This window comes from Phyllobates terribilis, unplaced genomic scaffold, assembly GCF_046119375.1.
Source record: "Phyllobates terribilis strain yellow unplaced genomic scaffold, ASM4611937v1 Scaffold_2__4_contigs__length_985480577, whole genome shotgun sequence".
Lineage (NCBI taxonomy): Eukaryota > Metazoa > Chordata > Amphibia > Anura > Dendrobatidae > Phyllobates > Phyllobates terribilis.
Window position 1 is genome coordinate 833,695,244 of NW_027362762.1, and position 123,198 is coordinate 833,818,441.

The 123,198-nt window shown below is 43.5% G+C and overlaps 2 protein-coding genes across 3 annotated transcripts; both read left to right on the forward strand.

The window, feature by feature from the left end:
- Positions 1–28,026: 28,026 nt before the first annotated feature.
- On the forward strand, positions 28,027–111,427 carry PAFAH1B1 (platelet activating factor acetylhydrolase 1b regulatory subunit 1). Of its 2 annotated transcripts, XM_073667797.1 has the most exons (12): positions 28,027–28,435; positions 30,537–30,676; positions 76,122–76,325; positions 86,486–86,570; positions 94,549–94,623; positions 95,638–95,844; positions 101,782–101,950; positions 105,847–105,949; positions 106,066–106,294; positions 106,403–106,504; positions 106,774–106,930; positions 111,201–111,427. In XM_073667797.1, the coding sequence occupies exons 3-12, from the start codon at positions 76,294–76,296 to the stop codon at positions 111,272–111,274; spliced, it is 1,233 nt and encodes a 410-aa protein (XP_073523898.1). In that variant the 5' UTR covers positions 28,027–28,435; positions 30,537–30,676; positions 76,122–76,293; the 3' UTR covers positions 111,275–111,427. The 2 variants fall into 2 exon arrangements, with proteins under 2 accessions (XP_073523898.1, XP_073523897.1); XM_073667796.1 differs by lacking the exon at positions 30,537–30,676.
- LOC141232328 (uncharacterized) lies at positions 87,686–90,906 on the forward strand. The gene is made up of 2 exons (XM_073667794.1): positions 87,686–87,912; positions 88,442–90,906. The coding sequence occupies exon 2, from the start codon at positions 88,705–88,707 to the stop codon at positions 90,013–90,015; it is 1,311 nt and encodes a 436-aa protein (XP_073523895.1). The 5' UTR covers positions 87,686–87,912; positions 88,442–88,704; the 3' UTR covers positions 90,016–90,906.
- Positions 111,428–123,198: the final 11,771 nt, after the last annotated feature.

A 123,198-nucleotide genomic window follows, 5' to 3' on the forward strand; every position in this document is an offset into this window, starting at 1 on the left:
TATCCAGCTTTTCTCTAAAGTCATGCAGGGTATGTGACTCCCCTGAGTACTGGGGTAGCCAAGCTGCTCCCGGGATATAGGGCATGGTGAAGGGCATAACTGCAGCAGCGGTAGCGCTGGCGGGGGTTGAGGCAGTGAAGCTCTCCTCCGTATCCGACATCTTCCTCCCCCCTAGTGGACCGTGGCCTACCTTGCGATGATCCTGTTCCGTAGGCCGCGGCTCCGCAGTGGATCGTCAGGGTTGAGGACCTTCCGTCGCGCTCCTGTGACGTCGGCGTCTGCTGGGCTCCTTCCAGGACCTTACGCAACGTCCGGACGTGAGGCGGGGCTTCAGTTCTCGCGCGCTTTCGGAGTCCACGCCCCTCTTCTTCCCGCGCGGCGTCCTCAAGATGGCGTCCAACGGCGGGAAAACTCCACGGATGGCGGGAAGAAGGCTGAAGATGGCGCCGGATGGCGGGAATCTTCACAGATGGCGGGAAGAAGGCTGAAAATGGCGCCGGATGGCGGGAATCTTCACCGATGGCGGGAAAACTTCACGGATGGTAAGTTTTAAAAGTCTCTTTTTCAGGCACGCAGTACCCGGTGGTTGCGGGCACGAAATCCTGCCGACTACGCCAAAGTTGACGCGCCCCTGGGCCTGTGTCGCGCTGCGTTGCGCACACGGGAGCTTACCCGGAGCCGGATCTCTTGAGGGTTGTAGTCTCGTGGCGGTGACCCGGTCCGTGCCCAGGGAGTCAAACTGAGCGGCGATGTAACAGCGGTAGATGTAGGACGACTACGCCACCCGTTGAATGCAGCTATGGAGCTGCCGCTGCAGGACAGTCCGCTGAGGCCGGTGGATGGATGGTGCAGCGTAGATGGTATAACCCCCAACGGGAGGGGTATGGCCTCAGGGCAGCAGATGGATGATGGGGGTAGCAGGAACCACTCAGAGACGGTGCGGTGTAATTCAGGGTCTTTACTGGTAACAACGATAGACCCTCCCGGAGTACTTGCTAGTGAACGGGGCCTGGTCAGTCCTTGAGCAGATGGGATCTCCCCTGGCCAGGCGGAGTTGTAGGCCTCCCAAACTGACTGCACTCTTCTGGCTACCTTGCTAGAAGCGGATATAAGTAGCCCACGTCCCTGAGTGTACCGTGTGGTGCTCACCCGTATGGCCGGTGACTCGGGGCCTTCTAATGGCTTCCGCTCCACGATGGCGGTGCTGGTCCCACGCGTGTGACCGTGCCTTCGGGTTTCTGGGCCTGAGGACCTGAAATCCCCTGCCGGTCGGCTTCTGCTGCTGGGTAAGAGTTAGTCCCCACAGCCTCGGACGCCGGGTCCGGTAAGAAAGCTTCTCAGTCAGGGCGAGCTCTGCAGCTGCCAGCCCCTGACTTGTAGTAGTATTGCTCCCACTGAGCTTCTGCTGTTTCTTCCTGTGACTGTTTCTTGTCTCTACTCTCCTTGACTGACTAACCCTGCCTCAGCCCAGGGTTTATACAGGGGAAGTTCTTCCCCTCCCAAGACTGGGCAGGAGGTGTGGCATGCACAGGATCCCTGACCAAAGGACCTCCCACCTGCTCTCAGACATAACATTACATTACTGTGGAAAACCAGACCCCTGGGGTGCCACATATACATCTACATACAATAAGGCGCTAGATTACAAAAGTGTTCATATGCATCATAATGAAAACTTTAAAATTCCCTAATGGAAAAAAATAAAGTTAGTAAAAAGATCTACAAACAAAGAAAAAAACTGCTTTTTATTAAAGGTAATCTGTCAGTAGGATCACCCCTCCTAAGCCATCTATATGGCCACGCAGGTCATAGAAAGTTGAATAAAATGATACCTTGATATTTTTGATGCAATGTTTTATTCCATAGAAATCCACATCTTTTTTAATATGTAACTGAGCTGTTAAAATCTACTGTATGGGCCGGACATACAGTAGATGTCCCTGAAAATCTGCCTCCAGAGAAAAGTGTGAAGAGGAGACATTTAATGCCAACCAGAATGTTATTGTAAGGGTGAAATAAACAAAAAAGGGGAATAAAAATAAAAATAAGGAAAGGTGAAATTAATTAATAAAATATATATAAAAAGGGGAAAAAAATGAAATACATATATAAAAAGGGGGTAATAAATAATAGTAATTAAAGTGAGTTAAGACTGATTTTTTTTGTATATTAAATAGATAAAATAATGAAGTGATAAGCAAAAAAATGTGAATGAAAATAATTGACCAAGCAAGAAGAATTAAATAATCAAAAGAGAAAGTGTAGATAAAAGATTGTTAAACAGAAAATATAAGTGATAAAATCTAGATGTCCGGCCCATAGATCTTAACAGCTCAGTTACATATTAGGAAAATTGTGGATTTCTCTGGAATAAAACATCGGATCGCAGATATCAATGTGTTATTTTATTCAGGTTCCTATGATCTACATGGCCATATAGATGGCTGAGGAGGCTTGATCCTATGGACAGATTCCCTTTAAATAAAGGTTATAAGACATAAAAATACATTTCGGATACCCCTTAATGTATATGACAAAACATGTAATTTAGAGAGTTTGATAAAACACCCATAAGCTGTGTTGTATTCACAAAAAAGTATGTGATTAAAAAACCTACTAATATTGCCCTTTACTGTTTGGAGGTGATTTCAGTGCAGAGATGAGCGAGCCTAGAGTTTTTTGTATTTAAGATTTTTGTTCTGTTCTGTTCATGTATGTGTTATTTTGACAGGCTTATAGAGATGGCCGGTGAAGTAAATAAAGAGTTGAGAGAGTTAAAAGTGACTGATTTTCTTTGTTTTGTAAAGATTTAATGTATTCAATGTCTGAATCACCAGCATTAGAATCAAAACAAAGGGATCAATTCATGTTCTATGTAAGTATGAATTGTTCTATGAAAATACACCCACTTCATTGCCTGTAACATTGAAGATGACGAGTAATGAACGGGACAAGACAACTTTGTGAAAACACTTGTATGCAAAAGGGGATAAAGAGAATCTAGTAATAAAGCTAAAACTAACAATGCATATGGAAAGTTAAATGGGTTTTCGCAAAATCACAATGTGGTCTTGTAATAATCTACACATAGTTTTATTCATTTGAGCCAATAAAACCTATATTTAAATCTTCCTTGTTTTGCACGTATCACCCCTAAGGATGCATCTGCAGGGTTTCTTTATCCTTCAGTTGCCATTGTAACTGTTCTGTAGTTCCAGGGACCCTGGTTGATCCTGTGCAGTGCAAACGCTCATCTGGCATCCTGCCAGCATAGCTATGACTAGAGTGAAGCTTCTACTTTGAGGGATGATGTCACAAAAATGACAGAGCTTCCTTCATTGCAGCGCATAGCAGAAAGCAAGGAGCTGGAGTGCCTGTGTTATGGTAACTAAGAGGAGTGATGTAATAAAAAATGGGCTGTGTGTAGAAGGGCTGCATATACAGGGGACAGAAATGAGAACTATACTATAGAATGGGCTCTATATACAGAGAACAGAAAGGAGAGATACACTGCAGGATGGAGCTGTATATACTGGGGACAGAGAGAAGAGCTATATTGTAGAATGGATCACATATAGAGGGGACAGAAAGATGAGATATGCTGCAGGATGGGCTGTGTACAGAGGGCTGAGAGGAGAGATATACTTCAGTGTACAGGGGCTGAGATTGAGTTGTTTTTGTTGCCTGTTACTTAGATAACAGTGATCTGAAACTACATATACCACCCTATTGATGCATATTGCAGAGGCTTATCTTCTCTTATATGCATCAACAGAGAAGCATTGCAGTTTCACATCACATCAATGATCTGTCAGCAGCAGGCAATAAACACAACTCTCTACTACTGTTGTGGAGGAGTGCTGGAAAGTTGAGCTTTGCTAGAACCAGCTAATGATGTAAAACAAAACTGCAGCTATACTGTTGTAGGTAGCAGCAGATAAAAAACGATCAGGCAGGGTACTTTACAGGAGAACAGAGGCATAAAGTGAATTCTACACTAAAGCCCCCGTCTCACATAGCGAGATCGCTAGCAAGATCGCTGCTGTGTCACTGTTTTGGTGACGCAACAGCGACCTCACCAGCGATGTCGCTATGTGTGACACTTTGCAACGACCAGGCCCCTGCTGTGAGGTCGCTGATCGCTGCAAAGTGTCCTGGACCATTTTTTGGTCGTTGCTCTCACACTGGTCAGCACACATTGCTGTGTGTGACCAGCGGGAGCAGCGATCAGGCTGGTAACCATGATAAACATCGGGTTACTAGGGGCACACACGCACCTAGTAACCCGTTGTTTATCATGGTTACGAGCCTGCTAAAGTGAGCGGTAACCTCCCGCTCACTGTAGCAGAGTGGTAACCATGATAAACAGCGGGTTACTAGGTGCGCGTGTGCCCCTAGTAACCCGATGTTTACCATAGTTACCAGCCTGCTCCTGCTTCAGCAGGCTCGTAACCAGGAGCAGGACATCGTGGAAACATTCTTTCCACGATGTCGCTGCTCCCCTGATCGTTGGTGAGCCTGCCTGTTTGACAGCTCATCAGCGACCACATAGCGATGCAGCAACGATCCCTGACAGGTCGTATAGTTGTCGGGATCGTTACAGCTTCGCTAAGTGTGACGGGGCCTTTAGATTAGCTTGATGATAACCCCGAGGTGAGGCCAGTCAGGAGCAACCTGGAGAGGGAGGAGGGCTCTGCAGTACTGAGGAGAGCAAGTGAAGCTGGAAAATGTAGTTTTAGAAGATAGTAAGACCACCCATTCTGCTATGTGATCAGCTTTTTACAGGTCCCGTATTTGACACAAGTAAAAAGTGAACAAAGTTGGGAAAGCACGGCTTCATACACTATGCAGTGGCCATTCTCAGTTGCTATAACTCAGATCACATTCACTTCAATGGTAGCGGAGATTTAGTTCTTGAGTATGGTCACTGCATAGAGTACACAGCTGTGATGTCCTGGTTCAATGTGCTGTTTACATCTGGCCACTGCGGAAGCTGCTTTCAACTGATTTGTGGGGGTGCCGATCCCTACCGATCTGATATTGATGACCTATCCTGAGGTCATTAATATCTAAGTCCTGGAGAACAGCTTTAAATAATGCCCATTGAAATCAATGAGCCTTACTTGGTTCCTCCATAGGGAACGCTGTTCTGTCCAGCTGCTTTTTGTTCTGGTTAATTGATACACGCATAAAAAAAGGGTTTTCCAATGCAGACCCTTAAAAAATAATGGTTATGCTGCTCATAGAGCAGACTCAATCATTATTTGTGAGATGCACTGCAGACCTCCGCAGGTGTCTGTGCTCAGGAAGTGGGAAAGGAGCCACACTGTTGTCCCCTTTACTCTAGAAAATACTTTAAAGCGGATGACACCACTTAAACTGGGTGTACTTACTTTGTAAATCCAAATCAGAATGGATGTATAATCCTTTTAGAAAGTTTTAACTCAATCTCTTCACACTTTGCCTGATTGACAACCTCAGTGTCCCTTTCCCCTGCTGCTGCTCAAAGCTCACAATGCTCAGTACAAACTGCAGCAGTCAGCTAGGCTGTATATGCAGAGTATATATACCATTCTAACATGGATTTTCAAAGTACACTAGCCTCATCAGGTCTATGTGATCTATTTAATAATATATGCAATTTGTATTGTAAAATTATGTGGCAGATCTACTTTAAGGTCTTATCTTGAAGACCAGGGGTGTGCAATTATTTTTTTTCAGAGGGGCCACATGACAGACCATGACTGTTGTCGAGGGCTGAACCAATAGGCTGAAGTTAATTCTGCTGAATATACCGTAAGAGCCCACACACAGTCCCCTATATACAGTATGAGCCCTCATATAGCCTCCTTTATACAGTATGAGCCCCCACATAGTCTCCTACATTCAATATGACTCCACACACAACCCTCTGTATACAGTATGAATCCCCCACATAGACTCCAATATATGGTGTGAGCCCCACATAGCCTCCATATATACAGTGTGAGCCCCACATAGCCTCCTATGTACAGTGGGTACGGAAAGTATTCAGACCCATTTACATTTTTCACTCTTTGCTTCATTGTAGCCATTTGGTAAATTCTAAAAAGTTCATTTTTTTTCTCATTAAAGTACACTCTGCACTCCATCTTGACTGAAAAAAAAACAGAAATGTAGAATTTTTGGCAAATTTATTAAGAAAGAAAAACTGCAATATCACATGGTCATAAGTATTCAGACCCTTTGCTCAGTATTGAGTAGAAGCCCCCTTTTGAGCTAGTACAGCCATGAGTCTTCTTGGGAATGATGCAACAAGTTTTTCACACCTGTATTTGGGGATCCTCTGCCATTCTTCCTTGCAAATCCTCTCTAGTTACGTCAGGTTGGACGGTGAACAAACTGTACGTACAAATATCCCATACCCATGTTAAAACCATCATATACTCACCTCACTCCCGTTCCACTGGCGCTCTGCTCTTGTGTCCTGTGCACTGAGTTACCGCAGCGTGATGAAATGACGTCATTGCACCTGCTGTCTCACACCCTGATTGTTGGAAGATGGAGTTGGCGACACCTTCCTTCACCAATGTATCCACCGCTGGCTGCAGATGCAGATAGCGGTGACAGCTGACAGCTACGACGGATGGACAGCGGGCGGGGGAGGGAAGGGTGCGGTCTGTGGGCCACTGTTTCTGCCCTTCGGCTGTCTCGGTCTGCAGGTTGGGCTTGAACAGCTAGAGGGACGGATGTAGCCCACAGGCCACGGTTTGCCCAGGTCTGCTATAGATGAAGTAATATGTGTTTATATGAGGTAACATATATACCATTTATAAGGACCAGCTATGTACGTGTAACATGAGGCGGGACTGTAGCCGTGGCGAGGTATTCGATTTTCACACCCTGGCCCGTTACATGAAAGTGGGGGTCCTGGCTGGATGTGTCGATTTGTGCTGTGCCCTTGCAGGCTGCATGTTACCGATGACTTGGGTTGGCCATGATCAGATGTTGAACAGTTCAACGAAGAAGACCAATAGTCCCCAAAAGTGTTTTCACTGAATGATAACTTGGTGGGGATTATATACAGTAGGAAGAGGTACACAACTCTATGAAAGGTTTCCTTCACAATATGGAGCATTTTCCACACCCCTTTTCAATATCTTTCTTGATACTCGGCAATTCTCCACTGTTTCACTTTCCTTCACCACAACCTACCTCAGTACTACAGTCCAGTTAGCAAGAGTTCTATTCTCAACTCACGGTTTTGCGTGTTCTTTCCCCTCAAGGGAACTATATTGCCAGTATGGCTGGTACTTAACTTCTCTGTCACTGAAGCCTTGGAACTCCCACCTGAGGAACTCTCTTTGTCTAACATACTCTGTCCCGTCTTGACCTGTTACCTCTCTGAGTTATAAACTCTGGGCCATACTGCTAGGCATCCTATCCCAGGACCTGTCTCTGATTTATCACTCTGTCCTTCTATCATTTTTCATTTTCTCTTTACTCTGATTCACGCTAACCACCGTCTCGATCTCTCCTCACTTCAGGAACACCCACGTCATGCGGCACTGCTTACTGTTCAGGCATTAGGTCTACTTCAGATGCACACTGAGCCCTATATCATGTCCTGACAGGAAACTCTCTGTCCCTTCACTTTATCCTCTCCCACACAGGGCTAGTCCTAAACATTAACAGTTGTATTGTGCAGTTCACATTGCACTACACCTTAATACACTTGTTCAAGGGGGATGTGAGCAGTATGTCCATCTCCTTACATACATAGAAGTCATAGTAAATAGCACAACATTTTAACTTGTACACGAGGACTTCGTATATAAACAACCAACTCTTCTTCTTCATCCCTAGTCTCCATGATCTACTCCAGGTGGCTACATTTTGACAACCTATACAGTACAATAAAAACCTAGCCCATGTTCTAAGTCTTGTTTCCCTCCAAGCAACCCCTAACTCTTTAGAAGAGATTAATCTAGCATATAGCAGTAGTTTTAATTGTAGAAATCACTGTTTGAAAGTAGTATGCTCCATGATGCCTTTCCTGGCCATCAAAAGAGTTAGCATGCCTGCTTCACATCTATCAGAGAGATAGTTTTATAGATTGTGAGCAAGAAGCTCTGGACCTGAAGGTGCTGAGCAATTATACGAAAATACACAGGAGAGGCTGCTGCTCATTTTCTGTACAGCAGCATGCATGTCGCAGGTAATGTTAAAAATTCAGTCTTGCAGAGAGGGGCAGAGATGAATGGTTGGCAACAGCCTTATCAGCTACTAATAAAATGAAGACGATTCAATGTAAAATATTCAGATTTATAAAGCTCTACAGTTATCTTGTGCACACATGGGTTGTTGTCACGCAATGCTCAGACACATTCAGCCTAAAAATGTATTACCCCTAATCCTACATGAGAGAGCAGCGACATCAGATATCATAATAAAGCATACTGCACAGTCACATGGGAAACTATGGACAGTCTTTTATAGTGAATATATTGTTCCCCAATGCACTGTGTGATTTATACGATATGTCCAGTTGTATTTTCTATTTTGAATATCAGTTTAAAATGCTTTATATTGTCTTCCATTGTTACACTTTACATAAAAAAATGAATGTGACCTTTAAATGTGTTATCCACTACAGTGCAGGAGACCCTGTGAACAGGTCAGTCGTGGCCAGTTTTTGCTGTTATTTTATTCCTTCTGATCCTCTGAGTATTCTGTTATTTCTTAAATCTGCTCTAGGGTTCCAGATATATAGGCTTTTTCTTTATTTAATACTAATTTTTATGGTCTTTACAAAGGGGGTGGTGCTCATGGGATTCTTTTGGGATGTGTCTTTATGCTGCTCTGCATTATTACCCTGTGAGCCTTGTAAAGACCATAAAAATTAGCACTAAATATAAAGGCCCATATCTTATTAACTGTGACGCGGATTAGAAAAAGAAAAACTACAGAATACACAGGGAAACATCGGTAAAAGAATAAGAGGAAAAACTGGCCAAATCTTTTCCTTCCGTCCTTCATGTATGACGGTGTGAACATGTCCTTAGCCGTGTCTCACCCGCTGTCTGAGTGCACCGTGTTCTGTTGCTGTTATTTTGGGTTACACTCTTTGTATAGTTGAGAGTGCAGTTAAGGACACTTGGGGTCAGCCGAAGTTGAGTGGGGACGCCATTGCGTTATTGTAAGGTGCAATCCTCCGCGGTCAGGTGAGGACAAATCAGGGTCAGGTTAGGGATTACCAAGTCTGTACTGGAACCTGTGGTGTGCCGGGTGAACACCACTCCTGGTTTGTTCATCTCTGTGCTAGTGTTAGGGCTCAGTCATAACACAGTCAGACACACTCTATGGACAAGCAAAATGGCAGCACCCAATTGTCAATTTAGTTTTAAATTTCTAGGAGAAAAACAAATGATTTGCACAACCCAGAAATTATTGAAAAGGTGTTGCAAAATAGTGTTTTTTTTCCCATGTGAAGTACAAGTATTTACTAAAATGGAAGTGTCAGAAAATGTAACCAGTCTTCTTTAAAGGGGTTGTCCCCTTTAAATTGAAAACAAAATGCAATAACTGATGTACTGTTGCATGCAATTATTGATAACTTATCTGTAAAGCAGGAATGGACAAAACCTGGTCATCACAACATATGGAAAGATAACTACCTGGGTGAGGTTTTGCTTCCTGCGGTCAGTAACTGGGTACTTTCACCTGTTGCTAAAGGCATGGAGCTGGATGATATTGCTGAAAGCATTCAGCTCCATCTTTCTGTAAAGAAGAGATCAGAGACTGCTCCTGCCAGGTAGAAAGTGCCCGAATCCACTGTCACATAATGACAAGCGGCATAGGACATACTGCAGGGGCGCCTGAAGTAAGAATATGGCAGATGGGCTGTGGAGGTCTTTAAACTGGGAAGATGTGTTCAGTTGTGAGCAATATACAACAACATGACTAAACTGGATGTAGTGGGTAATGCCCGGCTGACACATCCCCAACTGAAATATGGAACAGGCCTTACAGTGTGTCTTTGCTTGCCCATAAAGCAGGGTATACACATAGACCGCTGTGGGCCCACAGTTATCTCACCCAACTCCCCCATACACAGGGACCGGAGTGAGCACGACTGTGTTCTCTGTGATAGAACCGCTGCCAAGTGAAGGCTTTTTTTTTCCGCGCCAAACAAAATAACCTACCATTGAAATTCAACAGGCCGGATGCTTCTCTCCCCTGACATCTCTAGGGGAAGAGTTGGGAGGCCTCAATACACATTAGCTGGTTGCCCAATCCCGTGGACATCACTGGTTTTGGCCAACTTTCAGACTTGGCTTCTGGACCCGGGAAAGAATTTTCTGGGCTTTAAAGTGGCATCATATTCGACTCGAATATATTTCTTTTGTAGCATTCAATATATAATGTAACAATTTCAGATCAATATTTATATAACTTTTGTTCATCTACCGTGTTTCCCTGAAAATAAGACTTACCCCGAAAGTAAGCCCTAATATGTTTTTTTTTCATTATTTTTGGAGTATGCTTGAAATATAAGACCTACTCCAAAAATAAGCCCTAGTTACAATTCAATAAAAGTATCCAGGCAGCTACCGGTATACATGTAAAAAGTGAATGGAACACAGCAGGAACCTTCATCAAGAGCAAACAACCCCAAAACAATCTCACTCAAAAGACCCCACAATGCAGTAATAAAAGTGGGCGCTCTAGTCTGTACCTGTCCCCTGAATTACTCCTGAAGGTGGCAATGCCGAGTTCTCATACCTATCTATGCTTCTAAATTAACCCTTATCTGATCCATCCCCCACCCAGGGAGGTGTGAGGCCGGAGTGTATAAGATTACACTTAGCAGACAGACAGTGGTTAACAGACACGGATAAAAGAAAACTACAATCATACAAATACACTCACAAAACAATAGAGTGGGAAACAGAAGAGGTATAGGAAGGAAAAACCAAATGTTAGAGGATAAGGAAAAACATGCAAACCAACTCCACGCAGCAATCTCCAGAAAACTCTCCAACCACCAACTCCAAACACTGAACTTTTTCCTTCACCACCAAACCAGGAAGTAGAACTATCACTGGCAACTCCCAAGTGCCAGTGGGGAGCATATATCCCAGAGGGGAGTGGTCAACACTGAACAGCTGAGACAATTCAGGATGGAGCACTCCAGATCAACTGAACTGATTAACCCTTGCCATGACAGCAAAGAAACCTGCACTGTTTAATACGATGGTGAAGCAATTCTAATAATGCAGGAGTTTATGTAACCAGATGCCACGATCTTCTGGCCCCTCTCTGTCGCAGTATCTTCGTGGCAGTTGGGCTGTCATACACAAATCGGGTAGTATTGCTTCCACCCCTCCGCTCGTGAGTGTTGGGGCTGCTTCCGGTCACCAGGGGGAGGGGAGTCAACCAGTACACTTGGCTGCAGTGGAATGCAGCTGGAATGCAAGGAACTTGACAATGACTCAGATCTGTGTGTGAGAGCCCATCCACCATCGGCACTTGCCAACACTAATTGTTTGGATGTAAGGGGGTTTGGTGAGTGTGATTCTTTTGGGGATGTCTGCCATGGGGCGTGGGGAGCAGTGAATATTCATTTTCTTTAGCAGCGGGGACAGTGTAGGCTGCAGCGGTCGGGTGCTGCCTCCTGTGCCCCGCTCCTCCACCGCTACCACTCCCCCCACACCCCACATACATATACACCCCCCCAACATTCAGACTATAAGAGGCACCCCCCATTTTCCTCCAAAATTTTGGAGGAAAAAAGTGCGTCTTATAGTCCGAAAAATATGGTATTTACAAATGATGTATAGCCATGAATAAATTATATAAGTATACCTTTATTACTTGTATCAAATATCACAAAAAGTTAAAAACAAGGAGTACTCAGGATTGTTGTTCATGGAAAAAAAATAAGACCTCTCCTGAAAATAAGCCCTAATCCATCTTTCGGAGCAAAAAGTAACATAATACCATAATTTTCGGGGAAACACGGAAGTAAATAACTATCAGGAAACCAATAGTAGGAGATCTGAGGAAATACACATGAACTTACAACTCACCTCCTGAAGAATTTCCTTCCAGCAGTCACGCCTGCCTTTTTGTTTGCTGCAGATCGGCTCCTTCTCGGTGCGCAGATAGTACAGCTTACTTGGATGTATTGTGTAAAATGTGCCTTGACTAAAAGGACCCTGCCCTGTATGAAGAAGCCATACAGGAAAATGCAGCTGACATTTACGTATGGAGATATATGCAAATTATATATTTCAGGAATTCTATCAAAGATCATCATGTATTACTAAGTTCAGCTGGTGAAAGGGATATTGAGGATGGAATGGGCCATGGGGCTAACGATTACAAATGCCACATAAAGGTGAGACTAGATGTGGCTCCTGCTATATATTGATAAAAGGCTGAAACCTCTGTGTAACACTGTGGGCCACAAACTACTGATGAGTTGCAAAAATAGCAGTCACGTTTCATAGAAATCAATGGACATTATACAGCATTTAATTCTACAGAGAGAAAAAAGCCACACAATTCAGATCAATTAAACACTGCACAAAGTAACGTAATCGCTGCCAAATTATTCTGTAGGTCGTGGCAGAAGACAAATGAAAAACAGAGGAATCATGTAGATAGCCAGAGCTTAAAGGGTTTGTACCAATTTTAAAGTTATCACCTATCCATAGGATAGATAATGACTTGATCTCTGGAGTGCTGACTGCTTGGACCTACATGGATCCCAAGAAAAGGGCTCAGCAGAGACCCATCTGACTGGAAACGTGGTGGTGCAGAGGTCCCACCACTCTACTCATTGTCTATGAGACTTGACGAGTACAACGCTTGGCTATCTCCAGCAGTCGCATAGAGAATGAATAAAGTGGCAGTACGCCTGCTCAACCCTAGCTCCATCCAGACTGGACTCTGCAGAGCCATTTTGTTGGGAACAGTTTTGGACCCAGAGATCAGACCACAAGAGATCAACAAGTTATGGATAAGCATTGACTTTAAAACTTGCTACAAACCCTTTAAGCTCTGGAGATCTACTCATGATTCCTCGACTGTTCTCGGGATCGTTTGGGGCTCCTGGAGTCAGAGCTCCAGTGTTCAGCAAGGTCTAATCTTTCCAATGGAAAGATGGAAAATTTGGTCCAAACTCATTAAAGAAATCACCAGTTTTTTTCCCTAAACATTAAAAAACAAATGAAATAATAAAATGTTAGCTTTTTATATGATTATCTAAATATATAACTAGAACAAAATGTTCACGTTAACCTCTAAAGTACACACAGTTAACGAACTTTTTCTGTTCTCGGAAGCTTACTTTTAGCTTTGCTGTGCAGGTTAGTACAGGGTCAGCAGAGTCATTTCATTCTATTTATGAGCTAGATATAGCAAATAAGTACATAAAATATAACTTTTAATAATAAAATATCTAAAAAATTATAACATGATGCCCATATAGTGTATCATAAGTAAAAAGATATAAATATCTACGATATAGCTGGACAGAATATCAGGCCCTATTAGGTCCAGCATAAATAAGAATCATGAAGGTATTCAAACTGTGAAGTCCAAAAAGAGAGCCCCACAGATAAGCAGAAAAACAAGGTATATCTCACCAAATGCCCATATAGCAACATAGACGGTGATTATACCTCTATCTGTGTATACCCATAGACAAAATCAGCCATTATTAAATGGTAAATAAGTATACAATCAAAATAGAGCTATGAGGGGCCTTCTATTGTCATCAAGGCACTAAATCCTCATAGAGCATGGAAACATCTCACCCGGGGTCTTTTTATATGTCTGCTCCTCCTTTACATTCCAGGTGATAAGTTAGTCCACGGAACAATCCCAAGCCGAGGTACACCTCACCTAATACCCATATAGCAATATGTGCGGTGATCATACCTATATCTGCATATACCCATAAACATAACAAGCCATTATTGAATGGTAGGTATGTATACAGAAATAGAGCTATGAGGAGCCTTCTATTACCATCCAGGCATTAAATCCTCATAGAACATGGAAACATCTCACCCGGGGTCTTTTTATGTCTGCTCCCCCTTTCCATTATAGGTGATCAGTTAGTCCACGGAACATCCCGACGCGTTTCAATCCTTCATCAGGGGTATATAGTTCCTCTTCATTAAGGGTATATCATTCCTCATTCCTGCATTGGTTCCTTAATCATATCCAAATGCCTCAAGTGGGTACACATTATGCCCTGCTTTATATGCGTGCGTTCAGCCGTGCTCCTTCATAATTACCGCGCTAGCCGTGACGTGTTTCCGGTCCCAGAATACCACGCTGCCGGAAGTAAACATCACGCGTTACCATGGGCATGGAACGCACTTCCGGTCCCAGAATACCCCGTTACCGGAAGCCAACGTCACGCGTTCCCATGGATATGGAACGCAAGCGTGCTGCTGGGAAACACGCATCACCTTACCAATACGTGGTGCCGCCTCACGTCATACTGGAACCCACAGATTCCTCCCCCATGCGATCCAGCAATCATATTAAGTGGGATAAGGGATTTTCAACAGAGGGAAAAAGCCACCCTACGTTGTCCATATCTCTATCAAAGCAAATACCCCAAATAATAATAATGTGTAAGAAGGCTCTATCTGTTAATTACCAGAAAAATTGCCTAATTGTCTAAGTAAACACGTACAGTTCTCTCCATAAATTTTTACAAATAGATCATGGATTAAAAAGGTTTTTATCAGGATAGAAAAGACCATATATTTATACAAATAGATCATGGATTAAAAAGGTTATATCAAGATAGAAAAGACCATATAAGTGCAATGCTTCGGTATGTTACATAGGGGTTCCCATGGGACAAATAGTTTCAGAGAATAATGTATTAATCAATCACCAAAGCCACAGCGAGGGGTTTCTGGCTGCTATCGGTGCAATAACTGTAAGGCATGTTCTGCCATGACCCAGGGGAATACTTTCAGGAGCTTTGTTAAGGGGAGGGAGTTCAAGATTAGGGAACTCATAAATTGTCGATCGAAGGGTGTGATATACAAGGCGACTTGTATATGTAAATTGGAATATATTGGGAAGACACAAAGGGAGTTTAAGAAAAGGATATTAGAACACTTACGTGATATAAAAAATAAGAAAGCTACCCCAATAGCTAATCATGTAAATACTATGCACCTGGGGGATGCCAATGTCATTAAATTCATGGGCATTGAAAAGGTGACACCTTCGATAAGAGGAGGAAACTGGGATTTACGCATTTTACAAAAGGAAACTCGTTGGATCTTTACACTGGGCACCACTACCCCACTTGGTATGAATGAGATTCTTTCCTTTGCCCCATTCCTTCCAGAATAGGGACAGAATAGGGTTAAGTAGATAGGGAAAGCCACCGTAGAGTGGGGGCGCCATTTGCGCAGGATTTGTAGGGTGCCAACCTCCACGTAGGCAGGGTAAGCAGATTAGTTATCACTTTAGTTGCTTCATTAGGGCCTCCCCCCCTTTTTTCTTCAGTTTCTCTTGAGAGGGCCGCTGTGGCTTTGGTGATTGATTAATACATTATTCTCTGAAACTATTTGTCCCATGGGAACCCCTATGTAACATACCGAAGCATTGCACTTATATGGTCTTTTCTATCTTGATATAACCTTTTTAATCCATGATCTATTTGTATAAATATATGGCCTTTTCTATCCTGATAAAAACCTTTTTAATCCATGATCTATTTGTAAAAATTTATGGAGAGAACTGTACGTGTTTACTTAGACAATTAGGCAATTTTTCTGGTAATTAACAGATAGAGCCTTCTTACACATTATTATTATTTGGGGTATTTGCTTTGATAGAGATATGGACAACGTAGGGTGGCTTTTTCCCTGTGTTGAAAATCCCTTATCCCACTTAATATGATTGCTGGATCGCATGGGGGAGGAATCTGTGGGTTCCAGTATGACGTGAGGCGGCACCACGTATTGGTAAGGTGATGCGTGTTTCCCAGCAGCACGCTTGCGTTCCATATCCATGGGAACGCGTGACGTTGGCTTCCGGTAACGGGGTATTCTGGGACCGGAAGTGCGTTCCATGCCCATGGTAACGCGTGATGTTTACTTCCGGCAGCGTGGTATTCTGGGACCGGAAACACGTCACGGCTAGCGCGGTAATTATGAAGGAGCACGGCTGAACGCACGCATATAAAGCAGGGCATAATGTGTACCCACTTGAGGCATTTGGATATGATTAAGGAACCAATGCAGGAATGAGGAATGATATACCCTTAATGAAGAGGAACTATATACCCCTGATGAAGGATTGAAACGCGTCGGGATGTTCCGTGGACTAACTGATCACCTATAATGGAAAGGGGGAGCAGACATAAAAAGACCCAGGGTGAGATGTTTCCATGTTCTATGAGGATTTAATGCCTGGATGGTAATAGAAGGCTCCTCATAGCTCTATTTCTGTATACATACCTACCATTCAATAATGGCTTGTTATGTTTATGGGTATATGCAGATATAGGTATGATCACCGCACATATTGCTATATGGGTATTAGGTGAGGTATACCTCGGCTTGGGATTGTTCCGTGGACTAACTTATCACCTGGAATGTAAAGGGGGAGCAGACATATAAAAAGACCCCGGGTGAGATGTTTCCATGCTCTATGAGGATTTAGTGCCTTGATGACAATAGAAGGCCCCTCATCTTTCTTTTCTTTCTTTATTTTTTTTTTATATAGCTCTTTTTTATATAGCCCTCATAGCTCTATTTTGATTGTATACTTATTTACCATTTAATAATGGCTGATTTTGTCTATGGGTATACACAGATAGAGGTATAATCACCGTCTATGTTGCTATATGGGCATTTGGTGAGATATACCTTGTTTTTCTGCTTATCTGTGGGGCTCTCTTTTTGGACTTCACAGTTTGAATACCTTCATGATTCTTATTTATGCTGGACCTAATAGGGCCTGATATTCTGTCCAGCTATATCGTAGATATTTATATCTTTTTACTTATGATACACTATATGGGCATCATGTTATAATTTTTTAGATATTTTATTATTAAAAGTTATATTTTATGTACTTATTTGCTATATCTAGTTGATATCCTCATAATAAGTCTTTGGTCTCTGCTGGAGTATATATCATTCTATTTATGATTGATGTGTGGAATTCAATGACAAGCCCTCAGCATTACAATACAATTATGTAAGGCAGAAGAGTTAAACTATACACCCACTGAAAAAGTTGTGTATTCACCACTTGGAGCATTCCTTGGTTTTGAAGGGATAGTAGTGTTTTTCTGATCTTTACCTGCCATTCATTGCAGCTGCCATAAAGCACTCACAACCTAATACTGGTCTTACCTAACCAGTGGTCTCAGTCATAAATGGTTTTCTAGCCCCCGTTAACAGCTACAGATACTTTTTGTGTAAGAAAGATAAGTAAGGATGTCACAGAATTTTTAGAATCAGTGTCAAAACTATATCCCTGTAAGCGTTTTCCCCTCAAATAATCTAAGTGAACACCATCTATTGTACAGCTCATGGCCTAAAAAAGCTTGGAGACCTCTTGGTCTGTACAGACAATACAAGAAGAATGTGTGCAACAAAATGGTGCAGTACATGTAAGAGCTACTCCTTTAAAACAGTTATATGCATATTATTTCTACAGACTTACAGTTAATGCATACCTGTCTTTACAGTTGACTTTTCACAATAAGCTGTCGTGTGTATACTTGACGGATAACATTATTTCTGGATATTACATGATTTGCATCTTACATATTTCACAAATTTTCCCCTCAACAGGCTCTATCTCTAATTTTCAGTTGTCTCTGAGCTAGTGGGTGAAGTCTAGCTGCTATAATGTCTCTGGTCACGGTCTGCACACTGTCCGAATGTACATTCACCTGAACAAGTCCTCTTTCACACATTAGTATTTTGGGCGGTATTTCACCTATGTCTGTAAAATACCCAAACCAGGTATTTCACACTACAGGAGTCTTTCAGTTATAGATTTTCTCTGGGAAGGCACCTGTCCTGATTTTGTCTTTCTATTGATGTAAAATACAGACCAAATAGTGATGTCTGAATACGGCTTTAATCACTGGATAACTGAGCTCCTTGCAACATTGTAAGGCCATGCACAGATAGAGTTTTTTTAGGCTTGTGAAAACCACCCTCCTTCTTTGGAAAGCTATTGAATGAGCACTTATTTTACCGCTTTGAAGACTTTTACAGCTTTTTGGAAGAGTTTTTTTTCCCTAAAGTGTATTTTTTTTTGCAGCCATTTGAATGGACAGTGCTCTGTTGGGAGTGGATTTAATCAGGAGCCACTTAAAAATAAAAGTGACATCCACTTTCTTTTTTTCGACCAGGTGTTTTTCTAAAGAGGGAAAAAAAATACTCCGAAGACTGAACATATGAACAGCAAAGTAGTTTTATAATAGAAATGAATAGAAAAAGTCTTTCAAGCCTTTTAAAGCGAATTTTTGTATAGTTTTTAGTTTTTTTTTTTAGAGTGGATTCGCTATAAAAAACTAAGTTTGGACACCATTTTCATGATCCCTAAAACATTCCTGTGTACATTCGAAAGCTGAATACGAAAAAATGTAAATGTTTCCATCTTATTTTTTCTCTTTAGAAAACTAACTTTTAAAAAAAGTTGTCCATTACTTTTACATTGATGACCTGTCCTTAGGATAGGTCATCAAAATCTGATCGACCGGGGTCCGACACCAGACACCAATCAGCTGTTATCGGTGGCAGCAGCCGCCAGTGCTCATTTGTCGAGCTGCTCCATCTACAACCCCTGGCAAAAATTATGGAATCACCGGGCTCGGAGGATGTTCATTCAGTTGTTTAATGTTGTTGAAATAAAGCAGATCCCAGACATGGCACAAAACTAAAGTAATTTCAAATGGCAACTTTAGGGCTTTAAGAAACACTAAAAGAAATCAAGATTAAAAATGTGGTACTCAGTAAGAGTAATTTTTTTCAGACCATGCAGAGGGAAAAAATTATGGAATCACTCAATTCTGAGGAAAAAATTATGGAATCACCCTGTAAATTTTCATTTCCAAAACTAACACCTGCATCAAATTAGATCTGCTCGTTAGTCTGCATCTAAAAAGGAGTGATCACACCTTGGAGAGCTGTTGCACCAAGTGGACTGACATGAATCATGGCTCCAACACGAGAGATGTCAATTGAAACAAAGGAGAGGATTATCAATCTCTTAAAAAAAAGGTAAATCATCACGCAATGTTGCAAAAGATGTTGGTTGTTCACAGTCAGCTGTGTATAAAATCTGGACCAAATACAAACAACATGGGAAGATTGTTAAAGGCAAACATACTGGTAGACCAAGGAAGACATCAAAGCGTCAAGACCAGAAACTTAAAACAATAGGTCTCAAACAGGAAATGCACAACAAAACAAATGAGGAACGAATGGGAGGAAACTGGAGTCAATGTCTGTGAAAGAACTTTAAGAAACCGCCTAAAGGAAATGGGATTTACATACAGAAAAGCTGAACATAAGCCATCATTAACACCTAAACAGAAAAAAACAAGGTTACAATGAGCTAAGGAAAAGCAATCATGAACTGTGGATGACTGGATGAAAGTCATATTCAGTGATGAATCGCGAATCTGCATTGGGCAAGGTGATGATGCTAGAACTTTTGTTTGGTGCCGTTCCAATGAGATTTATAAAGATGACTGCATAAAGAGAACATGCAAATTTCCACAGTCATTGATGATATGGGGCTGCATGTTAGGTAAAGGCACTGGGGAGATGGCTGTCATTACATCTTCAATAAATGCCCAAGTTTACATTGATATTTTGGACAGTTTTCTTATCCCATCAATTGAAAGGATGTTTGGGGATGATGACATCATTTATCAAGATGATAATGCATCCTGCCATAGAGCAAAAACTGTGAAAACATTACTTGAAAGAAGACACATAAGGTCAATGTCATGGCCTGCAAATAGTTCGGATCTCAATCCAATTGAAAATCTTTGGTGGAAGTTGAAGAAAATGGTCCATGACAAGGCTCCAACCTGCAAAGCTGATCTGGCAACAGCAATCAGAGAAAGTTGGAGCCAGATTGATGAAGAGTACTGTTTGTCACTCATTAAGTCCATGCCTTAGAGACTGCAAGCTGTTATTAAAGCCAGAGGTGGTGCAACAAAATACTAGTGATGTATTGGAGTGTTCTTTTGTGTGTTTGTTTTTCATGATTCCATAATTTTTTCCTCAGAATTGAGTGATTCCATAATTTTTTGCCTCTGCGTGGTCTGAGAAAAATTACCCTTACTGAGTACCACATTTTAATCTTGATTTCTTTTAGTGTTTCTTAACCCTCCGTCACATAGAATATCGGTTCTAACGAGTTCACATACAATGTGACTGTCAGGCGCAGGCTAGAAAAATACCTATAATATCTAATGTTTGCAATTTCAGTGCTCTAAAAGTGATCAGTGACCTTCATAGGGATGTAATAAAAGAGACTACACATAATCAGGTGCAAAAAAAACCCATTTACTTAACATAAAACTAATAACGCTGAAATACAAACATTTCAAAACTCCCGCCAAATAGTCCCCAGTTCGACTCTGTCAAAAAACTCTACAAAGAAAATTTATGGAAACAAACTTAATTTTAAGGTACCTTAAGTACTATTAAACACATATTCAATCAGAATTAGATCCTGACGTTTCCCCAGAAAAATTACACTTGCAGAGCAAAGAGCAAGAATTACATATAATTTTTGCATGTGTCAGGCAGATTGCATTATGACATTTGTGACATTCATAATTAGAAAGCCTTCTGATTCCGCTTTCCGTGGAGCAGGTGGTGCATCTCCTTCTTTTGGGAGGTGGTGCAGGTGGTGAATTTTCACTATCATCTCCTGGGCGGAATCTTTTGAGGTGAACTTGAAGGCGAGAGGGGATACCGATTGTTTTCATACTTCTCCTGCATAGCTCTCCAAGCACTAGTTCATGGGCCAATTTTTTCAGATAGAATCGTCTACGGAGTGGTTTAAGCTTGTTTTCAAGGTAAATGACTTGTGAATTTATACCACCCAAATTCAACATAGCAAAAAATATGACCATTGGCCAGCGTTTGGTGTTTCTGCTGACGCTGAAAGTTGAGCACATCTGATCAGCTGTATCAACACCCCCTTTGGTTGCATTATAAAATGTAATTATCTCCGTTTTTTTTTGTGCCTCAGTCCCAGGATCGATGGCATCATCATCATGAAGTGTTGATAGAAGAAGTACAATTTTTTTTGCTTGTGGTACATAGGAAACCAAAACCTTTCCATTATGGAATGCAAACATACTGCTGCACTGTTGTCTCCCTTTCACACTTACAAACTGTGTAGGCAATTCTTTTTTTTTTTTTCTTACAATTCCGACATATGAAAGCTTCTGCATTTTCAGATAATCAATCAGATCACAATTTGAAAACCAATTGTCAGCTGTTATATTGCGACCCGATCCAAATAAGGGCTCAGCCAGTCTTTTTACAACATCACTGGGCTTGTTGCTGACACAGTAAGGACCTTCTGGTTGTTTTCCTGCATAAACTTCCAGGTTGTAAGTGTAGGTCTTACTGGCATCAACAAGGGCATACATTTTTATTCCATATTTGTTAGGCTTTGATGGAATATATTGACGAAAGGCACATTTACCACGAAAACCAGGGAGCATTTCGTCAATAGTGAGATTTTCCCCAGGGCAATAGCTTTTTTTACAGTTTTCAACAAATTTTTGGAATATATCATGAATTGGAGCAAGTCGGTCATGTGTTTTACGTTCGGTTCGGGTAGTTCTGTCGTCAAACCGAAGGCAACGAATTAGAAGCTTGAATCTGTTTATGGACATAACAAGGCCAAATTTTTCAACTCCATCCCCATCTTTACTCCAAAGTTCCTCCAAACTTTGTCTATTTGCCCTATAAGCTCCTGCAAGGTATAATAATCCAAAAAAAGCACGCAGTTCTATTTCATCTGTGGCCTTGATGGTTCTGTTGCAGATGAACTTGTCCTTTATAATGTCTATATATTGGTTGGTATATGTGACAATAGAGTCCAGAATGTCATCTGTGAATAAACTATTCCAGCATTCAACTGCAGTTTTTGCATTACTTGCAGTTCCTATAACTGCAGGAAGGCGAGTAATAATGTTTTGAGGTTCCCTACGTTTTTTCTGGAGTGGCTTCTTGTTCCATTGTTTTTTTTTATCTTTTCCCATATAAGATTCTACATCTTCATCCTCATCACTGTCACCATCTTGCTCTGTTTCCGAATCCACTTCACATACTTCCACCTCATCATGAGAATCAATCTCACTTTCCTCTCTTAAATCCTCATTCAGTGTGGGGTCTGCATCATCTAACAGCATGTTTGTTACTTCCTCAACATCAAGGTTTTTTGATAAATTGTACATTTTCCTCTCCATTTCAGCAGATAATCTGAAGCAAGAGAAGGAATATGTGTTAGGGAACTACTGTATATGCCTGAGCAGCACACTTTCTTTTTAAATCTGCCTTATTTCTATGAAATATCCTCACACTTTGTGCTATACATTCATAAAACAAGCTAAATAAACAATTGTGATGAATAAAAACATAAAATACCAACCTTATTGAGTTTGACGTGTTCACAATGAGCCTGAGAGATTAGCGCAGTTATATCTGTCCTCCTGAAGCTCTGCAATCCAACTGTGGTATGAGGTTTCACAGAGCTGCTAGAGACAGGAGACTACCTGAAGGGAGGGGATTTCCTCACAATCTGGTGAGGAAGGAGAAATGAAAGTAAAAGAGTTGTGCCTGTCAGGCCTATTGTATGTGACGGAGGGTTAAAGCCCTAAAGTTGCCATTTGAAATGACTTTAGTTTTGTGCCATGTCTGTGATCTGCTTTTTTTCAACAACATTAAACAACCGAATGAACATCCTCCGAGCCCGGGTATTCCATAATTTTTGCCAGGGGTTGTACTTGTAGTGGCCGGGGCTTGGTACTGCACATTTGCATCCTATTCAAATCAATAGAAGGTGGATGTGCCGTACCCTGCGGCGGCCACTACAATTAGATGGAGCAGCTTGGCAAATGAGAACTTCCGCCGGTGACCGCTGCCACTGATAACAGCTGATTGGTGTCTGGCGTCGGACCCCGGCCGATCAGACATTGATGGCCTATCCTAAGGATAGATCATCAATGTAAAAGTAGTGGACAACTTCTTCAAATTATGTTCTTTCATCGTCTGCAGGCTTAAAATGTCCTGTAAATACCTTCTGCGTCAGTCTTGACCTAAACAAGGTGATCTACCTGGATTAAGTAGCTGTAGAAGGTGCACAATCTGCAGTTTCACCCTGTCCCCTCCGCCATATAAGAAAACAGCGGTGCTTATCATGGGGCATTTCTTTGCTAAACTACTGAATAAGTAATAAATGAAGACACAAACTCTGTAGTAATCTTTTTAGAGTAAGTTATTATATATAGATCCCGCACCGTGAGCAGTCATCAGACCCAACACCATGTGATGGTACAAACATTGCCTTAGGCTATGTTCACACATGTTGTGTTTTTTTTTCAGTCAGAAATCTGCAGCCAAACTGATCTCTGGCAGGAAAACAGCTGCGTCAAATCTTCACTGTCCTTTTTTCCACTGTCCTTCTGTCTCTATTTATGCATGCACATAAAGTTCTTTAAAAAAAAAAAGAACCCCATTCTATTTTGCCATCAAAAACGCTGAAAAAATTGACCTGCGTTTTTTGGTGCGTTTTTGTTACCACCCATTACTTCCTATGGGTGAAACTAAGCTGCATAAACGCTGAAAGAAGTGACATGTTCTATTTTCCAAGAACAAAACCAAGGCACAAAATATTCTGCAAAAAAAACCACAAGATGTGGGAACAGAGAATTCTGGTTTCTCATATGACTTTTCTGGTACTGCAAAATGCAGCTGAATATTTGCATAAAAATCTGCAGCAAAATACGCAGCAAAACACAACGTGTGTGAACATAGCCTAGCAGTCCAGAAGTTTCCAGCTATATTTCTACCAACCAGGACTAAATAGGGTCCTATATTATATTTCATGCCAGGAATCTGCTTTTATCCTATCACCCAGAGACAGAAAAAAATCTATGATAATTGAGCCTTGCATTTGATTTTTTTTTCCATAGATAAGAACAGAAATTCCATACAATTGATTTTTAAGTTACTGTGTGTGGCCTTAAAGCAGAATATGGGATCTGAAGCATTTTTTTTATTAAATTAAAAAAATAATAATTACAGATAAGAAAATTGTTGTGATGCGGTTTTACTTTATTTTTTTCAGTAGTAACAACAGATGAACTTTACAAATATTAATTTCAAATTTATTGGTAGTGTTAGAACATATATGCAAAAATTGTTCACTTTGCATTTCATAAAATTATTTAATTGAATGGATTTTACCATACTTTAAAGGGAATCTGTCACCCACAGGGAGATATCAGACCTCTACTATGGCCATACAGGTTATAGAAAAGTAAATCTATACATACCTGTATGGCCCATAGCAGAGGTTTGATTGCAGAGAAATGTGTTTTTATAAACTCCGTTATCATATTTCCCCCTCCCCTGAATGTGACAGGGTCCTGTGATGTGCACTGTGCTCCCTGACTTCCCGGGCATACGCAAAGTGCCACTCACATAGAGCGCGCTTTGTTTCCTTCCGGCCCCGTCTCTCAGGTGCTCTGCAGGTTTCTATTGTGCAGGCGCCGGGGAGTGACAGTGACTCCACTGCGCCATAGAACCCTGCAGCGCACAACACAGGAAGACGGGCAGGGGTGAAGCATAGTGCGCTCTATGTGAGCGGCGCTTTGCACATGCAAGGGAAGTCAGGGAGCACAGTGCACATCACAGGACCCTGTGACGTGCAGGGGAGGGGGGAATATGATAATTAAGCATATAGGCGGGGATTTTGGGGAATAATAATCAGGTAGGCGGGGATTTCTTGGCATCCGGGGGACGCCAAGCCTGTGCAAAACGGAGTTTATAAAAACACTTTTCTCTGCAATCAAACCTCTACTATGGGCCATACAGGTATGTATAGATTTACTTTTCTATAACCGGTATGCACATAGTAGAGGTCTGATAACTCCCACGGGGTGACAGATTCCCTTTAAAACTTTTTTCTGAATGGGCAAAGGGTGCGGTAATAAAAAACAAACTATTTTCACTTCCCAGACTGGTGATGCTTCTCCGCATTCGCTGCTGTGTCCACAACTTCCCACATTCTGTCCTATCTTCTTTTGCTTGGATGGAATATAAAGGCTATAGCAGATCAGCGACAACTGATTGACTGCAGCGGTCACATGATGCCCCCATAGATGCTGATGCCAGAGGATCGGCAGGGGGTAAGGCAGCGAGTGCGGAGCAGCAACACTGAACAAGGTGAGAATAACGTTTTTTTTTAATTACCCCACCCTGGGCTCATTAAGAAAAACTTTTAAAGTAGGGGAAAACCCCTTTAAAGGGAATCTGTCAGTATGTTCAACCCCCTTAAACAACATATATGGATATGCAGGTCTTTGAAAGCTATATCCTTTGACACCTTTAGACATCTTCTTTCATTTCTGGATTTCCATGAAATCAGTGTTTTACTGCATTTACAAAATGAGGTGTTAAGTGCTCTGGTCGAGACAGAGCACTTCCTGAGCCTCTGTCTCTAGAGGTTGTTCTCCCGCTTGATTGATAGATGACTTTCTCTGTGATGTCAGACACGAGGCAAACTAATCAAACAATGAGCTATCAATCAAGACGTTAATGCTGGGAGGGGAAACAACCTTAAGAAGCAGTGACTAGGGAAGAGCTCTGTCACGCCAAGAGCACTGAACGCCTCATTTGCATGTGGATTAAAACTACGATTTCTTGGGAGTGCAGCAACAGATTGAAGATGTAAAGGTGTTGACAGAATTAGTGTTCAAAGACCTACATGCCCATCTATGTGGTTTGGGAGGGGGTCAGGGTGATCTTACTGACAGATTCCCTTTAATGTCATTAAACTTTGCCACCACCGCAAGAAAAGTGCAGTGATGACATTGCTAGATCACTGCACTAGCTGCACGGTTGTTGTGGTGTCCAGTACACAACCGAAAGAGGTGATTGAGTTTCCACCAAGTCCTCATCGCTGCCTCTGTATACCTTGCTGCTACGTCCTGTCCTAAGGCGCTCTGCTTGCTTGCATCTCTTCCTGCACCTCTTATTTTTTACTACAGAGCACTGACCCCCAGTTGCCAAAACTCATACGTTTGTACAATGTATGACGACGGCCTTTCATAACCAGCAGGGAAGGGAACTAGTCCATACGTAGCTCCTATTGCCCTGATCAGACTGCAACTAGCAAAAGGCACCAAAAAGACTGAGTCCTCTGTACTAAAGACACGAGATTGGTAGCTGTCCCCTCATCTGTGCTGCTGGGATCTTATGGTGTATGTAGATGCTCCCATTTAGGCCCAATGCACCAATAACCACACACAAGACGCTCGGTGCTCGTTTAATGGCCTCTATACACAGGCAGCGAACAATAACAGGGACACTACAATGGCTATTCTATCCCCTTATCAGCATCATGTTGTCGGCAGCACATCCTGTTTAAGATAATTATTTTTTTGCTTGCATAAAGAATCCGATCGCCGGCACGTTTGCGCCGGCCATAAATTGAAAACGATAGTTCTTACAAACACTTGTTTTCATATTATTTATTGGTGTAAATGATCCATTGGTTTACACTTGACAACTCTCACAAAATGCCCGGGAAGCTCCCAGACAAAGGGAAGACCTCCTGGACTCATGGAGCTGGCAGATCTCCTGGCCCTGAGGAATCTGCCACAGCCGCGCAGTGTGAAAAAGAGCGGAGCGACGAGGAGGGAAACATGTTGAGATGAGCTTTGCTGTGTCCTCCAGGGTCAGTTTGCCTAATTGCCAACAAATATGCTCTTAGCAAAAAATGGCAATATAAATTATTATTTTAAATGAATGAGATATCTCCAACACCAACTAAAATGCCACTGGGGGTCTACGCCTGATGTGAGGATTTTCCAATATTGCCGGTTACTGGAGAGCCTTGTTCTTCAGCTCTGCTATTGTTGCCCTTATTCTGTGGCTGGTCTGTCTGCAGTGCCACCATCTGACTTCTCCTCCCCCAACATGTTTCGCCATTGAACTGGCTTCATCAGTGGCACAAGGGCTTGTAATGCTTTTACCCCGTAAATGAGAGAATTTGCAGGTAAAATGACTAGAGATCACGCTGCAACAATGAAGTCACGACGGTCCGACTAATCAGAAGAGGTGCTGGGAACACAAGCCGATAGGTTGGAGGCGGTTTGCAGGGCTCCCGTCTGGAGGCCACTGATGCAACCACAGGCACAAGGTGCTGCAAACTGATTTGCTTATCCCTAAAATGAGCTTTTCTATAGACAGGATGACACCTCGGGGTCTCTAACCCCCCATATGCATAGGACTAATGTCATCTGCAGCTGCAGATTTCCATGGGTGCGGCTGACACCCTCATGTGTAGGTGGGCGCCCCGCCGACTGATTGTCGGGGAGGTGTTGATCGGCCATGTCTGATTTCAGGCTGCCGATCACATTGTTCTCCTGGAGATAAGCTGTCAGAGAGCCGGCGGAGCGAGGGCTCCTGCCTATGTCAACAGCGAAACATCGCTCTACCAGCAACCATCTGTGTAAATATCATCACTGTATATTACTAGTCTCCTCACAATCTCATCGTACGACAGCTGGTCGGTCGCACCACACATAAACAACCACCCTCAACTCATCGAGTCTAGTTGTTTTGCAGCCAGTCACAATCGCGCATGCGCCTTCCCCCCTCTCTGCGTCACTGCCCATTGTCATCCCTCCCTCCTCAGGCTTCTCTCCCGCCGTCCACGCCTAGACAGCAGCAGCCTGTAGCGCGCCTGCGCGCCTGCGCGGCCCGCCAGCCCCGCCCTCTCTCCCACTTCCCTTGGAGCCGGCCGGTCGCTCCCTCCTCCCCTACAGCGGTTGGTATGACGTCACCGCGCTGCTGAGCTCCGTTTCGTTGACAGCGCGGCGGCGGCTGCCCTAAGTGCCCGGCGGAAGGGACAGTGAGGAGAGGGAGGAGCAGGACACCGGATCGGGCGCTGGAGCTTTATCGCTTGAGGGAAGTGCAGAGCAGACTCCCCGGTTGGCGCCTCGTGCCCTGCCCATTCTCGCCGTTGTCCCCTCACATTTGTTCGCGCTGTGTTACCCGAGGCCGCGGCCCCCGCCCGCCCGCTCTCACCCGCCCGCCCTTCTGAAGACCTTTCCTGAGGAGGAGTCCGTGGGCCGGGAGAGGCCGTCACTCGCCGCCGCACTCGGATGACTCCCCCGGTAAGTGGCCGCCACCGCCCGTGTACCGTGTATTGTCCCCGGGGAGGACGGAGGCGGCGGCCGGGCCTGCTCCTGCCGATGTGGCCGCCGCCTCCTCCCTCCTTCATCTTCTTCTCTCCTCTCTCAAAATGGCGGACAGCCGTTACAGCCTCCACTCCGCAGGGGGCTGCTGGGAAGGAGCCGGGGGCCGAGGCCGGGGGGCTGTGGCCGGGGCGTGGAGCCGTGTGAGCCGCCACATCCGCAGTGTGCAGCAGCGCTGGTGACAGGACCCGGCTGTGCGCGGATGATGGGGGTTGTGCTCCATCCTGCAGTCACAGGCAATGGCTGCGATCTGCCCGCATTACTGTGACATTGTAGTCATGACCATATGTTACATGCGGGCCCTGTGTACTGCGCCGCCCTGTGTGCAGGCGCCATCGCCCTCCTGCCATGGCATCTGGATTATCTGCAGTGACCTTACTGGATGCTGCCGTGATGGAGGCTGATACAGGTGTCTAATGTGAGGCCTGCGACCCTCACAGATTGACAGGACGGGGAGGATCTGGGCACACGACCCCCACCCATGTACTGAGCCCCCATCCGGGTCCCATCCAGTGCTGGACCCGCCGTCTGGCAGGGTGGCGTGCAGTAATCCCACTGCTGGCGGGGATGGGAGATGGCTGAATCATGGCTAGGTGTGTGCGGCTGTGCACACCCTTGTTTTATATCATGGGGATGATGCTATGAATCTAGCCAGGGATTTCCAGCTGAATGTTTAGGGAAGGGGGTGATCCCCCCCCCCCCCCCCCCTACATCTTGTTTTTTGTAATCTCCTCTCCTGCTGCAGGTGAAGAATAGATGAGAAGCTGCCTGTGTGGGATAGCAGGGCTAGATGCTGTGCACAGACTGGGTGGAGTAAGGCGGCTGTTATCAGCCATGACATGATCCCAGTACACCCATGTCACTTGTTCAGAGGTGTGAAGTGAGCTGCACCTACACAGTTACGCAGGGGGGCACTTATTTTTTGCATGTTGCACTACACACTTGTTGAGTTTTAATATTTGGCGATTCCAGGGCATGCATCCATCTCTGCCCTTGCTTCATGTTTTCTGAACGGACTTTCCATGAACTTTGATGTTAGTTCTTGTTGCTTCTGCTGTGTGATGTGGAGATAGCCTTCCCGGGCGTCCCGTGGACTTTATGGTGCTGTGAGTTGTCTGTACAAAGGTGGCATTCTGTGCGCTTGTGTCACTGCATCTTATTGTGCCATGCCTGAGTGATGGACCAGTGTGCAAGTCCAGGGCTCTGCAGCACCATGTGACAATGACATCTTCTCCACATCCCATTGTTGCAGCTTCATTTAGGAATTCGTACGCTGTTTTTCTTCTTTGTTTTACCCTCTTGTAATGTTTTGGATCTAGCGCAGCTTTTTTTGCGGCTGTAACATCTGTCTAGTGCCCACTTGCCTCATTCTTTGTCTTATTGCTTGCCACTCCTACAATGCAGTGCTGGTCGGAGGCTCTGAAACTTCTCTGTTGCATCATTTGCTAGCACACCGTCAGGCAAATTATGATTTGTCATTTTTAAGGTTTTACTTTTATGTTGCATTTGGGTATTAGACAGTGATTTTTTTTTTTCCCCAGACACAAAGGAAGTTTGACACCTGCTGTAGGCATGTGTTGTGTAATGTTATGCCTCGGAGTTGGCTTTGTTTAGCCAGTCTTCTACAAATCATCTGAGCTGGCGGATATCTAGTAATCTAATATATCTGACATTTCTATTATGTGGGAAATGCACCTTTTCACCAGTGGTTAGGTTGTTGTTTTTCTTTGACTAGTGTCTATTTATATATTATGTTTTTCACCTTTTGGTTTATTTTTAGGATTTTCTGATGACTTTAGTCATTCTACTGGATGACTTTGCTTCACTTTTTTGCTACATTCATGTGTGTAATTTTTTATTTTTTTTTTAGTATTTTCTGGTCCATTAACTTAAGTATCACTTAAATAAACTAGTGAAAAATCAAAAAGACCCTTCAATGTCTAGTTGGCACAGCATAGCCCTTGTGGCCTCTTATCCGTCTATGTGACTGCTTACACGGTTGCCTCCTGTCCATTTACAGGTGTGTACGTACATCACAAATTCAGTTTGTGCCGGCTAAGGATCCACTTGCAGCTCAGCACATCCGCCACTTCAGGCTCATGAATGAACAAGAGGCAAAGGACTATGTTGCATGGATAACTAGCCTGGGAATGTTTTTACGTAAGATTGGGGAAGGGTGGGTTGCAAAATTGCATTGGCCATCTGGTAACTTATTTTTGATAAGCTAAATTTGATGAACAATTCAACCACAAAATTCTGTGTCATTGAGTTTGAGGGGTTGTCTGGTATTGGGAAAATGGCACGAAATGTGCGCTAATAATCATTTCCCTGCTGGATTTTTCAGTGACCTCCCCTCCATTGTTCACATGACCGCTGCAGCCAGTTAGTTATCTCTTGACCCAATGATGGACTGCAGTGATCGTGTGAATGAATAGTGGATGAGACATCACTGTAGAAGTGGATATGGACCTCAAAACACAGGTGTGCACACAGCCTAAGGCATGGGTCCTATGAAGAGGTCGGCTACCAGATGACTGAATTGATGCTTTGATGCAGGCGTATCATAAAAATTGTACAAGCTGTGAGCTATACTAGAAATGGTAGAATGATTAGAAATTCACTGCAAATTGCTTGCTTGTTAATGGTCATGCCGTTGTGAATTTATGATACAGGTGAAAGGTGCTGCGACTCTTATGAAGCTGCCACGTGATCCCTGTTCCCCAGACACTTTATTGGACCTCAGCCGAGCTGTATAATCAGTGTTGCAAATATCAGACTGTGGGGACATAACCCACTGACAAGTGCAATGATGATGCCCAATTGCCAGTTTATTTATACATTTTTAGGACCAATAACAGAGGAACAGCTCTGCAGATTTTTAAGCAAAAGTCCTCTTAAAGGGAATCTGTCACCCCCCTGGGCGATATCAGACCTCTACTATGGGCATACTGGTGATAGAAAAGTAAATCTATACATACCTGTATGGCCCATAGCAGAAGTCTGATTTCAGAGAAATCTGGTTTTATAAAGTCTGTTTTCCAGAGGCTTGGTGTCCGGGGGACGCCAAGCAAACCCATCCTATCTGCTTACTGTTCCCCTAAATCGTCGCTTCTGTGCTACATTACAATATCCCCCCCCCCATCCCCTGCACGTCACAGGGCCCTGTGACTGCCCTGCTCTGCCTCCCCTCATGCGCAAAGCGCTGCTCCCATGGAGCGCTCTTTGTTTCCCTCTGGCCCTTTTGGCTGTGTACTGCCAGCGGAGCGGAAGTCTGTGACTCAGCGTCGCTTGCGCAATACAAGGCTGCGGCACAGTACGCAGCCAAACCGGGCCGCAGGGAAACAAAGCTCTCTCCGTGGGAGCGGCGCTTTGCGCAGGAGGGGAGGCAGAGCAGGGCACGTCACAGGGCCCTGTGACGTGCAGGGCATGGGGGGGAATATGGTAATTTAGCACAGAGGCGGCGATTTAGGGGAATAGTAAGCAGATAGGAGGATCTGGAAAACAGACTTTATAAAACCAGATTTCTCTGCAATCAGACCTCTACTCTGGGCCTTACAGGTAAGTATAGATTTACTTTTCTATCACCTGCATGCCCATAGTAGAGGTCTGATATTGCCCAGGGGGTGACACATTCCCTTTAAAATTCTGTATTATGGGAAATGCTGTTCTAGTATTTACTGTAGCATATCATGATGGCTTATGGGCAGCTTACTCTAATAAAGGACATCTACAATTTAAAGGGTTGTCCTTTACTTTTAAAAGCTTTCTCAATGGACCTAAGGGACTGATGTTGCTGCTCCAATTTGCTGCCTGCATCTCCCACCAGGCTCCTCGCTTCCTGATCCGGCAGAGGCAGTCACGTGACTGCTGCTGCCATGACATTCAGCCCAATGCACAACTTTTCTTTTTTCACTGAATGTTAAAGCTGCAGGCAATCAGTGGTCGCTGACTGATGTGTAATGCCTCTCTCCAGAGGATAGCCCAAGGTGTGTGCCATAGCAGAATGGAGCAGAGGTATGTTTTTGGTATGTGTTTTTTTTTTTTTTTTTTTTAAATAAAGCACCTTGGTTAATTTGAGAAGGCTTTTAAAAGTGGACAACCCTTCTTAAGGTATTTGCTTATTGTCACTGTCATTATGCAAATGAGCAGTGTGTTTTTTTTTTTTCTTTCTTTCACATGTGACATTCCTTATAGATGTTAGTCTATGAGGAAAGTCCACATGCGGACCCGCAAGAGAAATTGACATGCGGCAGGTCTGAAAGACGCTCCACATGTCAGTTTTCGCAGGTGAGCCGCAGGTGCCCAGAGACGCATAGTGGATGGGATTTCTAGAAATCCCATCCACTATTCTATAACATCTGGACGCTGTGGGTTTGGCGCTGCATGAACACGCAGCTTCAAACCCGCAGTGGCTACTGACCCTATGCACATACCCTTAGAGTCTTATTCTTTTATTATCGGATGTAAATTTGTATTTTTCCCCTCTTTTCGTTTAGCACAATAGTTTGCTTACCAGCTTTACTTTGCAGTACATCTATCAGTATAAAATTTGGGCATGGGTTTGCCTCTGTTCCTGCAATTTTCTTTTTTAATTTAATCAACTACTAATGGGAACTGATGCATAGAATAAGTTGTGCAATACAAGTATATTATGTCATATTTTCATCTTCAAGCTGTAGTTGCTACACTTGTACTGCACCGCAGCTCTAGTAAATAGGTGGTGTTATAATGGAAGCTCCCTGAACGGCGCCTGTATACAGCATTCATTAAGTGCTTAAAGGGCATTGACAGCTATTATCCTGCCATATTAGGCTCAAAGACTTACTGTGCCTTCCCAAGAAAGGCCTCATTCAGAACTCTGTATTTTTTTTTTCTCATATGTTAAAACCCGGACAGTTAGTAATCGGTGTTTGATCAGTTTATCAGTGCTGCAAAGCTTCTATCCATTAGGCTAAGCTCACAAGAGCTTATAAAAATCGCTTGACTTTCTTTCTGAAAAATCTTACAATTTTTCATCTCAATTTGTCATCCTTATGGCATCCATTTTTATACATCAGGAGTTATTAAAATTTTCAAAACTGAACAGTTTTCTGTCGTCATGAATTGAAATATCTGTAAAAATTGGATTTTATACAGTTGATTCGTGTTGGATCTGAGTTTTATTTACTTTTTTGTGTGCCAAAAAAAGCATGACTTATGACTGATGTCTGAATGAGGCCTAAAGAACAGTTTGTTGTACAACAGAAAAATCTCCTCAGCCGCAGTTCCATCAAGGATCTAGTCATGCTACCCTAATCCTATGTCATACTTTCCTTTTCCTATATACCTATGTTTCAGACTCCATAGCATTTTAGCAATTCTGACAGTGACCATGTAACCCTTTCTCTGTGGTTTCCTTAGTTTGTTCTACGCTGGCCGCTTGTCTGTGGCTTGGTACAGTTGAAAGAAGTACAGCACGGTGGCTCAGTGGTTAGCACTGCAGCCTTGCAGCGCTGCGGTCCTGGGTTCAAATCCCACCAAGGACAACATCTGCAAGGATATTCTCCCCGTGTTTGCGTGGGTTTCCTCCGGGTTCTTCGGTTTCCTCCCACACTCCAAAGACATGCTGATAGGGAATTTAGATTGTGAGCCCCAATGTGGACAGTGCCCATAATGTCTGTAAAGCTCTGTGAAATGAATGGCGCTATATAAGTGAGTAAAATAAATAAATAAAAAGTGGCTAGTTGTGCAGCATCTGACTATTTTCTTCAGTGCCATAAACTTTGAACAGCTACAGGGTGCATGCTTGACTAGTTCTATTAAACAATACCCAGACATCGTTTAGTATCCATGGGAGAACATCTGGTGGCTGGTGAGGGTCCAGTGCAGTCATGATGATGCTGTCTCGATCTGCTAATGCAGCTAGCTTCACAGCAGCACTTACAAGCTCTAAAGGAAAGGGCTTTTAAGCACTTAGCTCCTTGCCTAGTAGACTGGTCTCCGCTCAAATACTGAATCAGTGGCCTGTAGGCAATAGGCAGTAAACAGAATTATGAATCCTTTTGTTCTTGAGCATTTTCAATTTAGTAAATTGCAACATTGCCTGTTTTTACAAGCACTGTGCAATGTTACCCAGGGCTGTGGAGTCAGTATAAAATGATCCGACTCGTAAAATCTAAAATAAATTGGGTACAGTAGTACAATGCAGGATGTGCTTTAAATGTTTTCATAAGAATTTGGGAAAGTTATGAAATGTTGTCATATAAGGGTATGTGCCCACGATCAGGCTATAGCAGCTATTTGGAAGCAGCGTATTTTTGCTGCTTCTAAAACGCTGCGTTCTAATCGCGTTGGTAAATCCGCATGTGTTCATTGAACAATGCGGAGATACCGCACCCAATACATTCTATTGTGGAAATTTCTGTTGCAGAGACTAGCGGCCCCGCAACAGAAATTGACATGCTGCTGCTCGTAAACCCTCATCGCGGGTGAGTTTACACGGCGTCAAATAGAAGCACAGTGGGCATGAGATTTCTATAAATCCCATCCACTGTGCTTCCAATGTGGAATGCACCGTTTCGGACGCAGCGCGGCTTAGCTATTCCTGATTGTGGGCACGCAGCCTAAGTGTCGGTTCTATTCCTGATCTAAGCTTTTAGTTGAGATGAATCCATGCTGCACTTTATGTACACGTTCAGTAGTGAGGCTGTGCTGTGGAGTTGGCTTAGGACTCCACAGCCATGGTGTTCCATTTAAAAGGAACCTGTCACCTTTTTTTTCCGATATGTCTTACGACCACCACCCTTCAGCCCCATATGACAGCATTCTATAATGCTGTATATATTACTCCAATTTGCCCTGCAAGGCAAAAAAAGACCTTTTGGATGGGTGCCTCATCTCTTCTTACAATGATTTTTTTTTTTTGCTTGCTGAATTGTAGTTTTCGTTGATAGCATTTTGGGATACACGTGACCTCACTTTTTTTGCATTGGGGGGGGGGGGATGCAGTGACTAAAAACAATTGCATATCTGGTGCGATAAGTATTTTTTTGTCATTCAACGAATGTTTTTTTTTTTTTTTTATTTGATACCCTAGACTTTGATAGACGTGATTATAACAAATGTTTAAAAAGAGAAAATACAATTTTAAAACTTGGAAAAGAGGGGGTGATTTATAAACTTTTATATTTATCTTTAAACTGTGGTGTGCATTTTCCCACCTACTTCCCTCCGTCTTCATCCCACCCCTCCTCTCTTCTTTGACAGCTCTGGCATTGTAGAGGTGGAGATGGATGGAAAACAAGCAGGTGGGAAGATGCACTGCAGTGTTTGACCACCCCAAGGGTGCACCAAGCTCCTGTACTTGGTTTGAACAGATATATATATATATATATATATATATATATATATATATATTTTTTTTTAAAGTCTGATGTTTTATAGTATATAGTATAAATCGGTCTTCTATGAAGCTCAGTCTGTAGTCGAGCTTCAGAACATTACCAAGATGTTAACCCATGTGTCTAGAGATTGCGCTATTGAAATGCCTGTCAGTGATTGACTGCAGCAGAAAATTTCTGCTGCATAAATGCAAGTCCTCTCCCGGAAAAACGCATGCGGAATTCCGCACGCGTTTATCGCGCATTTTTCGCGCGTTTATCACGCGTTTTCCACATGCGGAATTGCCTTGCGTTTTTTATGCATTGGACAAAGGCAATTCCGCTTGCGGAAACGCAAAATTAAATGACATGCTGCGGATTTTTGAACGCGGCATAAACGCTGCGGAAAAATCCGCAACATGTGCATAGAACTTGCGGAATCCCATTGGGGAACATGGGGTGCGGATATACATGCGTTTTTCAAGCGTTTACGCTGCGGAAATTCCGCAGCATATACGCTTGAAAAATGCTACGTGGGCACACAGCCTTACCATCCGCAAATAGAAACGCATAATATCCGTGTGTACAAATGCATTGAAACTCATAATATCCGTTTCAGTACAAGTCAATGGCGGCAATTACGCTGCGTGTCCGCAAAATTAATGGACATTCTGCGTATTTTTCCGCAATGATAATCCACAGCGGAAATTTCCGCAGCATCTGCACAGCACATGCGGATTATCGTTGGGGACCATGGGGCACGTATTACCAAGCGTTTTTTAAGCGTTTTCACTGCGGAAATTCTGCGGCAAAAACGCTTGAAAAAAGCATAGTGGGCACTCGGCCTTAAGGGTTATGTTAGCAGTGATTTCCTGCTTGGCTTGTCAGTTGCTTCTTGGCAACAGGCTGTAAGCGGACACTTGGTTAGTTACAGAACATAGTGTGGTTTTTTTTATTTATTTTTTTTATATTTATTTTTATTTTTCATCTGTTGCTACGGAACGCAAAAGTTGCCTTAATGCCTGTATAAGGCTGGATTCATCCAAAGTCAGAGATGTACAGGTGCATCTCACTAAATTAGAATATCATCCAAGTTAATTTTTCAGGTCTTCAATACAAAAAGTGAAACTCATATTTTAGTCATTGCAAACAGCGTGATCTATTTCAAGTGTTTATTTCTGTTAATGTTGATTATGGCTTACAGCCAATGAAAACACAAAAGTCATTATCTCAGTAAATTAGAATACTTTATAACAGCTTGAAAAATGTTTTAAAATCCGAAATGTTGGCCTACTGAAATGTATGTTCACTAAATGCACTCAATACTTGGTCGGGGCTCCTTTTTGGATCAATTACTGCATCAATGCGGTGTGGCATGGAGGTGATCAGCCTGTGGCACTGCTGAGGTGTTATGGAAGCCCAGGTTGCTTTGATAGCAGCCTTCAGCTCGTCTGCATTGTTGGGTCTGGTGTCTCTCATCTTCCTCTTGACAATACCCCATAGATTTTCTATGGGGTTAAGGTCAGGCAAGTTTTCTGGCGAATCAAGCACCGTGATACTGTTTTTTTTTTTAAACCAGCTATTGGTACTTTTGGCAGTGTGGACAGTTGCCAAGTCCTGCTGGAGAATGAAATTTCCATCTCCAAAAAGCTTGTCAGCAGAGGGAAGCATGAAGTGCTCTAAAATTTCCTGGTAGACGGCTGCGCTGACTTTGGGTCTTGATAAAACACCGTGGACATACACCAGCAGATGACATGGCTCCCCAAACCATCACTGATTGTGGAAACTTCACACTAGACCTCAAGCAGCTTGGATTGTGGCTTCTCCACTCTTCCTCCAGACTCTGGGACCTTGTGGAGTGTCAATGACCTCCTTCTGAACATCTGTCAAGTCAGCAGTCTTCCCCATGATTGTGGAGCCTACTGAAACAGACTAAGGGACCTTTTTAAACGCTTAGGAAGCCTTTGCAGGTGTTTTTTGTTAATTATTCTCATTTACTGAGATAGTGACTTTTGTGTTTTCATTGGCTATAAGCCATAATCATCAACATGGGCAGCACGGTGGCTCAGTGGTTAGCACTGCAGCCTTGCAGCGCTGGGGTCCTGAGTTCAAATCCCACCAAGGACAACATCTGTAAGGAGTTTGTATGTTCTCCCCGTGTTTGCGTGGGTTTCCTCCGGGTTCTCCAGTTTCCTCCCACACTCCAAAGACATACTGATAGGGAATGTAGATTGTGAGCCCCAATGGGGACAGTGCCCATAATGTCTGTAAATTGTCTGAATTGTAAAGCGCTGCGGAATATGTTGGCGCTATATAAATAAAAAGATTATTATCAACATTACCAGAAATAAACACTTGAAATAGAATCACTCTGTAATGACTCTATTTAATGAGTTTCACTTTTTGTATTTAAGAACTGAAATAAATTAACTTTTTGATCTTCTAATTTAGTGAGATGCACCTGTATGTTTGCTGTACTCGTGGTAATCTAGTATAAAGAAAAAAAAAATGTGAGCAATTTCATGAGTGATGTGAATGTGCCCCAACTTGGCACTTGGACGTGTGTTCACACCACGTGGCACTGTTTAATCTATTTAAAGGGAACCTTTCATGTCTTATCTACTATGTAAACTGCCCCCATTGCTTTGTTAGTCATGCAGTGTGCATCACTAACACGCTTTTTTCATAAAAATTGGTGCAAATATAATGAGTATATAACATTTTCTATACTTGCATGATACCTGCTCGTTTAGTCATAGGGGTGTGATTCTCTCATTCAGTCATGGCCGGCGCCGTCCGTGCCATTTGATTTTTGCTTCCGGTGAGCTCTGAAGTTAGTGTGGGGCGCTTGCGCACTATGAGATAGCCAGGCAGTAAAGCTTGCAGCTCTGGGAGCTGCATGTGCTGTGATGAGCGGCTCCCCACGCGTGCGCAGTGAAGTTTCCAGCTTCACTGTGTGCCGCCATCTCCTACTGCGCAAGCGCCCCACACTGACTTCAGCGCTCGCCGGGAGCAAAATTGAAATACGTGCAGTTAAAGTCGGTGTCCATTTTGGTGCAGTCTGAATCTGTATAAAATGGACCGATTCCAACTCCTAAAATATTTAATAAATTGGGTACAGTAGTTCAATGCAGTTTGTGGGGAATACTTTTTTCATAAGAATTTGGGAAAGTTATGAAATGTCTTTTTCCTGATCTAAGGGTCTAGACTTTTAGCGGAGTTGAATCTGTTCTGCAGTAAATTTATAACTTAAACATGAGCCATGTATGAGGGAGTCGGAGTCATGGAAATTGAGGAGTTGAAGGTTTGGCTTACTGGCGCCAGCTCTGACTAAATGAGCAGGTATGATAGAAGTATAGAAAATGTTCTATACTCATTATAGTTGCACCAATTTTAACCCCTTAAGGACCCTGGGATTTTCCGTTTTTGCATTTTCGTTTTTTGCTCCCCTTGTTCCCAGAGCCATAGCATTTTTATTTTTTGATCAATATGGCCGTATGAGGGCTTATTTTTTCTGCGGGACAAGTTGTACTTTTGAACGACATTACTAGTTTTACCATATCGTGTATGGGAAAACGGGTAAAAAAAAAAATCCAAGTGTGGTGAAATTGCAAAAAAAAGTGCAATACCACAGTTGTGTGTTTTTTTTTTTTTTAAAGTATATTAACCTGCAGATTAACCCCTTATCTGCTGGTTAATAGCGTTTGTTCTAGTGTCAGGTTCCCTTTAAAGGGAACCTGTCATGATGAAAATGCTGTCCAATCTGCAGGTACCATGTCATAGAGCAGTAGGAGTTGAGTAGATGTATAATAGTTTTGGGAGAAAACATTCAGTATAACCTGTGTTCTTGTAATTTAAACCTCTGCTCTTTTTGGGATCTTTGGTCCACCGAGTCGTCCTATCAGTGACTGACTGCTTTCTTTATATGCACACTTATACAGATATAGCTGTATGTCACTGATAGGACTGCACGATGGATTGAAAATCCCAGAAAAATCAGTGGTTTTAATTGAAATATGCAGGTTAGGGCCCGTTCACAAGAGCGTTTAACGCGGCTGAGTGCTATCTGATGTTTAAAATCTGAAATTAAGTTCTCAGTCTTCTCCACACCTGTACTGTGATTCTCTCATGTGAGTGAATGTGATCACACTAACATGACACTGCTCATACTCTGATAGTTTGAGCTGAGTGTCTTTAGCATAATCTGCCCGATACTGTTGCATGAGGGATTCATCGCTCATGACCCCAGCCTTATTCTGAATCTCTTCATACAAAACGACTCTGAGCCACATTCTCTATAAGATAATGTACATTGGACTGCAATTTCATGGTGACAGGTAACCTTTAATACTTGGTTAAGTTGGATCAGTGCTTCCATATGCAATGTATAGCGATCTAACTAGTAATACAGTTTTCCCACTCATTCAGTTCTGTAAGTCTTATCCCATTTTCTTGGTTTTGTTCAAATGCAGCATAAGAGCATGTCTCTTCAGTAGTGATGAGCGAGCAGGCTCGGTTAACCCTTTCACCGAGCACGCTCAGGTGCTGACCGAGTATTTTCAGTGTGCTCTGCATCTATGTTCGAGTCGCTGCGGCTGCATGTGTCCCGGCTGTTTACAAACAGGCAATCCTTGCATGTGTTGCAGCTGTCTAACAGCCACGAGACATGCAGCCATGGCGACTCGAACATAGATGTTGAGCACGCCGAAAATACTCGGTCAGTACCTGAGCGTGCTCGGTGAAGGGGTTAACTGAGCACGCTCGCTCATCACTGCCCACTGTAACGCTGAAGTGTAAGCTGGTTTCTTAAAGGGGTTGTTGGATACCACAAGCTGTGTCCGCAGCCAACTTTATTTAAAAATGAAGCATTTTTCTAATTGACAGGTATTCAAAAATATTTAACTTTTTTTTCTTTACTAACCTCACTCCCCCACCCCACTGTTTTAATATTTTGTTTGAAACTCCTACCATGCATACGGGACTCTCAAACGGGAGTGGCTTATTGTACTATACTGTATCTCCCGTTTGCTGTCTTTTGCTTGAAAAAGGAGGACTTTGGTGGCAGGACGGGTCTCTCCTCTGACAGTCCTACAGCTCCGTGTGCGCTCTCGTTACTAGTGTTCTGTTGGTTCGTTTTGCTCCAAAGAGCTCTCTAAACTCTGAGAAGATATAACAGATTGAACGTGCATTGGATGTCTATACCAACACTCAATGTGTGCTGTGTGTGCATTGGGGTTGTCTGTTAGTGCTCTCTGCTCCAAAGCCTCTGAATGCTGTCACAAAGGGAGAACTCGCTGAGCATGTATTGTCTATTCCAAAGACAATTCTAATTAGAGACCTAGTTTAAGATATTGGCCAACCCCATTAATGTTAATTTCTTATGTCACAGAAAGAACTCTGACCAAGAGATAATATGTAATAAAACAGGTGGTGTCAGTATTGATTTTCATGAGTATTGACAGTGCACAATATGTAATGACACATCAGTTTTAAAGGGATTTTTTTTACTTTAATATTTGTCATCAATATCAGGTCAGTTGGGGGACTGACTCCTGGCATCCCATACCGATATACATGAGCTTTGTAGCAAGCACAGTAAGCCATGTGTTTATGGCATATGGGTGGAGCAGTTTGTAGTAGCTGAGGCCTCCCCATCCACATCTGACTTGGTTGCAGCGGCCAGGTTCAGCTATAACTTCAATCCTACCAGTTTAACCTTTTTAGCTTCCATGGTTATAAAAGTTGCATCTAAGCAGGTATACAGAGGCATAAAGTCACTCTTCATGACTGTTGTATGTGAACCAATGAATTGTAAAGCGCTGCGGAATATGTTGGTGCTATATAAAGAATAATAATTCTTAATATTATTATTTTTTTGCCCTTTCTATGCTGTCAATGAGTGCCAATGAGTTTCTATGGCAGCAAGGGGCTTATTGGTGCCTGAGGAAAGTGCAAATGAGATTCCTTCCAGCTTACACTGAAAAAAATAAAATAAAATTATGGTGTCCCTCAAATGTTACTAGCAAAAATAAGCACATCCTGCAAAAAAAAAGTCAAAAAACTTATGCAACTCTTTTGACAACAGAAAAAAAGAAATGGCAACCCCAAATTAGCTGTTTATAAATGTCACATTGGCAATCACAATCACTGGGGAGGTTAATGTGTAAAGACTGAGTAAAGATTTCTTTGCAGTTCCGCATGTGCCTGTTTTAAACCTATTCTGAATATCTGCTCAAGATCACGGCATGTATTGTAGCTTCCTCGTGTTCCTTTGTTCAGACCTATCATGGGGCTGTGTGAGCATTAGTTGCCAGACATCTCCATAGATGCCCACATAGCTATCTCTGTTTTTTAAACATTAGTCTGGATTGTATTTGAACCATCTAATATAGATGTTACAATGGATTAATTTAAAACATGCCCCAGCTACATTAAACTAATTGATAGCAGCAATCATTTGTGATTATTTTATAATTTTTTTTTTTTTTTTAATCTTTCTTTTTTTTCCTGTTGATCAGCACTGCTGGCTTCAATTTGCACCTCCTAGACTGTCCGGGCTCCCCGTAAGCCCTGAACGCTCAGATTATCAGTACACAATTCTGTAATGGTACAGAAAGGCTTTATAGAAAACTATAATTATGGATCCTAATGGAGCTACATTTTGTTCTCATCCGAAACTTGGATATTGATTTTCTGTCCTTGGGTTGTCGATATCATATCGGTAGATCCAATGGATGTACACATTTGAAAACTGGAACAGCACAGACTTGGCACTGTATAGTGGCTGTTTGGATACTGAAGCTTCGTTAATATTGAAGTGAATGGGAGCTGACCGGCCACTGCAATGTATGGAGCTGAGGAGTCCCTGCTTTGTGCAATGTTCACTGCCAGCCTTCATGGGAGCTGCAACCAGTTGATCGGTTGGGCTGGTGGAGCCCCCACGATCTGATATTCATGACCTGTCATAACTTTAGCAGTGGCTTATATCTCTCAGAATCAAGAGATTAGGCATGGTAAAGTACCGTATATTCCGGCGTATAAGACGACCTGGTGTATAAGACGACCCCCCTACTTTCCTGTTAAAATATAGAGTTTAGGATATATTCACCGTATAAGACTACCCCTTTTCCAACGCATACCAAACACCGGTAAAAAATTAAAAAAAACAGATTTGAATTTAACATGGTCCTTTTTTAATTTAAATTCTTATGACATGCAGGTATATAGCAGGAAAACTGTCACTCATAAACATATTAAAATAGGGGGGACCCCACGTCATTTTTTGGGGGGGTCCCCCATTCTAATAGCTAGTAAAGGCTAGGTATTCAGCTGGGGGCTGATATTAGTAGCCTGGGAAGCTCCGTGGGTATTACCCTCTTCCCAGACTTCAAACATCTGCCCCAGCCGTCTGCTTAACCTCCGCTAGAGACTATAATGATGGTGGATCCCACGCCAATTTTCTTTTTAAAAAATCCTTTATTTTAACACTAAATGACAATTGAGGGGTTAATAAAGATGCAGTCCCTAAATTATTATTAATTTTGTGATTAATTTTTCCCAAAAATGTTGACGTGGGCGTCGCCATATTTTTGTGTCCAGCCAGGTACAGCAGGCAGGAACGGGCTGCCCCCAACCACCAGCTGCCTATTTGTACCTGGCCGGACACAACAATATAGGGAAGCCCTTTTTTTTTTTTTAATTATTTCATGAAATAATTTAAAAAAAAAAGACGTGGGGCTTCGCCCTATTTTTGTGTCCAGCCAGGTACAACTAGGCAGCTGGGGGCTGGAATCTTCAGCGCAGGGAGGCCCAAGCTTTCTGGCCCCCCCCCGCTGCAAATTGCAGTCCGCAGCCACCCCGGAAAATGGCGCGTTCATAGAAGCGCCATCTTCTGGCGCTGTACCCAACTCATCCAGGGCCCTGGTGCGGTGGCTCACTGGGTAATAAAGGGGTTAAGGCCAGCTTGGCATTATCAGCTGGCCCTAAGCCCGAAATTCATGGGGTCACGCCAATATTAGACATGACCGCCATGAATTTCTAGTAAAGTAATTAAAAAAAACACAAACACCCAGAATAAAGTCCTTTAATTGAAATAAAGACACAATCCTTTATTGTTCTAAATTAAACCATACTTACCATCACGCCCATTCCAGCTGAAGCCAACGATCTCCTGCAAAAAAAGTAAAATAATAAAGCAACCTCATCCTTACCTCTCCATGGTTCCCAGGACCGGTCCAGCTCTGCTACATTCACATGACAGGCTGCACTGCAGCAGAACGCTGCCGTTCAGCTTGCCATGCGGCAGACACTGAGAAGCGCAGGCATGCTTGTGCTCCTCAGTGTCTGACTGTGACGGCATCCAGATGAGCCGAGATCATGTCCAATTAACTCGGCTCACCTCATGCACGTCACTGACAGCGTGGGAAAATTCTCCTGCTCCCCGCATGCGCAGTAGAAGTTTCCCACGCTGTCAGTGACGGACGTCCAGGAGGTGAGCTGAGTTCATTGTCGGCTCATCTGGATGCCGTCACAGCGAGACACTGAGGAGCGCAAGCATGCCTGCGCTTCTCAGTGTTTGCGGGATGACAGGCTGGATGGCAGCGTTCTGCTGCGGTCCAGCCTGTCATGTGAATGTAGCAGAGCTGGAGCTGTCCTGGGAACCATGGAAAGGTAAGGATGAGGTTGCTTTATTATTTTACTTTTATTGCAGGAGATCGTTGGCTTCAGCTGGAATGGGCGTGATGGTAAGTATGGTTTAATTTAGAACAATAAAGAATTGTGTGTTTATTTCAATTAAAGGACTTTATTCTGGGTGTTTGTGTTTTTTTTTAACTTTTACTATGGGGTTAGTAATGGGGGTGTCTTATAGACGCCTCTCCATTACTAACCTGGGCTTGATGTCAGCTGGCATTATAAGCTGACATCAACCCCAACCCTATTACCCCACTGCCACCGCACCAGGGCAGCGTGGAAGAGCGAGGCTAAGTGCCAGAATTGGCGCATCCTATGAATGCGCCATTTCTGGGGCGGCTGACGGCTGGTCTTTCTAGCCTGGGAGGGGGCCAATATTCATGGCTCCCTTCCTGGGCTATTAATATCAGCCCCCAGCTGTCTGCCTAGCCTTTGGTAGCTATTAAATTAGGGGGGACCCCACGTCATTTTTTTTGGGGGGTCCCCCATTTTAATAGCTAGTAAAGGCTATGTATTCAGCTGGGGGCTGATATTAGTAGCCTGGGAAGCTCCGTGGGTATTACCCCCTTCCCAGGCTTCAAACATCTGCCCCAGCCGTCTGCTTAACCTCCGCTAGAGACTAAAATTAAGGGGCATCCCACGCCAATTTTTTTTTTAAATAAATCCGTTATTTTAACACTAGATGACAAATACAGTAACCAGCACTGTCACTGTACTTCATATATATGTGACTGACATGTTTCTATCTATCTAATCTATGTGTGATGCTCTATCTTTCTGTTATAAATTGTCGGGTACAGATGCTGAAATGCCGGCTGGCTTTTTTAAAGAGACGGTGCATGAAAACACTATTATTTGTTTTAATAAATCCTTTACACTAAATGACAAGTACAGTAAGCAACACTGTCACTGTACTTCATATATATGTGACTGACATGTTTCTATCTATCTAATCTATGTGTGAAGCTCTATTCTTTCTATTCTAAATTGTCGGGTGCCGGCTTATGCCGCTGCTGAATTGCCGGCTTTTCATATGTTGTCACAGAAGCGATGCGAACTTCCCTGCTCCGGACACAGCGCAGCGCTTCTGTGACAAGTGAAAGCTGTCGGCACAGAAGCCCTGCGCTGTGTCCGGAGCTGGGAATACGCAGCGATGTGTCAGTTTCAGCACAGAAGCGCTGACTGTCTGGACCTACCGCCGCCGTATTTTAACTCCCTCCACCTTATATTAACTCCGACATGGCAGGGATACGGCCACGGCAGCTTATTAACACCCCCAGAGTATCCCCGCATGTCAATTTCTGAAAGTTCAAAAGCATTACCGGCGTATAAGACGACCCCAGACTAGACAGAAGATTTTTCAGTCTTCAAAAGTCGTCTTATACGCCGGAATATACGGTATATCTACACACTGCACTGCATGTCAGGTTACATTGCAGATTGACCCCATGTATTCTATCCCTTGACTCCATATCAATATCCTTATGAAAATGCATGCCTATTTGCATATGATATATATGCAGCCTATTTTTTTTTATGTTTCAGAAATTGAAATCCAATTTGGTTAATACCTCTTTCCCCGATATCTGCTATTAAAGTACAGTTAGGAGGCATCATTGGTAAAGTCCACTGGATTTCTCAGGAGTGCCGCTTCTATCTAATTCATGTGGTCAGCGGAGTGTTAGAGGAATAATGGTCTTACGATTTGGTATTACTGGTCTTGTCAGTGAGTTTTGCCTGGCAGTTGTTCACTACACTGCTTTGACAGCTGTTGCCTTCTCTTGGTTTACTAGTTGAACGTGGATTTATTGCTCTGCAGCCTTAGACTTCCTTTTTTTCTAAGAAACCTGAGAAATTGCAGACTAGTGCCGTCATGGCTTCCATGAGGTCAGAGCACTTGTTTTGTGAGCTGTGTGTTAATGTATGCTTGTCTTTCACTAATAAGCAATGGCATACATTATACAAGTTTTCATAAGGGTTTTTGTCAGTTTTAATATTTCGCCCGGTTTTTGGTTTCTTTGCAGCCTGCAGGCCCAGCTCCATCCAAGCATACCATATGTAACAGCTGGGAGGCTGAAGAGCCTGGACTCCTGGTAGAACTGGTTGTCAAGTCGTGAGACATCTGATGACATCTGCATTACCATATACCCTACATATGTCGGGCCATTTACTCTTTGCAACTAACTGATATTCAACAGCCTTTGTTATACATGGTGGGCCATTTATATGGATACACCTAAATTAAATGGGAATGGATGGTGAGATCAACTTTCGGTTTGTGGCACATTAGTATATGGGAGGGGGAAAACTTTTTCAGATGGGTGGTGACTAGTGTTGAGTTAGTATGTTCTGGTCCAAGTATGCTCGGGCCGAGCTCCGAGTATTTACAGCTGCTCGGTGATATGGTTGAATCGCTCCCGTGTGCATGATTTGCAACTATTTGACAGCTTTATTACATGGGAGGAATGTGTAAGAAATAGACATTCCTCACATGTAATAAAGCTGTCAAACAGTTGCAAATCATGCAAACAGGAGCGATTCAACCATATCACCGAGCAGCTGTAAGTACTCGGAGCTTGGCTCGAGCATACTCGGCGAAAGGGTTAATAGAACATACTTGCTCAACACTAGTGACCATGGCGGTCATTTTGAAGTCGGCCATTTTGGATCCAATTTTATTTTCTTCAATGGGAAGAGGTTCATGTGACACATTAAACTTATTGAGAATTTCATAAGAAAAACAATGGTGTGCTTGGTTTTAACGTAACTTTATTCTTTCATGTGTTTTTTTACAAGTTTATGACCACTTATAAAATGTGTTCAAAGTGCTGCCCATTGTGTTGGATTGTCAATGCAACCCTCTTCTCCCACTCTTGACACACTGATAGCAACACCACAGAAGAAATGCTAGCACAGGCTTCCAGTATCCGTTGTTTCAGATGCTGCACATCTCGTATCCTCACAGCATAGACAATTGCCTTCAGATGACCCCAAAGATGAAAGTCTAAGGGGGTCAGATCGGAAGACCTTGGTGGCCATTCAACTGGCCCACGACGACCAATCCAGTTTCCAGGAAACTGTTCATGTAGGAATGCTCGGACCTGACACCCATAATGTGGTGGTGCACCATCTTGTTGTAAAAGCTCAGTGGTGGGATGCTTCCCTGCTTCTTCACTAGACGAACAGCTGACTGGATTATGCGGAGCTTTATAAACACTCAAATCTTCCTGCTCAAACTGCTCTCCACCAATCCAGTACTATCTCCCAGATCTGCCCAGTAATGGAGACAACCTGAGCAGATTCTAGAAAAGTGAGTGTCCAAAGCACACCCCAGAAGGGCTGTGGAATATAGCAATAATTAAAATAAGTGACTGAAGATGGCACAAGATTGGCAATGGATGACATATTTGGTAATGTGACCTGGGAGTATGATCTGCACCATTGGCTGCCAGCTAATGTACTCTCCAAAGATTATGCTAAGAAGTAGAAGTGACTTTTTTTTGCATCATTCTGGTCCATCCCCATCCTTTGTGTATCCAAGAAAACAAGACATATTAAAATTAAGCAAAAAATCAAATTTAAGTCAGGTGGCCCCAAATCCCATAACAGCAGTACATACTCTGACCCGAAAGGAAATGGCCATTGTTAGTAAGAGATTGTGGACCAGGTTAAATCTCGCCCAGTAGAAGGGACAAATTGATGATAAAAGCTCAGTTTAAAGACTTTTTCACTCCCCCTCATTATATATTCTAGCTCTTCAAAACAATACCTTTTGTAATATACTTGTATTAGATGTATAGCTTCTATGAGTGCATCTCAGCAGGGATCACATGGCACTGGATTGTTATGGAGATTCTTCTTCCTCCTCTGTTTTGTCTGATATTTCCTTTTCTGGCACAGGAATTGTACAAAATGAAAGGAAGTTGTCACTGTGCTGCTGGTGGTGGGTGTAGACATTTTAGATTGAATGACAGCTTGCCTGAGCATAGGTCCTGACAAGGAGTTACGGTGGAGAATGGAGGGGGCGTGATAAGTACTGGCTCACAGGCCACTGCAATGCATGATGGAATTTGTAGTCTTAGAGCACAGTAAGCCTGGGACAGGAAGTGATCTGCGTCTGGCAGACACCAAGTGATGCTTTCTGCATGATAAAGGTATATATTACTATAATTAGAGTATAGATGCATTTACTGATACAGAATAGAAAGATTAATGAATAAAATTGAGTTAAGGTAGTGGATAACGTCTTTAATTGTTCAGACTAGTTCATTTTATTTTTAAGCTTGATGATTTAACTACTATACTCTGCTTAAAAACCTAAAAAGGACATCTCTAGGGTCGCAATAATAATAATAAAAAATTGATACACGTATATTTAAAGAAGTTTTCCCACGAACAAAAGTTGATTTCAATCACTAGATCATGGAATAATAATTTCCACAATTTGTGTTTTTAAATAAAATGTTTGTGCTGAGATACCCTTGTAAGATTGTGCCCACGGGTCTGAAAGACGCGCTTCATGTCAGAAATTTCTAGAAATCTGATCCACTATGCTGTAACATCTGGTTGCTGCGGGTTTGACGCAGCATAAACACGCTGAGTCAAACCCGCAGCATTTCCTGATCTTGGGCACATACCTTAAATGTGCCCCTGTTATGTGCTCTGTAATGGCTGTCTGATGACCGTGCGGTAACATGGTCTGATCATGTCACATCCCCTGGGCAGGGTAAGACATATGCCCCCCCCCCTTTTTTTTTTTTTTTACATTTTATAGTATATTGTATTTTCAAAATTGCGCATTAATTTTTTTAAATTGACACCACAAAAACAAAATATCAACTAACAATCTTGTGACCTATCAAATTAAAGCATGCACCGTTCTACACAAAACAGTGCCTCTCCCATCTCTTTATCTGATTTCTAACTCAAGATGTGATAAAAAAATGTAACATAATTCAAGCTCAAAATTGTTTTCTTCAAAACTTTAGAAGACTATAAAAATTACCTAATGAAGATAAAAATGCAAAACTTTTTTGTAGTTCACTAAAGTAGCACTTAAAAAAAAAAAATAAAATAATCCGAAGACATTGGGTTAAAAATATTCAGATTTGGATCATTTGAGATGGAATGACCGTTTTATGAACTTAGCTTTTTTTCTAGATGTGTAGTAAACATTTGTCTCCCCCACTCCCCCAAAATTTGATCAAACTCATATTCTAGAAAGTATTTTGGAAGAGGTTAATAACTTCCTGATTACTTTGGTTCTGCTGGTTCTCACACACATCCGAAAACCGGGCCAATCTGATTTGAGCAGAGGTGAAGCATGTGCATTTCTGTACCATTCATTTTCTGAGGTTGCTTGGCTGTCCTGCCAACCCCACAGAGAATGGAGTGGAGGTGCACATCACATGTCACACATCTTCATTCAGACAGGGTCCTTCCAACCCTGACTATTAAAGTTATTTAGCTTATGAATAGTTAATAACTTCAAAAGTTGTCTCAAACCTTTTAAAGTGGACCTTTCACTAGTTTTAGCATGTTCCAACTGGCCACATCATGAAATAGTGTAATAGTGTCTGCCAAGCTGAATAAAACCTATTTTTTCCTCCTCTCTATTGCAAAGATATTGCCTAGTAAAGTTTGTCAGCTAAAATGCTAATTTCCACTATAACTAGAGGCATTAGCAGAGATTCTTCATTGAAGGCGTTTACTTTTTGCATGGTGATGCCCAATCATAGGTAGAAGGTCTGAACAGGCTTCCTTTCTGAGATGGTAAGACTGATATATTTAACCATGTTTCACTGATCTCACTGCATGCACTTACTGTAATTACAAGTGCTGGAGGAGATCAGAGCTGTGTCATTACATACACAGCTCTGCATCTATCCCAGGCCAGGCATTGGGGAATACTGCCGTAATAAACGGATACAGATCGAGTGGTGTATGTGACATGCTGCAGGTCTCTTCTTACAGCACTGTCAGTGTAGGCGAGGGGCAAGAGAGCAGAGCTGTGTCATTACGTACATGGCTCTTCTGTATTCCTCAATGCCTGGGGCAAGATGCGGAACAGTATGCAATGACACACAGCTCTGCTACTGCACTTATAATAGCACTAGGTGCTAACAGTTCTAGAGATCTATGACCTGGGTAGACATATCAGTCTTTCTATATCATCCATATTATACAGGGAATGCCAGTTCTGATATTCTCAGGGGCTTTCTATTATTCACCTGCATGACACTGCTAACTTATGATTGGGCAACATCATGCAGGGGAAAAAGTAAATGCCCTCAGTGAAGAAGCTCTGTTAACGCCCCCTTGATTTAGGGGGAATTAGTATATTTTTCACCTTAAACTTTACTAGCTAATGTGTTCCCAACGGGGATGAGAAATAAGAAAGAAAAAAGTGATGTAGACCTACCGGTAATTCGGTTTCCAAATAGTGCCTCAGGACAGCACCAGTGGAGGTAGACCCCTCCCACCTCCACCCGCCACAGAAGGATGGATGCAAATCGTCTAAACGAGCCACAAGAACTCATATGTAAGAAACCCTTTAACAGTTTCAGTTTGATCTCGAGCCATGGCGACTTGATCAATGAATGATCTGCTGGATGATGTATCTTGTATAAGCCTAAAGATAAACATAAGGGAGGGAATATAAAGGTGCTGTCCTGAGGGACTCCTTGGAAACAGAATTACCGGTAGTTCTAATTCCCTTTCTCCAGTTCGTCCCTCCGGACAGTACCAGTGGAGTAGTACCAAAGTAATAGCACCAGGGTGGTTACAGAAGCTCCGAGGACCAAAGTCTCAGGCAAGAACCAGTTTAGATGTAGAAAGCATGCTCCCCATAAGTCAAACTCTGAAGCCAAATCAGACATTAGTCCTAACTATAGCCTAGAGGTCTGAGGATTAGCTGTGCATCTCAAATCAAATGTCAGAACATGAGGCTCTGGGCCCAGCTTTGGCATGAGGCTAGCATCAGCCCAGAGGCCTAGCCTTTCAAGACAATATTGCACTGTGCACTTAACTGTGCTGACTCCACACCTGATAGAAGAACAGGGGGAGCTGATAATGCCGAGAGCCCACCATGGAGGGAAGGGCCATCACATCAGGAATGCTGCATTACTGCAGATGAAGCATAGGCTGTTTGTTGAGGGACCTCTCTTAGAGAGGTGTCAGCCACGGACCACTTGACGGGCAAGGGAAGGCCGAGACCCCCAATCCTCCGTAGTCCGTACTGGTACGGTGATTGATGACTGAGGGACTTTTATTCAGAGCCGTATCAGCCCCAGACTGCTTGACAGGGGGAAGGGAAGGCAGAGGCGCCACCCCTCCCCCATCCATACAACGAAGCTCCACAGAATATCTGCACTCTTCTCATGCGACTGTCCCCTGTAGGGACAGGAAAAAACACTGGAAGGTGGAGGTGGGAGGGGCCTGTTAACCTCTCTGTGATCCCTTCCTGCTATAGGTCAACGAAGGACTACCTCCACTGGTGCTGTCTGGAGGGACGTATTGGAAAATATATATTTTTTTCCCGTTCTGCAGTTACTATTCCATGATGTGGCCAGTTCAAGATACTACAGTACAAGGTCCTCTATAAACATTAAAGAAGGCGCGTCGTCATAAAATTATATACTGCTTAGCTCAACTTTTCTGTAAAGTGTATTTCTACCAAATGTTTTATAATTTTTTTTTCCTTGCCCATATCATATTCTCTACATCCCCCTTCCCAATTGCCTTTCCACAGATCACAAAGCAGCTCGGCAAGATGGCTGCCCCATAATCATGTGCAGAAAATAGACTAAAGAAATCTGGAATCCATGAATAGATGCAGATTAGAAATTAAAAAATGTATTTCTATATCTGGTTGTATGATACAAATATAGCTGCTGCATTCCCTGGTAAGTGTGTGTTTGAGCTTCTGTACCAGGTACAGTCACCTGTATGGGAAAGTCACTGCCTGTGTAAGCACTAATAGATTCCAGGGGACCGGCTCCCATTGATCTAACATTTCTTAGGCCATCAATGTTTAAATTCAGGAAAACACTTGAATAACATCTGGTAAGACTGTATTACTTGACGTCATAATAGTAATTTATTTTTCTCTCATGCAAGAAAATTGGTCTGATTATGCTAATCACACTCTGATCAGAGTTTGATCCGATAGTGATCATATTGTGACTGATTTTCTTGGATGTGGAGAAGGTGGGAAAAATAAATTTCTCCATTCTGTCAGTCTGATGTCATTTAAGTGCAGTCTGATATTTATTTTTTTTTGACGGGAGTCATTGACTTGTATGGCCGAATGTGTCCCGATTTCCGCATGCAAATCATGCATCCTGTGAATTCCACCCCCCTCTCCCCACCACGGACAGATTCAGTCCAAGGAAAAAATCTGTTATCTACACTGCCCCAAAAAACAGTCTGAGTGTGATCCGATGTTTTGTCGGATCGCACTTGGACCAAAAATACGGTTTTCTGCACAATCCTTAATGACTCATGCAGGGAAAAGAGACGTCCTGTTTCTACATAGAGCCAAGAAGGATTCAGCTAGGCAGTTTTTAATCACCTGATGTCAAAGACCTAATGGAAAAGAGAAGAATTAACTAACTAGAAAGGCAAAATGAGCAATTGTAAGTGCACAGTGCTGTATATTAAGAGGATAAAAACTTTGATGGGAGTGCTTCTTTAATATGTAACATGCAAAAAGAAGCTTCTTTGTATACTCCCTAATACACACGCAGCTTTAGGGGTCTAGCTGCTACTTTGTGCGAGTGAGCCATGGGGGCATTATGTAATAAATTAAATAATAATAATAAAAAGTAATTTGTAGCCTTCATCACTGTTGCACACCGCTCCTTCTTTTGGGTGTCCTCTCCTGACTTCTAGGGGAAGGAGGCTCTAGGAATGGCATCCTGTGCTGTCTATTTGGATAAATTCTTGGTGTGTGCCCAGCTTCAATTGTTTACTGTGAACATTTTGGAAGAATTGACATGGCGAGGAATTGCTTTGTGTTAACCCCTTAGTGATCAGGCCCAGTTTTCAAATTTGTGTCACTATACCCGACACTCTAAGGCCGTTACTTGGCTTTGTATTGCCATGGCAACCATCAGGACGAAACAATCATGATCTCAGGGTGCCAATCGGGGGTTAGAGGGAAGGTCCCCCCCCCCCCACACTCTATTAACCATCTAGATGCCAAATTCACTGACAGCAGCATTAAAAGGGTTAAATGGCCATGGTCACTGCCAACACTGATTGTAATTAATGCAGCGGAGTGTCGCCTATAATGTACAGTGGACATCTGCTGCCTTTTCACCTGTCTGGGATGCTATTCACTTATCTCAGGTCAGTTTTAAGTCATATTGGTGATCACTAAAGGATTAAGACCAGAAACCATTACTTTGTTGTGTAGAACTTTGCTTCCAACTCTTTATATAATTGTTATAGACTGTTGTTGTGCTCCTAGTTATGTATTGGACAACTGGGACATTTAAGTTACTGAGACTTTCATAGTTTACAGACACTACATTAATATGGCGCCACTTTAGACCAACCAGGGTGTGCACTTCATAAACTGTTAAATTATTAAAGGGGTTGTCCTCTAGAAGGACAACCCCTTTTCGATCTGAATATTTCCCCCCATGAAAATAAAAACGTACACTCCCCACCTGCTAATTCCATTCCAGCTTTGTCGGCACTTGCATTCCCAGGACTCTCGTGAGGTTGAGCCCTGTTCCCATTCAATTGTGGCGTCGCTGTCCCCACCTTTGGATGTATAAGTAATCAACAGGGGGTGAGAGCTGCAGCTGGCCGGTCACTTCCTCTTGATTGCTAATACGTCCGAAGGCGGGGACAGCAACGCCAGTGCTGATTAGACGTGTGTGTGTGTATACATACATACATACATACATACACATACATACATACATACATACATACATACATACATACATACATACATACATACATGTAACCAGTTTTCAAACTAAATTTATTTCTAATGATGCCATTGACATTTCTCGCCAGATGTCGGTGACAACCCTTCCAATCCACACAGGCAAAGAAATCCTACCATAACTTAATTTATGTGTAATGAGAAGACACAGGGAAAAAGTATTGAACATGCTTACTGAAATTTAATATTTTGTGTTGGTGATGACGGCTTCAAGACTCCTCAAGTATGGAGAAAATAGTCGCATGCATTGCTCAGGTGTGACTTTGGCCCATTCTTCCACAGAAACACTTCACATCCTGAAGGTTCCGTGGACTCATTCTATGAACTCCGAGCTTTAGTTATTTTCATAAATTTTCTATTGGCTTCAAGTCAGGTGTTTGGCCATTCTATCAGCTTTTTCTTTCTCTGACACAGGGTGGTGAAGTCGGTAAGCCAAACCTCCGACTCCCTCATACATGGGTCATGTTTAAGTGCTAAATTTACTGTAGCACAGATTCATCTCAGCTAAGTCTAGACCCTTAGATCAGGAATAGGACAGACAAATTCTTAAGAAAAAATATTCCCCACAAAGTGCATTGAACTACTGTACCCAATTTATTATATATTTTAGGAGTTGAAGTCGGTCCATTTTATACAGACTCCACCAAAATGGACACTGACATCACGACTCCGACTCCACAGCCGTGCTCTTACACCAGTGAGACTTCAGTGGGCCACATTTTTTCTTTGTTGGTAATCATTATCAGGTGTCTCAGTTTAAATATTCTAGATACCAATGTCCTCAGTTGATCCAAATAGTCTCATTGGCTGTGTGTTTGGGATCATTGTCTTGTTAAAGGGGATCTGTCATCCCTTGGAACGTATATAACCTATTAATATGGGCAAACAGGTGATAGAAATGTTAATCTAGTCCTACCTGGATTAACATGGTTCGGATGTTGTGAAATCTTATATTTTAACTTTATGGTAATGATTCCTCTAGGCCCTGGGCCTGTAAGGAATCCCCACCTCCTCTCCATTACAATAGTACCCCCCCCCTCCTTTGCAACGTCAGTGTCCTGCGACGTGCAGTTGCGGCGCTGTAATCTCGCGCCTGCGTGTTTTTCTCCCTCCACGATCCTCCCTTCTATGGGAGAAAGTCTCGGTGACTCACCGGCGCCTACGCAGAAGATCAGACTAGTGTATGCTGTGATCTTCTGCGGTGGCAGTGAAGCCCTGACACTCTGCCATCCATAGGGTAAAACAGGTCCTGGTCGCCGGGAAAATGGCGGGTCAGTCCAGCTCTGACCGCAGTCTGTGGCGGAGCACAGGGGAAGTTGCTAGCAGTGACGCGCCTGCGCAAAAGACCACTGAATGCACTAGTCTGTGATGTTCTGCGTAGGCGCCGGTGAGTCACAGACTTTCTTCCATAGAAGGGAGGATCATGGAGGGAGTTAAACTCGGAGGCGTGAGATTACAGCGCAACAACTGCATGTCACAGGACACACTGACATGCAGGGGAGGGGGGGGATACTACTGTAATGAAGAGAGGAGGAGGGTGATTCCTTACGGGCCCGGGCCCTGGAAGAGATCATTACCATAAAGTTACAATATAAGATTTCACAACATCAAAACCATTAATATGAAGCAGTAGGACTAGATTAACATTTCTATCACCTGTATGCATAGCTGTGGAGTCCGAATCGGAGTCTGTATAAAAATGGACTTAGGCTATGTGCCCAAGATGCAGAAATGCTCAGGATTTTTTCCTGAGCGTTTCTACATCTCCCTGGCAGAAAAAAACGCATGCGGATTGTACATGTGTTTTCCTGCCAGGGACAAGCGGAAATGAAGCGTTCTTCACTTGCATTTCCGCATGCGCTTTCCAAGCGATTTTAGCATCACTTGGAAAGTGCTTGACCACTTGGTCACACTATATAAATCCATGCCGTTTGCATGGATTTATATAGTGTGACCCGAGAGAAAGTAAAAAAATAAATGTATACTTACCCTCCGATGGTCCCCGGTGTCCTGCTTCACTCCGTTCTCCCTTGCCGGCAGCGGTAACTGAAGGACCTGCCGACGTCAGCGTCGCGTGACCCGTCACATGACTCTGACGTCAGCGCAGGTCCTTCATTCCATTGCGAAGTGCCGGGAAGCAAGGAGGAGCGCAGCGCGGGCCGCCGCAAGGTAAATATATATTTTATTTTTTATTTTATTCTTTTTTTTCAGCTTTTTTAATGGTACCTGGGTGTTGATGAGACTCTCCTCTCCTCCACACCCGGGTACCATCCGCACATTAGAACGCATGGATTACACAAGTACAGATGCAGTCTTGCGGAATTGGCGCATTCTAATGCAAGTCAATGGCGACGAAGACGCAGTATTTCCGCAAAATAATTGGTAGTGCTGCGTTTTTTTCCGCAATGATAATCCGCAGTGGAAATTTCCGCAGCATGTGCACAGCACATGCAGATTATCATTGGGGAACATGGCAGGCCTTCTACCAAGCGTTTTTTAAGCGTTTCTGCAGCGTTTTTGCCGCTGCGGAAATGCTTAAAAAACGCATCGTGGGCACACAGCCTTACTCCAACCAATAAATTTAAATTGGGTACAGTAGATTCCCTTTTTTGTCCACCCTCGTTTAATCTTCATCATCCTGGTAATTGGCAGCAGTATTTTATCAAGAATGTCTTGGTACATTTGTCCATTCTTCCTTCAATTAAATGAAGTTTGCCAGTGCCATATGCTGAAAATCTGTTTGGGCACCCTTGGAGATTTGTGTGCTCAGATAACTTTGACCAAGTTTTCAGACCTGAATTAGCCTGTTAGGGTTATGGCTTGTTCATGATCGTTAGGAAAGGCCAGGTGATGCAAATTTCCCAGCTTTATAAAAACCCAGCCTCCTCTAACCTTGTGCCAAAAAATAGCAGCCATGGGTTCTTCTAAGCAGCTGCCTAGCACTCTGAAAATGAAAATGGTAGAGGCTCCGCAAAGAGAAACGTTACCCCTTGGATCCTGGAGAAAAAGGGCGCAGAATTTCAGTAAAAGAGCATCTCGCCGATGGGGGTGGATCAAACATGCTTTGTTTGTGTTGCAGCATGGAGAACATTCATGGGTAGAGGGAAAAATGGTTTCAATGAAATTTCAACAAATTGACGCAAACATAACACCATCTGTAAAAAAGCTGAAGTTTAAAAGAGGGTGGCTTCTACAAATGGATAATGATCCTAAGCACACATTAAAATCCAGAATAGACTACCTCAAAAGGTGCAAGCTGAAGGCTTTACAATGGCCCCCAGTTTCCCCTAATTAATAATCTTTTTATTTATATAGCACCAACATATTCCTCAGCGCTTTAAATTTCAGACAATTTACAGACCTAATTGGCACTGTTCCCATTGGGGCTCACAATCTAGATTCCCTACTAGTATATCTTTGGAGTGTGGGAGGAAACCGGAGTAATTTGAACATCATTGAAAATCTGTGACTAGACCTCAAAATAGCAATGCATGCAAGACGACCCACAAATCTCACAGAACTGGAAGGATTTTCCAAGGAAGAATGGATGAAAATCCATTAAACAAAAATTGAAAGACACTTGATTGGCTACAAAAAAACTGATATTTTCAAAAGGGGGTGCAACCAGGTACTAACCATGCAGTGTGCCCAAACTTTTGCATCGGCTCATTATCCTTTTTGTAATTTTTATAATTGAAAAGATGAAAATATATATAATTTTTTGCTTAAAATACAAAAGGAATTTTATCTTTAACTTCAGACGTTTTACATGTCATTTCATCTTCAGCTTGCTTAATTGTTCACAATAACAGTCAATAATTTTGACCAGGGGTGACCAAACGTTTACATGCCTCTGTACATACACATTTGCCTCTCCTTTAAAAAGATTAAAGTTGTTTATTTCCTCGAACACACAAAGTAGATGAAGTTGTGGTATTCGAGACTTGTCAACTAGTCAGGTGTGACAAAGGTACTAATATATGATACAAATGCTGGCTATTTAATTTAGCTGGCATCTGTCGTGTGTTGAACAGGATCAGCTGCTGAGCCCACTCCACACACCCCAACCTCTGCTCCCTGATGGATATATCTGTCATAGGACATTAAGGAATAGATCACTAGCCAGCAATCAGTGAATGAGTGTGCATAAGAATGCTGCAAAAACATGAGGACCTGTGAATAACGCCAAAGAATTTAATGGGTCCATGTTAATTTTCATGAATATATGGATAGCACACGAACGTGATTCACGGACGTCCGAATGAGGCCTAAGCATGTCTCTAATCACCCGACAAACGAAAAAAGCCAAAATGCTTGTCACCCTGGTAAATGAATGATGCGCTGCAGACCTCGTGATTCTGTATTTGAGTAAAACAATCTTAGACTGTTACTATCTTCCCTATACAGTTTTTGTTGACCCACGAGAATAGGGCAGTATTTAATCTGTACTATATTGGCCAGTAAATGGACATTTACAGATCTTATTGCGATCCTTGAATTGGACCTTCCAGAGGCTGATTAGCTGTACTGGTGATAATCTGCTCTAAGTATTGTAACAAGATCTTCACCTGAGTGGAGTCACTAGATCACTGCAGAGTGACCAGTACAGTCGCAGTGTCGCATACATGAGTGCTTGGGGTCTGATCACATCTTGCTTTGGTTCTGCTCTGAATGTCTGTGACCAATTCTCAGAATGCTTTGTCTGTCATATAGAATGGTACTCTCTTTATACAAAAGGTATACAGTAAAATAGGAATTTCTTCGTTTTTTTTTCTTAACACATGGAAGCCTTTTTGTGATACAGCCCATTGAATGGCCTGTACAGTTGAATATATGTTGTAAGGCATTTAATGTGAGGTTTACAATCATTAGTTAATTTCTGTATGATGTTGCTTCAAAACTCCAAAAGGTGGCAAGATCTATTTGCTGTGCAATGGTGTGCTGCACAAATTGCTCACATGTAAATATCAGTATGTGTTCTTTTAAGATTAGCCATTTCTAACTCACTTTGCTGCCCATTTTTAAACCGGCTCTTTGACCAGTTTGAGCATGTTAACCTGGCCACATCATGGAAATGGTGGCTTCAGAGCTGAGGAAAAACGTGTATTTCTCACGAATAAGACATCAGCTCTCTGATATCAAGCTATCATTTTATTCAACTTTCAATCACATGCCTGCTCATGTGGACTGCTTAGGAGGGTTCGTCCTTTTGACAGATTACCTTTAAAAGGGGACTTTTCACCAGCAAAATTATCCCCTATCCACCGGATAACTTTCCTTTCACTATGGGTCTGACTGCTGAGGCCCCCAACAATGCTAAGAACCGGGGCATTGAAGAGCCCTGGTTGAATAGAGTGGAGGTCAATCGTGCACTATCGCTCCATTCATTTTTAATTTCTCATTTATGAAGATATTTCTTTTGTAAGATTTATTTGCTAATTTCCACTAAAACACAGCGGGAATGAGTATAGATTCTTAAGATATTATACTGATACCACTCCGATGCTGAAATTTTGAAAAAAAAACAAAACACCAATCTGGTAATTTAACCCCTTTAACTACCTACATAACGCATTTTCACGGTGGCAGTTAAGGGTACTTATTCCTCAGCACCATGAAAATGTGACTCTGAGGAAGAATATGATCAGGGCTGGTTTTTCTGGTGTCCTGTCACGTGATTGATGCTATTCACCGAATAGTGGCGATCACAAAAAAAAAAGTGTGCCCGCGGTTTACATTCATTTCTCTCTCCACTGACATGATATACATATCAGAGGAGGGAGAAATGAAGCCCCAAGGTATCTTCGCTGTCCTCCGATCTCCCCCTGATGGTCCCCCGGCTCTCCGGCATCTTCCGGTTTAAAAAAATAAATAAATGGTGGGCGCATGCGCAGTGCGCCCGCTGAGATCTCCCCGGCGACAACAGGGAATTTTCCCTATTGTTTCATTTTGATCACTGTGATAAACATATCACATTGATAAAAAAAAATAACTAAATCAAACCCCCTCTTGTACCCCCTTATGTAAATAAAAATTATAAAGTAAAAAAAACTATATTTTTTGCTAGGGTTAGCCCACGGTTTGTTTTAGGATTTTTTCAAAAGTGAAGAAAAAAAAAAGATGACGATATGGCGATTTGTGTTGAGCACAAGTGCTCGCTACTTGAGTTTGCATTGTGTGCTCGGGTATGCACCGAGTATCGCGGGTGCTCGAGTCCATGCCCCTCATGTTTTGCGGTTCTTACACAGCCTAAAAAAACACTCTGGGATTGCCTGCCATACACGAGCGATGCCTGTATGTTTTTTTGTTTTTTTTTGGGGTGTCTAACAACCGTGACTCATGTGGGGCGGGAACTCTAACATGTCACTCGAGCACCCTTGATACTTGGTGCATACCTGAGAACCCGATGCAAACTCAAGTAGCGAGCACTTTCACTCAAGACTAATAACTTATTCAATATGATGACCTAATGTTATCAAATTCTGTGTTTCACCTCTGGGTTCAAAATGTTCACTATACCCCTTGATAAAATCCTTGAGGGGTGTAGTTTCCAAAATGGGGCTCCACTGTTTAGGCACATCAGGGACGCTCTAAACGCAACATGACATTCGCTAATTATTCAAGCAAATTTTACATTCATAATGTCAAATGGTGCTCCTTCCCTTCCGAACCCTGCCGTGCGCCCCAACAGTGGTTTTCCCCCACGTATGGGGTATCTGCTTACTCAGGAGAAATTGTACAACAAATTTTGTGGCCCATTTTCTCTGGTTACCCTTGAGAAAATGAAAAATTTGGGGCCCGAAGTAAAAATTTGTGTGAAAAAAAAGTTAATGTTCATTTTTTTCTTCCACGTTGCTTCAATTACTGTGAACCACGTGAAGGGTAACTAAACTTCTTGATTTTGAGCACCTTGAGGGGTGCAGTTTTTAGAATGGTGTCTCTTTTGGGTATTTTCTGTCATGTAGACCCCTCAGTCACTTCAAAAATTGTTGGAAAAAAAGTAATCGCTGTTATAACTTCCTAACCCCCCCCCCCCCCCCCCCAAAAAAAAAAAATTGGTTCCAAAATTGTGCTGATGTAATGTAGACATGTGAGAAATGTTGTTTATTAACTATCTTGTGTGACATATCTCTCTGATTTAAGGGCATGAAAATTCAAAGTTGGAAAATGCAAAATTTTTGTTTTTTTCACAAATAAACCCAAGTCATTTCGAAGAAATTTTTACCACTGTCATGAAGTACAATATGTCACGAACAAACAGTCTTGGAATCAGTGGGATCCGTTGAAGTGTAAAGTGACACTGGTCAGAAGCATAAGATTTGGCTTGGTCATTAATAGGCTTTGTCCTTAATGGGTTAAAAGACCGTAGTAAGTTTTACTCCTTTCCCATTTAGTTTGCCATTCTAAACCCTATATAAGGTTGAATTAGTCTCTAAAGATTAGATTCCGGTTCAGATGTCTGGCTTCATTTGCGATCTGGCTGTTTTGATATTTGTCTAACCCTTGTGTATTCCTTTGGACTGCAACAGTATGTGTAGCCCCTGGCTCTTGTTTATGAGCTCTTAGGCTGTGTGCCCACTATGCGGTTTTTAAGTGTTTCCGCAGCGGCAATTCCGCTGCAGAAACGCTTAAAAAACGCTTGGTAGAAGGCCTGCCATGTTCCCCAATGATAATCCGCATGTGCTGTGCACATGCTGCGGAAATTTCCATTGCGGAAAAATCCGCACCACTGCCAATTATTTTGCGGAAGCGCTGCGTTTTCGTCGCCATTGACTTGCGTTGGAACCCATGGAATCCACATGACTACATCTGTACATGCGGATTCCATGCAGTTCAATGTGCGGATGGTACCTGGATCTGGAGGAGAGGAGACTTTCCTCCAGACCCGGGTACCATAGCACCTGCACCTGTAAAAAAATAAATAAATAAAAAATAAATATTATACTTACCTTGTGATGGGCCCCGGTTTCCTTGTCTTTTGCTTGCCGGCAGATCGTGGTAGACTAAAGGACCTGCGACCACTGTCGTCGGCAGGTCCTTTAGTCTACCACGAGCTGCCGGCAAGCCAAGACAAGGACACCGGGGGCCATCAGAAGGTAAGTATAATTATTTATTTTATTTTTTACCCTTCTTACGATCACACTATATAAATGCATGCTGTTTTCATGGATTTATATAGTGTGACCAAATTGTCAAGTACTCTTCCAAGTGATGCTAAAATCGCTTGGAAAGCGCTTGTCAATCCACATGCGGAAATGCATGTGAAGAACGCTTCACTTCCGCATGTACAATCCGCATGTACAATCCGCATGCGTTTTTTCTGCCAAGGAGATGCAGAAACGCTCAAAAAAAAAAATCCTGAGCATTTCTGCATCGTGGGCACATAGCCTTATGGTTCATCCATGTCTTACCTGAGCAGCTAATTTACTATACAGTTACATTTTCACAAACCTTTGGGTTTGCTGTCTGGAACTTTGCTGCACTTTGCCACTATCTCCTTATAACCCCCCCCCCCCCCCCTTTTTTTTTTCTTAAAAAAAACAAAACAAAACAAAAAAAAAAACCCTTTTGCTATTTATTACGATCCTCTACCAAATGTCTGCTGCTCAGATGCTTACACACCAGCCAGTCTGGGATAAGAGAGGTACCGTATGTGCCTGATCTTTGGTGTTTCTTACATTTTCTAAATGTCAGTGGTGAAGTGAAAGCTGGAATTAGATTGGTTGCTATAGAAAACTTCACTACTTCCAGTGGTAAATGTGCAGGATAAGGCCACATTTAGTAGCTGCGGTTCTATGGCTGACGCCTCCGCTGGCATGTAGTCCTACAACAAACTAGGGTACATGGTATTAACATAGCCTTATATTGTGTTTTTATATAGTTTTATTGTGTCATTTGGAATGCAATTATATTTTACTAGAATTGACATACCGGGATTGGTGACTTGTCCTCGTAAATTTAATGCAAAATATTACATGATAAAGTTAATCTGGAAAGGCCGAATTTTTTTTCCATATGTATAAAATACTTCAAAGTTCCTGAAGAGATAAGTTTAAGTGCTTTCATTTTTATTTTTTCCTCTGTAAGCCTTTTATAATCACAAGTCAGAAATGCCAAGTTCCAGGTTTTATCTAATTGATCTGCATTGCACGTAGAAGTGACTACTGGTGCACAGCGTGTTACTCAATGAGACTTAGAAATGCTTGTGAGATACTGCTGACACAGGACCTGACGCTCAGTGTCAGCAAAAAACATTTTGAATACGATTTGTGAAGGAAATGATAATTTATGAATATAATACAGTGTATAATACATTGCTTTTTGATTGTGAATGCATCTTAAGACTACTCAGGTCTGTGTTTAGAAATAGAAAAGTTCTGAATGATGGTTTTTTTCTTCTTCTCGTTTTAGAAAGCTAAAACTATTGGAACCCAGATAGACGGTCGCCATAATTATCAATGAGTCTATTTTTCCGTTTCTATCAGTTATTAATCTTCTAATTGGATTTGCATCTGTGCATTTAATGTTTTGTTTTTATTGTTTAAAGCTGGTATTAATGCAACGCGGTGTAATGTAATACCTCCTAGGACTCTAAAATCACAGATATGCAAATATATTCATAGTGTTCTTAGAAGCCATTGAACAAGGAGGTCTAAACTGTTAGTTTATCCTAGTGGTTTTAACTAGTACTTTATTTTATATATGTGAAACATATAATATAGAAGGTAATTGTAGTATTGCGTTTAGTGGTTTATTTGACATACTTTTTATACAAATAAACCAAGTAAGGGGGCTTCGGACACGCATGGCATGGCCAAAGGGGACAGTGCGTAGTTATGTCTTCTCAATTTGCGTACTGAGCCCTCTTCCATCTTGATTAACAGCACACTCTGCAACTGTGATCATGGTGGTGTTGCCGACTCTCATTGATGGCTCCGGTTTACAGTACTAAACAACCGCAGTCAGGATCCGGCAATGACACTGAGCGCGTCTGCGCACCGCTGCTGATTGAGTTTAGCGACTCCAATAAAGATATGGCAATCTGCATCTATACACCTTCATACAGACACTGCAGCTGTGCTCCTGTCATCTCCTCCTGTGTACTTGTGTGATACCCCAGTCAGACTGGAGGCAGGCAGCAGACGGGATAGGGCGAGAGGGCAGGAGAGATGCAAGTGAAATGTCCAGCCCCCATGCACTTGCAGCTCATTAGCATACAACTTCAGCTTTGAATTTCTATAAAACAGTAAATCCTTTCTTTGGTTGTAAAAATTCAATCAGCATTAATCTATATACCGAAGGTGGGTTGCTCGACCTCCAAATCGTGTGTAAAGAGAAGAAATGGGTGCTTGTTCTCTAGAGCAGACCGCTTTGCTTCACCATTCATAAGCGGATTGTATTATTATTGCGCCATTTATTCCATGGCGCTTGATAAGTGAAAAATGGGGTATACATGGCAAAAACAATTACAAAAATCTTGAACAAAAACGCAACGGCAAACTGGTATAAGAGGAGCGAGGACCCTGCCTGCGAGGGCTCACAAACTAGAAGGGATGGATGAGGATGCAGTAGGTGAGGGTACAGCTGGTCGTGTAGCGGTATGGTGGAGCGAGGGTTACTGCAGGTTGTAGGCTTGTTGGAAGAGGTAGGTCTTCAGGTACCTTTTGAAGGTTTCCATGGTAGGTGAGTGTCTGATGTGTTGGGGGTACAGAGTTCAAGAGTAGGGGGGGGGTATATTGAGAGACTAGGTCACAGATGTATGGAGGAGACAGGTTGTGGATGGCTTTGTATGCCATGGTTAGGGTTTTGTATTTAGAGGGGGATAGTATTTAGAGGAAACACACAGTAACGATGTGTTTTTTTTTTTTTTTTTTTTCTTTCCTCAAGTCCCTCCAAAATATAGATTAACTCCGCAGGATAAAGTATAGCCACTTTTCAAGTAATGAATTAGTCAGGTTGTAGACTGTATAAATGAATAGTATCCCTCATTGTAGATGGGAAAGGAATGCCCTCAGTAGATCTAGTATATGAAAGGGGAGCTGGACTGTCTAGGTATCAATGAAAACAGTTGTACTAAGCACTATGGTAGCGGTGCGCATTTCTTTCCCAACTTCAATGAGGAATGCTGTTCACAAGCCTGATGAAAGGGTTCATCACCTGAAACATTGCTATACTTCATCTTGTGATAAGATATTTTCTTAAGGAATCAAGAAGTAAAGTGTTTAAAGATATCCTTATGCCTTTTTTGCGTTTTTTCCTCTAAATACTGGCTTATAATTTAATCAATATTAAAGAGCCTTTACATGCCATCAGTTTGGGGTATAATAAGCTGATGACAGGTTCAATTTAACACGATATATCAATATCCCTTTTCAGCAGCAGATGGAAGGAAGGGAGACACAGTCATTACTAGTGGGTAGGCGGAGCCCACATAGGATAGAACACCTCAGATTAAAAAAGTGTTGTCCGGCCCCTCCAGCTTGGGCTCCTCCTACTCCAGCTCTCCAGTCTAAAATTTGAGGTCACAGAGGATGGTCGCTGCTGGAAGCAGCTCCTCAGAAATTTTTTTTATTTTTATCGGATAGAGACTTGGACCCCCGTGGTCTTGAGGTCTCAGGGGTCTCAGCGCTGCTGGACCCCCACCCCTCCCTTGGCGGATCTGCATTACCCTTTGAGAGAGGTCCCTGCAGAACCCTGCCGGCCCCGGGGGATGAGGGATGCTTCCCTGGCGGGGACGCAAACCGCGCATCTGGGGTCACTGCGTTCTCCGCCCTGGGGGGAAGCTTGGGCACAGCGCCACAAATCCCTGGGGGTCCCTGTGGCGCTCAGCTGGGTGAGTACTCAGCATGTTAATGTGTTTTGAGTGCTTCAGCGGCTGCTGCGGCAGCCGCTGCTACATGTATTCAGGTGGTGACTTGTGTTTTTTTGTCCGCAGGTGGATGCCTGCAGGACATGGAAGCGGGGCAGGAGCGGAGAGCGGAGGAGTCGCGCGCGCTTTTTTTGAAGCCGGCGGGGGGCGTGGCTTCGCGCCTTCCCGGTCTTTCGCGGGCAGGAAGCGCTCTGAGCGCGCGTTTTCTCCTGCCCCTCCTCTTCCGGCTTCTCTCTCCTCACAGCGCGGCGGCCATTACGGAACGGCTTCCATCGGGCTCCTCACTCTCCTCTCCTCCCGACAGACCGAAGGAACACTGCACCGCGGCCAGCTGGGTGAGTCGCTTCTGCCTGTCAGGGCAGAAGCTTAACCCCTCACCCCCTCAGCGCAGGGCACCTTTCTGAGGCACAATAAGGTGGCAGACTGTGCTGTCCTGCAGCTATTACCTCATATAGAGGTTCCTTTTTTTTTTTTGTCTGGGGCTCGCACATCCTTTTCATTTCACAGAGGTTGTGGGGAGTCTGCGACATTAACCCCTTATTAGGCGGTTATCCCTTAATTGGGGGTCAGCTGGGGTAGCTCTCTATTTAAGAACTTTAACCCTTCAGCTTTCTTTTAAGAAACCACACTGTCCTACTTGCTGACAGGTTTAATCTGCCATATACTGTGTGAGGGCATGTCAGATCCCAGGTCCGCTACAGGATCAGTCTCGCGTGTCTGACACGCAGGAGTCCTCGACGGCGTCAAGCACAGCGGTCGGGGGTTTCGGTGATGGGGCAGTGGTCAAAATGGAGGCCCTCACTCGTTCTATTGATGGCCTGTCTGACCTTCTAGGTTATTGGGTGTCAGCTAGATCCTCTCATGGCAGGAAGCGCCACAGGCCGGTACTGCCCTCCCCGCGCAGCGACTCGGAGATCTCTGTTATGGAGGGTTCCCCTTCAAGCTCAGATGGGGAGATGTCCGATTCGGATAAGGAGGATCGGCAGGGGCACTCTGCCTCTTTTTTGGGCCGTGCAGAGGCTTTTATTGGAGCCATGAGGGAGGCGTTACAGTTTCCGGAGGAGGTAACTAGACGTCCTGGTAAGTCGGCCCGGATGTTTCAGGAGTCGCATAGGTCGCGCTTGGCATTACCATCTCTGGATGAGCTTAATGAGGCAGTGGAGAAGGAACGCCTGTGTCCAGATAAACGTTTTCAGGGGACACGGTTTTTTGACACTGTATCCGTGTTCCACGGAGTTGATTGATAATTGGATTCCTTCTCCTGAAGTGTCCCTTTATCCCAGCTTAGCAAATCCTCATTACTGCCTGTTAAAAGGAAGGCGAGTCCGCAGGATCCGCTGGACAGAATGGCGGCGAAATCCATCTACGAGGCCGCGGGTCATGGATTCAGAGCGGTGCTAGGATCCATGTGTGCTTGTAAAGCTTCCCTAAGCTGGTTGGACCGTCTACGGACGGCGTGGCAGGATGGATCCCCGCTATCCGAGGTGGATGGGTTTTTCAAGTTGTTGGAGGATGCGGCCCGATATGGCAGTGATGCAGGTTTGGATACCGCGTCACTACTGTCCAGGGCGCAATCCTCGGCGGTCACAGTCAGAAGAGCACTGTGGCTCAGACAGTGGACCGGGGACGCGGTTTCCAAGCAAGGTTTGCTATCTTTAGCTTACAAGGGTGGTCAGTTATTTGGATCTGACCTCACGGAGCTGATTGTCAAGGCAAAGGCAAAAGAAGCGGCCTTACCACAGCGAAGAACTGTGGCTTCTGCGTCGGGCAGGCCTAGTGCCGGTAGTAGTCGGCGGCCCCTTTCGGTCCAGGGGACGGTCCGGTCAGCCCTCTTGGGGATCGGGTCGTCCCTCTTTTTCAGGAAAAAAGGCTTCTCAGAAATCCCGCACTCCCTGAAAACAGAGCTTCCGTCAAGACAAGCGGGAAGCTGACAAAAAGCCCGCTAAGGCGGACTGACGCCAGGTTTTCACTGGAGGGCTCTTGAGTGGGGGGTCGCCTGCTCCTATTCGAATCGACTTGGGCGTCCCGCGTTTCGGACGCCTGGGTGACGCGGGTTGTGTCAGCAGGCTACTTCATAGAGTTTCTTTCTCGACCCCCGGACAGGTTTTGCCGATCTCGCATTCCGTCAGAGCCCGAGCTAGTTGCCGCTCTACGGCAGGAGGTCGTTTCCCTTCTGCTGAAGGGTGTGGTGGTACCGGTTCCGCCGGAGGACCGGGGAAGAGGGTTTTATTCAAACCTCTTTGTGGTCCCCAAAAAGGAGGACAAATTTCGCCCCATTCTGGATCTCAAAAGATACAATCGACATTCGCGACGCTTATTTGCATGTTCCCGTCGGAAGGGCCCACCAACGCTTCCTTCGTTTTGCCATAGGTCAGGACCATTTCCAGTTTGTGGCCCTACCATTCGGGTTGGCCTCGGCGCCCAGAGTTTTTACAAAAATTCTGCCACCTCTCATGGCGATCCTTCGAAGACAGGGGGTTACGTTTCTTCCCTACCTGGACGACCTTTTGATTGTGGCGTCCTCAAAGGAGGAGGCGGTGACGGCTCGCAATCTATTCCTTCAGCTCCTGGAGGACTTCGGGTGGCTGGTCAATTGGAAGAAGTCGTCTCTGGAACCGTCGCAGTCAATCCTGTTTTTGGGGATGCATTTCGACACGGTACGAGCAGTGGTGTCCCTGCCTCCAGACAAGCAAGCAAGTCTTCTTCGACATGTACAGGTTATGAAGTCTTCGACAGCAATGTCCCTTCGAAGGTGTATGCGCCTTTTGGGTTTGATGGTGGCGTCAATGGAGGCACTTCCGTTTGCCCAATTTCATTCCAGGACTCTCCAAATGCTCATTCTGAACCGTTGGGATCGATCACAGGCTTCGCTGGATCGCAGTGTCATCATCTCCCACAGGGTGCGAGAGTCTCTAGAATGGTGGTTACGTCCGGAAGCGTTATCCCTGGGGAAGTCCTTTCTCCTTCCGAGGTGGTCGGTCATAACCACCGATGCCAGCCTGTCAGGCTGGGGGGGTGTCTGGAACGATCTTTGGATTCAGGGAGTATGGTCGTCGGAAGAGTCTGTCCTGCCGATCAACATCCTGGAATTGAGGGCGATTTTCCTTTGCCTCCAACACTGAACGGTCCCTTTAAACGGTCTGCCAGTCCGAGTGCAGACAGACAACGCGACGGCGGTCGCGTATATCAACCATCAAGGTGGAACGAGGAGCTCCAGGCTCATGATGGAAGTGTCTCGGATCCTGGTATGGGCCGAGGCCAAGGTGCCAGCCATCTCTGCGATTCACATTCCGGGAGTTCAGAATATCACGGCGGACTTCCTCAGTCGCGAGAAGGTGGATCCCGGAGAATGGAGTCTTCACCCAGAAATTTTTGCACAGCTGTGCTCCCGTTGGGGAACTCCTCAAGTGGATTTGATGGCATCAAGGTTCAACACCAAGTTACCGACGTTCATGTCCAGGTACAAGGACCCGAAGGCTGTGGCGGTGGATGCTCTGGTGGCTCCGTGGGACCAATTCGAGCTAATCTATGTGTTCCCGCCGATATCCTTACTTCCTCTGGTGTTGCGTCGGATCAGACTGGAAAGAGTCCCGGCTATGTTAGTAGCCCCAGACTGGCCAAGGAGGACGTGGTTCTCGACGCTGGTGTCGCTTCTGGCTGCGCCTCCACTTCCTCTCCCGGACCTGTTAACCCAAGGGCCCGTTCGTCATCCGGACCTGAAGTCTCTGCGTTTGACGGCGTGGCTCTTGAGACCGAAATCTTGACTCGTCAAGGTTTTTCAGCCGAAGTCATTGCCACTCTGCGAGCTGCCAGGGGTCCTGCCACTACTAGGATCTATCACAAGACTTGGGAGGCCTTCTTTTCAAGGTGTTCGGGTTCTTCAAGGAACCCGAGGATTTTTTCCATTCCCAATTTGTTGGCCTTTTTGCAGTATGGCCTGGACAAGGGTTTGGCAGTTAGCACTCTGAGGGGTCAGGTTTCTGCTTTGTCCTTGCTGTTTCGGAAGGCTATCGCCTCGCGTAGGGACGTTCGTTCCTTTTTTCGCGGGGTAACCCGTCAGTTTCCGCCGCGGAAGGCGCTTGTGTCCCCTTGGCGGCTCAATCTGGTCTTGGAAGCTCTTCAACATGGGCCTTTTGAGCCTATGGACTCCGTTAGCCTTTCTTTGCTTTCTTGGAAGGTTGCCTTTTTAGTGGCAGTCACCTCTTTGAGAAGGGTTTCTGAACTGGCGGCTCTTTCTTGCTCGCCTCCTTTTTCTGCAGTTTCTCCCGGATCGCGTGGTGCTTCGCACACGGGGCGACTTTCTACCTAAGGTGGTGTCACAATTTCATGTTAACCAGGATATTGTGTTGCCCTCGCTCTGTCCGGAACCGAGGAATGCGAAGGAACGGGCCTTGCACTCATTGGATTTAGTGCGGGCTTTGAAGTTCTATTTGTCTATTACTCAAGGTTTTCGGAAATCGGACTCTCTGTTTGTGATTCCAGCAGGTCGTCGGCGTGGTCAACGAGCTTCCAAGGACACTATAGCTCGATGGATTCGGTCGGCCATTTTAGAGGCTTACCGACTCAAGGGCGAATCTTGTCCAATTAAGATTCGAGCTCACTCCACGAGAGCTGTGGGTTCGTCGTGGGCTTTTCATCAAGGGGCCTCGGTAGCTCAACTCTGCCGGGCGGCTACCTGGCGCTCCGTCCACACTTTTACAAAGTTTTATAAGGTGGACGTCAGTGCTTCCGCTGATGCAGCCTTAGGACGTAGGGTACTGCAGGCGGCTGTAGTTTAAGTTATCGTTAACTTGTATTTAGCGCTAGTTGCGCTTTTTTCTAGGTTGTTGGGATTCTGCCTCTGTTGGTTTTTTCCCACCCTTAATTTTTGGACTGCTTTGGGACGTCCCACTAGTAATGACTGTGTCTCCCTTCCTTCCATCTGCTGCTGAAAGACGGATTTTGGTAAGACCTTACCTGTAAAATCCTTTTCAGCGAGGGAAGGAAGGGAGACACAGCTCCCTCCCATGGCAGAAGTGTGTTGTTGTGTTTTCAGATGCAGCGTGACCCTTCTCTGATAGCGATTATCTGGGCTGAGGTCGGCGCGCTAAGGCTCTGTTCCAGCATTGCCAGCTCATCGCAGTGGTCAGGTCCAGTGAGTAGTACCTGGGACTGTGTGGTTTTTCTGTTATATGCATAACCTGTCTCTTGTTTTTTCTCTGAAGTTCTTCAGAAGGGGTTATGTTGCTCCGCTGGTGATATTTGCTCTTCCTTAGCTTGTGTACGGACTGGAGAGCTGGAGTAGGAGGAGCCCAAGCTGGAGGGGCCGGACAACACTCTTTTTTAATCTGAGGTGTTCTATCCTATGTGGGCTCCGCCTACCCACTAGTAATGACTGTGTCTCCCTTCCTTCCCTCGCTGAAAAGGATTTTACAGGTAAGGTCTTACCAAAATCCGTCTTTTATGACTAGTACAGGGCCTAGAACAAGTAACATACCTTAGGCTTTATTCACACGTCTGTTTCAAATGGATAGTACTTGGATGACATTGTGCCCTCTGTTTGTAGACCCAGTCAATAAAATTTGATCCACATATCGGATCAAAGCAGGATGTGCCCAAATTTGGTGCGCATCCAAACTTTTTGTGGTCCATCAGTCTACAAAAAAGAAAAGCTACAAAGATAGCTATAGACTAGAGTATGTCTGTTATCCATTTAAAAACAAATAACATGTGTATAGCAAAAACAAATGTATGAATTAGGTCTTAACTGGCTTGTTTGCTGGAAAATGAGTCCTGACTGCCTAACTTCCTCCTCCTCCTTTCTTTTCCCTCCATTTACGGTTGGGAGAAAGTCAAGACACCCTCATACAAACTAGACGATAATCAGGCCCAGTTTTAATCTAATATTATTCTACTCTAAAGTATGACCACCCCAAAAATGTTTTCTGGGAATGTTTCTAAAGAATATTGGCTTGTACTAGGTTAAAATAATAAGGCCAAGTTCACATGTTGCTGATTTGCAGTGCAAGCATTTTACAGTACCATACAAGTGAGTTTACACAATCCCCTGTCACACATGCGGCAAGAAAATGAAAGCATGGTGCGGATTTCAAACCTACAGCATGTCATTAATTTGCAGATTTTCCTTGCAGATTTCATCCTTTTCAGTCCTTAGTAAATGGAGTAAGTTGAAATCTACAAGTAACACATGCTGATTCGTTGCGGATGTGTCACCAAAGCTGAAGCTGAAATTGTGAACCTAACCTGAAGAGATGTTTTTACCATCTTCTGCCACCTCTCTGCCACTGCTTTTGGGTCTTTGTTTATATGCTGCAGCGGTCATATAACTACAGTGCGCATGACTGCTGCAGCCAATTAATGAGCTCAGTGGATCTGCCAGTGTAGATGAGCTGATAAGCTCAGTGATTGGCTGTAGACTTGTGCACTGTAGTTGTGTGATCACCTCTGCAGCCTGTAAGCAGAGGCCAGAGCAGTGTCGTGGTGCAATAACAGCTCATTTTATTATTTTAACCCCTTCCTGATATATGGTTGTATACTTACATCATATGTCGGGTCCTCTTGGAAGCAGGCTGAGAAACTGGGCCTTTATTGTTGCTGGCAGATGATGGCTGTTCAGCCATCATCTGCCTCTAACAGCTGCATGGAGCTAATGGGGTGCCATAACATAGTGAAATTTTGCAGTAATGAAAATGATAGATCTACCTCAAAATATCAGTGAAAACGTCAGCTCAGGGTACCAAAAAAAAAGGCAGCCTCACACCTTCCGCTTGTCCCTGGCAGGAAAAATGCATGTACAATCCGCATGCGTTTTTTCTGCCAGGGAGATGCAGAAACGCTCAGGAAAAATCCAGAGCATTTCTGCATTGTGGGCACATAGCCTAATAAAACATTTTTTAACCCATAACATGAAAGTAACGTTAATATAGCTTTCATGACAAAATCTTTAGTTTCACTAAATTAATTGATGCAAAACTGAATACACACCACATTAAAAACTACATCTAGTATTTTGTGAGACCTCCACGATTTTTCAGGACAGCACCAAGTTTTCCAGCCATGAAATCAACTACTTGGTGACATATTGCAATATCTTTTTTCCATGAGCCTGGTTGGAGAGTGATGCTCAACTTTGCCCTTCAGAATTCCCTTTAGGTGTTCGGTTGGGTTCAGATCAGGAGACATACTTGGCCACTGAATCACTTTCATCTTGTTCTTCAGAAATACAGCAATGGCCTTAGATATGTGTTTTGGATCATTGACATGTGGGAAAAGTGCATGTCTACCAAGAGCATGGAGTGATGGGAGCATCTTCTTTCAATATATCACAGTACATGTGTGAATTAATTATGCCATCAATGAAATCTACCTCCCCGACACCAGCAACACTCAAGCAGCCCCACATAAGGACCCTTCCACCACCATGTTTCACTGTTGGCACCATACATTTTTCTTTGTACTCCTCACCTTTGTAAGTTTTGAAGCAATCAGTCCCAAAAATTTTTATCTTGGTCTAATTACTCGAGCGTTTGATATTTTTTCAGCAGCGGCCCTGGCAAATTGTAGGCAAGCTTTTTTTTTTTTTTTTTTTTTTTTTTTTTTTTTTTTTGTGTCCATGGGCTTTAGGAGAGATTTCCTTTGTGAACGACACCTGTTCATGGCATCCTCTGCTGTGTACGCCATATTGTGTCATAGGAAACAATCACCCCGATTTGGCTTTCTACTTTTTTTGCATAGCTGCAGTGACCTTGCATGTCGATTTCCTTCAACCCTTATCAGAAGACCCTCCTGTTTAGGTGTTAACTGCTGTGGTCGGCCTGGTTGTCTGTGTGAGATGGTTGCAGTTCAGTCTTATACACTTTTGTATCACTTTTGCTACAGTACTATGACTGACAAGATTTGCTGATCTTCTTGTAGCCTTTACTTTTCTTGTGTAAAGAAATCATTTGTTTTTGTGACACTTCTCTTACATTTGGTGCCATTGCTGACAGCATAAAATGGGAAGGGGTTTTCTTAAGTAAAGCCCTTTTATAGTCAACTGTCTGCTGGACACCTGTCTAATAAATAAGTAAACTTATTTGTGGTTGAATTCTTGTGAATTAGAATTTAGTAGTCTAAACTTAAAGGGGTATTCCCATCTCCAAAATCCTATTCCATATGTAGTAGGCGTAATAATATAAGCAAATACCTCCAATTAGATATGTAGTATATATTTTTCTAATTCACTATATCTTTCCTCATGTACAGGCATTGCAGGATCTACATATCCATGGTCACGACCACTAGAAACTAGCTAACCGTCTCTATATCAGTGGTTGTAACCATGGATACCCAAGGTCCTGGAATGCCTGCACGTGAATAAAAAGACATAGCAAATCAGAAAAACTATACTACATTTCTAATTAGAGGTATTTGCTAATATAATTACACCTACTGGGATATGATCATGGAGATGAGAATAGCCCTTTAAACTCTACTCATAAAGGGTTCATTGGTCTGTACTCTTGTTATGCAGTCTTTTGTGTATAATATCCAAATTATTGAGAAATAATTTTATAACCTATGGCTCTTGCAAGAAGGAAAAAACGAAAACTTAAAAAATAAATTGATCGTCCAGTTAATGGATAAATCTTTCACCAGGTTTTTGCTATGTAATCTGAGAGCATCATAATATAGGGACGGTGACCCTGATTCCAGCAATGTCACATACTGGGTTGCTTTGTACAGTTATGAAAAAAATCAGTTATGTCTGCTGCCGATCTAGCAGTTCTCTGAATGCTGAGATCTCTATAGCTGGACTGATGCACTGGAAAGCCGGCTGTCAGTCAGTGCCAAGGTGTGCGCATAAGCATTCACTCTGTACTGTGACTGTAACTGAAAGCTGGCTCTTCCCAGGAGAAATAAAGTTTTTTTTCTCCTGGGTGTTGCACTTTCATGATGCTATAAATTAGCAGATATAGGGTTAATCGGACATGATGGTTTCCTTTAGCATTACACAATGGGGCAGATTTCTCAAGAGACTAACATCCACTTACAGCATAGCTTTCGTCTTACCGGGGCAGTTTAAAAATTGGAGAGTTAAAGGGAATCTGTCAGCAGGTTTTTGGTACCTCATCTGACAGCAGCCTGATGTAGGCAAAGAGACCCTGAATCCAACGATCACTTAGTTTACTTGGTGCAGCCATTCTGACAAGAGTTTTTAGATTAAGTATGAAGCAGAGCTGAGAAAGCTAACCCCACCCACACCAGACTCTTTATTTACATAGTTTATGGACAGTGAGATGCGTATCAGTCAGATTTGCAAGCCTTTTCCAGCTGATAATGACCAGGTGATAAATCTTCAGTGTAAATAAACGCATGACACCTTATTTAATTCTGTGTGTTAACCCCTACGTCATGCTGTCCTCAGCTTACATAGAAAAAACCTGCTGTCAAATTCCCTTTTAAGCTTTGGTTGCAATAGGCAACAAAAACCGTTTTCTATTAAACACTCTTATAAATTGATGTTAGTTTTTCCTTAAAAAAAGAAAAAAATCTTGTGAATTAAGCAATGTTCATATGGTGTAATAATACATTCCCTTCAACAAAAGCTCTGACGTTGTGCTGGGTCTGTCACATGATGTATCCAAACTGCATCTGACCAACCCAATTGGTATTCTAGACTTTGATTTGTTTATTTTAGATGCTGAAAGTTTTCATTTTACTTATTGCTTTTGTTTTATTTTCCAGGTGGAATTAACCCTCCTTGCTGAATGACTCAAGTCTTCTGTGGGATTGCTCTTGTGGTTCCTTATAGCTGAAGCCACTCTGTGGCCATATTCATCGCAGATCCGGAGTTCCTTAGGATTTGTGAACTCCTGAAGGCCTCCACCACTGTATTGTTTCTGGGACTAAATTCATCATGGTCCTGTCACAAAGGCAACGAGATGAGCTGTAAGTTACGTATAGAAGTCTCCATGACTTGTGTGAACACTTAACACCTATATTGTAGTTACCTGTGCTATAAATGGTATTGTATAAAGGATATTGAATTGGCTTACAGACTTTCTATTTCCTTTGTGCTGCGATTCTGTGTAGGGCTAATAAATGTTAGACTGATGTATAGGAATGTCCCACCTCAGTGTTGGTCTGCCCTGCCCATGGCCTTCAGCTGAGTCTGGGTGTAGTAGACTTTATACAGAAATTAAACAGGCTCGACAAGTTTGCTTTGTGAAACAACAGCTTGTGCCGTTAAATTAAGTCTCTTTAGAAGAAGAAAAATCAAAGGTGATGAGCTCTTAAGTTTATACTTATGTACTAGAAACCTATTCATTGAAATCAGAGTAGGTAAGATAACACTTGTGCCTAGATTTTAAATGGAATCTTGTATAGAAGTTTAAATACAATTTTAAGTACTAATATATATGTGTATATGATATCCATATATTTTATGTTTTAAATCTTTGCATTCATTTTGTTAGTTGTCATCATCCAGATAGACTTAGGGTATGTGCACACGATGCAGAAATCCAGATAGACTTAGGGTATGTGCACACGATGCAGAAATGAAGCAGAAAATTTCTGCATCATTTCTGCATCTCCCTGGCAGAAAAAACGCATGCAGATTGTGCATGCGTTTTTCCTGCAGAATACATGCGGATCCACATGCAGATTCACATGCGTTTCCGCATGCAGATTGACAAGCGCTTTCCAGGCGATGTTAGCATCACCTGGAAAGTGCTTGATAACTAGGTCACACTGTATAAATCCATGCAAACAGCATGGATTTATACAGTGTGAACCGAGAGAGTGTATATACTTACCTCCGATGGCCCGCGCTGTCCTGCTCACTCCGTTCTCCCGGCTGCCGGCAACTTTGAATTGAAAGACCTGCCGACGTCAGCGTCACGTGACCCGTCACATGACTCTGACGTCACCGCAGGTCCTACAACTCACTGCAAGTGCCGGGAACCAAGCGGGAGCGCTGTGCGGGCCGACAGATGGTAAGAATACATTTATTTTTTATTTTATTCTTCTTTTTACAGCTTTTTCAATGGTACCTGGGTGTGGATGAGACTCTCCTCTCCTCCACACCCGGGTACCATCCGCACATTAGAACGCACCAATTACGCAAGTACAAATGCTGTCTTGCGGAATTGGCGCGTTCTAATGCAAGTCAATGGCGGCGAAATCGCCGCGTTTCCGCAAAATTAATTGACATGCTGCGGATTTTTGACCGCAGCGTTAACGCTGCGGAAAAATCCGCATCATGGGCACAGCACATGCGGATTTCCATTGGGGAACATTGCTGCCCTTCTACCATGCGTTTTTCATGCGTTTCCGCGGCGTTTACGCAACTGCAAAAACGCCGCGGAAACGCATGAAATACGCATCGTGTGAACACAGCCTTAAAATCAAATAAATAAAATATAAGCCAGAGCAGTTCTTCACCACAGTGGAGACAGAAAAGGGGGCTAAACCTCAGGACAGAACGACTCCTTCAAGCTAATTGCTTGTCATGTGCAGACTAGTGATGAGCGCAAGTGCTTGTTAGTCGAATTTGGCTAGGGTGCTCAGGTATGCACCAAGTATCGTGGGTGCTAAAGTGTTTTGTTCGAGTTTCTGCAGCCGCATGTTTTACTGCTGTTAGACAGCCACAAAACATGTGAGGATTGCCCGTGTTTGTCAAGCAATGCCGTCATGTTTTGGGGCTGAACAGCCACTAAACACGCGGTCACGGGGATTCGAACATGTCACTTGAGCACCCACGATACTCTGTGCAAACCCGAGCACCCTAGGCTAACTCAAGTAAGGAACACTTGCACTCATCACCAGTGCAGACGTACAGGGGATGAAATGCCGCTTCTGTGGTGGGTTGAACTTTGAAATGGAGCTCCCAGGGCTAGAAGAGTCCTGAAAAAGCTTTGGCAGTGTCTGTCTCAGCTTTCTATTGACTATGTTCAGACCACTCACAGATTGTAAATGTGTTGGCGGTCCGCACTTTGTGCATTGATCATTAGAATGTCAGTACTGAGTAAGCTGTTTGCAATAAATGGTGCTGCAGCATCTAGGAGCTGGCTGTCAGGCTATGTGCCCACGTTGCGGACCTGAAGCATATTTTTTACGCTTCTCCCTGGCGGGAAAATCGCATGCGGATATTACATGCGGTTTTCCCGCCAGGTAGAAGCGTTTGTGAGGCGTCTTTGCATGCATTTCCGCATGCGGGTTATCAAGCACTTCTCCAAGCATCACTTGGAAAAGTGCTTGACAACTTGTTCAGAATGGTAAAAAATAAAAAAATAAACTTTATACTCACCTTCTGATGCATTCTCTGCCCCGTCCGGAGTCTTGAGCGGCTCACGCTGTTGTGTGCAGGACCTGCGGTGACGTCATTGAGTCATGTGGTGGGTCACATGACTCAATGACGTGGCAGGTCCTTCAGACAACAGCGCGACGGAGGGAAAACATCAGAAGATAAGTATAAACTTTATTTTATTCTTTTTTTTACAGGTTCTTTGGTACCCAGGTCTGGAGGAGAGTCTCCTCTCCTCCAGACTTGGGTACCATCCGCACATTGATTCCGCAGCGCTTCCGCAAAATTAATGAACATGCTGCGGATTTTTGACTGCAGCATATACGCTGCGGAAAAATCCGCAGCATGGGCATTGACATTGCGGAATGCCATTGGGGACCATGGGGTGCGGATCTACATGCGTTTTTCAAGCGTTTACGCTGCGGAAATTCCGCAGCATATACGCTTGAAAAACGCTACGTGGGCACACAGCCTCAGACACAGCCAGGGTCCCCATAGAGAAGACAGAGATGGTTGTTACAAGGTGTGCTTCCTGGTCTCTGTATACACTGCTGAACAAGTCTTGTGTATACAGGATAGGAAGTACTGTCAGCACTTCCTAGTCTCCGGACCCTATGATCTTTGGGTGTAGGGAGAGAGCAGGAGCTACTGGGCCCTATGCAGATAAGAGGCTTAATTTCTAAGCCTGAAATGAATGAAAAAATTACCCCCAAAAAAGCCAGTGTGAATCTGTTTCTAACCCCACCCCCATTGAAAAAAATGTCCACTATATAAAATTTCTATAGAAAGGGGATCACAATGTAAAATGTTTAGTGGACCTCTTGTGAAAGACAGACATTTCCTATTTTTCTTTTATTTTTCCTCCTTATGTCGGGCAAAAAAAAAAATATCTAAGTTGCATATAAATTAAGACTCAAGTATCGCAGAAAGAGGCAAAAACTATTTGAATATGCAAACAAATTAGAACTTAATAATTTTTGGGAGTCGTTAAAACGTTCATGTACGAAAGAAACCAAAAATGTGTTTGGGGAAAATGCCCCAGTCTTGAACTGAGTAAGCATGCATAGTATGTTACTCTTTTGCTGCTGTTTAATGGGCTTGCCCAATTCAGCAAATACATTGTTTTAAGCACAGATAATTTTCTAATATAGTAGCTGATATATACTCATCTTCTCCAAACTCTGCAGCGCGGTCGCTCCTGAACAGAATGTCACCTGTTATATCCAGTGACTTCCCATTCCAGTCCCCTGACTGCTGCATCCAGTCACAGACCTCAGTGGTCATCAAAGAACAGGATGTCATCCCTTTCTGTCCTGCTTTTGCCTGCAGTGGAATTGGGGTGGGTGGGGTGGTGCACTGGCCTATTGTAAATGTGCTTTAATGATTTAGTGACCTGTGATTTCTTCAGTGAGTACAGGTAGGTCAGGCCAGGATTAGTCTAGTGTGGCAGACATTACCCATGCATGTGCTCTGCAATCTAAGGATTGGTTGTGATATGAGCACTTGGTTTATTCTTAAATAGTTTGGTTGAATATTGCCACACAATGCTTGATACCCCTCTGAGGGGTTGGGCACACTGATAGAAATGTTGAAGACCTCGGACACTTCTGGTTTCCATTACAGGAATGAATTCAGACAATGACATATTTAGATTGCTTTAAGGGCTGAGAAGAGTGCTAGCAAATCTGCCAGAGAAAATCTTGCATTACATTCCCTTCTGTCTGGTGTAAATTTCACCTTTACCCAATGACAATACAGTGTCTATTACCAACATACTAATTTCAGGTTTCCCCTCTATTTTCTGTAGTAGTTTTCTTGTTGCTCATAGTGATCCTTACCTCCAGTCAGAGGTGGCCGCAGGTAATAGTTAATGTTATCTACTATTTTTCATTTTACATGTATTCGTATTTTTATGCACGAGAGTGGTATGGTTTTTTTCTTTTCTTAACCTCCCGGTTCTCCCCCCACATTTTTTTCATTGAAGAGCTTGGTTGCCACCATTTTGGTTTAAACTAGCTTCAGTTTTGGGTGTATTTGCTGCTGTATACAGCGAGCGCTCTCCTAGGCCCTTATTCACCCCATAGGCTGTGTCCTTTTTACCTCTGTCAGACCCATATGCCTAGCTATGCAATTTTTTTTTTTTTTTTTGGGGGGGTTGGGGCAGAGTCTGTGGGCTACAACATGCATTGTGGATGCCCCTTACTTCTGTCATTCTTATGCAGTAACCTTTAGTAAAATGTCCATGTCTGAATAAATCTCTGATCCTTTCCTAGAAGCAACTCCCAGAAGTCAACCAGATGATCTGAGTGTTTGTTTAGTTTATCGGTATTGACCATCACAATGTCAGTTCTTTGTGACAAGCTTCTTCATTTATTGACGTACATAGGTACTTTAGATTTTAAAGGGGCCCATACGTCTTAAAGCATTTTTACATGGGATGATGAGCAGGTGGATGAATGTTTGTTGCCCACCATTGGTCCATGTAAATGTCATCCAATCAAAGGAAAATATGCTGGCTTGTCCTTTCATCTCTTCTTTTGCGTAGGTATTATGGTTTATAATGTCGAGAGTAAAACATTGACCCCACACCAGCCAAAAATCCATATAAACTTTAAAGCTATTGATAAAATTCCCCTTTTCTTTAATCAAATCCTGGTTGAAACTCGTGACCACCATTGTGCTTAGTGATTATTCCTGTAAGGGCTGTGTGCCCACGATGCTTTTTTAATGCATTTCTGCAGCGTTTTTGCATCTGCGGAAACGCATTAAGGCTGTGTTCACACGATGCGTATTTCATGCGTTTCCGCGGCGTTTTTGCAGTTGCGGAAACGCCGCGGAAACGCATGAAAAACGCATGGTAGAAGGGCAGCAATGTTCCCCAATGGAAATCCGCATGTGCTGTGCCCATGATGCGGATTTTTCCGCAGCGTTAACGCTGCGGTCAAAAATCCGCAGCATGTCAATTAATTTTGCGGAAACGCGGCGATTTCGCCGCCATTGACTTGCATTAGAACGCGCCAATTCCGCAAGACAGCATTTGTACTTGCGTAATTGGTGCGTTCTAATGTGCGGATGGTACCCGGGTGTGGAGGAGAGGAGAGTCTCATCCACACCCAGGTACCATTAAAAAAGCTGTGAAAAGAAGAATAAAATAAAAAATAAATGTATTCTTACCTTCTGTCGGCCCGCGCAGCGCTCCCGCTTGGTTTCCGGCACTTGCAGTGAGTTGTAGGACCTGCGGTGACGTCAGAGTCATGTGACGGGTCACGTGACGCTGACGTCGGCAGGTCTTTCAATTCAAAGTTGCCGGCAGCCGGGAGAACGGAGTGAGCAGGACAGCGCGGGCCATCGGAGGTAAGTATATACACTCTCTCGGTTCACACTGTATAAATCCATGCTGTTTGCATGGATTTATATAGTGTGACCTAGTTGTCAAGCACTTTCCAGGTGATGCTAACATCGCCTGGAAAGCGCTTGTCAATCTGCATGCGGAAACGCATGTGGATCCGCATGTATTCTGCAGGAAAAACGCATGCACAATCTGCATGCGTTTTTTCTGCCAGGGAGATGCAGAAATGATGCAGAAATTTTCTGCTTCATTTCTGCATCGTGTGCACATACCCTAAAAATGCTTGGTAGAAGGCCTGCCATGTTCCCCAATGATAATCCGCATGTGCTGTGCACATGCTGCGGAAATTTCCGCTGCGGATTATCATTGCGGAAAAAAACGCAGCACTAACAATTATTTTGCTGAAATGCTGCGTCTTCGCCGCCATTGACTTGCATTAGAATGCGCCAATTCCACAAGACTGCATCTGTACTTGCGTAATTGGCGCGTTCTAATGTGCGGATGGTACCCGGGTGTAGATGAGAGGAGAGTCTCCTCCACACCCAGGTACCATTAAAAAAATCTGTAAGAAAAAAAAAAAAAAAAGAATAAAATAAATGTATATTTACCTTCCGGCGGCCCGTGCTGCGCTCCTTGCTTCCCGGTGGATTGAAGGACCTGCGCTGACGTCAGTCATGTGACTGGTCACGCGATTCTGGCGTCGGCAGGTCCTTCAATCCACCGCTGCCGGCAAGGGAGAACGGAGTGAGCAGGACACCGGGGGCCATCGGAGGGTAAGTATACATTTTTTTTTTTTTTTTTTTTTTTAAACCACTCTCTCGGGTCACACTATATAAATCCATGCAGTTTGCATGGATTTATATAGTGTGACCTAGTTGTCACAAGCACTTTCCAAGTGATGCTAATCGCTTGGAAAGCTCTTGTCAATCCGCATGCGGAAATGTCAATGAATAACACTCCATTTCCGCATGTTCCTGGCAGGAAAAACGCATGTACAATCTGCATGTACAATCCACATGCGTTTTTTTCTGCCACAGATGCAGAAACGCTCAGGAAAAAATCCTGAGCATTTCTGCATCGTGGGCACATAGCCTAAGCCTTGGATGTTAGTGGCTGTCTATAGAGAGCTGATCAGGACTTCCCCTGCTATATGTAACCTAATGAAGCAAATGTTTCTAATCACTGCACCCAAGCCAAATTCAGCTATGATCAAGTGACTTTTACCAACATTGTAACCCTAATGGAGTACATAACCTCTATAATCAGAACTACCCATACACTTCCTGCATTCATAATTTTCTTGAGAAAATAAATTTTAAGTACAGAAGTGTAAGATTTCATTATTTTAAATGCATTCCTATTGAATTGTGTGCTCTGTTAAGAGTCCAGGTTATTAACACCCAACATTGATTCAGGCTCCAATTCAATTAGTAGTACTCTTGTGCTATCAGAGCACTGGAGAATGGATGAATGTGCTTTGTGTAAATGTCAGCTTTTCTGTGTAGGACAGTCTGGGCCTTCCTGTAAGCACCCATTGATGAGCAGGAGACCACCTCTAACCGACCTTGTCTGCTTCACCTCAGCTATTGGACCTTTTATGCTTCTGTGAAGCTGTAAAGATTGCTCAGGTTTATCACATGCTTCACACGTCATTGTCTTGCTCGCCCTGCATTGATTTCCTAATGCTTCAGTGTGAAAAAAAAAAAAAAAAAAAAGTTTTTGTAGGAAGAGCTAGCTCTGAAATGCAACCCTCCTTCTCTACTATTCTGTACCTTCACACTTCATTTCACCTGAAATGATATCCTCAAGTGCAGAAATATAATACTGAGATTTTTCATAGATTTGTGGTTAAATGTAGTGACTGGACATAATGCTGGTATAGCTGTGAAGATATGGGGATACTATAATGTATCGATGGCAGTTTGTGTTGCTCTTTGAAGGGAACCTGTTAATCGATTTGTGGTGCCCAAAACCACGGTCTGCGTGATTTAGAGCCTGGCTGCACAATTGCAGCCAGGTATGTTTTGAATGTTTCAGATTTTTTTTTTTTAAAGATTTGGCCAGTCACTTCTCTGCAGCATCTGTTTCCCTGCCATGAAAACGTCACCACGGGGCGGTGCTTTTTGTCACTGCCGTTCCTTGTTGATGTCCTGTCTTTGTGTGGGAGTGATGGAGAAGTGACCGCAGCTTCTGTCCCTGCTACCGCATCCTTAGTGGCTTCTGCACAGTCTCTGCTTCTGACTCCTCTACCTCTCTACATGAAATGAATCGCCATTAGTGGGCAATGATAAAAGTAGTTTGAGTGACAGCAGCTCATAAACTCCATTAGTAGCAAAAAACTGAACAAAAGAAAACCACAGCAGAGACTTGACTCTAGCCCTTTACATACAACTGGTGGAGCTTACAGGAAATCGAGAAAGAAAACTGAATGGGGGACAACCCCCTAAAAATGACATAATTTCTGACTCTTTAGTGACTTATATTTTCTTTATAGCTATTCACTTTTATAGTACGGAGTTAAACTTTAAAAGGATCAAATGTGTATGTGTTCAGATTTTGCCTGCACCTAAAATGGTTTAACAGTGTACCTCCAGGAATACTGTCCTGCGCAATCTGACACTGGCTGTGGAGAGACTCTTGATACAAGCTACTGTAGCTACATGGACAGTAGCGTGCATACTGTCAGCTCCATTCAGACAGGGCTCGGAGTCTCGTTGATACAGGGAAAACCTCTTTAACGTCTAGCCTTGGTCTATCAATCTGTATATGTAAGGGTTTTTTCTCATTATCATTTCCCAGTATATACCTCTGATGCAAGTTCTCAGCATTTGCTTCTTTATTCATTGTTTTGAAATGATGTCTCTTGATCCAGAGATGTAATGGTTTTTAAAGGGAACCTGTCACCAGGTATTTCCCATATGATGTAAGGCCAGTACTTGTAAGCCATCATATACAGCATTTTAATATACTGTATATATTCCCCAATCCAGCCTGCAAAACAAGAAAAACACCTTTTATTATACTCCCCTACGGGGCAGTCAGATCCAATGGGCATCGCTTGTCTTGATCCAACGCCTCCTCTCTTCTTGTGATGTCGTCAGCTTTGTGTGGATGACACGTCTTACATCGTCCACACTGGGTCCTGCACTGGTAATAGCGTTGGATTACTACAAATTGTGGCATGTGTTTTTTTTTTTTTTCTTTTGTGGACTGATGGTTCAACTGAAGTCATGTCTACTCTCCTCTAATTTGCAGAGATGTCACTCATTCAAATGAGTGGGTTTGTGAAAGATAAAACCTCACCTCCCGCCCCTATAAAAAAACAAAAGTGCACAAATAGCCCTATACTAAATGTGCAGGGTACCATTGGTTAGGTATAAATGTACTATGTTTTACATAATAAGACAGCATTAAAAACCAAGAAAACACAGGCAGGTGGCATAAGGTGATAAAACTAAATCTGTCTATTTATCGATCGAATATATGAACACACTGGTACAAAAGGTGTCACCAAGCTTGTTTGATAATCAATAGAGGCAACATAGTTGCAAATGTAATAAAATACTTGTCATAGAAAGTCGTGAACGTGATCTATATGCATTGTCACTGGACACATACAGCAAAATAAGAAGCATGGGGAATAGGTACATGTAATACAAGAACACCCCCCCCCCCCCACACACACACCACCACCACCACCACCGAAATAAACCCGCATCCCTGGACGAAGCAGTTTGGCAAAAACATGCATTGTGCGTTTGTTTGTTTTTTATTAGGTGGTTGTTCCTTTTCCCGTATTACTTACACCTACTCTCACAATGCTTCTTATTTTTGTCTGCATATACATTACTCCAGTATATGCTACATTTCTGTGCTCTGACACTTTGTACTGTATATTCAAGCATCTTATTTTTTGTTTGGCTATACCGTCCATTACTCATGTTGCTTCATTGCTTTGCATTTACACCTTATATTCTCTTTGCTTCCAGTGAGTTTATGTACATCACCTTCATACTCTTGACTCGTCATTAACTTTTTTACCCTTGCAATTTGATTCTTGTACATCACTATTTTTTGTCTGTACTGATCTAAAGTGTAAAAAAAAAAAAAAAAATGCCACAAAAATAATTTTTGTAATTTCCTTTTTTTTTTTTTTTTTTGCTCAAAGGACTACACTAGAACTATTACAAAAGTTTCTTGTCATTATACTTATAGGTAAAAATACTAAGTAATTTAAGTCTGATTTTAGTTGATTATAAGAATTGGTTATCTTTTTGTTGTATAATTAGTACTTGAATAGCTGCTGCTTAGAATTGGGTACAACGGTGTATGGTCTCAGCATATTTTTCTATTAACTAAATTATTCTTCCATGTATAATTCTCTACACACAGACAAGGCCTTTTTTCTCTCCATAGTTCTGATATAAATATTGTTTTTAATTATATTTTCAGAAATCGAGCTATAGCAGACTATCTCCGTTCCAATGGCTACGAAGAGGCATACTCTGTTTTCAAGAAGGAGGCAGAACTAGATATGGTAAGATCTTAACAATTCACTTGTACTTTTTTAACATTATGGAAGGTTGCCTATTATTCCAGGTGGAATGTTGTCCGCAGTGCTGCCTGTACTGTTCAGTGGTCTAATCCTGCCACCCACTCAAAGCTGCATTTCTCATTGTCCAGATAAAATAGACTACTATGATGTGCTGAAACATGTATAATTGTTTTGTAGACATACCCATATGGGTGCTTGTTTATTGCAAGACGAGTTGCACCTTTGAATGACATCATCCATTTTTATCATGCTATGTACTGGAAAGCGTGAAAATATTTTTTTTCCAAGGGTGGGGAAATGGCAAAAATAGTGCATTTACGCCATTATTTTTGGGGGGTTTCTTATTCAAAACAAAAATAAAGTTAAAGTGCCTGGTAATATGATTCTCCAGGTCAGTATGATGAGAGATCGATAGTAAAGAAAAATAAATTTAAAAAGTCGCTATTTTTCAAGACTCATAACATCTTCAATTTTCAGTCTATGGGACTATGTGAGTTTTTTTTTTTTTTGGGGTTATGTTTTGATGTGATGTTTTGATCGCCTGTTGCGGTGTCTGAAAAATTGCAATTTCGGCGTTATGTATCTTTCTCATTACAGCGGTTACAGATCTAATTAATTTTAGATTTTATTCAGACTTTTGTGGATATGAAAATATTACATGTGTATTTTGTCTTTCATGGGGGATACAAACTTTTTATAACATATATTTTTTTCACATTTTTAATTTTTTTTTCTTTCCTTGCTGTATTTTCTAGTCTCCTTAGGGGACAAGAACCTGCAATCATCTGATTGCTTGTACTATACACAGCAATACTACTGTACAGGTCTGATGGCAAAAATCATTGTCTCCTATGATCACTTGCCAGTGGCTGCCTTTCTTAGGTATATCATGACAGGCACATGAGTCTTCAGCAGACCCCTGGCCATCATAGCAACCCATCAGCACTCCGCATATGCCTTCCGGGCGCTAATAAGCAGTTAGAAGAATGCTCCCCCCGGGCTGCTCAGTGTGAATGCCGCTTTCACAGATCGACTGCAGCGATTAACAGCCAGCAGATGATGGCCGAACAACACTATCATCATCTGCTGGCAAAAAATGCAGGCTCATTTTTCCCCTTCTCCCATGACAGCACCACCTGAGAGAGGGTATCCGCCCACCAAGGACAGGAACCTACTGAATAAAAAGGCGGTACCTCTCCTCCGCATCAGTTTTTTGGTTCCTGTCCCTGATGGGAGCCTCACCAGGTGGTACCTCACGTACCTGGATTATGGACGGTGCGGCCTGGAGGCCGTGGAAGCAGCAGATGGTCCCTGTTCCCAGCCCGTCTGGCTGCTGCCCGGGTCTGCGTGTGGGGAGGAGGTGCTGTTTTCCTTCGGATGCCTCCCTGCGTGCGCCGGGGCCTGCGGCCGGGTCTGCGCCTCGCAAAGATGAACTGAGCGCGCCGGCCGGCAGGTCTTCCGGGCTGCGCACGTGGGGGTCGCGTCGCACCCTCTGACGGAGCGCGCCGGAAGTCCGGGCTGCGCACGCGCGGGGTGCTGACGCGCCCTATCACGGAGTGCGCCGGAAACCGGGTCTGCGCATGCGCGGGTGGGAAGCTGTCATCCCGCTGCAAGCGCGCCGGGTGCCGCTGGGCTGCGCACGCGCAGAGGCAGGTGGATCTGCGGGTAGCACGCCAGCTGGCTAAAATTAAAAAAAAAAAAAAAAAGGAAAAAGAGAGATGAGCACGCTGCCGGAAGGGGAGGAGCCTAAAGGAGGTGGAGCCCTACTGCTTTTAAGGATGGGCAGCAATCAGGATGGCGGTGTCTGCATCCCCACCATGATGAATGAGGAACCGCAGTCACCTGGGCAGCAGCTGTCACCGCCACAGGAAGTACAGCAGCAGCCACAGCCATCAAAGCAGCGCAAGCAGCTCAAACAAATGGAACGGGAATCTTCCCATCGACAAAGTCACAGCAGTGAGGGGCGTACGAGTTCCGGCAAGACTGGTCAGAAAAGACTTCGTCAGTCCACCTCCGCCAGATGGGAGCCCTCATGTGAACGGCAACCACCGCCTCCGGTACCCTAGTCTGAACGGCAGTGTGGTGAGTGATCTTCGTGAAAGTCTCACCTTGAATAATGTGCTCTTCTCTCTCTCTCTTTTCCTCCTTCTCCTTTTATTTCTTGGGGCAGGAGGCGAAGAAGTGTAGTGCTAAAAATAAAAACAGGGAGTGTGCTTTATGCAAAATCGGTCTTCCCACCTCCTATGCCAAAAACCTATGCTCAGACTGTATTCAGAAAACCATTGCAGAGGAGTCCCCCAGGTTTTCTTTAGAATTAAAGGATCTAATCCAGACAGAGGTCAGAGAGTCTTTAAGAGGCTTAACCTCACTCAAAAAGAAGAAGCGAAAACTAGTTTCTTCAGAATCAGAGGAATCAGTGGAGTCCCGTTTTACAAGAGAACTGCCTTCCTCCTCTAATCACTACTCATCGTCATCGGAGTCTTCGGATGATAATGGGGGGGGCAGACCTTGTTTTTCGGTTGATAATACTGAGAGACTAGTTAAAGCCGTCAGAGGGACTATGGGTATTACCGATACCAAAGTGCCCAGAACAGTCCAGGATGTTATGTTCGGGGGCTTAGACCAAAGGAGGAGACGCTCATTCCCGGTCAATGACAGGATTAAATCTCTGATAGAAAGGGAATGGAAGAAACCGGAGAGGAAGGGTCAGCTGCCGTCATCCTCCAAGCGGAGGTACCCCTTTGAGGATGAGGATGCGGCTAAATGGGACAAAACCCCTAAGATTGACGTGGCCATTTCAAAATCTTCAAAAAAATCCACTCTGCCCTTTGAGGATTTAGGAGCCTTAAAAGACCCGCTGGATAAAAAAGCGGAGTCCTTCCTTAAGCAAACCTGGGAGTCGTCAGCAGGGGCCCTTAAACCGGCAGTAGCAGCGACCTGCACTGCTAGATCTATGATGATCTGGCTTCAACAATTGGAAGACCAGATCAGGGGGAATGTGTCCAGGGAGAAAATTCTATCAGACCTTCCTCTTGTGCAGGGAGCGGCTGCATTCCTGGCAGATGCATCGGCAGATTCAGTTAGGCTGGCTGCCCGGTCTGCAAACCTCTCTAATGCAGCCCGTAGGGCGCTATGGCTCAAGAGCTGGCCAGGAGATGTGCAGTCAAAGTCTAAACTGTGCTCAATCCCTTGTGAGGGGGACTTCTTGTTCGGCAAAGGTCTAGATGACATCCTAGATAAAGCCGCAGACAAAAAACATGGATTTCCCACGGTGTCTGGTTCCCGATTTAACAGTTCCTTTCGGAAGAGAAAATACAGCCGCAGTAAAGCTCCCAGAAACCAAGGTAGCTGGAAAGACCGAAAGCCGTATAGCAGAGGCTTCATGTTTGGGGGTCCCTCCTCCGAGAATAAGAAAGCCCCTAAGTGACAGTTCCCCCCAGGTGGGAGGAAGATTGTCCCACTTCCTGCCTGCCTGGAAGAAAATTTCATCCAATTCTTGGATCTTAGGGATAATCAGGAGGGGGCTCACACTAGAGTTCAAGAGCAGGCCCAAGAACACTGTCAAAATATCAGCCCCCAGAGGTTTAGTGGAACAGATAGCCTTACAGCAGGAAGTTCTCTCTCTGCTCAGGAAAGGAGTTCTGGTGGAAACACCTGCACCCGAGCAAGGAAGAGGATTCTATTCGACCCTCTTCCTAATAAAGAAGCCGGACGGCTCCTTCAGGACCATTGCGAACTTAAAGAGACTGAACGACCATTTAATCTACAGGCCTTTCAAGATGGAAACAATAAAATCAGCCATAAAGATGTTATTTCCGGACTGTTTTATGTGCGTCCTCGATCTGAAGGACGCCTACTACCACGTCCCGATTTTGCCAAATCATCAACAGTTTCTAAGAGTAGCTGTACAATTCGGCAGGCACGTAAGGCATTTTCAGTTCGCAGCTCTTCCCTTTGGCATTTCCTTGGCGCCGAGAGTCTTCACAAAAATCATTCTGGAGGTCACAGCGCACTTGAGGGAAAGAGATATTTTAGTCATCCCTTATCTGGACGACTTCTTAGTAGTGGGCAGATCAAGTCAACTCTGTGCTCTAGCCCTGGCGGACGTCATGGCCAGTCTAAGACGCCTAGGTTGGCTGTTAAATCTGGAGAAGTCAAGGCTGGAACCAAAGAGGGTTCAGTCTTTCCTGGGTCTCATTCTGGACTCGGAAAACCAAACCTGTCTTCTGCCAGAGGAAAAGAAACTGAAGATCAGATCCCTAACATCTCAGATTGTCAGCAATCCGACCATCACCCTGAGGAGTGCAATGTCTCTGTTGGGTACAATGACGTCTTGCATTCTGGCGGTTCAGTGGGCCCAGCACCATTCCAGATGTCTCCAACAGGAGATTCTGGCAGCGGACAGGCGGCTCAAAGGTCGCCTGAATGGGAAAATATCTCTTCCAGATGTTGTGATCAACTCCCTGGACTGGTGGACATCTCCGGTCAACCTATCTTTGGGGGTTCCTTGGACCTTCCAGGTGTCGGATACAATTACAACAGACCCAAGTGCGGAAGGTTGGGGAGCTCACCTAAGGGATCGTTCTGTACAAGGCTTCTGGTCGGACAGCGAGACAAGCCTGTCTTCCAACATGAAAGAGCTGTTGGCAGCCAGAAACGCGCTAAAAGAATTCAGTTCTGTTCATCAGGGTCCTCACGTCAGGATATTGTCAGACAACAGATCAACAGTCGCCTACATCAATCATCAGGGGGGTACCAGGTCTCTCCCTCTGATGTTAATAGCGGATCAGATCTTCAGGTTTGCCGAGAGTCGGCTGGTTACGCTCTCGGCACTGCATATAAAAGGGGAAGAGAACATAAAGGCCGATTTCTTGAGTCGTCACATCTTGAAACAAGGAGAGTGGGAGTTGAATCCAGCCGTTTTTCAGCAGATTGTGGATCGGTGGGGACAGCCCCAGATAGATCTGTTTGCAAACAGACACAATCGGAAGACCGAAACCTTTTGCTCCCTGAATCCAAAAGAGGGGGCGTTTGCGGTGGACGCGCTGCAGATTCAGTGGGATTTCACTCTAGCTTATGCCTTTCCCCCTTTAGTACTGATCCCTACTATCCTGAGGAAGATCCGAGAGGAACGGGCGAGGGTTATATTGATCGCCCCGTTCTGGCCCAAGAGACCATGGTTCACTTGGATGAAGAGAATGTCCCAAGCAGATCCATGGGTTCTTCCGGACATCCCGGATCTCCTCAGGCAGGGCCCAGTCTGTCATCCCCAAAGAGCGGGCCTGCATTTGACGGCTTGGATTTTGAGAGGTCGCTATTGACGCAAAGGGGGTTTTCTCCAGATCTTGTTACTACCCTTCTAGCAAGTAGAAAGCCGATAACAACTAGAATCTATGGTAGAACCTGGGCTAAGTTCTTGTCTACCTCGGGTCAGTCTGCCAAAGGGAGGGTTCCTATTGAGGCCATACTAGAATTCCTCCAGAAGGGGTTAAACATGGGACTAGCCACCAGTACTCTTAAGGTACAGGTATCTGCTCTGGGGGCACTGTATAATTATGACTTGGCAGCAAATAGATGGATCATTAGATTTATTAAAGCCTGTCATAGATCCAGACCTATTCCTGTTCCAAGAATGCCTCCTTGGGACCTTAATTTAGTTCTGGAAGCATTAACCAAACCTCCCTTCGAGCCCTTAGAGAAGGTTTCAGAAAAAATCTTAACTTTAAAGACTGCGCTATTGGTGGCCCTGACATCAGCTCGTAGAGTCAGTGACTTACACGCACTATCCATTAACCATCCATTCACTCAAGTATGTATGGATAGAGTAATCTTAAGACCAGACCCGGCCTATCTTCCAAAGCTAGCCTCCAAGTTCCATAGGACGCAAGTAATCACTCTCCCTTCCTTCTATCCTAATCCTAGGGATTCTGAGGAATATAAGCTTCACACCTTAGATGTTAGGAGGGTGTTAGTCCAGTATTTGGAAGTGACAAAAGCCTGGAGAAAGAGTGACGCTTTATTTATATCCTTTCAGGGGGCTAGGAAAGGACTTAAGGTTACAAGGGGGACCATAGCTAGATGGGTCAGGGATACTATTACCTTAGCCTACTCTTCTAGCAATCTGCCGGTTCCTGAGAACCTGAAGGCCCATTCCACCAGAGCGGTAGCTGCTTCCTGGGCTGAGAAGGCGGATGTGCCCATCGACATTATATGTAAGGCGGCAACTTGGTCATCCCCTGCTACATTTTACAAACATTACCGTCTTGACCTTTCCTCTTCTACTGATCTGTCCTTTGGTAGAAGGGTGTTGCAAGCGGTGATCCCTCCCTCTGGTATTTGATCTCTATAAATCTCTCAGGTGGTGCTGTCATGGGAGAAGGGGAAAAGATCCTAGTTACTTACCGGTAACGGGATTTTACAGAGCCCATGACAGCACCCTATTAATTCCCTCCCCTTTATCACTGTGGTGTGCACTTTTTTAAGGTGTTTAGTACATATGTTGAGGTGGTGGTTATGTATTAACCTGTCTTCGGAGGCCCTCTCATGCTCTGAAACAAAAAACTGATGCGGAGGAGAGGTACCGCCTTTTTATTCAGTAGGTTCCTGTCCTTGGTGGGCGGATACCCTCTCTCAGGTGGTGCTGTCATGGGCTCTGTAAAATCCCGTTACCGGTAAGTAACTAGGATCTTTCTAAGCCTGCATCAGTCAGGGAGCGGACATATGACATACAGGTATGTTGTGTGTCATTAAGTGGTTAAAAGGCTTTTCCAAAAGTGATATTTTGTTAGGATGGGCCATTAATTTACAATCAGTTGGGTCCAGTCTCTAAGGAACCTATACTGGGAACCAAGGGCTTATTCAGTGCAGCGGCCCATTTGCTTTTTTTTATTAACCTGCAGTGTGGCTACTGGCAGCATTGCTGTACAAGATGCTGCAGCTGGCCCTATTCCATTGAATATTTGTGCTATAATTCCTCTGCCCAAAAGATGGCGCTGCAGCCCCTTTATGGGCATTATCAATGGGTTTACCACTAGTTATACTGTAATTGCATATCTTCACTATCACTTATGAAATTAGAGTGCCATTCTAAAAATTCTTAGATGAAAGGTTTCTTCAAATGTAAAGGATTGTTTAATCTCTCATAGTGACATGTCTTCAGTAGAGCTATGGGTTCTGAGATCCCACCCTTCACATCAATGCAGAGGAGTACAGTTGAGTGATGTGCATTTTCATCTGTGCTTGGTGGTGTGAAGGCACGAGCAGAGTGGTATATGGATCCATCTAAAGTGCTTGTATGCTGCTGATCCATGCATCCTGAGCAGAGGTGAACACAGCAAGGCCGCACAGTTAGGAGCATTTCTGCATCTTCATTTTTGTACATCTCTTGCTACTGATCGAATCATCTGACCTTTCTTTCTCTTTGATTATTTTTTTAATTTATGTTTTGGGGGATGAATTGCCTCTAATGGCAAACAGAGCTAGTAACCTAAATTATCTCTCCATTAAAATGGTGGCTACAGTTCCTGATTATCATGGAAGTTAAGCTAAATCTACCCCCGGATGGACCCCATTGACTCACCTTGAGGTTTGATGTGTTCTTTCGGGCTGTTTTGATGGGAAAAATAATGCTGTATGCTCCCCTCAAATCTACCAGCTATCGTTACTGAGCTACCAAGAGTGCCAGTCACTCTCGGCATGGTGAACAGCGCCTATTTCCGGCTCCCTTTCTAAATAACTGTAAAACCTTTGTTTCGTTTCTTTCTCATTCAGCTCCTAATGGCCATTTTTTTTCTTTCCCTTAAGGACCCAATTCCAGTGTCAGTTTCGAGCTAGTGTCATTGTGTTGGTGGCCTTGGTTTTTCTCAGGAATATAATACATAATGATTTTACATAAAACGTAGGAAGGAGACTTCTCCATTGAGGTCATAAATTCACCGGTTCAATGTGTGTTTTATTTCAGAATGAAGAGTTAGACAAGAAGTATGCGGGCCTACTGGAGAAGAAATGGACATCCGTTATCAGATTACAGAAGAAGGTAGCATTGTACAATATTTTGTGTGACAATATGGGAGTAGTGGAACCTGAGGCTGCAATAAAACTTTTTCAGCAGAGTAAAAATATTATTTTCACCAAGAGCCCATCAGTGGCAGGCCAGGTGCAAAAGTAAAGTACCCAGAAAAGGGTAAAGCCCAAGCACACCGAGGAGATATCACCAACTAAAGATTGGGGGCTGCGTTTTATGATCTATCCAAATGGGTGCTAATATGTTAATAGCAATTGACTGAGTTTTCCCTGGTTAGAGCAATGTAAATGATTGACAATGCTTATCTTTTTGATGCCAGTTATATAAAAAAAATGTTTGTATAGATTGAAAGAGGGAAGTCAAAGCAATTTAGCCGAATGCTTATCAGTTATGCCTTTGGTAACCTCTCTTCTAGTAATGTGTTCAGTCTGATGCATAAAAATATGCATGAAACTCGTATGAAAAAACTGTTTGGTGACTTGTAGACAATTTGTAATACAGTCAACACTGGGTCTGGAGCTCGCTTCATACTACCTTAGTGGTCATATGAAGCTCTGTCACCACATACATCCAAATCCTGTTTTAGTCGGGATTTATCTAACTTTTTTTTTATTTTAAATGAACATATTTAGGATTGTTTTCAAACTTCCCAAAGGTGTCAATGTTAAGGAAATCCCTAAAACTTTATGATTATTTCTTTTTTAAAGGGATTGACCAATTTTTTTCTTTAGATTTGACTCTGCTTCAGTGAATCGCTGAGTTTAGCTGCTTTAGCCATGTATATGGCATGAGCTGCTGAGATCAATGATTGGCAGCAGCGCTCTTGATGTGACTGGGGCTGTGGTGAATAACACAACGCTGAACTTGGGGTGGAGGGGGGTGAAGTTGAATAAAATATAAGCGTGTTATTTTTAAACCCAACTGAGCCTGGAGAGTAAAGTTAGCTGAAAATGGACAACCCTTGTAATGAATTAAGATAAGGTTATCTGTTGGTGAATTAATGTAGCGTTTAATATGGATCCTTAGGTAATGGAATTAGAATCAAAGCTAAATGAAGCAAAAGAAGAATTTACATCTGGAGGACCAATTGGTCAGAAGAGAGACCCCAAAGAATGGATACCACGCCCTCCTGAAAAATATGCACTTAGTGGTCATCGGAGTCCGGTCACTCGTGTCATTTTCCATCCAGTGTTTAGTGTTATGGTCACTGCTTCAGAGGATGCAACGATTAAGGTATTCTTACTTGTAGATTAGGCAACTTGACAAATGTAGAAATTATTCCTCGCTGAGGGAACTGTCTGACAACCAATCACTGTGCGGTAATTGCTTGCTATGTGTGATAAAGGCCTTATCTGGTAAGATTTGACACATCTTCTCCATTGTCTTCATTGAGCCAGAAATCAGTGCGATTAGGAAAATGTTATACAATGAAATAAATTTAATTGATAACTTTCTTTGCTGCAGGTGTATATATGTAATGTATCCAGTGTGTATGGCATTATGTAGTGATTGTAGTTCCCTCTCAGGTGTCCACACAAGTTATAGCCTCTGATGCTGTGACTTGTGTGAAACATTACACTCTTCACTCTTACTTGTTTGTCTAGCTGTGTCCTTGTTGAGATGTCCTCACAAACACCTAGACACATAACTGGAAAATCGTAATACTGGTATTATATCTTAACACCCAAAAAAATGCAACCAAAGTGCTGTGAAGCTTTGGTCGCATTTTAAGGCTATGTGCCCATGATGCAGAAATGCTGCATATTTTTTCCGTTTCTCCCTGGCAGGAAAAACGCATGTGGTTTTTACATGCGTTTTTCCCGCCAGGTAGAAGAGTTTGTCAAGCGTTTTTGCATGCATTTCTGCATGCGGGTTATCAAGCGCTTTTCCAAGCGATTTTTGGCGTCACTTAGAAAAGTGCTTGACAACTTGTTCACACTATATAAATCCATGCAACCGGCATGGATTTATAGTAGTGTGACCAAGTTAGTTAAAAAAAAAAAAAAGGTAGAAAAAACAACAACAAAAAAAAGATTATACTTAACCTTCCGATGTCCTCCCGGTGTTTTCTCTGCTCCGTCCGGTGTCTTGCACTGCTTGCGGGGGTGTGAAGGACCTGCGGTGACGTCATGTGTCAGGTCACATGACTCAATGACATCATGGCAGGTCCTTCACAACAGCGTGAGCAGTGCAAGACACCGGACGGAGCAGACAAAACACCGGAAGGACATCGAAAGGTGAGTATAATCTTTATTTTTTATTTTAAATTCTTTTTTTTACAGTTTCTATGGTACCCGGGTCTGGATCAGAGTCTCCTCTCCTCCAGGCCTGGGTACCATCCGCACATTGAACAGTGTGATATCTGCTTGTGCACATGTAGTGATGCGGATGTCACGTGGTCCAATGCAAGTCAATGGCGGCGATTATGCTGCGTGTCCGCAAAATTAATGGACATGCTGCGGATTTTTGAGCGCAGCATAAATGCTGCGGAAAAATCCGCAGCATGGACATTGACATTGCGGCTTGTCATTTGGGGGGGACCATGGGGGACGAATTACCAAGCGTTTCCCAAGCGTTTATGCTGCGTAAATTCCGCAGCATAAACGCTTGGAAAATGCTTTGTGGGCATCCAGCCTAAAGGGAATATATCATAAGAACATGACCTATTGGTTTTTTACATAAAAATCTGATTTTTAAGCACCTTTTATTTTTTTTTCGTTCCAATTTTCTACTTCACTCTCAGTATTTTAAAGAAAAATATCAGAAATTGTACAATTTATCAAATGGTCACTAGAGCTTATGCTAGACTAAGTTCCTCTTCTGTATTGAGAAGGCTTTTCAGCAGTCTCATTATCACAGACCGGATTACAATGGAAGGTAACACCTTACATAGCACAGGATCCATCATTCACAATAGGTGATGATCACAGCTCTCCCGCTCCCTTCACAATGGCCTTTGTCCAGATTACAGCATACTTGGATAACTATTCTATACAAACAATTAAGGTCTTTGTTTCTAAAGTCCATGTGCCCAACACAAAGTCTGGGACTACTATTAAGCCTAGTAGGCAATGCGAAACCTGCAATTTAAGATTGCCTCTTCTGTCCTGCGATGACATCTTCCTCCCCCTTCATCATGACGGGCCAATCAAAATAAACACACCTGTCTGTTATCCATCGATCTCCACCCCTCCCCCTTCTTTGACAGCTCTGGCTTCATAGTCCAAAAAGAGTGGAGATGGAGAGAACAAGCAGGACGGAAGGTGTATATAAAGGTTTGTGCCCGCTGTGATGCACTGAGCGCCTGTGCTTGGTTTGAACAGTCATCACTTAGATGGTCTGCATCATCTAAGCTGTTAGGCAGTGTGGGGGCTGTCTGTCACCTCTTTCAACCCCCACCACACATTCAGGGTGCCAATGTGCTATAGCAGCTCAGGGCCTAATAAAGACCTTTAGGTCTGATTGTTCATCTGTGTATGGCACAGTATTAGTCAATCACATCACACACACAAAAAAAATCACAATTAAAGTATAAACAATTAAAACCACAACTATCCCCACAAAAAATAAGCTCTTGCACATTGCACCATTGCTCTGATAATAATTATAGTGCTCAGAATATAGAGACGCTAACTTTTTTTTATTTTGTAAAAATAGTAAACTGCATTAAACTACATAAATGTGGCTTTGCCATAACCATTCTGGCCCTAGGAATATCAATAGCTCATTTTTTACTGCACAATAAATGCTGTAAAACTGTAACCCTTAAATGTTGTTTTTTTTTTGTTTGTTTTTTTTTTTATATATCCTTCATCCCATCTGACATTTTTTTCCTATAAATAAATACCTAAAATGGTGGTATTAAAATGCAACTCATCCCTAAAAACAAAAAAAAGCTCTCCTCTTGTATGCCAACAGAAAAATGAAAGGTTGGCATTGATGGCTTTCTGCCTTTACTGTGCAGTCAGCAGTGGTTGGTGAGGGGTAGCTGTGTATCATGGATATCAGACTGCATGGCTCAAGCCCCTCCTTGTGAAGACCATCAGAGCTGCAGTGGAGAAGTGTTTGCTTTTAAATTACAGCAAGAATCCCACAAAGGGAACATTCACACAACAGTTTTTGTCATCCTAGTGCTGTCTGTATTTAAAGGGAGTCTTTCACCCCCAAAATGCATTTTAGATTGGCTGTACCGTGTTGTAGGGGCCTTGGCCATGTTAACAACCATACTAGCACCCTACCTGTTACTGGTGCAGTGCCTGAGAAAATAACTTTGAATTCATCTGCAAATGAGGGGGCTTTGGTGCGCACCCTTGGCGTGGCTAAGAGTTTGGTGCACCGTTCTGCTTCCTCACTTTAATATTGGGGCCCATTTTTCACTTGTGATTTGACAGGGCTCGCTACCCAGAGTGATCACTGTCTGAATGCTGCCGTTACCCCATGCCCCTCACCTAGCCACATCAGTTCTCAAACTGTTTTGAGCTATTGGCCCTAGTCAGTGCAGTGGCTGCAAACTGAGATTCTGACTTGGCTTTTATTCGAAGTCATATTAAAAGATTCGTTAAAGGGTCAATAGTGACTTGTAGGATTGCTTCCAGCAGGTGGTGCTATAGAGTTAAAGTCCTCTTCCTCTCTGAAGAGGCAATTTGCATATGTGCTTTTCTCAGGCACTGTACCAGTAACAGGTACAGTGCTAGTATGGTAGTTACAGGGGCTAAGTCCCCTACGTCACGGTATAGCCCATTTAAAGGTTGACTGACTTCCCTTAAAGTGGGCCAGTGTTGTTTAAAATGGTTGTCTCTGGTTTGTTCTCAAGAGGGCCTCACTCCTCTGCCTCCCAACTTTCTGGTTGGGGGAGGGGAATGTGAGCTTTTCTGAAGATTAACGTTTCAGGCCGGCTGGCAATGCTGAGCTGCCGGCCCAAACTGCACTTCCTCCAAATGTGGCTAGCAGAGGCAGCTTTTTCCTCTGCAGCATAAGAGAAGCGCTGGAGCGCTCTAGCTGCCAGATTCCAGGTGTCGGCCATCTTCAGAGCAGCGCTTGCAAGCTATATAGCAAGCAGTTTGTAAGCATGCTCTTCATTCCTCAGAATACTGGCCACTGCAGAGGTGGCTGGGTAACCTTGGCAACGAAATCTAAAGTAGAAAACAATGTCTCTACAGAGTTTTTATTAAGCAATGGATTGCGCAGGTGCTTGATTTTACAATCACTTCGGATATGGATAAAATTACAAATCGGAGACTAATCTATATGTAAAGGCTTACACGTGCTGTTAAAATCAGACCCTGCCCTATTCTCATCCATTTTTGTGACTCCATTTTGTGCATTGCATGATGCTCAGTTAAAAATGTTTGGTGCACAGAAGCCGTCCGTTCTTAACCAATCTTTTTGCATTTGCAGAAACGTGCATGTGTAAATGTGCCTTAATTACCCAGTTTTGGAGTCCGTAGCTTTGCCCCTACTTTTTGCTGTCCTGGCGACAGGTTAATTTGATTGATCATTAGATGAATGTGCCTAATGCCTAGTTTTTTTAATCTAAATTCTGAGAGGTCAAAGTTTGAATAGTTCTGGGAATTGTCCCAAAATAACTCTAAATGATCTGTCCTGTTCCCTGGTATGCCCCCATTACCCACAGGTATTTGGTATGGCCGCTCACACCTGTTGGCTTTGAAAGTCTCCAGCCATCTCTCTGTAATTACACTGCTTTTCTCTACTATGCAGTTCATCTAAACTCCATTTCTAAAGGGCTGAAGCTCGGGCTGATTTCTTTCCTCTGAATGTTTGGAGCTTTTGTTTCTTTAGTTAATTATTCATTTTCTGATGTAGAATTTACTGGCTGCTAATTGAAAGGGGTGTGAAGTTGGGGACTCCATAATAATTACTTGTCATCACCTCTTCATGTGTCAGGTCTTGAAATGCGCTGTCATGTGTAATTGCACGGCCATACATTTCCAGTCTAATGATAATGAAAAGGGTGGTCTCTTCACAAAGTAAACTATTGCATGAAACCAGTTCTTTATATCTTTTATTTATGGAAGTGTTAAGATTTTGCACTCCATTTTATAATGTAATTAAGGGAAATGGGTTTGAGGTAATGTATTTTTTTTTCTTGTTAAAAACTGCATGAAACTAGACACGCTGCAAAGAATGGCCTGAAATGAATAAGCCCTGATCTCTCAAAGTTTTTATGCCAGAATTTTGTCCTAAAACTCGTTGAAAATTTTCTGTGTGCATTTTGGCATTATCACTTTATTTTTGCCTTTAATTTTTCCACTAATGTTACCCTAGCAAACACTGGAGCAAGACTTGTGGTGAGGCACACGCCACTTTGCTCCTCACCTGATCCATTGAGAGTGTGCGCCTCTTCATGAATCAGGAGCCTCAGACTCCCTCGTCTCTTCAAGACCGGTGTGAAGAATCGGGTCCCTAATGTTTTTCAGAATTTGTATGTGTTCGGCTAAGTTATTGATCCCAAGCATTTAATCAGCATTCTAAGACCACATCCTGTCACATAACCAAATTCGCCATACACGGCTCGTCTGTGCCATCTCCTCTGCCTTTTCAATGAGGATAGGGGACAAGGCACTGCTGTACGACTCTGGTGCCATTTTTATGCTTTTTGAGAATAAAGGATATCTGTGTCTTGAATCTGCTTTCCGCTCCTTCCTGCAGGTGGGAAGAGTCTGACACCTTTATGTATATTTTACGCCCATCCTTCTGAAATGTTTGTGGCACAGTTACCCCAAGTGTGAACTGCGCATACTTGCCGTTATGGCTTCTGCTTGCTTTGTGGTAATTATGGTGTACCTGTTTGGGAATATACTTTTTACTTACTTTAGAAAACGATTGTGTTTGGGTAGAATACACTTATTCCTCCTTCAGCTACCGATGTAGGTTTGAGCCAATGCCTTTTTTTTTTCTACTTAAGATGTAGTAATATTTGTCATTATGGAGTTACATGTTTATTCTAGTTTTGATTCTTCATGTTTGTTTGACGATTAATTGTGTTGGAAAAGCCCAGCACAGAAGGGATAATCCTGAGCAAGTGTTCTTTGTCTGTGTGCCTGGTAATTATAGAAAGAGGTGCCAGACTGCCCCGCAGAGTGCAAATGGAAGCCTCCGCAACCTGTCACGCCACGGCCTGCTGCTGACAGATTTCTCTTTCCTTGTCAGGTGTGGGACTACGAGACAGGAGATTTTGAGCGCACACTCAAGGGACACACAGACTCTGTACAAGATATTTCATTTGATCATTCTGGCAAGTTTCTGGCCTCTTGCTCCGCCGACATGACTATCAAGCTATGGGATTTCCAAGGATTTGAGTGCATTAGGACCATGCATGGTAGGAGCCAATGTTCACAAATGTCATCTGCTTGAATGTAAATTTGTATCCCAGAGAAACATTGTTCTGCACAGAATATTCAGATACTCGTTACGTGCCCTCGTGTGATGGCTTTGTATGCCAGGAAATGTAAAAAGCAGTCTTGGGCAGATATGTTAAGCCATATGATCCCCGATGTGGTCTTGTATTATGTGGTTTAAAAACAGCCATATTCTCCACCCTACTTTCTATCCATGTATTGGAGAAGCTTAAAGGGGTTGTGCCACCATAAAGAATACAGTTAACCAGCCAGAAAAGATGGAAATAGTTTTGTAATTTTATAGTGATTCAAAATTCAGCTTCATTCAAAAGATACCAATCTTTTATTTTTCCAATTCTGCTCTCTGGCGCCCCCTTTGCGTTATTCGATTACGTCCTGGTAATGGGTGATCAGCTGGACAGTACCTGTCATAAGACCCCCGGAGATCAGCCGTGAGTGCTGGGAGTGTGTGTGTGGAGGGGTAGTAATCTCACCCGGAGATCAGCCGTGAGTGCTGGGAGTGTGTGTGTGGAGGGGTAGTAATCTCACCCGGAGATCAGCTGGGAGTGTGTGTGTGGAGGGGTAGTAATCTCACCCGGAGATCAGCCGTGAGTGCTGGGAGTGTGTGTGTGGAGGGGTAGTAATCTCACCCGGAGATCAGCCGTGAGTGCTGGGAGTGTGTGTGTGGAGGGGTAGTAATCTCACCCGGAGATCAGCTGTGAGTGCTGGGAGTGTGTGTGTGGAGGGGTAGTAATCTCACCCGGAGATCAGCTGTGAGTGCTGGGAGTGTGTGTGTGGAGGGGTAGTAATCTCACGAGGAGATCAGTCGTGAGTGCTGGGAGTGTGTGTGTGGAGGGGTAGTAATCTCACCCGGAGATCAGCCGTGAGTGCTGGGAGTGTGTGTGTGGAGGGGTAGTAATCTCACCCGGAGATCAGCTGTGAGTGCTGGGAGTGTGTGTGTGGAGGGGTAGTAATCTCACCCGGAGATCAGCTGTGAGTGCTGGGAGTGTGTGTGTGGAGGGGTAGTAATCTCACGAGGAGATCAGTTGTGAGTGCTGGGAGTGTGTGTGTGGAGGGGTAGTAATCTCACCCGGAGATCAGCTGTGAGTGCTGGGAGTGTGTGTGTGGAGGGGTAGTAATCTCACCCGGAGATCAGCTGTGAGTGCTGGGAGTGTGTGTGTGGAGGGGTAGTAATCTCACCCGGAGATCAGCTGTGAGTGCTGGGAGTGTGTGTGTGGAGGGGTAGTAATCTCACCCGGAGATCAGCTGTGAGCGCAGGGGGAGGGGGTGAATCACAGACACTCTGTGCTTACAGCAGGGAGACTTGTGACAGAGAATACTTTGTGCAGGCTGTGAGTGTGGAGTTGGGGGGAGTTAGGGGGAAGGCGGGCTCTTATGACTAGAACTGCGCAAACTCGACCAGCTGATCACCCACTACGAGGACGTAATGGAATAACACCAGGGGGCGCCAGAGAGCAGAATTAAGAAAATAAAAGCTTGGTATCTTTTGAATGAAGCTGAATTTTGAATCACTATAAATTACAAAACTATTTCCACCTTTTCTGGTTGGTTAACTGTATTCTTTATGGTGGCACAACCCCTTTAAGGCTGTTAGCATGCAATGTTTTTGATGCATTTTTTTTCTACAGCCAAAACGTACTCACTTTGAAGGAAAAGCTCTGCAATCAAAACGCCTGTTTTCCCTCATTTTTGATGTGTTTTTGCAGCTTTTATTTGGGCATGGCTTACATGTGTTCTTTATCTACATGCCTAAAAATGTTAGTTTTAGCCTTCAAAAATGCAACAAAAAACACTGCTGCATATTTTTTGCAAGAATTGATATGCTGCAGTTTTCCAACTCAGTCAAGTAAATAAAATGTGTCTAAGATTTCTGAAATCTCTTAGCTTTTGCTGGCATTGCAAAAGGCTGCTTTTAATTTGCTAAAAGCTGCAACAACTCAGTGTGAACATGGCCTTATACAGTTTTTACATTGCCTTTCCTCACACATCTGCTGTAATTCTTGTCACTACAACATGCCTAGTAAAATACATGCATACAATCCTAATGGTTGCTCCCACCTAACCGCATCCCCTTCCCCACTTCAGAGTACATGAAAGAGAACCTGAAATGAGAGCAGCTTCTTATTTTGTGTAGTCACTGCAGTATCCCGTGATCTCATCTGTTTCTGAGCAGTATAGTGAGCGAATATACAAATATATCCTGGCTGAGGGGCTGACGTGATGCAGGACCTACCACATGACTCGGGAATAGGTTTTCTTTTCAGCTCCCTCAAGTTTTGGGTTGTTGGATATAGTTATTCACAATCATTGCTCTAATTTAGAGATCTGTCAGAGACATGCTCACATCTACATACCAGATAACTGGTAAGATTACAAATAGTAAAGTAAAGCGCTGAATTCACCAATTGTCAGCAAACATAGATTCACAAGGTTGGAAACAGTGAAACAGGTTTAGAAATGTGAGGAGAGGCTAAGTAGTAAGGCTAAGTGCACACTGCTATTCCTGATGTATGCCTCTGTTCCAATAGGGCTTCATTTATCAGATGGAGGCAAAAGTGTAAGCTTTTGGTCTAAGCTTGTCTGGCAAGCGTCTGCATAGTTTCTGTTTACCAGTAGAAGGACTGTGTTTTCCTATACAGGGGGCCAGCATAAAAAAGTGTACATGGTGGGATTGCAGGGACTTTCTATGCTGTATGGAAGCTCAGATATCCATCCAAACTGTAGCCACTGTAGGACGCATTCAACGGACAGCGGCCAAAAACTCAGTGGCTACCTAGCCCACGGCTTGTGGAAACTAGTAGTGGTAGGAACGTACAAGAATAAATGACTTAAAAGGAGCAATTATCAAAGTGGGAAGTAGAAGTGAATCGCTGAAGTTCAGGTTTGTGCACAAATGGTGTGAAGGCTGCACATGTAGGTCGGCTGTACTCGAGGTGGAGACCGGTTTCTTAGTATTAAAGAGGTTGTCCACTACGCGGTCAACCCCTTCTCAATCCGTGTCTTTCTCACTTTTAAAATAACATCTATGCTGCCTCCCAGAGTTGATGCCGTTTCAGCAGTGTCTGCACTGGCTCTCCCGGCAATCGTGTGACGTCACGTGAACCCTGCAGCCAATCAGCGGCTGCTTCACTCTCCCCGCCTTTGGACATATTGCATACATCAAGAGGACGTGGGAGCTGCTTCTTTCTTGGATGTATGTGATGAGTCTGAAGGCAGGGAGAGTGAAGCAGCCACTGATTGGCCGCAGGGTTTACGTGACGTCACACTGTTGCCTGATCGGCAGCGGAGACTGGAATGGCGTTGGCACCAGAGGGGAGTATGTTATTTTCAAAGAGGAAAACATTGGGATTGAGAAGGGGTTGTTGAAGTGTGGACAAGGCCTCTTTATGGGGGAAAAAAAATCTTCACTGTATACCAGAAACATTTACTAGTTTAATCTTTTTTTTTTTTTTTTTCCCTCTTCTTTTTCCCCATGAGAGAATTCTAGGTTTTCTAGGTCCTGTGTTCTTTGACTGCATTACAATGTTTCCCAAGCATTTTTCTTCATGTTCAGTATAACCTGTGATCACTTCATGTTACATGTTTGCTCATTCTGGACTGTGCCACGTGGTAATCTCAGTGAGTAGAACCGGCCACTGGACCTCTATTAAAAAAAGGAGCATTAATTTAAATGGAAAGAAAAAAAAATGCACGATCTCCTCTCAGTTGATTTCTGACCACATCAAAGTTGAATGTGCTGGGAAACAAGGAGTCTAAATGTAAAACTGTGCAAGATTTTTAATGAAGCCCAATTGCAAAAAATAATTTACTCTCTGAATAAAATTTACAATGTGTCGATTGGTTATTTTGTCTGTAGGTCACGATCACAATGTTTCATCAGTAGCGATAATGCCTAATGGAGATCATATAGTGTCCGCTTCAAGAGACAAAACTATTAAAATGTGGGAAGTTCAGACCGGGTAAGGATTCATTTTTCCATATTATTTTTTATTTTTATTTTTATTTTTTTTAGTTTTGCTAATTTTTTTTTTGTGTTTTTAGAAATAATGTGTGAAAATGTCTTTATTTTTAATAGGTATTGTGTGAAGACTTTCACAGGCCACAGAGAGTGGGTCCGCATGGTGAGGCCCAATCAAGATGGTACACTGATTGCAAGTTGTTCTAATGATCAAACTGTCCGCGTCTGGGTGGTAGCAACGAAAGAATGCAAAGCAGAGCTCAGAGAACACGAGCACGTGGTAGAGTGCATCTCCTGGGCTCCCGAGACCTCCTATTCCACAATATTAGATGCCACAGGATCCGAGGTACACACTTGGCTTATAATGGCTGTAAAAGCTTCCCTTATTGTGTTACCGTTAGTGCGTGGTGGTGGCGGTGAACTCTTTCCTATGGTGTAGCCTGCTCTTTTGCAGACGAAGAAGAGTGGTAAACCTGGACCGTTTCTGCTATCAGGATCCAGAGATAAGACTATTAAGATGTGGGACATCAGTACTGGCATGTGCCTAATGACACTCGTAAGTAATTTACAGCCTTTGTTTTTTTTTTGTTTTTTTTTTAGATGGAGGAAAAAAAAAGTGAAATTCGGGAGACATGGCTGCTTTCTTCTAGAAAGGCTGCACTCTGTGTGTGGTATTTCAGCTCTGTCCCATTCACTTGACAGCAAATAACTAATATAAGTGATATGAAATCAGTAATACTTTAGCAATAGCTCACATTTAGGCCTTATCAAAATCTTTGTCCAATTTCTACTATAATGTTTTTGTCCTGTTGTCTTTACCTGTAGGTTGGCCATGATAACTGGGTACGTGGTGTTCAGTTTCACCCAGGAGGTAAATTTATATTGAGTTGCGCCGATGACAAGACCCTACGTATTTGGGACTATAAAAACAAGCGCTGCATGAAGACCCTGAATGCGCACGAACATTTTGTTACCTCTTTGGGTAAGGAGTGTGATATCTTTTTTTAAAGTGTTTTTATATCTAGTTAAAGTAAGCCTGATGGCTGAATCCGGCATGAATCAGACGCTCATCTTAGCCAAGTAAGTTTTTCTCTGAAAAGCTGCGGTATTTCCAAGAAAAATGTCCATTTAAAACCGCTAGTGACCATGCTGCTCGGTTCATTAGTATAGAGAGACCTATTACTCAAGCGAAGTAGGGATGGGAGAAGTTGCCGGGGTCTGGTCTCTTGGAATAGTGACCCGAACAGTGGCGTACCTGGCCGGCTTTTAAATGTATGTTTTATCTGAAACACCTCAGCAGTTCAGAGTAAAACCTTACCTACATGAAATGAGACGTCTGATATATACTGCCCATAGTCGGGGCATCATGAATTGGCTGTCGGGTCCACTGCAAGTGTTTGTTGTAGTTTTATTGGATAGAGATCTGGGTTAAACTGTAGTTATATGACATATATGCGTCATACTGTACAGAACATTTATTTTGGGTGCTCATACAATATGATTGTGACACAAAAAACATCACCCCAATTGTACAAGCCAACCTGTCAAGCAGCCAATCTGCTCTTGTAGATGTACTTGGATGACTCACTTAGGGGATAAGTGTTTATCCTAAAATTTGTTTTAGACAGATTTGCTTGATATGGCCACCTGATTAGATTTAGTCTGAATTGAATGTACCCTGATTGCTCTGATAAGACATTTATTATGCTCTAAGGTTTCTCCAGACACCAATGCATAAAAACCAGGGGGGAAAGGGGTTATAAAAATCCTACTTTAGGCTATGTGCCCACGATGCAGAAATGCTCAGGATTTTTTCCTGAGCGTTTCTGCATCTCCCTGGCAGAAAAAAAACGCATGCGGATTGTGCATGCGGATTGTACATGCGTTTTCCTGCCAGGGACATGTGGATGTGAAGCGTTCTTCACTGGCATTTCCGCATGTGGGTTGACAAGTGCTTTCCAACCGATTAGCATCACTTGGAAAGTGCTTGTGACAACTAGATCACACTATATAAATCGATGCAAACAGCATGGATTTATATAGTGTGACCCGTGAGAGTGGTTAAAAATAAAAAAATAAACTATACTTACCTTCTGATGGCCCCCGAGACTTGCTCCGCTCCTATGCCGGCTGCTGTCAGATCGCGGTACTGAAAAGACCTTCCGTTACATGACTGTGATGTCAGCGCAGGTCCTTCAAGTCCTGCGCAATCTGTCAGCAAGCGAAGAGAAGGAGTCCGGGGGCTGTCGGAAGGTGAATATAATCTTTATTTTTTATTTTATTCTTTTTTTTTATGGTTACCTGGGTGTGGAGGAGTGTCTCCTGTCCTCCACACCCGGGTACCATCCGCACATTAGAACGCGCCAATTACACAGGTACAGATGCAGTCTTGCGGAATTGGCGCGTTCTAATGCAAGTCAATGGCGGCGAAAACACAGCGCTTTCGCAAAATTAATGGACATGCTGCAGATTTTTGAGCGCAGCATAAACGCTGCGAAAAATCCGCAGCATGGGCATTGAAAGTGCGGAATTGCATTGGAGACCAAGGTTTACCAAGCGTTTCCGCTGCGGAAATTCCACAGCATAAACGCTTGAAAAACGCATCGTGGGCACACAGCCTTACTCTCCTGTTCTGTGCCCTCCCCTGTCCTTATTCTGCCGCCGCTTCCCTGTCTTCTGTGCCAGTCTTTGGGTTCCTGTGCTGAGGCCAGTGATTGGCGCGAGGACAGGTGAAGGCCTAGGGCACGTGAGTATAATGTATTCTATTATTTTATCCCCTTCCTGGCTCTTAACAGAAAAAATTTAAATGGCTGAATGGTTAACCTTTTGCTTGATTTGTGCAAATCAAAACAAATTTTGCATTCACCTGGAAATTTGTAACTCCTTTATCAGCTACTGATTGGCTCATCTCTACTTCTCACCCGTCTGTAGGTGTGTATAAAGCCAAGATAAACATACATGTAAAACTTGAGTCGTGATTTTTTATTTTTTTTTACCAGGATTTTAAATTGATATCCTACATTACACTGTAGATCCATGTTTGATATAATTAGACTTTAAAGATTTGTGTTTTTACTTCAAGGATAAGTCATCGAAATTACATGCCCAGATAACTCCTTCAAACCTAAAAGGGGTTGTCCAGTCCCAATCGATAAGTCTGTGGTCACTGTGTGACTGCAGATTTATGAATCTCCCCTGCGCACACACTGTGGGGATCTGCCGGTTTCAGACTCTGGAGGGTATGTATGTGTAAGGCCGTAGTCAAACTACTGTATAGCACTGCTGTGCAATAAAACGCCGCATAGCACTTGGCCCAGTGTTATACAATGGGGCTGCTCAAATTAGCAATTATTTTCTAATGCTGATTCGGCATGAGAGAACAATTGCAGCATGCTGCGATTTACAGCAAGATACGGCTCACTCGCACCCATACCAAGTCTACGGGTGCTTGTGAATCATCAAACTGCACGCGGATGTCATCCCAGTGCAGTCCGGCCATGGAGGAGATGGAGAAATTACTTTCTCAGTCTACTCCACACATATGCTGCTATTCTCTCATGTGAGAGGATCAGAGCACGGACACTCGGTTCATGCTTGCAGCAGAGCCGAGTGTCATTAACATATTTCATCCGACTCTCTCGCCTCTGATGCCATACACTTGTGTGATTCCCGGCTTATATGTATTCCCGGCCAGTGGGCGTGGCCTCACTCCATACACTTGCATGGACCAAGTGTATGGAAGGGAGGCCACAGCTACTGACTGGGAATATGTATAACTCATACATACTGTGTCTGAAACCGGTGAATGCCTGCAGTGCGTGAGCTGGGGGGATTCAGAAGTCTGCAGTCACTGAGTCTTATCGATTTGGACCGGATAACCCCCTTAAAATAGTTCATCAATATCAGATTGGGAGGAGGGTAGGGGTCTAACACACCACAGTCTTACTGGTCAGTTATCAGGCCGGATATAACCCTTGAGCGTTCATTACACAGCCACATTTCAGCTCCTATGTAATTTCTGCAGCAGCTGAGCTGTGCTGTTCAGGGTTTACATCCAGGTCTGCGCTATTAACAGCTGATCAGTAAGTCTGCTGCGTGTTGGACCCCATCATCCTGATATTGATTACTCATCTGCTCATCAGTTCTATGTACCCAGACAACCCCTTTTAATTGAACCACTAACCTAGAACAGGTTACTAAAAACAGTCATACATTTAAGTCAATGCGGAAAGTCTTTAAGCTATCCTTGTCAGAACGATGAGGGTTTGTTCGTTACGTATTTGAGTGAAAAATCTGTGTATCAATACAGTACTAGCGAACGAGAAGAGATTTCAACAAATCTTACAATTTGTAGAAAATGTCTGCATAGATTTGATGTGCTGATTTCTAAATCCCCAAGCAGTTTAATGAGTGAAATTTGTTGCAGCATCATCCATCATCGTGAAGTTCATGCAGATTTTCCTGCACATGTATTGTGGAAAAAGCTGCAGTAAATGTGTGAACGTACTCTTAAGACCCCGTCACACTTAGCGACGCTGCAACGATCCCGACAACGATACGACCTGTCAGGGATCGTTGCTGCATCGCTATGTGGTCGCTGGTGAGATGTCAAACAGGCAGGCTCACCAACGATCAGGGGAGCAGCAACATCGTGGAAAGAATCTTTCCACGATGTCCTGCTCCTGGTTACCAGCCTGCTGAAGCAGGAGCAGGCTGGTAACCATGATAAACAGTGGGTTACTAGGGGCACACGCGCTCCTAGTAACCCGTTGTTTATCATGGTTACCACTCTGCTACAGTGAGCGGGAGGTTACCGCTCACTTTAGCAGGCTTGTAACCATGATAAACAGCGGGTTACTAAGTGCGCGTGTGCCCCTAGTAACCCGATGTTTATCATGGTTACCAGCCTGATCGCTGCTCCCGCTGGTCACACACAGCGATGTGTGCTGACCAGCGGGAGGGCAACGACCAAAAAATGGTCCAGGACACTTTGCAGCGATCAGCGACCTCACAGCAGGGGCCTGATCGTTGCAAAGTGTCACACATAGCGACATCGCTGGTGAGGTCGCTGTTGCGTCACCAAAACCGTGACACAGCTGCGATCTCGCTATGTGAGACGGGGGCTTTAGGAGCAGAGATTAGTCACTTTCCTTTTAGTTCTGGATCACTCCGTTGAGGATGTTAAAATACAAAGGGTACAAATAATTTGCTTATTTACTTACTAACCTTTTTTCTTTTTATTCCCCTTTTAGATTTCCACAAGACGGCCCCCTATGTGGTCACTGGAAGTGTAGATCAAACAGTAAAAGTGTGGGAGTGCCGTTGATTTAAATTCACCTTGGATCCCATTGCCTCTCCCCTTCCTCTGGATGCACTCAGATACCATGGTTACCCATTGAGCTCTGTTAAATACCTATTGTCCTTTCATGTAAATTATTCTGGATGTAGATTGAGCTTATTAAATGTTACACAAAAAGTATTCATGCATGGTGAATCCAAATTGTATACTGTAAATTTACATACGTTGTCTAGAAGTACCATAGGTTTAAGAACATGGGCAGGCATTGGTCACATCAGACCTAACAGGCAAGAATTGGGTAATCTGGGGTGTCCCTCACTACCTGCAGAATCATGCCTGTCACTCTTTGTCTTCGGTTGTGGTTTCCTGCATCGGTCGGCTCACTTCAGAAGCACATCTTTGTGGGGCTTTTTGAAAAGTAATGTGGATCTCCTACACTATTTTAGTGAGCTTTAAAGTTGTACACTTCGTGTTGGAGTGTGCAGAATTGGAGTTTGTGTAGCAGCAGCACTTGTCTTTTATGTATGTAAAGATTACTGCAAAACATGGCACTAAATACTTTGTTGCAGGTATTAAACTTACCATTACACTTGGGTCGTTTCCCTTTTTTCTTTTTTTTTTATTTGAGGATTTGGATGTTGTACCGTTTGATTAGTGTCTGATAATCGCCACCTAGGGTTCTTTCCGAGGCATTACACACTTGATGGCCTTTAAGGAGATTGTTGGATGGTAACCAAAGAGAATTATGCAACAAAATTGATAAGCATACCTACATTTCTTATAATGACACCTGCACCGAGAGAACAGTGTAACGAGTTACCTCTTCATTTTTTTTACGTCAGTCCACCGTTGTGTGCCTCCGAATTAGCTACCACCATGCCTTCATCTAGAACTGGTTTGATTTTTCATTTTTTTTTTTTTTTGAGAATCCCCTATATGAATTGAATTGTTAGACTAGGATTGCAGCAAGAAATGGATGGCTGACTAAAGAAGACGCACTGTAGGTACAGAAACTCCGATGTGGACTGTGTACATTTTGCCCTTAGATTAATCTGCTTTAGCCATTTACAGCCTTGTGGGCAGCTGTAGTGTCACCTTATTTTCTCAAGATGGAAGTTTTTAGATTTCACTTTACACCCCCCCCCCCCTCCCTTCCTCCACAAGAAGCTAAAGAGTTAAATGATTGCAAAATCAATACCTGGAGCAGAGACTTCTGAAGGTGCTTGTGGCTAAATTGCTGGAGGGATTACCCTGGACGTGCACAAGCCATGGATCTTAACGAATAATGTACCCCAGACCCAAGCTTCTGATCTAGTCCTTGCGCAGATTCATCACCCAGACTAAGCTATGGGCACATGTAGAGATGATTGTTAGATCTATACAAACATAGATTACGCAGCAAAAGTCAAAGAAGAAAATCTGGTGTCCGGTGCATCCTGTGTATGGGAGAAGGCCTGAGACCCTAGTACAAGGCCAGCTTCTGGCACTGGTAGGTCAGGGAAGTAAATGTGCATGCTGTAAGACTCCTCCATGTAAAATCTAGGCATTGCTTTTCAAAAAGTACCTTCTGCGTCCATCTGGATTAACACCGATGACTGCATTCTTGCTAATCCATCTGCAATGTCTGTACAAAACACTTTATGCAAGCGTTCACTTTATGAATATTTTTTTTTTTAATTGCCATTGTCACGTTGACGTTTTATGATTGTTTTTTTCCACTTTATTTTCTAATTTATAAAGAGCTTGCAGTACTCATTGACCACAATGAAGGCCCATGTGCAGCTCATTGTATGGTCCACCATGTATCCTACCGTGCCCTGAGAGGGGACTATGCTGTAATGACAGAAATGCACAAAAACCTTGTGGGCGCTTGGCCTGCTGTATCCAGCTGTGGAATATGAAGGGAACCCTCACCTTTTCACACTACACTAATGTTGTTTCCTCTCCTTAACAGAATAGTTTTGCTTCTTGTGTGCATGTCGGCCCTCCAGCAATTATCCTCTCTAGTAAGAGCTCTGGACATTGCAGTGCGTCTCATCCAGTTGTTTCTATACATTTTTTAAGCTTTATTTAAAGAGTGGTCCAGATTTTGTTAGCCTTTTCTCGTTTTTAAAATGGGATTTGCATAATACAGCGAGGATCTTGACACACATCGTAGTAGGTCCTGCTCTCCATTTTTAACCTCTTTTCTCGAAGAAGCCTCCACGTTTTCAACATTGTGCGTACTATGTAATGGATTCCTTGGCTGCTGAACAGATATATGGTCTGCTTTTGCGTTGGCACTTAATTATTGGGCAAGTGTGAGTGTGCCTTATTGCCTCTTTGTGTACTTTGGTACCTTTTTGTATAGTATGTTGAAGCATTGATGACCTGCTTTGTTGTGCTGCTGTCTTGGAGAGGCCTAGTTGAAGGCTTGAGCTCACAGAAAATGCCTTTAGATATCTCAAACCAAAAGGAAATTCCATGTCATAGATGATGTCACTCCGTGCATTGTTGCTTTTTTTGGGGGGGTGGGGTGGGGATCAACTGGATGTCTTTTTGCTCCTTGTGTGTTTTGAAGAAATATCTGTCCTGGAAAGAACAGATGGAGATGAACCATAGCTGCGAATGGTGATGAAATTGTACAGTGAGAGGGGAAGGTGATGGGTGGCACAATATATGTATACCATAGGCCTAAAGTGTAAAAAGCGAACTTAAATATCTGCTTAAAAAACATTCTAGAGCATCAGCTCCTAGTAAACCGTACGTGGACAGAGGGATGACTTGCTTCTCCAGTTATCCATCTGTGGTCAGTGCCTCTACATTGACACTAGTGAAGAGTGCCACGGCCATGCAAACCAACATCAGGCTTTACCCTATAATGTCTCCTCGTTGACAGATGTATGTTTGCCTCATGTTGCCTGTGATTGAATTTAGTCCTAGTTATGGCTCAAAAAAAAAGTGCGAACACGTTCTACCAGTAGTAACCAGAAACACGGGGACTCTGAATTTAAAGTTGTTGCTGTTTAATAGCATCTTGCACTTTAGAAGTATAAGCCGTCCTGCTTTTGTGTGGTGTGACCAATGATGTGCCCAGGCACTAATCAAACAATAGTTACTAGCCAGCTGTCCAGGGCCGTGGGGCACTGTAGATAAAGAAACTGACTCTAGACCCACAAGCCCAGTCTACGTATAATTGTCGATATCCCCTCCCCCGCTTCTGTTTGCCTCTTCTGCTTTATGTGAACCTCTGGTATTTTAATTCTTTAGCCAGCACTCCACCAGTGCCCTCTGCGAACGATGTGTACACATACTATAATGCTGTTCAGCGGTGACTTGATAATCCTGGAAATGTTTATCTGTGGGAAAAAAAATGGGGGTGAAATGTATTTCTAACAAAATAACAGGCACTTACATTATTTGTCAAGACCGTAGGTATAGATAATAAATTAAACTTACAGATTGAGGTCTGTGGTGAATGTAAATTCTGGGGATCTGTTTTTTTCCCTTTTGTAAATGGCGTCCTGGATTTACAAGTCACAGCTGAAACGTTCTCTCTTCTAACCGGCTCTTTTATTTTAGCTGTACCCCACGATCATGTAAGTGGCTACTTTCTTGTCCTCCAGGCGGCCTTTGTCCCTCACGTCATTCCTCACCTTTTTCTCCAGTTCCTTCTTGAAGAACATTTGATCTTCAGCGTAGTTGACCCCGACACGGACATGAGATTGTGTCCATTTTCATAAGGAAAAAACAAAACAAAACGGGAAGGTTTTATTTTGGAGGATTTTTTTTTTTTCTTTTTAAGACTGTAAGCGTTTAACTGAGAAGAAAGTGACACAATTAAAAGACAAATATAAAAATCAGTAAAGGAATGTATATAATACTGCTCTGTGTTTTACAGTAAGACTTGTTGCTCTCAGACTGTGTAAAACAAAATTTATTCATGTTTTCTGCATATTAAAAAAAAAATCTTATTGTACCAATTGGTAAACTATTAAATGCATATAAAATGAACGCGTGCCTGTTGTCTGCTTTAGATAACAATGTTATAGATCAAATGTGATCAGGAGCAATTTATTTTCTTAAATGCTGAATTCTAATATGCCCATGCTCCTTTCTGAATGTGTAGCCTTGTTTTCAGCTTTAGTAAAATTGCTGTAACTGCACCCGTATGCATTTTGGTATTGGGGATTTACAAAAATACTAATAAAACGCTGTAAAGATATGACTTGGGCAGAGCAAAGCACTACTGTACTGGTAGCGTGATATCCAGTATACCATGTCATACACTGCTGCTTTATGGCTCCTCGTGTGATTTCCCAGCAGATGGCAGAATTACACACTGCAGCATTGATGAGTTGTGCCCAAGAGATTTTAACACTTCCAACAATAAAGATTGAGTTAGCTGGTGTTGCCATAAATACTTGGGATATTTAAGGGCATTATCCTTCTTATACCTTTTCCGTTTCATGCTTTGCTCCTGTGCCCTGGCACCTGCTCTGTTGTCATAGCGATCTCTTCCTTTTCAGAATCCTCTACTCCCTTCTTACTACATTTCCCATCATCCCTTATTATGGGTTGCAAGCCACCAGCAGTGAGCACGCTTAATGGTACTCTGCTTAAACCCCCTCCCACTCCACCCCCAGCCTCAGCACAATATTCTGTACAGGACTGCAGGGAATAGAAGTAATGCACAAAGCACCATTACATCAGCATTCCCCCTCCCTCATGGATAGGATGACTCGATTGGTTGGGGAGAGATCTGAATACAGGTGTGTGTGTGTGCGCGCGTCTATATCCTGCTGTATACATACAGGTATAACGGTGATCCGGGTCTGCCACAGCATTTACAGAAACATGGAGCTCTGCTGAATGCAGCCCCTCCCACTTGACAATTTCCAGAGCCCAGAACGGAGGAAGATTTTGACGTGAGATCACAGGAAGCCAGGAGATTCTCTGCCAGAGATCACATGACCAGAAGATCAGCTCAGGTTATAGAAGGATTCAACAAAGTATTTAGTGAAGTGCTTATTAGTGATGAGCGAGTATGTTTTGTTAACCCTTTCGCCGAGTATGCTCGGACGAGCCCTGAGTATTTATAGCTGCACGGTGATGTGTTTGAATCGCTCCTGTGTGCATGATTTGCAACGGTTTGACCGCTTTAATACATGTGAGGAATGTGTAAGAAGCAGACATTCTGGCGACAGGGTTAACAAAACATACTCTCTCATCACTAGTGCTTATCTATAGCAGTTAGTTCACCCAAAAGGGAAATGTAACCTAGTGGCCAACCCCATTAATTTTTTAGGAACACTTAACTTTGAGGAAGCCTTACTGTTTATTTGGTGCTGTGATTATATATATACCGGTATAAATATTATAATGTGTGTGATCACAGCACAAAATAAGCAGTAATAATATTTTAGAGGGGACTTCTACAGACAATAAGACATTACAGAATAACAATAATCACATAAATCTACAGATACTAGGAGGAGAGAGTACCCTGCTAGCAAGCTTACAATCTGAGGAAATAGGGGAGACACAAGAGGTGAATGGTAACAATTGCTTGTATTGTACATCAATTTAATAAATAGGGTAATCACATAATGCTGAATCAACCAGTATGTGAGCAAGTACAGACACAGAAGCCTATTAAGTACATGAGGTTGTGTGAATAAATGATACAAGGGTCCCGATTTGGTAGGAAATTTTGTATGGAGTAAAAAAGGATAGTTAGATAAGTGAGGTGAAGCGATAGGCCAGTGTAAAGAAATGCGTTTTTAGTGCACGCTTAAAACTGTGGGTATTGGGAATTAATCGTAGAGTCCTGGGTAGTGCGTTCCAAAGAATTGGCGCAGCGCTTGAGAAGTCTTGGAGACAGGAGTGGGAGGTCTGGATTATGGAGGATGTTAATCTTAGGTCATTAGCAGAATGGAGGGCACGGATACGGTGGTAGACTGAGACGAGGGAAGAGATTTTGGGCGGTGCTGAAGTGTGAGTGAGGGTGATGAGTTTATATTGAACTCTGTAGCGGATGGGTAACCAGTGCAACGACTGGCACAAGGTGGAGACATCGGTGTAGCGGTTGGCGAGGAATATGATACTGGCTGCTGCATTTAGGACAGATTGGAGAGGGGAAAATTTAGTAAGAGGGACTCCGATTAGTAGAGAGTTGCAGTAGTTCAGGCGAGAATGAATCAGCGATAGTAAGAATTTTTGCAGGGTCGAAGGTAAAAGTTCGAATTCTAGAAATGTTTTTGAGATGTAGATGACCTGAGCCCGTGAATGATTGTATGTGGGGAGAGAAGGAAAGATCTGAATCAAGTATGACCCCAAGACAGCGGGCTTGTTGCTGTGGAGTAATGGTGGAGCCACACATGGAGATGGCAATATTGGGCATAGGTAGGTTAGTGGAGGGAGGAAACGCAAGAAGTTCAGTTTCAGATAGAGGGAGGACACAATGTTAGAGATGGCAGAAAGACAATCACTGGTGTTTTGTAATAATTCAGAGGTGAGGTCAGGAGACTGTGTATAATTAGGTGTCATCAGCATAGAGATGGTACTGAAAACCAAATCTACTGTTTGTCCAATAGGAGCGGTGTATAAGAAGAGGAGGGGGCCGAGGACTGTACTCTGAGGAACCCCGACAGGGGAGGAAGAGGAGCCAGCAAATGATACAGTGAAGGAGCTGTCAGGTAGGAGGAGAACCAGGATAGAACAGTGTCCCTGAGCCTGATAGAGTGGAGCATAGTGGGGAGGAGTGGATGATCCACCTTGGCTAATTCTGCAGAGACATCCAGGAGAATCAACAGGGAGTAGTGATGAGCGAGTATGTTCTATTAACCGAGTAGTTACAGCTGCTCGGTGATATGTTTGAATCGCTCCCGTGTGCATGATTTGCAACTGTTTGACAGTTTTATTACATGTGAGGAATGTCTATTTCTTACACATTCCTCACATGTATTAAAACTGTCAAACAGTCGCAAACCATGCACACGGGAGTGATTCAAACATAACACCGAGCAGCTGTAAATACTCGGTGCTTGCCCGAGCATACTCGCCGAAAGGGTTAACAAAACATACTCTCTCATCACTAGTAGTGACCATTACATTTAGCTGTTAGTAGATTATTAGAGACTTTAGTGAGGGCAGTTTCAGTGGAATGTAAAGGGTCAAGAAGAGGTTACATGAGAGATAGCGGATTAGACAGGAGTGGGCCAAGTGTTCCAGGAGTTTAGAGATGAAGGGGAGATTAGACACAGGTCTGTAGTTGGGGATGTTTTTTAAAGTAAAGCATGTAAAGTAAGAGTTCCTCAAAGTTAAGTGCTCCTAAAAATTAAAAGGGACTCGTGCACCTAGAATATATGGGCTTTTCTGAATCATATAGAGTGGCCTTTTGATATGGTGCCTAAATTGGAAAGCACTAGTGATGAGCGAGCATGCTCCAGTGTTTCCCGAGTATCTTCAGCGTGCTCGGGTGTTATGTTTTAGTCACGCTGTGTGCCGGATTTGTGACTGACAGATTTAATACACGTGAGGAATACCTGTTTCTTAGGCATTCCTCACATGTATTAAAGCTGCCAAACCAGTCGCAAATCATGAGCACTGAGTGATGAAAACATAACCCTGAGCGCCGCTGAAGATACTCGGCGAGCACCCGAGCATGCTTGGCCAAAGGGTTAACAGAACATACTCGCTCATCACTAGAAAGCACATGTTGTATCTGCATGTGCGTCGTGGTAAGTTTTTGCTTATTCAGCCATAAGAGCATTTGTAGGGTCAGACACTGATGTCCTGGCTCAAGCTCTGTTCTGCATCATTCCAAAAGTGTTCGATTGGGATTGCGGTCAAGACTGTGCTGTCAAGTTCTTCCACAACAAACTTGCCCAACCATAACTTTATGGACCTTGCTTTGTGCTCTAGGGTCACTGCTGTGGGGAACAGAAAAGGATCTTCCCCAAACTATTCCTATAAAGGACATGTGCAATTGTCCAAAATGTCTTGGTATTCTGGAGCATCAATAATAATTGTCACTGAAACTAAGGAGCCTGGGCCGACCTGTGAGAAACCACCGCACATTGTTACCCACCAAACTTTACAGTGGGTACGATGTAGTCAGGCAGGTAACATTCTAGTGTTAACTAAAGCCAAACGCATCCATCAACCGGCCAGATATGAATGCACTACACCACTCCTCAGACATTTGGCTTCGTGCTTTGTGATGTAAAACTTGCTTGCAGCTTATCGGCCATTGCAGCTCTTGGCACAGTTTTGAGCACTGTGGGGATTTTTTTTGTCAGCAGGGGGTTGGTGGTTTATATGCACCTCAGGACTCAGCTTTGTAACTTTTTTTTTTATGGGACGAAGAGTCTGTAGTTTCTAAACACCCCCACATTTCAGTACCACTCACAAGTTATTGTGGAGTATTTAGGAGACATTTCATGAAGTAACGTGTTATAACGATAACATCCTATTACAGGATCACACTCAAATTCCATGAACTCTTGGGAAAGAATGGCTTGTTCTGAAATGTTGTTAGAGGCAGACTATGGGGCCAGATATTATATACCTGCAGTGATGGAACTGAATGAAAAACCTGAGTACAATGACTGAGGTGCACCCCAAAACTTTTGTTAAACCTATGATGTGAAAGATTGTAAACTTCCAGAAATCCTTTCCATTGAATGGGCCAGAGCTCTGTAACCTGTGAATGAATGTTTCCCTGACAACCCCCTTCTCAATCTTCAGCCGTCCTGGTTCCTTAGCATTCCATCCCTGTCACCTAGGAAACGTGTGCCTGATATAAGGACTTTATACTAACTTTGATCAAATGTACTTTCACTGGCATGATTGGTATGGCCTCAGAACAAACCATCAGCTAAAATGTCATTTTGTTTAAGGAGTGGGAAACTTTGTAAGACTGCTTACTTTTTAATGCTATTAGACCTGGTCTTTACCACAGTGTGGAGACATTACAATAAATTGTAAGGACTCTTTCTTAGACATAAAAAAAAAAAAGTGTCAGGGCGTCCATTTATACCATCAATGCTTTCAGTGCATGTTTAAAAAACAAAAACACACCTGGATATCTTCTGTGGCGGTCCATAAATTTTTTTTTTTATCTGGGGCAAATCTATCCAGATCCCAATCAGACTGACTTACTTATAATTTCTAAGTGCTAAGTATGGGCCCCGTCACACTAAGCGATGCAGCAGCGATCCCGACAACGATACGACCTGTCAGGGATCGTTGCTGCATCGCTAATACATCGCTGGTGAGCTGTCAAACAGGCAGGCTCACCAGCGATGAGGGGAGCAGCGATATCGTGGAAAGAATCGTTCCACGATGTCCTGCTCCCGTTACCAGCCAGCTGCAAGCAGGAGCAGGCTGGTAACTATGGTAAACATCGCGTTACTAAGTGCGCGTGTGCCCCTAGTAACCCGCTGTTTACCATGGATACCACTCTGCTACGGTGCGCGGGAGCCTCCACGCACCGTAGCAGAGTGGTATCCATGATAAACAGCGGGTTACTAAGTGCGCGCGTGCCCCTAGTAACCCGATGTTTACCATAGTTACCAGCCTGATCGTTGGTCCCGCTGGTCACACACAGCGATGTGTGCTGGCCAGCGGGAGGCCAACGACCCAAAAATGGTCCAGGACACTTTGCAACGATCAGCGACCTCACAGCAGGGGCCTGATCTTTACAAAGTGTCACACATAGCGACATCGCTGGTGAGGTCGCTGGTGAGTCACCAAAACCGTGACTCAGCAGCGATATCGCTATGTGAGACGGGGGCTTAAGTCTATTGGTCTGAGAAAGTTATCACCTTTACATTAGATCAATAACTCAGATCAGTATATACAGTACTGTGCAAACATTTTAGGCAGGTGTCAAAGAAAAATGCTGTAATGTAAAACCCCCACTTCATACACATTAAATAGCTATTGGGTGATCAATTGTTCTGCCTTCAGCTTTCTCTTCCGACTTCCATACACAGGAGCGCTCCTTTGTCCTCTGAGAGCGGCTGCCAGACATCACCGGCAGAAACTTATCTCTAGAAAACAAAAGGATCAGCACTTCGAAATCAGACAGGCCTGATCCTTATCTCTCCTGACAATCGTCTATCGTGGGCCTCCATATAGACGGTCAGCCAAACCAGTCAATATTGAGGGGTTCAATCAATGTTTGGATCATGTGTATTCAAGGGGGGCACCTTAAAGATAGTAATTGGTTTAAAAAATAAACATCATCAATTGAAGGGAACCTGTCACCAGAAATAATGCTGTTAACCCCATAGCTGCAGGTTAATAGCGCTATTATGCTGCCCTGCGCCTGAACGCAGCCCAATGCAGTGGGGAGAAAATGAACTTTATTCTCCCCGCTAGCATTCAGTATTCAGTCATCACTCTGAGTATACAGAGCGGCCGCTGTCAGGGCTGCCACTAGGAATTTCAGGGCCCAATAATGGTAAAATTTTGGGGCCCCCTTGAGACTCCACCCCAACTCTGCAGCCAGAAGTAGCCCCCCAGCAGCCTCCCCCTGTCCTCATACATCACCCGCTGCTGCCACCATGGCCTCCTCACTGACACAGACACACAGTTTACCTGTCTGTCCCAGGTCCCAATGAACATGTGTCACGCTGCTGCTCCGCTTTAAAATAAAAGTGAGCGCGCGTGTCACATGACTGGTGTCAGGAACATGGTGCATTAAGGTCTCACCTGCTGCCCCTGACTCCCAGTAAGTAGAGGCAAAGAGAGGGGGCGGGGGCCCGGACCCCATACAGTAGTAAGGGCAGTAATGCCCTGATGGCAGCCCTGTAGCCAGCCCCAATGCAGACTGTCTGTCAGGACCGGGGGCGCAGTTACAGCGGCTGCTCTGTATTCTTAGAGCGATGACTGAACTAGTACTGCCACCCCCCTCCATGACTGAACACCGAATACCAGCGGTCAGAATTAAAGTCATTTTCGCAGCTGCTCGGCTGCGTGCAGGCGCCGGGCAGCAGAATAATGCTGTTACCCTGCAGATTAACCCCATATCAGCAGGTTACCAGCGTTATTTCTGGTGACAGGTTCCCTGTAACAAATTGAAAAGTAAATGAACAAGAGTAATCAAAATCAAATCAGTGTTTGGCATCAGTCTTTGTCTTCAAAACAGCATCAGTTCTTGCATGCAGTTTTTTGAAGGAACTCTGTGGGGAGGTTGTTTCAAACATCTTGGAGATCTAACCACAGATCTTCTGTAGCTGTAGGCTTGTGCAAATCCTTGTGTCTCCTCATGTTACCCTAGACAGACCCAAATTATGTTGAGATCAGGGCCATATCAGGACTTCTTGTTCTTTTTTTTCCACTGAAGATAGTTCTTAAGAACATTCAGAACTCCACCTCTTTTGTCCATCTACAAGGTTAATCAGCCCCAATGTCACAGCATGTCAGTCGTCATGTACAGCAGACACCTGCAGAATATTTGCCCTCCAGGGGGCGCTATAAACTTATTCCTCAGCACTGTAGAATTAGGCCCTTTAATGATTGCTGTTAACTTTGTAGAAACATCCGCCGTACATGTACGGCACAAGTTGGTAGTGGGCTCACAGGGTGAACTCGCGCCATACTCTGCAGGTAATGGCTGTGTGTAAGGCCACGTTCAGTATTTGGTCAGTATTTTACATCAGTATTTGTAAGCCAAAATCAGGAGAGTTTGAACAATATAGCTAGTCCTCAAAGTTTCTTAAAATTGTACTCAAGCCACTCACTGATCAAGGACTAAGGGCTTGTTCTCACATTGCATTTTTGCAGCTTTTTCACTGCAGATTTCTGAAATCTCATGCACACTGCTTATTTTTTATTTGCAGATTTGAATCAAAGAATTTTTTTCAAATCTGCAGCATGTCAATTCTTTGTGGTTTTCACCCATTCAAGTGAATAGGAATATAAACGCTAGTAAAAACACAAAAAATTCAGGCAAAAACTTA

Excerpts from the sequence above, each read along its gene's own strand:
- PAFAH1B1 (XM_073667797.1), top strand. The coding sequence starts at position 76,294 with ATGGTCCTGTCACAAAGGCAACGAGATGAGCT. Across the intron at positions 76,326-86,485 it reads CAAAGGCAACGAGATGAGCT|AAATCGAGCTATAGCAGACT; the intron begins GTAAGTTACGTA and ends TTATATTTTCAG. Across the intron at positions 106,931-111,200 it reads ACATTTTGTTACCTCTTTGG|ATTTCCACAAGACGGCCCCC; the intron begins GTAAGGAGTGTG and ends TTCCCCTTTTAG.
- LOC141232328 (XM_073667794.1), top strand. The coding sequence starts at position 88,705 with ATGTGCTCTTCTCTCTCTCTCTTTTCCTCCTTCTCCTTTTATTTCTTG.